We start from the raw sequence: 144,179 nt of genomic DNA on the forward strand, positions 1-144,179 counted from the left end.
CACCAATCGTACCAGGAGCACACCCATGTTCTCCATCAAGAGGAGTCAAGGTCTCAGATGAGATCCTTTGGCATCTGACTCACCTTTTGCAAGGTTTACATGATGAAATGAAAACAATATTCAAACAATGGAAAGCAGGCTTAAGAAATCATTCACTCATGCAACCACCATATGGTAAACAAAAAACTAATTATCGAGGCTCAATCGACGATCAACCTTGAATTCTCCTTGTCTAGTATTTGCAGCATCCAGCACTTTGTTTACGTCTACTCGTGGTTGGAGACTTTCTATTCAGCTCTCTATTTTGTTTCAAGAGTTGTTTTTGTGTTTTGGGAAAGAGTTATTTTTAGGGAATAGCTATTCTACTCTTACTCTAAAGGTCGTTGACTTGAATTTATTCAAAAAGGTGAATTTAATCCTATTCTCTCTCTAGAAAGACTATATTTTCTATTCTCTCTCTAGAAATTTCTAACTAATAATTATTTTCTAAGATTTGTGATAATTTTTCTTGACTAAAATAATTATATATAATCTACCTATAAGATTCATTTTGGAAGTTGTCTTTGTCAGCCAGTCTTATACTCTCTCTCTCTCTAGAAATATCCTACATACTTTTTCTGAAAATTGGGGGTCATTATTTTTGGGCTAAGGAACTCATGCTCAATTCATTCCCGAAGACAGAACTAAATTCAGATATAATCTTAGGTCATTTCTTCTATTACATCCTCTCTCTAGATTAATCCTAATATAATTTCTAAAAATTACTAAAATTCTACTATATGCTAGAAAAAATCTACAGTGATCCTAAGAGGGATGTATTGAATGGTGTCCACAATGCCTAGTTTGCTAGAAGATGAAAGCTGAAATAGTAAAAAAGCCAAGGAAGCCTCATCCCCGTTTTGGATATTCCAACCATGAAGTGGCAATGCATACGTATGGATTTCATCACGGTATTACCTTCCAATGGAAGTTATGACTCCATATTTTTTATAGTTGAAAGATTAACCAAAGTAGTGCAATTTCTTCCTGTGAAGAAGACCTTTACCCTTATAGATATCACAAGAATATTTTTGCGAGAAGTATTCCGACTACACAGATTACCTCATAGAATAGTCAATGATAGAGGTGGTGAGTTTAGTTATAGATTTTGCATAGCATTGTTTGAAGCAGTTGGTACTTCATTGAACCTCAGCACTACCTACTATATCCAAAAATTGATGGGGATAGACTCAGAGAGTGAATGAAGTAGTGCAAGACATGCTTAGAGCTTTCTGTGGGCGAAAACCAAGGAAATGGTTGAATTATCTTCATTTGGTAAAGTTTACCTATAATTCATCTTACCATAGAAGTATTGGTATGAGTCTATTCAAAGCCTTATACAGACATGAATGCCTTACACCTTTGCATTGGTCTGACCCTTTAATGAAGATAGAAGCTTCAAAGTAGATGCTTGATGAAATGGACAACCATTTCATCAAGGAAAGGGTCATGAGAGAACGATGGATATGGCATTGCGAGAGACGATTAATAAATTTTGCATCCTCAACTCATGCGCTATGGATAAATGGATGGAGAGGTACAACCTAGCAAACAAGGAAAGAGATCGACATCATTTGAATTTTAGAAAGAGTAAAAAAACTAGAGCATTGCCATGCCTAGATTCACTCGCTCAACTTCTAGAATTTCCTTCTAGCATACAACAAGCAAAGCATAGTGGCGAGGTTATAAGCGATGAGGAGGAGGAGCTTACATATGGTTTTGATTACCATGTAAGTGAGTTTTTATATGTACACAAGAAACCGTAAGACATAGTCTTGTATAAGTTTTTGTGCTTGATACAATTTCATGATCTTCTTTTACTTGCAGTATCGTGAATTTGGTGCACTTTGGTCATGCAGTTGTCACTTTCTTGTGGAGCAAATAGATGAGAAGAAAATAATATTTGATCGCTGTGTCAAGGCAAATTTCATGCAGAGAAAGTGGTTCAAGTGCAAGTGACCCTTAGTAGTGAAGTTGGCATGCTTGATTATTGTGGAACAATATAAGCCATTCTCAAGGTTGGGTTCTAAAAGTTTTCTATGTTAATTTTTTATGTGAATTCACTCAAGGTAGTGTCTCAAGCACCACAAGCAAACATGCGCAAAGATAATAGCAAATTTCTTTAAGGAGACTCCAGAAAGATATGGACAAACCAAAGGGACACATTTGTGCTACCAAAGCATTGTGTGAGCAGGTCATCTTTAAGATGGACCCAAGAGATCATAGGTGGTTGTTTGTAATCCAAATTGATCCACACAGTATATAAAAAGTTTAAGATATGGAAACATCAAATGAAGTAGAGGTTGAAGAACCCACTCAAGAAGCACAAGAAATAGATATTGATCCAGTTGAACAACTAGAAGAAGGATCAAATCAAGGTATAGTTATTCAACAATTGAAACTGGAACCAAAAGCAAACACAATAGCAAATCCAAAATTTGAAGAAGAAATAAAAGAATAACTTTCAACACAACTATCTCTAATGCCTAAAAGAAGAGGACACTACGGATGAACTACCTTCTACTCCAACAAAGGAGACTACACCCATTGATGAAAGATGTAGATGGAGAGGTATTTCTAGAAATAGATGTATTTGGAGCCATGGATCTACCTGAGTCGATGATGATCTATAACATCATATGTCATTTTGTTTTACCAATCAATAATTGGTTGCTGTCAGTGTTTTCCTTTTTGGGACTATTAATGGGGGCCTTAGAAGACTATTGTCATAGTGTTTAGTAAATATTGCTACATATATTCTTGTATTTGTGATCATTAGAACAAGATTTGGCAAAGAAATATTATCTTTTTAATTTTTATAAATATTGTTCTATATCTTTGTATTTATTGGAAAAGAACCTAAAAATTGGGTTGATAAAAGGATAATGAGAATAGGTCTTCCACCTTATCTATGAACCATTTGCATCATTCCCATAAGGGCAAAAGAAAGGTTTTGGACATTTATCACATTTGTGATGTAAGCACTCAAGCTTGTGCCATTCAGCATCCTCTTTCTCTAGACATATTACTAAATTCCACATTTCAGCCACATAAGAGTATTGCTACTATTGGCAACACACTTTCCTTCCCCTAGGGGCCCACAAACCTTGCATTATCGATCACACATATCCTCATGCAATGGTATTGTATCATGTCTCATGGAATTTACTGCTAGTCTGAACACACGTATTCTCATACAGTAAACACAACAACAAGCATTTCTTTCTTTCAATTTTGATGAGATAGGGCTTAAGTTTTTGAAATGCATGAAAGCCAATGTCTATTGAGGGGTGTTGCTCTATGAAATTCATGAAGAAGTTTGCCTATACAATCAATAATCTAAAGAGTTGGTACATGGAAGAGAACAACTATTTATGAAATTCATGAAGAAGTTTGCCTATACAATCAATAATCTAAAGAGTTGGTACATGGAAGAGAACAACTATTTATAAATATTAAACAATACTATTCGATACTAAGTCCTACTCAATAATATTACTAAATACTATTGTTTAATATTACTAAATAGAGTTTCAAGAAGTTTTGAATGTTATTACAACAAATATTATTAAACAATTATTAAAAATATTAAACAATACTATTTAGTATTACAGAGTACTGATAATAGTATTGTATAATATTATTATTTAAAAAGTACTATTAATAGCACTATTCAGTAATAACGAGTACATTTGATAGAACTAGATAATATTTTTAGTAGTACTAAATAGTGTCTCTAATAGTATCTCTAATATTACTACTACTTAATAGTACTTAGTGTACTAGTAATACTAGTACTCCTATATAACACTAATAGTACTACATAGTACTAATTACTAAGTACCAAATAGTACTACATACTTCTAAATAACACATAGTACTTGGTCAAATAGTGCAGAGTACTAAATGCATCAAGTTAATGTTAAGTGTTAAAGAGGACTTCAGTGAACTAAATAGTGAATATGAAGTTCTAAATAATACTAAACAATTCTAAATAGTATTATTTAGTTCTTTGGCTAGTAAACACTTGACTAAATAGTAGTAAATAATTGTAATAGTTTTAAATAATATTAATTAGTACTTTTTAATAGTACTAATTAACTACAAGATGATGTACCTACGTAAAAGAAGGAAGATGTACCTCTCTAAGCTCCAAGAAATGGGTGGGATGCTCTTTATACTTTTATGGGCTAGGACTTTACTTGGAAATATCCTTCTTATTTGGAGACACCCTAGTGTTGTCTTTCTAGAAGTTGACGACACATTGAATAACCTAACAACTTAGGAAATCTTTCCTGCACTTTCGATCTCCATTAGGCCATTTGAAATATTCTCCTTCTATGTCAACATGGTGCTTCGATTTTTTTGCACTCCTTTGACAACACCCAAAGATGTCTTTGAATTCTCCACAATTTCCATTGATATTTACTAGCTTGGAAAATCTGTCTTATCCACAACTTTTTTCATATCTAAATATCATATAATCCTAGCCAAGTATAAGAAACATTTAGAGGTAGCTAGAGCGTTCCTCGAAGGTTGGGGGCTTCTCATCTTGACAATAACGTCATGGGATGTTTGCATGCATACTTTGTAAGTGAATCCCTCATAGTTACTCCATGCATTTATGCATAGCCTTTTACCATATGTGTTTTCAAGTTCCTTTCTCACGAATGTGTGTAAAAGAAAGTATGAAGTGCCTAGACGTAAGATAAGTACGACTATACATGGAGGCACATAACATCTCCATTTCTCAAGAAGTTTGAGGAGCATGAAGGGCATTCAATTAATCGTGACCATGTTATTAACTACATACGTATAATGATTTGCTAGTTACATTTGCAAGCATATAACTTATGGTTGGTAGTATAAAGCTTATGGACTTCCTATAATTTTGTAGGGAATTACGAAAGAGGCTTGCAATGAAGACGAAGAGGAAGGAGGACATGATGATGATTAGAATATCAATATAATCAAATTTGTGTGTATAAGGATGTATTTCTTTTGAAAACCTTCCCTTCAATATGAATGTAAAAGGTATTACAAATGGAGATTCAAGTTGTCTAAATAAACTAAAAGAATAATCCAAAAATCAAGATAATAAACAAGAAATTTGTGTGTATAAGGATGTATTTCTTCTGAAAACCTTCCCTTCAATATGAATGTAAAAGGTATTACAAATGGAGATTCAAGTTGTCTAAATAAACTAAAAGAATAATCCAAAAATCAAGATAATAAACAGGAAACATAATATTCGGCGTAATATCCTCCCCGACATGTGTGGCTCCTCCACCCACACACATGATATTTAGATAATATTAACAAAAATAGCCCTTGGAGCTATTAAAATAATGTTTTTTCCAAGATTGGGCTTTTCTTTTTACAAGAGTGACTTTTTTCCAAAGTCCAAGTTATTAATAATAATAAATCATTTACTTAATAACTATGTACAATGATCCTAACTATATTTATTCCAAAATGGTGCACACATATGCACTAAGCTAAAAATAATATAATTCACTATTGATATATGGGCCATTCCCTTATAGTGAAATGGGAGAAAGCAAAGGATAAACTATAAACTTTTAGGCCTTTGTCTAAATCTGTAAAATGAGGTCGCTATCAAGGTTATCATGTATCAAGGACATGAATGCCGTTACACCTTTTAGCTGGTCATACCCTTTAATTAAGGTAGAAGATTTAAAGCATATGCTTGATGAAATGGAAAACCATTTCATCAAGTAAAAGGCCGTCAGCAAACTTAACGAACAATGGATATGGCGTTGCGAGAGAAGATTAATAAATTTTGCATGCTCAACTCATGTGCTATGGATAAATGGATCAAGAGGTATAAGCTAGCAAATAGGGAAAGAGACCAAGATTGTTTGAATTTTAGAAAGAGTCAAACGACTAGAGCATCGCATTAGCTAGATTCACTCACTCAGCTTCTAGACTTTCCTTCTAGTAGATGGCTTCAGCAAACCATACAACAAGCAAAGTATAGTGGCGAGGTTATAAGCAATGAGGAGGAGGATCTTGCATATGGTTGTTATTACCATGTAAGTGAGATTTTATATGTAAACAAGAAACTGTAAGACATAGTCTTGTAAAAGTTTTTGTTCTTGATGCAATTTTATGATCTTCTTTTTCTTACACTATCACAAATTTGTTACACTTTGGTCACGCAGTTGTCACTTTCAAGTGAAGTGAATAGATAAGAAGAGAACAATATTTGATTGCGGTGTCAAGGAAATTTTCATGCAAGAAAGTCGTTCAAGTGCAACTGACCTAAGTAGTGAAGTTAACATGCTTGATTACTATGGAACGATATAAGACATTCTCAAGGTTGGGTTCAGAAAGTTTTCGATATTCATTTTTGATGTGGAGTGGTTCAAGGTAGTGTCTCAAGGACCATAAGCAACCATACGCAGAGATAATAACAAATTTTTTCAAGTAGACTCCACAAAGATATGGACAAACCAAAGGGACACATTTGTGCTACCAGAGCATTGTGAGAGCAGGTCGTCTTTAAGGTGGACCCAAGAGATCCTAGGTGGTTGTTTGTAATCCAAACTGAGCAACACAATAAACAAATATTTTAAGATATGGAAACATCAGATGAAGTAGAGGTTGAGGAAGCACAGGAAACATATATTTATCCAGTTGAACAACTAGAAGAAGGATCAAATAAAGGTATAGTTATTCAATAACTAGAACTTGAACCAAATTCAAACACAATAGCTAATCTAGAATTCGAAGAAGAAATAAAAGATCAGATTTCAACACAACCACCTCTAATGCCTGAAATAGAAGAGGACGATATAGATGAACTACCTTCTACTCTAATAAAGGTGGCTGCACCCATAATTTGACGAAGATGTAGATGGAGAAATACTCATTTTTATTTACCAAGCAATACAACAACCAAGCAATACTTGGTTGTTGTCACTATTTTCTTGTTTGGGACTATTAATGGGGGCCTTAGGAGACAATTGTCATATTTTTTATAAATATTTCTACATATATCCTTGTATTTAGGATCATTAGTGCACGATTTGGCAAACAAATATTAGCTTTTTAATTTTTATAAATATTCTATTATTTGAAAAGTACCTAAAAGTTGGGTTGATAGGACTGTGAGAATAAGTGCACACTTGAAATTTGTTTAGAAGTCAAAAAACATTTTGACGTGCTTTTCTACGATTACTTCGACTGTTATTCCAACAGTTATTTCAACACCTATTTTTACATCAATTGGCGACATTTAAATCGATGCTCATTTTGAAGGCATAGCCAACATCTAAACTAGGCGTCCAAAATGGATCATCTTGTAGCAGTGCTAGTGTTGTCTTTCATCGACGACACATTGAACAACCTTGAAACTCACAAAATCTTTCCTATGCGTTCGACCTACATTAGCCCATTTGAAATCTACTCCTTCTATGCCGACATGATGCTTCTTCAAATGTTGTGGTTGAATACCAAGGGCTTTAGCGACTTTGCTACCACTATATTGTTTTACCATTGATTTGTTGGCAATCATGTGAAGTTCTACTCTCTTTGCAGTTAACTTATCACCACTTTGCACTCCTTTGACAACACCCAATGATGTCTTCGAATTCTCCACAATTTCCAAACCATTGATATTGACTGGCTTGGAAAATCTATGTTATCCACAACCTTTTTTATATCTGGATATTGTATAAGACTAGCCAGCAATATTTGGAGTTAGCTAGAGCATGACTCAAAGGTTTGGGGGCTTCTCACCTTGGCAACAAAAACATCGGATGCTTCCATGCATGCTTCATAAGTGAATCCCTCACAGTTACTCCATGTGTTTATGCATAGCCCTGTACCATATGTGTGCTCAATTGTCTTTCATGAATGTGTGTAAAAGAAAGCACCGGAAGGGGTTGACATAAGTATGACTATGCATGGAGGCACATAACATCTCCATTGCTCAAGAAGTTTGAGGAGCAAGAAGGACATTCAATTATTTGGGCCCATGTTATCAACTACATAAGAATAATGATTTTCTAATTACATTTGAAAGCATATAACTTATGGTTTGGCAGTATAGAGCTTATGGTCTCCCTATATTTTTGTAGGGAATTCTAAAAGAGGAAGGAGGAAATGATGACAGTCCACCTCCATTAGCCCATTTGAAATCTGCTCCTTCTATGTCGACATGATGCTTCTTCAAATGTCATGGTGGTTGAATACCAAGTGCTTTAGTGACTTTGCTACCACTATATTATTTTACCATTGATTTGATGGCAATCATGCAGTGTTCTACTCTCTTTGCATCTAACTTATCACCACTTTGCACTCGTTCGACAACACCTAATGATGTCTTCGAATTCTCCACAATTTCCATTGATATTGTTTGGATTGGAAAATCTGTGTTATCCACAACCTTTTTCATATCTAAATGTTGTATAAGCCTAGACAATTATAAGCAACATCTGGAGATAGCTAGAGCGTGACTCAAAGGTCTGGGGGCTTCTCACCTTGACAACAACAACATTGGATGCTTCTATGCATGCTTCGTGAGTGAATCCCTCATAGTTACTCCATGCATTTATGCATAGCCTTATACCATATGTGTGCTCAATTGTCTTTCATGAATGTGTATATAAGAAAGCACCGGTTGTGCCTAGATGTAAGTATGACTATACATGGAGGCACATAACATCTCCATTCCTCAAGAAGTTTGCGGAGCGAAAAGGGCATTCAATTAATTGGGCCCATAAGCATAATGATTTGCTAACTACATTTGAAAGCATATAACTTGGATGAGATAGAAAAAGATGTGATTAGATGAGAATGGGACCTGTGTTCGGACTAGCAGTAAATTCCATGAGACATGATACAATACCATTGCATGAGGATATGTGTGATCGATAATGCAAGGTTTGTGGGCCCCTAGGGGAAGGAAAGTGTGTTGCCAATAGTAGCAATACTCTTATGTGGCTGAAATGTGGAATTTAGTAATATGTCCAGAGAAAGAGGATGCTGAATGGCACAAGCTTGAGTGCTTACATCACAAATGTGATAAATGTCCAAAACCTTTCTTTTGCCCTTATGGGAATGATGCAAATGGTTCATAGATAAGGTGGAAGACCTATTCTCATTGTCCTTTTATCAACCCAGTTTTTAGGTACTTTTCCAATAAATACAAAGATATGGAACAATATTTATAAAAATTAAAAAGATAATATTTCTTTGCCAAATCTTGTACTAATGATCCCAAATACAAGAATATATGTAGCAATATTTACTAAACATTATGACAATAATTAGTCCCAAAAAGGAAAACACTGACAACAACCAAGTATTGATTGGTAAAAAAAAAAATGACATATGATGTTATAGATCATCATCGACTCAACTAGATCCATGGCTCCAAATACATCTATTTCTAGAAATACCTCTCCATCTACATCTTTCATCAATGGGTGTAGTCTCCTTTGTTGGAGTAGAAGGTAGTTCATCCGTAGTGTCCTCTTCTTTCAGGCATTAGAGATGGTTGTGTTCAAAGTTATTCTTTTATTTCTTCTTCAAATTTTGGATTTTGTATTGTGTTTGCTTCTGGTTCCATTTCAACTATTGAATAACTATACCTTAATTTGATCCTTCTTCTAGTTGTTCAATTGGATCAATATCTACTTCTTGTGCTTCTTGAGTGGGTTCCTCAACCTCTACTTCATCTGATGTTTCCATATCTTAAACTTTTTATATACTGTGTGGATCAATTTGGATTAAAAAAAACCACCTATGATCTCTTGGGTCCACCTTAAAGACGACCTGCTCACACAATGCTTTGGTAGCACAAATGTGTCCCTTTGGTTTGTCCATATCTTTCTGGAGTCTACTTAAAGAAATTTGCTATTATCTTTGCGCATGTTTGCTTGTGGTGCTTGAGACACTACCTTGAATGATTTCACATAAAATATGAACATAGAAAACTTTTAGAACCCAACCTTGAGAATGGTTTATATCGTTCCACAGTAATCAAGCATGCCAACTTCACTACTAAGGTCACTTGCACTTGAACCACTTTCTCTGCGTGAAATTTACCTTGACACCGCAATCAAATATTATTCTCTTCTCATCTATTTGCTCCACAAGAAAGTGACAACCACATGACCAAAGTGCACCAAATTTGCGATACTGCAAGTAAAAGAAGATCATGAAATTGTATCAAGTACAAAAACTTATACAAGACTATGTCTTACGATTTCTTGTGTACATATAAAAACTCACTTACATGGTAATCAAAACCATATGTAAGATCCTCCTCCTCATCGCTTATAACCTCGCCACTATGCTTTGCTTGTTGTATGGTTTGCTGAAGTCACCAACTAGAAGGAAATTCTAGAAGTTGAGCGAGTGAATCTAGGCATGGCAATGCTCTAGTTTTTTGACTCTTTCTAAAATTCAAATGATGTCGATCTCTTTCCCTATTTGCTAGGTTATACCTCTCCATCCATTTATCCATAGCACATGAGTTGAAGATTTAAAATTTTTTAATCTTCTCTCACAATGCCATATCCATTGTTCTCTCACGACCTTTTCCTTGATGAAATGGTTGTCCATTTCATCAAGCATCTGCTTTGAAGCTTCTATCTTCATTAAAGGGTTAGACCAGTGCAAAGGTATAAGGCATTCATGTCTGTATAAGGCTTTGAATGGACTCATACCAATACTTCTATGGTAAGATGAATTATAGGTAAACTTTACCAAATGAAGATAATTCAACCATTTCCTTGGTTTTCACCCACAGAAAGCTCTAAGCATGTCTTGCACTACTTGATTCACTCTCTCAATCTGTCCATCAGTTTTTGGATATAGTAGGCAGTGCTGAGGTTCAATGAAGTACCAACTGCTTCAAACAATGCTATGCAAAATCTATAACTAAACTCACCATCTCTATCATTGACTATTCTATGAGGTAATCTGTGTAGTCGGAATACTTCTCGCAAAAATATTCTTGTGATATCTATAGTAGTAAAGGTCTTCTTCACAGGAAGAAATTGCACTACTTTGGTCAATCTTTCAACTATAAAAAATATGGAGTCATAACTTGCATTGGAAGGTAATACCGTGATGAAATCCATACGTACGCATTCCCACTTCATGGTTGGAATATCCAACGAGGATGAGGCTTCCCTGGCTTTTTTACTCTTTCAGCTTTCACCTTCTAGCAAACTAGGCATTGTGGACACCATTCAATACATCCCTCTTAGGATCATTGTAGATTTTTTCTAGCATATAGTAGAATTTTAGTAATTTTTAGAAATTATATTAGGATTAATCTAGAGAGAGGATGTAATAGAATAAATGACCTAAGATTATATCTGAATTTAGTTCTATCTTCGCGAATGAATTGAGCATGATTTCCTTAGCCCAAAAATAAATAACCTCCAATTTTCAGAAGAAGTAGATGTAGGATATTTCTAGAGAGAGAGAGAGAGAGAGTATAAAACTGGCTAACAAAGACAAATTCCAAAATGAATCTTATAGGTAGATTATATATCATTATTTTAGTCTAGAAAAATTATCACAAATCTTAGAAAATAATTAGTAGTTAGAAATTTCTAGAGAGAGAATAGAAAATATAGTCTTTCTAGAGAGAAAATAGGATTAAATTCACCTTTTTGAATAAATTCAAGTCAAAGACCTTTAGAGTAAGAGTAGAATAGCTATTTCCTAAAAATAACTCTTTCCGAAAACACAAAAACAACTCTTGAAACAAAATAGAGAGCTGAATAGAAAGTCTCCAACCACGAGTAGACCTAAACAAAGTGTTGGATGCTGCAAATACTAGACAAGGAGAATTCAAGGTTGATCGTCGATTGAGCCTCGATAATTAGCTTTTTGTTTACCATATGCTAGTTGCATGAGTGAATGATTTCTTAACCATGCTTTCCATTGTTTGAATATTGTTTTCATTTCATCATGTAAACCTTGCAAAGGTGAGTCAGATGCCAAAGGATTTCATCTGAGACCTTGACCCCTCTCGACGGAGAACATGGGTGTGCTCCTGGTACGATTGGTGTGGTAGGACAAGAGGAGGCTCCGAAAAAGGCTAGGCAAGATCAGGGTGTCCAGTTTTATCCAGTTTATGGTTGTTGCAAGATCAGGGTGTCCAGTTTTATCCAGTTTATGCTAGACTGGGACAATGCTTGGAGAGCAAATTTAGGGAGGCAAGATACTTAAAATGAGATCAAGCAAATGATAGAAAATACACTTGCCCTTAAATTAACCCAATATAACTTAAATTAATATAAATTAGTCTAATTAATCAAAATTAATCAAAAAATTGATAAAATGATAAACAAATGATCTTTCCATACATAGAGTGATCCAATTTATTTTTCCATAGATGCACCATTACAAGTACACTAGTCCCTATAGGTTTTAGATGATTCACATCAAAAATGTAATTTTACTAATTAGATTATTAATATTTGCAAGCCTTCTGATAGTCTGGAAGAATTTTGAAAAAGAGATCATTAAAAATCCAACCATTGGATTTGCAATTTTTACTAACCACCACATTCTACTAATGTCTCAGTATCTACCCATTCTTTTTATCGACAAGATTGAGGATTTTAAGTGGTAGCTATTGTGGGTACAAAAAGTGGTGTATATTATAACACTTTAAAGACCTTGAAATATTTAAAGAAAATAGACAAATATCTTAAAATTTTCTCGAAAAATCAACCTAAGCTCCATATTATGTGAAGATCTAAGGTACAAAGTGGGAATCTCATATGAGTTTATATGTAAAAGATATTAGCATTTTATGGAATCAGTTCAAATTTGGGACAGGGTGTATACATTGAATTTGTACCTAAGAAAATGAGGACTTTTAACTATCTAATGCTTAATCAAATTATGCAACTATATTTCCAACTTTAAAAATGATGTTCCAACAAAAGAACTTGACACGAAATTCCTTCATTTACTAGGAGAGATTAGCCACTAAAGGTAAACAAATGCCTGTTTTTTTACTGTTTACAGGGTACCTGAGTGGACAAAACTGGGCACCCTGATCTTGCAACCACCCTAAAGTTTGCCTTCTCTTCGTGTTGAGGGTAGAAAGATTGCTCCATGATGACTGAGAGTGTTTTTGCCTTGGGATTTGTGTGCACATTATAAGTGACTCCAAGCGATATCTATGTGCACGAGATCATTTTTGGACATTGGGATATCTAAGGCCGCTCTTATTTGATTTAGTGGTCCAGGAGTGTTCGGGCTCAATGGTGCACATCGTCATGTCTCATGACTACAATCGTAGTGCGAGGAGATATTATGATGTATTATAAATATTCCATATTTTTGTGCAGTTATTATAATCAATAAAGGACAGTCAGGCATAGTGGGGTGCGTAGGTGAATATTGTCTATAATTGTTTGCTATTGTCGAGTGTGTGAGTGATGAATAAAGAATATTAATTATGGTATGTGAGTTCATAATGGCTCCGTATGCCCAGTGGTAGGATCGAACGTTAGACCCATTGGGATTGGTCGGGGCCTAGGTTGAGCTTACGGATCTCTCGAAGTAGAAAAATGGATACCCTACCAGAACGTGGGTGGCAGGGTGGACCTAAGAATTTACAAGTACTTTCCAAGTCAAAACCATTTTTTCAAAAATATTTATGAAGGAAAAATTGGAAATTTGGGAATTAGGATCATCAACGACTTAGGATTTACAAGTTGAGATGTCTAACCTTAAGATCAAGGAGTAAGACGTTGGTGTGTTCTGTACGAAACCACCAATATGTCTTTTACTGGTGAGAGAAAGATGAGTTAGATATTTGTCTAATACCCTATGGAGGAATCGAATGTATTCCCTTTGTAAGGATCTATTCTAGAATCGATGATTGATAGTCAACTAGAATAGCCAAACCTTAGGTAATTGCACTTTGAGGTCCTGGGTGAGATTCTCTACCTTATTATAGGATCTTCCACTACGTATTTATCAAAGGCTATAAGGGCACAGGTCTCATACTTCTTTTAGGTATGCATTATCATCTCTTGTGACTTCTCTTAGCTCTTTCTAGGAGTGTGTTTCTACTAAGTGGTCATGTTGAGCGATTATCAACGTTCTGTGCATCTTTAAACTATGTTTTTTAGGTATTACGAGAGGTTGTGGATGGCAGTGGGCTTGTGCATACATCAATTTCGTATCGTACTATATTGTGGGCTTATCATTGGCTTTTATTTTAGCCTTCATTAGGGCCAAAAATGCCTAAAAAAGGGCCCTTTACTAATCTCATAATTAAGAAAAGACCCAAAGAGAGTGTGCCACGTGCACAAGAATATGGTATTCTTGTCTCCTCTACTTTAGAGGTAGTAGAGTCCATTTCGAGCTTTTTTCCTCTAATTTAGCCAAAATCTCCAAATTCAGACGGATTGTGGTGGTCCCTAGCATCCGTTATACTAACAAAAGCTGTCAAAAGATTTGAAAAAAGATGGCATGTAGTTAATACCAAAATTTTTGAAGTTTGGGACAAACTACCTCTAATAATCCTTTTGGTTCCCATACCATTTCATTCTTCTTCTCAACGTCTAGAAGCTCTCATCTTCTAGCTCTCTGTCATCTCTTTTTTGACCTCACTAAGCTCCATTGTCTCATTCTCTTGCTTCTATTGTATATGGAATCCATAAGACATCCTTCTTGTTCAATAAACTCTTGTGTCGTACACAACAAAAGGGATGATGGAACTTGGGAACCCAAGAGTTTCACTATAAACGACTGGGCTACTATGTTGCCCTCATGCAAGGGATCTCACAAGGTGAAGAAAACAAAAAAGAGAGGATACAAAATACCATTGGAAGGGATGCATTGCTACTATCAAGGTTACATCTGAAGGCTGGTTTGCTCAGGTCTAACATGTTTACATGGCAAGGGATATGTACTTACCTCCAACTCAACATATTTCTATGCAAGCACATTGTAAGTTGTAGTTCAATTTTGCAAATATGTTTTTTCTTTTAATACAAGTTTTAACTTCAGATTTCTTCAAATATCTTTCCCTCAACAAGTTTTGAGTGACAGCTTGTGGAGAGCTTCAGTGGTACTTTCCAAGCCATTCACAAAGAATTTGCGGAGCTCATGTATGGTGACTAGAATGTGGCTTTTTTTAGTAAGGGTAATCTTTTTGTACACTACGCACAGTACGTGGTTCCCCCAAAAACAAGTGTGTATGGGCAATTGAGGATTTAGTAGTGCCAAGCCTTTCATCTCTTAATTGGGACATTCCAGATGAAGCGATGGTGCAGAGCTTCAAACATAAAATATCCTAGGATATTCAAAAGGCCATGACTCCAAGAAGGATCTCGAGGAGGATATGGTTATCATGGTTCGTGCCTCTACATGTCTTTGTAGCTTGCTTCAAAGACGCATAGTTACAGAGGACAAAGGCATCATGGCTAAGTAGAAACTTCCCAGCAAAGCATTTGGACAAAATTATAGGACTGTTTTGGAAATCTAGAGAGTATGACCATAAGGGTGACTACATAAGGTGCAATGCATGCCCTCAATCCTTGGCATTGTCTTATAATATCTCTCGACAATCTCTTACTATGGGTTATGATTATAGGAGATACAAACTTAAGTTGGGTATCTAGGAATCTTTAGATTTTGATATAGATTGCATGATGTCATTTAGGTTTGAGTTGCAGGTTATTCCACATGCTGAAAGAAAGGAGGTTAATGTTACCTCTTAGTGGATGTTAAAAGACATTAGGGAAATCTTGGAGTTTTTTTGACAACACCATCCCTAGTTATAAATTCAAGGTTAATGGCACTACAATTGGAAGAAGAGCTGAATGCTCTATATCTTGTATGAGTTGTTTACCTCCAAGTGTTTGTAATATTTGAACCATGAATGAATAGATAATTGACATTTTTCTTGACCATTGCCATTTGTGAACAAACATTTAGTAGATAACTACATCTTTCATAAAAGAATTGTTATTTATATACAATAAATGGTACAAATACATCTTGCGAGTTACAAATGTCAGTGCGTATGTGTGAAGTTACAAAATATTCTAATGCTCTTGATCTTCACTTTGTTTATTTGGGCTCCCAAACTTTGCGTGCTCTTGATCTTAACTTTGCTTATTTGGGCTCCCAGACTTTGCCTACTCTTAATCTTCACTTTGCTTATCTGGGCTTCCAGACTTTGCTTGCTCTTGGGCCTCACTTGGTTTTCTTGGACTCCCAAACTTTGTTTCCTCTTGTCCTTGAGCAGGAATAGCACCGAAATTGAGGGGCTTCTGAGCAGAGGGCTTCTTTGCATGAGATTTCTTTTGTGAGGTCCTCTTTTTGGCTGAGATGTCTTCTTTGCATAGAGGACTTCTTTGGAGTAGTCTCCTTTGAGACTTTTTTCATCTTCTCAAATTTTAAAGGAGAATACATTGGTAAACCCTTGCCTTTGCCTTTTAGTCTTTTCAGCTTCTTCTCCTTCACTTTTCTCTGGGCCTGATATCCCGGAGGAGGAGAGTCGGGATCTACGAGCGTAATTGCTTTGTCCAATATAATCTCAATACATCTCTCTCTTATCCACCAAATATAAGATTCAGGTTATTTGTTGCACTGCCAAAAAAAGGTGGAGTTCTAAGAAAAATAATGTACAAATACATTAAGAGCAATGCAAAGGATTCTTTGGGGTTCTTACATTGACTTGTTGTTTTAACAACTTAAAATCTATTGTCCTGCAAGCATTTGCAATCACCCTCCATCCACAACTAGTACTGTCAAAATGCATTGGAACCTGAAATAATAGTGTAATTAGAAGAAAGCCATCTTCAAACGAAGAAACATCCAAACTAAATTCTGAATACCTCTTGCTGCTGAGTGGCTTCTTTGGATCTGCAAGGTCTTCATAATTGTTCTTTAAATATGCTAATAAAATTTTGTAACCACTGCAATAAAGAGCATATCAAACAGGTGCACTGTTTGTAACAAAATTATGATAGTTGATGAAAAGAGATAGTTACAGTTTGCATTGACCATGGATACCAAATAAGGAGTTCATGAAAGTAACCTCTCTATCCAAAACATCAATGAGTATAAGACTCCAATAGTGACTGCAAATAAAACAATAGTAAGAAAATATCTACTCACATTAGTTATGAATTTAAAACTATTAAAAAATACTACCTTTCATTATATGGGATGAATATATAATAGTTTCTTAGGCTGTTATATGCACTAAAAAACACTTCAATATTTGATCATGTCTTTGAAAAGATATCAATTGATATTAGAGGATCAACAACAAATATGCTGCTTAAAACCTATGTGGGCATTGTAGAAATGTATGCCCTATAATCAAAGACAGTATTAAGTATGCAAAAAGGAGAGAAAAGGACAAAACTATGGCTAAAGAATGATGCTTACCTCATGCAACAAAATAATACAGAGTCAGATATTTCAGTCCTCAAGTGAAATGCTTAAGTAATAATCATTCTGAGGGTTGGAGGAGACATTGATAATCATTTGACCAAATACCTTGCCCATTCTATCATAATTCATAGCACCAAGTCTCTTAACTTCCTCTTTATAAAACTTATCCTCCCTCTCGAGAAGCATCTCTTTTTGGTCAAGTGCTTTTCTTGTTTCATATTCATGTGTAACATTTTCAATAATAGACCCCTTAGCTTTGCCAGACCTCTTGGGAGGAATTGTCAGGATATCAAAGGCCCTGGTATTTGTGGTGGGAAGTGGCTTGAGAACTTTATCAAATCTACACCTAAGCCTACTCCACCACAAAGAAATCCTTGTTCTTAAAGTGACCCTGTGTGCATGTGTAGCAGCAATATGGGCATCATTCATGAAATCTATAAGAAAGTCTTTAGCTGCTTCTTGCAAGCACCACAATACAGAACCTTGCCACTTTTTGTATGGGGTATTACTTTTTGTATGGGGTATTACTTTTGGTCAAGACACCAATCCTGTCACATATTTACTTTACTACACGAATGAAGGCAGCCCTTAGGATAAGATGATGAGTGTCATCTTAGGCCTTCCTGATCTCTGAGAAACACATCTTCATATAATACCATCTTGACCTTCTTTTCTTCTTGGGACTCGCTGCAATAGCAACTTGTGCTATCTTTGGATCTTTAGTATATACTTTCCTTGCAATTTTCTTTGTCCTTGCCATAGACTGCAAACTGAGAAATATTTGAGAAACCCTGCAACAACAATAGCCAAAATCCTTTCTAGATTAACAGAAGACCCTCAAACAAGAAGAAATAAAGAAAGGATGTACATGGCCAGTGGTTTCAAAAAGGCAAACAAAAGGATGTCCCAAACAAAAGCAAAAAAAAATTATCCATATACTTATATGCTAAGCACACAGAGCAGATGGAGGTCTCAAAAGTGGTTGCATAAGGTATGACTTAATAAAGGACTTGCCAAAGTGCTAAGCACACATCTATTGAAACCAAAAAGTGGTTGCATAAGGTATAACAATCAAGGATTGCTAAAATGCTAAGCAAACTCATGCTTTATCATTATGTATTAAGAAAGCACAGCAGTCACAACCATTGATCTCTGAAGATAAATTTAATCAGCTTCCAGCTTCACTTGGTATTGTTGATGTGTTGGTAGGGAGGAACAAAGTATTTATGTCCAACTTAAAGACGTCAAGGAAACCTCAATCTCACTCTAGACATCAGATATACTTGAACAAAATGAAAATCAAAAGGTAAAAGAATATGAATTTGAATCCATACATTATATTATTTTAACTTACAATAATTTCATAGTATTCCTCTTGTTTACACTTGGAGCTAGCAAATGAAGACAACTTCTTAGTGTATGCTCTAGCTGCAAATAAGACCGATGTAAACACACTAGGTGGCTACAATAGAAGAAAATTTGTATGCTCCAGGGGAGCACTAACAAAGGATGATGATGTGAAAACTTTGGAATAGACTTTTTGTACATACTCCGGATTACAATAGATAACTTTTTGTGCAAAGTTATGAATACGACAGTTCTCTTTTTTGATAGTGTTATGTGTCCGAAATGTCATTTTTCTGCATTCTTTGTAGTTGTCTTTTGAAAAACCAGTTGAATAACTCTTCAAGAGCATTGGTTCTTGTAGCCCCTCCACCATGTCCTGTGCTCTGAAAGAATGATGTGCATGACTGGTAATGTGACTTTTCCATCCCTTGGTTACTGTATGTTGCTAGGGGTCCATGCTCCTCGACAAAATATGGCCCATGTACATGGAGGATGTGCTACATAACAAAAAAATAAAATTAGCATATGTCAATTCCACTGAGTGTATCATGAATACAAAGGAGTCTTACCAAATAGTATGTGATATCTTTTTCTTCCCATGCTTCTTTGATTATTTGAATGAGATTTGTAATAGAACTTTTGTACTCTTGCACATATGTACTTGATGTCTTCTATTGTCTAAGAACATTTAAAAAGATGTCAAGATGCTTCCAAACCTCCATTCTAAGATTTGCTAGCCGTGGTGTACTGGCAACATTGTCGTGATCTCGCACAATTCTTTCCAACAATCCAACGTAGCATTCACTTGTTTTTTATTATGGTGGTAAATCAATAAGTGATGAGGAGAAGGAGCTTGCATATGGTTGTGATTTCCATGTATGTGAGTTAGAGATATCTACACATTGTCTTTTATGTTGTGCTTTTTGTGAATTTATACAATAAAAGTACATATTTATTGTGCTTACAGTATTGTAAGTTTGGGGCAATTTGGTCACAAGAACGCCACTTTCGAGTAGAAGGAATAGATAAAAAGAGAACAACATTTGATTGTGGTGTGAAGGCTAATTTCATGCAAGAAAGTCGTTCAAGTGTAAGTGATGGCAATACTGAAGTAGGCATGCTAGATTATTGTGGAACAATCCAAGATATTATCAAGGTTGGATTCAAAAAGTTTGATATGTTCATTTTTTATGTGAAATGGTTCAAGTTGGTAATTCAAGGGGCACAAGTAACTGTATGAAAAGACAAGTGTGGATTTCTTCAAGTAGACCGCACAAAGATATGGACTGACCAAAGGGACACATTTGTGCTACCAGAGCACTGTGAGCAAGTCATCTTTGTGGAAGACTCGACAGATCATAAATGGTTGTTTATGATGATCCAAATAAATCCACATGGAAAACAAATATTTGAAGAGGTGAAAATAACACTTGACTGTTTGCCAGATGCTGAGGAACTCCCCCCAAATCATGTGATGGTTAAGCATACACCACTAGCACCTATTGAACAACAAGAAGACATACTAGTTAAGGAAGTAGGTGAGGTTCACACGAGATCAGGATCAGATGAAGGTGTACTCATTGAGAAAATACATCTTGAACGAGAAACATACACTAGAGATAATTCAGAAGAAGAAGAGATTCAATCTGAGTATGATCATGATGCATCGACAGCTCTCATGCTAGAGCTAGAAGAGGATGACGACATGGATGAATTGCCTTCTACTACTACAAGACAACCGATTCCACCAATTGACAACAATTATGGAGTATTTCTAGAAATAGATTTATTTGGAGCCATGGATCTCACTGAGGATGAGCAAGATGATGAACTTTAATTTCATTAAAAAACAAAGCATTTTCTTAATTGCACCTTAGTGATAAGGAGGAGGAGCTAGCATTTTTTCTCCTTCAAAGAGTGTGATGGAAGTTATACCCTTCTCTCTCCCTCGCCCCCCCTCTCTCTCTCTCTCTCTCTCTGACTCCCTCTCTCTCTCTGTCTCTCGTTCTCTGATCTCTCTCTCTCTCTCTCTCTCTCTCTCTCTCTCTCTCTCATAGACACATATTCTTGCAAAGAGGTAGAAAGAGAAGGCTAAAACACACCCCAGGATGGGAACTAGCAAATATTATATATAAATTCAAAATTTATTTTAAAAAAAATCGACTGTTATTTTTACGTATATTTCCATGCCTTTTTCCATGCATATTTCGACGCATATTTCGACGCACATATCGACGATGCTACCAGGCATGGAAACTAAGCATTGAAAAATAATGATTCTCTTGTAGTGTGGCAAGGACAAAGAAAACTGTAAGATACTAAAGATCCAAAGATAGCACAGGTTACTACTGCACCTAGTCCTAAGAAGAAAAGAAGGTCAAGATGGTATTATATGAAGAGGTGTTTTTTCATAGATCAGAAAGGCCGAAGATGACACTTATCATCTTATCCCAAGGGTTGCCTTCATCCCTGTAGTAAAGCAAATATGTGACAGGATTGGTGTCTTGACCAAAAGTAATACCCCATACAAAAAGTGACAAGGTTCTGCATTGTGGTGCTTGCACGAAGCAGTTGAAGACTTTCTTATAGATTTCATGAATGATGCCTATATTGCTGCTGGTGAGCACAATTAGATATAGATTTGATAAAGTTCTCAAGCCACTTCCCACCACAAATACTAGGACCTTTGACATCCTAACAATTCCTCCCAAGAGGTCCTGCAAAGCTGAGGGACCTACTATTGAAGATGTTACACATGAGTATGAAATAAGAAAAGCACTTGACCAAAAAGAGATGCTTCTCGAGAGGGAGAATAATTTTTATAAAGAGGAAGTTATGAGACTTGGTGCTATGAATTATGATAGAATGGGCAAGGTATTTGGTCAAATGATTATCAATGTCTCCTCCAACACTCAGAATGATTATTACTTGAGCATTTCACCTGAGGATAAAGTGATGTTAGAGAAGATAGATATTGAAATATCTGACTCTGTATTATTCTTTTGCATGAGGTAAGCATCATTCTTTAGCCACAATTTTGTCCTTTTCTCTCCTTTTTTCATACTTAATAACATTTCTACAATGCCCACAGAGGTTTCAAGCAGCATATTTGTGGTTGATTCTCTAATATCAAGTGATATCTTTTCAAAGAGAGGATCGAATATTGAAGTGTTTTTTAGTGCATATGACAGCTTGAGAAACTATTATATATTCATCCCATATAATGAAAGGTAGTATTTTTTAATAGTTTTAAATTCATATCTCATGTGAGTAGATATTTTCTTACTATTGTTTTATTTGCAGTCACCATTGGAGTCTTATACTCATTGACATTTTGGATAGAGAGGTTACTTTCATGAACTCCTTAGCTAGTATCCATGGTCAATGCAAAATGTAAGTATCTCTTTTCATCAACTACCATAGTATCTCTTTTCGTCAACTATCACAATTTTGTTACAAACATTGCACCTATTTGATATGCTCTTTATTGCAGTGCTTGCAAAATTGTATTAGCATATTTAGAGAGAAGAACTATGAAGACCTTGTAGATCTAGAGAAGCCATTCAAGTATCTTCAGCAAGAGGTATTGAGAATTTAGTTTGGATGTTTCTTCGTTTGAAGATGGCTTTCTTCTAATTACACTATTATTTCAGGCTCCAAGTAAGTCTGACAGTACTAGTTGTGGATAAAGGGTGATTGCAAATGCTTACAGGACAGTAGATTTTAAGTTGTTTAAATAACAAGTCAATGCAAGAGTCCCAAAGAATCCTTTGCATTGCTCTTAATGTATTTGTACATTATTTTTCTTAGAACTCCACTTTTTTTGGCGCTGTAACAAATACCCTAAATCTTATATTTGGTGGATAAGAGAGAGATGTATTGAGATTATATTCGACAAAGCAATTATGCCTGTAGATCCCAACTCTCCTCCTCCAGGAGATCAAGCTCAGAGAAAAGGGAAGGAGAAGAAGCTGAAAAGATCGAAAGGCAAAGGCAAGGGTTTGCCAGTGTATTCTCCTTTAAAATTTGAGAAGATGAAAAAAGTCTCAAAGGAGACCACTGCAAAGACGTCCTCTGCAAAGAAGACATCTCAACCAAAGAGGACATCACAAAAAAAATCTTATGCAAAGAAGCCCTCTGCTCAGAAGCCCCTCAACTTCGATGCTATTCCTGCTCAAGGACAAGAGGAAGTAAAGTCTCGGAGTCCAAAAAAACCAAGTGAAGCCCAAGAGCAAGCAAAGTCTGGGAGCCCAAATAAGCAAAGTGAAGATCAAGAGCAGGCAAAGTCTGGGAGCCCAAATAAACAAAGTGAAGATCAAGAGCAAGCAAAGTCTGGGATCCCAAATAAACAAAGTGAAGATCAAGAGAATTAGAATATTTTGTAACTTCACACATATGCAGTGACATTTTGTAACTCACAAGATGTATTTGTACCATTTATTGTACATAAATCACAATTCGTTTATGAAAGATGTAGTTATCTACTAAATATTTGTTCACAAATGGCAATGGTCAAGAAAATGTCAATTGTCTATTCATTCATGGTTCAAAGATTACAACAGCTGGAGGTAAACAACTCATACAAGATATAGAGCATTTAGCTCTTCTTCCAATTGTAGTACCATTGACCTTGAATTTAAAACTAGGAGTGGTGTTGTCAAGAAACTCCAAGGTTTTCCTGACATCTTTTAACTTCCACTAAGAGGTAGCATTAACCTCCTTTCTTTTAGCATGTGGAATAACCTGCAACTCAAACCTAAAATACATGCAATCTATATCAGAATCCAAAGGTTCTCACATACCCAACTTAAGTTTGTATCTCCTATAATCATAACCCATAAGAGATTGTCGAGAGATATTGTAAGACAAAGCCAAGGATTGAGGATATGCATTGCACCTTATGTAGTCACCCTTATGGTCATACTCTCTAGATTTCCTAAACAGCTCTATAATGTTGTCCAAATGCTATGCAGGAAAGTTTCTACTTAGCCATGATGCCTTTATCCTCTATAACTCTGCATCTTTGAAGCAAGCTACAAAGACATGTAGAGGCACAAACCGTGATAACCGTATCCTCCTTGAGATCCTTCCCAGAGTCATGGCTTTTTGAATATACTGGGATATTTTATGTTTGAAGCTCTGCACCATCGCTTCATCTGGAATGTCCCAATCAAGAGAAGAAAGCCTTGGCATTGCTAAATCCTCAATTCGCCCATACACACCTGGTTTTGGGGGAGCAATGTACTATGAGTAGTATACAAAAAGATTACCTTTACTAAAAAAAGCCACATTCTGGTCACCATACATGAGCTCTACAAATTCTTTGTGAATGGCTTGGAAAGTGTTCCAGGGGAACACTCATGGGAACACGGATTATGGAAGGAGGCCGGAAGCAATTAATGTGAGAGAGGGGGATTGTAGCCATGGGAACATAAACGCACATAATTTTTTCATATTTTTGTGCCGAAGTGCAATGTAAATCGTTTTAGGCCAATGTGGGTTCTAAATGAGAGTTCTAAGTGTATTAAGCAAGGCTCACATATGGGGTTGTCCGCCCATGTGTGAAAGAGGCCTACGGTTAGGGTTAGTGACATCTCTATAAAAGAGATGTTAGCTAAAGAAAGAGTACATTTTTGGCCATTCTCATAAGCTATTAAGTGAAGCTCTTCAGCTCTCAAGCTATGGCAACTCTCTAACTCTCTCTCTATTGTACTCTAATGAGCATCAAGCTCCAATGAGTATATCTCCACTTCTTTCTCTTAATCTATTTTAGCATCATTGAAGTAGATTAATCTATGATTAGTTGAATGCTTCTTTCTTTCTCTCTGTGTATGCATGCTTGCAGTGTGTGTGTGTGTAGTCTCCATTGATGCAAGCTCTTGCCCACTTCATTGGCAATGAGTTATTCACGGATAGACTCTCTCTATGAGCTTGTGGGTTTGTGAATGTTACATTCTATGCTTGCTTAAGCTTGTGGGTTAGTAGATGCACGCTTATTATGGGTTTGCTGGCATTAGGGAAAGCTAAGATTTAATCAATGTTTAAATGGGATTAAGAGATTGCCATGCATTGCTTGTTCTCTTGATTAGTGTAGTGGGATTAAGGGATTGAGAGATTGATTGAGGAGTTGAATGGTTGAATCGTCAAGTGGTGGTTCATGTATGTGAGCTCTCCCGTAAGGGATAAGCCTTCATGCACTAATCGGGTCGAGTCCTCGGATTGACATTATGTTTCTTAGCACATTTGTTGATCGGTAGTACTCTATGAGCACTATATTGCACGATAGAGAGAACCCCTCTACAATGGCGCCGCTGTCGGGGAGCGAGTGCCTACATTAGTTGAGCACCATACACACACTACCACTCCTTGTTAAGCTCCAATCGGTTGCAAAACCGTTGGATAGGAGAGCAGGCTTTGGGACTAATTTTGGTACTTATTTAAGACTAATCTTTTGTTAAATTCTCTTTATTGTCTTGCAATTTGAGCGCGATTGGCTAGCTACGCCTCTCCCTTGAGGTGAGGACAAGGATTCAACACACGGGAAGGATTGGAGGTAGGCACTAAACCTGCCAATTTCAATTTGTGTGCGAAAGAGAGAGGCCTGATTTGCATTTTTGTCATTCTGTTTGAGGATAATTTTTGCTATCTGAGGTTAATTTTTACAGTTTCTGCATGTTCGTTTTATTTTCTGTTCTTAGCTTAGTTTAGTTTTCTGCATCTTTAATTTTGTGCATTTTAGTTCTCTATTAAACCTGCACCTGTAGAGAAACTGAAATCTGTACACGCATGAAGATTGAACATTTCGAATTTGCTGTAAATCTCACAGCTGCACACGCTGTCGTGCCATGGCACGTCTATGGTGTGAAACCATGCATATGAGGCCATTAAATGCAAATCCAGATGCATGGGATTAAGTGCCATGACTTGAGTCATTATATGATGCCTAAGTACATATGTTCATATTGTAAATGAGGTTTAATAAGACGAGCTGAGACTGAGTCAAGTCTCAAAGCCTGTGTACATAACGGGTGTAGTAGGTGTTTTTAACACTTGGATAGTGTGATGTTTTTAGTGGAGAAAAAGGGCAGTCTTTTGCTATGCAAATGCATGCTTGAAGGCCAGGCAAACAGTGGAGAAATGTGTGAGTTTTTGTGAAGTGCACAGGCTAATAAGGAACCATTTTGGAGGGCAGATAGCAGGAGCTGGGAGTGCCTGATGGGTATGTGATGAACTAAAGAGTTGTGGTCAGACATGCTACAAACAACTCCCTAGAAGGAAATTTTTGCAGAGGAGTTACAGTTTGAGATCTTTTTAGCACCCAAGGTGGGTACTTTTCATCTGGAATAGCTACGGATGATAGATGGCTAGTTTGAAGCGGCTTTTGTGTGCACATGATGAGCATGCTGTGGTGAGACCCAGGTGTCTGGACATAGGTGGTCATATGGAATTCAAGGTTATGAAGTTGGATTGGTGATCGGGTGCGTGAGCGGTGAGATATGGACACACCAACTGGGGCACCTTTCATGATGTGCAGGAAAGAACTAGATTTTTTTTGTAAGTGTTGAGTATGGGGATGACAACTAGAACTTTTGCACACCTTGGTCATTGCCATGGACTTCTCGCTTAGGAGTAGGTATGTTTTGGAGTGGGCTCTCAAGAACATAGTGAAGGAAGGGGATCACCTCATGTTTGTGGTTGTCAACAAGAAACTGAATGAGATGGGCGAGATGCATCTATGGGAAGACACCGGATCTCCTTTGATTCTGCTCGTGGACTTTGCATCACCTAGCATTGCAAGCAAGTATGGGGTTACGCAAGGTGGTGGCTTGCGTGGAAGAAAACACGATGGATTTTTTTTAAAAAGGGGAATATCCGAATAATAAGGAGGCGCAAGCGTATTTTTTTAAATTAAAAAAATGCAATTTTTGGGCTGCAAAAGCGAAGCAAGCCCGATTCTCTTGTGGGAAAGAATTGGGGGAAAAAACCAGAAACGCAGAGGAGAAAAATTATTATACAAAAACGGGAGAAAGTTAGAACCAGAGGGAAATCCGACCATAGGATCACAAATTGTGAGGGAGGTTACTGTATAGGGCATCCAGGGTTTAGATTTAAAGAGGAAATGAAGCGCTATCTACTGATATGATCTTCAAGAAATCTCACAATACATGACGAATTCAGAATCTGGCGCATATGGCAGCGAAGCAAAATATGAGAATAGCAAAATCCATAAATTCGCTTCTTTTTTTTCTGAGATAAGTAATTTTTTTTGTTTTGTTGCTTACAATTTTCAAAAAATCGTATAGCCCTTAGATAAATACACTACCCCTTTAAAGCTTTTGGGTAAGGCTTTGGGTAAGTTTTTTTTTTTTTGGAGAATCTTGGAGTAAGAAAGCATCAAAATACAAAAAAATTCCTGGTACTTGGATTTATTTTTCTACTCGGTTGGATTTTGGAATGCTAGACATGGAGTTTTCTAAAATCACATGAATATATTGTACATATGCCATATGTCATCTTTTGCTTTGTGAGTTGTTTTGGAATCTGAAAGCAGGTTTTCACGACATCAAGAGACACCTTGAAATGATGGAATTGGCATTATATGATATATGTGATGTGAATGGACACATGTATATGGAAATCTTTTGTAGATTGTATTATGCCTACATGTGATATGTTTGAAGCATTTGGAAAAAGAATCAGGAGATCTATGCTTGGAATAGGTCATGCTCTCGATACACAATTTATGTGCAATCATCAAGCAAAATTTGGGAAATGATTGAAGTGAATTGGCACATGTACATGTCAACAAAAATGGTGATGTTTTATGCTCCTTGAAGAGCTATCTGTTTTGTTTCCTTGCTGGAATTTTGAAGCTACTCTCACAGCCAGAAGTCTCGCACTTTCCCAGCGACACACCACGTCACAACAGGTTTTTGGTGAACCCGACGTGAAACTGCTGGGGTGAGAGTGTGGTGAAATACACAGGGAAGCTATGGCTGAGAATCCTGAGGGTCAGGGGGTTCATTTTGACCCCGGGGTTATGTAAATGTTTCAGATGTTTACTATGTATATGCAACAGCAGCAAGCTGCTGAGAGGGGACAAATTTCCACGACTAAAGCACTGCAGTCAATTGTGAAAAAGGTGGATCAATTTGATGGTAAGGACATCACAAAGTACCGGTGCAATTACACAAAGGAAATGGAGCTAAACAGGGTGACTGAGGAGGATATGGTTTGAAGCTTTGAGCTGGTATGTGTTCCTGAAATAAGAGAGCGCATAAGAGGATTACAGACAGCACATGGTGGGAGAAATTGGGAGGAGTTCAAGCTTGCTTTAAAGGATGAATATTTCATGGAGGATTCCGAGCGGGTGACCAAACGAACTTTCTTGGAATGGGTCACAAAACCCAAAATGGGAATTTTTGCCACAGAGTTGCTAAGAGAGTTTGAGAAGCGCTATGCCCAGCTGTCAAGGATAGAGCGAACAACCTTGAACAGGGAAAAAACAGAGCTTTTCTTACAAGCAGCTGGGAAAGCTCTCCAAGAAAAACTGAAAATTCTCCTTGAGGATAAGGATACAGAGCAGGGGCTAAAGAATGATTGGAATGATGTCGAGGATGCGGTCACCATGCTAGCAAAGCGGCAACAAAGGAGGGATAAAATGGTGATGAGCTCGACAACTCCTATAACTGCTGTTACCCCTGAGAATCTACCAAAACCAGCTGCTGCAACCCCAAAGGTAGAAGGGCCGATGGATGAGCTTATTAAGGGCATGCGAGACCTAAAACTGAAGATGTCCAGGATTGAGGAAAAAGGGCTACCATTAGGGCAGGCTTCTATGCAAAGGCCTCAAAGCAAAGAAGGGTTTACATTCATATGCATATGGTGTGATGACCCAGAACATGCAAAGAAAGACTGTGTTAGCTCTATAAAGAAGCCCTCAGAAATCAACTTGTGTTTTTCAAAGATGGGAAAATCCACCTTACAGAGACTGGTCTTCCATTAAGCACAAACTTTGGGAAAGGAGAGATGAAAAAGTTGGTTGAGGATATGGCTGCTAGCCATGCCATCTCTATGGTTGAGGCAGCAACCTATGGGTTAAAGGCTGGTCAATCAAAGCAAGAATCTGAGAATGATGAAGATTATAAGAATGAAGATTTTTGGCCATCAACAATGGAACTAATTGCATCAAAGAAGGTGTCTAAGCAGGCTTTGCATGAGGCAGGTGACTGTATACGTCTTGAGACTGGCTGGGAAGAGCCTGTGGATTCTTTATCTATTCATGCCTACATTGCAAAATGCCAGAATAATGAGGCACAGGTAGAGGAAAAGCGTAAGAGGGAAAATGAGAAAGGAGGGCCATCAAAAAGGGTCACCCGTGGTAGTGAAAACAAGGATCCTGGGCCGTTACATATGCCTCCACCGCATAGCAAACCTCCACAGGAAGTATCAATGGAAGAAGTGCCAGCAAAAATGAAGCATGAGAAGGAGAAGGGTAAGGGGAAAAGTCCACTCTACAAGCTTCAATCTGATATTGAAGCCGCAAACAGACCTCAAAAAGGTGCTTGAAGAGAGGATTCTAAACAGTAGGGTGGAATTTACACTAGGGGAAGTCTTGGGGATTGCAAAGAAAGAATTCCATGATGAGATAATTGATATTATACGAAGGAAAAGGTAGTCCATAATTGAATCTATTCCATCAGAAGGGGAGACAAGCACTTCCAAGACTCATGGAGTACAGGTACAGCAAAAGGAAGAGAAAGAGAATGTGGTGGAATGTAATCACTTTGCTGAAGGGGCACGACAAGTGCGCTTTGTGGATGAGGATGATGAAAAAGAAGTTCTTACAAAGAGTCATTACTCCAGGAGCCATTGGGCAAGGGCCACTACTGAAACCCTTGTCAAGATAGGTGACTTGGAAGAGCCGTATGTCGCTCTAATCGACCCATGGGTCTGAAATAAATCTTATGGCTAAAAATCTCTACAACAAATGTAAGTGGCCAATGGATGTAGATCATGGGTGGATGATTAAAGCAGCTAATAACTTATCTGGAGAGCTCTATGCAGCATGTCCAAATGTAAGGGTAACTATAGGGGATGTGAAAGATGATTAGAACTTCTTTGTTCAGGAAATGTCATCGTATCTCCTCATCCTTGGGCAACCCTACATTACAACTGTGAGGATGGAAACAAAAGTTTTAGATGATGGCTCGGCATATGCAAGAATAAGGAGTAAAGATGGTAAGAAAGCTGTTCAGTTCTTGATAGTTTGCATTAACCATGAAAGGAACCGTGAGTCTCTTCGAGCACAGTCACTCCCAAAGATAAACAGAGAGTTCATGCACTACAGGGAGATGAGGGATTTTGGCCAGGTGCCATTGTAAAGCGGGATTCCAATGGTACAAAGGAAAATGAGTTCTCGCAGGACTCAATCAATGTAAATAACTTTTCAGCAAATTTTCAGGAAATTTCTAGCTATGGGTCACTCGTCTTTGTAAAAAGCAAGGATTTGAAGCGTGGCATGCGTCGACATGTACAAAATGAACAAAAAAGTCTTGAGCAGTGTGGTCTTTTGGAGAAGAATGAGTTTATTTCAGGGGTGCTTGATGAGGTGTCATTTGTTGATATTATGGGTGTACTTTTTATTATGGAAAGAGCATGCTTACATGGTGGAAATGAGATGATAGAGGTGTCATCTGTGAGGATGTATGATATAATCCGGGAATTTGAGGGGATGGAATGTAAAAACATGAATTGTGAGATGGATGCTCATGTTGATACAAAGTATAAAACGGTTGCAAAGAAGTTGAAACCAGTTGCCTTGCCCTTGCCACCAGGAAGCAAGGAGAAAATAGATGAAGCCTCTATGCAACCGAATCTCAGAGATCCGAAGAAAATTGGGTATAAGTTTACACAGGAAACCCTAAAAGAACTGAAGATTGGTGAAAAGGATTTTCTGTTGCCAGTTGAAAAGAAATTCTTTGAGGAGATGCTTGTAAAAAATGGGAAGGTCAGCCGCATGAGATAGGCTATGTTGATCCAAGCATAATAGCACCAATGGTGATCTTCACTATTCCACATGTGCCCTGGAACCTGCGACCGATTCCAGTACCAAACGCTCTCTTGCCAAAGCTGATGGAATTACTAAAAGAAAAGATCAGGATGGGAATTTTGGAGCCATCATACGCTCCATACTCCAACAGATGGTTTACCGTGCCAAAGAAGAATGGAACATTGCGCTTCATTCAAGACATGCAACCTGTAAACAAGGTCACAATGAGGAATGTGGGAGCAGGTCCGATTGTGGACGAGTTTGCAGAAGCATTTGCAGGGAAAGCTATATACTCTATGGGTGATCTGTATTCGAGATATGATCAGTTCCAGCTGGATATACAAAGCAGGGACTTGACCACAATGAAAACTCCTTTGGGATTGGTAAGAATGTGTACCTTACCATAGGGAGCCACCAACTCAGTGGCGCATATGATGAATGGAATGAATAAAGTCTTGCGAGACTTCATACCACAAATAACTATGCCTTTTCTGGATGATGTGCCAATAAAAGGCTGTGATGAGAAAAATAAAGATGAGGATTTGGATTCGAGGGGGTGCCGCAAGTTTGTGGCAAATCATATAAAAGATTGTGATATGATTCTATCCAGGCTTGAAGAGGTGAATCTTACTTTGTCTGGATCGAAATCAATGTTTGGGGTTGGTGAAGTGCTAATCGTGGGGCATCTTTGTAGTACTAATGGACGCCGACCTTGCCCAGCCAAGATAGATGCAATACAAAGAATGAAAGAGATATGCATTAATGTTACAGAGCTGAGGAGATTTCTTGGTGCATGTGTCTTTTATGTTATATGGATCCCACATTATGCACATGTAGCAGATCTTCTTTATCAACTTTTGAGGAAAAATCAAAAATTTTTGTGGAGTGCAGCACATACTAAAGCTATGCGGAAGCTGAAATATCTGCTCCAATCATCACCTACTCTAAGGAAGGCAGATTATAAGTGTGGTAGGCCTGTGATTGTTACAGTTGATACTAGTCCTACTGGGATAGGATGGGCAGTAGGGCAAGATGATGAGGATGATCACAGGTATGTAATCACATTTGGAGCAAAGGTATTAAGCATTCGTCAGCAAAATTATCTACAGATCAAGAGGGAGTTATGGGGAATAGTCACTGCTCTAAAATGTGAAAAAGAATATCTTATTGGGGCATCTGTACTTGTGGAAACTGATTGCTTGCCACTCCTTGGGATGATTGCAAGCTGCACCACTCCAGATATCACTATGCGTAGGTGGATTGCCTATATCAAGTCACTAAATCCTGAGTTTGAGCATATTGCAGGAAAAGATAACCCAGTTGCAGATATGCTATCAAGAGCCAGGTATGAAGATGAAGAAGAGATGATTAGTGACATTGATGATGTAGGTACAAAGTTCTATACTACTGCATATGCAAAAGGGGACCATATTTGCTTATCAAATGCACTTGAGTCTTTTACTGAGGAAATATATGAAGGAGATTGGTTGCTTATTGGTCAATACTTGAGTACTTTGACAAGACAGGAAAATTGGTCTGACTCAGAATTTAAGAGGACCCGCAAAAAAGCATATGGGTATTTTCTAAAGGATGGATACCTGTGGAAGCATCCTAAGCAGAGGAATGCTATGCCACAGAGAGTCATATGTGATAAAGAGACTCAAGGGAAGCTCATGAAAGAATTCCATGAGAGTCTCTGGGCTGGACATCGAAGTGTGTGGGCCACCTTTACCAAAATAAAGGAAAGATATTGGTGGAAAGGAATGTACAAGGATATTTCCCAATATGTGGAAACATGCATGGTATGTCAAATGTACTCAAATGTGCGACTTCGTGATGGCTTGCAACCAACCTACCCACCTGCCATGCACTACAAATGGGTAGTGAATCTAGTTACAATGCCTTTGGGAATTTGGCAGATGCGGTACATAGCACTTGCAAGAGAAGATTTGACAAATCAAGTAGAAGGGCATGCTCTTTAAACAAAGAATATAGAAACAGTATGAAAATTTCTCTTGGAAGATGTGATTTGCCGGTATGGTTGTGTTGGGAAAATAACAGCTGATAGGGGTGAGCTAGATGTTGAAGAAGCAAGGGAATTCTTCTCTAGAATTGGCATCAAACTGGCCCTAACATGTGCTTACAACCCTGAGGGCAATGGTAAAAGTGAGTGAGGACATCCTCCAATCATTAAAGCTTTGGCTAAGGCATGCAGAGAAAGAATGTGAGAGTGGCCAAGGCTGCTACCATATGCTTTGTGGGCTGACCATACAACTCATAGCTCAGTGACAAGATACATGCCTGCAGAATTAATGTATGGTCAGAAGCCAATAATGCCAATTGAAGAAGTAGTTCCAACTTGGAATGTACTACCTTGGGTGGAAGGATTGAACAAGGAAGACCTCCTTGCATTGCGAATAAGGCAGCTGGAGAGGAGGCATGAAGATGTAGAGCTTGCTAAAGCTCGTTTGAAAGATGCAAGGTTGAAAAATAAAGAAAGATTTGATAGAAGACACAGACTTCGGCCAAAACCTATTGAAGAAGGTGATTGGGTCCTAATGTATGATAGTAGTCTTGACAACCAATTTACTGTGCAAAGGAAGTTTGCAAAAAGATGGTTTGGCCCATACATTGTCAAGCATGTGCATGGAAATGCCACGTATACCCTGTTTGAGCTTGATGGAACAGAGATAAAGAATCTTGTAGCAGGAAAAAGGATCAAGATGTTTAAAAGAAGGCATGATAGTGATCCTTTTGATTCACAGGAGACTCAGGATGAAAGGCTTGACAGTGATAGTATGGATATGGTTGAAGAGGAAGAGGATGATCTTCCTGGTAATGTAGAAAATGAAGACGACATCCAGATATATGTGGATCTTGATGATGATTTGGCACATACCAGAGGATGTGCAGGTTTAGAGGGGGTGGATGTCGTGCCATGGCACGTCTATGGTGTGAAACCATGCATATGAGGCCATTAAATGCAAATCCAGATGCATGGGATTAAGTGCCATGACTTGAGTCATTATATGATGCCTAAGTACATATGTTCATATTGTAAATGAGGTTCAATAAGACGAGCTGAGACTGAGTCAAGTCTCAAAGCCTATGTACATAACGGGTGTAGTAGGTGTTTTTAACACTTGGATAGTGTGATGTTTTTAGTGGAGGAAAAGGGCAGTCTTTTGCTGTGCAAATGCATGCTTGAAGGCCAGACAAACAGTGGAGAAATGTATGAGTTTTTGTGAAGTGCACAGGCTGATAAGGAACCATTTTGGAGGGCAGATAGCAGGAGCTGGGAGTGCCTGGGTATCTGATGAACTGAAGAGTTGTGGTCAGACATGCTATGGAACAACTCCCTAGAAGGAAATTTTTGCAGAGGAGTTACAGTTTGAGATCTTTTTAGCACCCAAGGTGGGTACTTTTCATCTGGAATAGCTACGGATGATAGATGGCTAGTTTGAAGCGGCTTTTGTGTGCACATGATGAGCATGCTGTGGTGAGACCCAGGTGTCTGGACATAGGTGGTCATATGGAATTCAAGGTTATGAAGTTGGATTGGTGATCGGGTGCGTAAGCGGTGAGATATGGACACACCAACTGGGGCACCTTTCATGATGTGCAGGAAAGAACTAGATTTTTTTTGTAAGTGTTGAGTACGGGGATGACAACTAGAACTTTTGCACGCCTTGGGCGTTCCATGGACTTCTCGCTTAGGAGTAGGTATGTTTTGGAGTGGGCTCTCAAGAACTCCTTGATTCACTTCACCTCTTTTGCTTGATTCTCTCCACCTCTCCCAGAATATCTCCACACCTCCTAAATCTTCTCATGCTACCCTTTATTCTCTCCCAGTAGATTCTTCTCACCTTTTCACAGGTTCTCTCACATTTATAGATTTTCTTTTACAGCCTCTAGCCAAGGGCTTGTTCCTGCACACACCCTATTCACTTGTATATTTCAACACCACGCACATCAGGTGGATAGTCCCTTGGACTAAAGATATTTGTAGCTTCAAAAAGCTTTAAATCATGAAAACGGCTATGCAAAGAAGATATAACTTTACCAACAAATTGTTTGTCAACATTAATACAATTGTCCCAAGTGGTTAAGTGTCGACAATCATCTTTCTCCCCTAGAGTTTCATTGTGAAGAGAATACTTCTCACATCCTTGAGTGTCACTTTCACAAGTCATGCATCCATCTTTAACTTGTTCGAAAAATGCATAAATATGCAGCATAGCTTTGTTGAGTGGGAACATTTGGCGTTTTAAAAAGTCCCAACTCCTCAACATTCTTTTGAAAGTCAAATAAAGGCTTGTCTCTAATAGCTATGAAGTACATGACTTGAAGAAGTACCTTTATCCTTGCAACCTTCTTATCTACCTCTACTTGATCCATATTCTGTAGATGAACGTTTACAGGCACGGTTGATCTTCTTTCCTTTTCATCCCACAAGAACTTTGCTTTTTCATGTTCCTTTGACTTCTCATGCCCATCTAATGAAGACCTTTGAAGCACTGTACTACCAACTGTAGCAAACACATTACTCATCTTAAAGAGAGTACACATACAATAATGTATTCTCTCTTTTCCATTTCCACATGCACTGCATAGCTCCATGGGAAGTATACTTTCCAATGCTCTTTATAAGATCCCTGGCCTTTAGTTGCCATAGCCTCTGAGAGTACTCCCTTTCTAAACCCTTCAAGCCTCCATAGCTTGCTTGTCAAAGTGTTGTAGCCTTTTGGTATGGAGGCAGCTTTGCAGCTATGGAGATCATCATCAAGGAGAGAGTACAACATCAAAGACAACAACAACACAGACCAAGATTCTAGCACTACTTCTACCCCTTTTGTAAGTGCACCTTCAAGCCCTAGAGGGAGTACTAGCTTGGGATATTACCTGTCTAGGGCACCCACAAGCCCTACTAGAGGTGGCTTTGACATGAGAAAATCTGAGAGAATAGTAATGGCCTCTGTAAATGTGCCCCCTAGTCTTTCTTGGGAAAAGAGAGGTGGGCTTTGCAGCAAGGATGAGTCATCCTCATTCAAATCAGCTTGATGACTATGAAGAGGAGAATCTCTCTTTCTTTTTGGTAGGCTCTGATTTTGATTTCAGTGCAAGGTTTTCTGAAGCTGATGGAGGGCCACCTACCCCTCCCATGTCCACTGTGCAGAGGAGCTTTTCCATAATGGCAAAATCAGGCCGTTGAATAGACTCTATTGTTCCTCTGAGGTAGATATTTCATGTTCACCTATTCATGTAGATTATGATGGCTATTATGATTCCTTAATCTCTGTAGATTATGCTAATGATTGTAGGGGATTGCAATCACGCGGGCTGTCTGCACAGATGCAGCAGAGCAGAGCAACCAATGAACCAGAGGTTGGGGCACACAAAGCCCACCACAAGTGCTTTGGAGTAATGGAAGAAAAGCATGGGTAGGAAGGATACAACAAATGCAAGTGCAAATGCACATTATGATGAGATGAGAACAATGCAACACTGTGGAGGTGGCCATAGGAGAGCAAGGTCCTTATCTTCTCTGAGAGTGTTTCATATGGATGATATGATACAACCCAGGCCATCTTTTGAAAGTGAGATTTACACCAATACTTCATCAGTTGATGATGTAGAGGGCGAGTGCAAGTGTGCATGTAGACATAGAAGGACGAGGATGAGCCAGAAGCTAAAAGAGCTGCTAAATATGGGGGATAGTAGGGTACACGAGTCATCTGGTAGGAGGGCCAAATGTGGAGACCATTTTGGGGGACCCCTAAATTGGGGTAAATTTGGAGGAAAGACCATGGACAAATGTGGGGATGAAGTGTACAGCAAGAGCACCTCTAATTTGGAGAATGGTGGGGGCAAGCTAGACAGGAAATTACACAGCAAGAGCACCTCAAATGTGGCAAGGTCTCCATTGAATCAACAGTATGCGTCTAAGAGGGCTCAAGCAGAGGTGATGAAAAAGAAGACCTCTTTACCCAGCTGCTTGGGCTTCACGTCCAAGAGTTACAGCTCCATGAAAGGCCTACATGCGCACACGTGTATGTGTGTGTGTGTGTGTGTGTTTTTCAATTCTCATTGTTAATCCATCAAAATCAAGAATAAAAAGTTGCCTTGCACTTTGTAACTGAGGATGTATTAATTATTGAATGAAATACTAGTAACTACTGTATATCTCTCCGACCACAGCCATAGAATGGTTACCTTTCGACGGACGCCCAGGCTTCACCACCGCCCCACCCTTCACCTTCAGCCACCACAAGCACAAGCCTCCTATTTCGCCCTCACCTACTGCTGCAGTGCTGCTGCTAGATTGTTGCCTGCTACCAGACCCTGGTTGCCACTGCACACCTACACGCTAAGGCCATCGAAACCATAGCTCTAAACACTTTCTTTTCCTCGTGGAAATAGAAAACCCCAAATGTGCTCATTCAGAACGAAAACCTGCAAAATCTCCCTAACCCTGTGCGCGATTCAGATTTACATAATCACCACCAATGATGAGAACTGCAAACAAAGCAAAAGAGGGAGGTAAACGCAAAATAACACACCGGAGACCATGGCGTTCTGGGCGTTTTCATCTTGAAGAGGTCTACTTGTGCGAAGCGCCATGGAAGCTAATGTCACGATGGAGATGATAACTCGAGAGAGCTCTAGGTATGACTTGCGAATGAAATTTCGGCTACTAAGGCAAGAGAGAAGACAGGGAGAATGGGAAGGTCACTCGGTACCATCAACAACGACAAAGAAGCTTTCAACAATGAGAAGTTGAGCCTTGGACGCTAACCACCAGTTGTTATTAATATTAAATAGATATGGTTTAAGTTTTAACGTTAATAGCTAGAGCCAGCTGGTATTTATTAATTTTGATTTAAAAAAACATATAATTTAACAAAATATATATTAATTTTTTTAAATAAAAGTAGCCCTTCATGTGCAAGGTTTAAAAGTTTCTACCCTTCATTGTGAAAGGCAAAATTTTTTGGAAGCACTTCTCCAGCAATATCTCAAAGATCCTTGTACTTCTATAGGAAGTCAAATTGTTCGTGGAAGGGCTCTGCAACCTTCAAAAATAAACACTAATGACAAGGCGATAAAGATGTTAAAATTGGGTGTAATTATGTGTAACCATTGTTAAAACCTTAGAAATAATTTTACTAAGGTAGGAGCAGTAAATTTAACCATAATTATTAGGGTCATATTCTTAGAAAACCAATTAGAGGCCTAGGAATGACTGAGTGCACATATGTACATGTACACACATGTGTGTGCACAACAGGCTTTGAAGAAATGTCTAGGGTAGTGTTGAAAGAATTAATTAATTAAAGGACAAAAATAATGAAATTAAGTACCTATTGTGCACACACATGTGTGTGCACAATAGGCTTTGAAAATGTGTAGGGTAGTGTTGAAAGAATTAATTATTTAAAGGATAAAAATAATGAAATTAAGTGCCATTTCCCTATTAAAATAGTTTGGGATAATTTCCCTAAGGTTCACATAGTAGACAAATTAAATAAGTCTATGTGTGTGTAAGAAGGGCACCTTAAATATTGAGCCTTCATGTGATGCACCCCCACTAATGATATCCACATGGAAATTCATGAACTTATGTGATACCTTCATAGGAATCCACAAAACAAACAACACATATACAAACTTCATGAATATAATATTTAAATAGTAAAACAAGATTTTACCGAAATATACACAATATTTATATCGAAAAGTGATGTACAACACAACAAGCTTTTGGAGACAACTCTCCAATTGATACTCCAAGTAAGTCAAACTCCTCTAGCTGCATGTATCTTCACAAGTTCTTCTTAAGACATTCCTTTCTAACTTATTGCAACTCCTTAGTCAGAAGGTCCTTCATCACAGTTTTAAGATGATTTTTTTTTAAGTACATTAGCGGACTTTCTAAGGTCTATGTTCTCTAAGAGTCTCCTTAAATCAACAATGCGCATTGATCTAAGAGACCTCCCTACCTAAAAATGAACGAATAGTATCTGTTATTTCAAATAGGTCACCCTTATTTTCCATTCAAGTTTTTCCTCTTTCAGGACTTATTCTTCATAATCCCTACAACTTGATAACCATAGTACATATTTATAAAGATTCACCATGGTCTTGCTAGGACTTAATCCTATTTCATTTTAAGGATTCTTTCTCTAATTTTTCTACTTATAAGATGATGTATCTCCGAACCCAATTTAGTTAAATCTAATCAATCGAATTCTATTTTCTTTCCTAGGGTTTGATCATTTTCTTCACTATTTTTGAAAGAGAGAAAATGTGAAGTCCAAAGGATTTTCTTGGGTTATAAAGTGTATTCTCATGGGTCAATGTAAAGTGTTATTTGTTTTTATTCAACTACGCTACTTTGCAAGGGTTAATATAGGTAGTTAACACTCACCATTCTCTTAGTCACGTAAGTCCACCATAGCCACAAGTCACCAATCTACCCATGATGAGGGTAGATCTTCTGTTTTAGAAGCTCCAATTTGTACAAAAATTTGATTTTAACTCAAAAGATAGAATCTGGTGGCTATTGGGTGGGTTTGGTATGCAACTTGCGTGTTCAAGAATGAAAATTGGGGAAAGAGGGAGAGGGTGTCATGCACTTGTTGATTGACCAATTTTTTGCTCTCTATAAATAAGTGGAGGTTTGATAAACGTGAGGTATAGGTAATCCAACATTTGTGTGATATTGCACGAGATTTTGACCCATTTAAGGCTATGGTTGAAATAGTCATGAAAATATATAAGCCATGCTAGCATAAATTTATCATTACAAAATTTGACTCCTATAAAAACTTCTTTGGTGGTCACCATAGCTTTTGGTGGATGAAAAATTTCAAGATTTAATATTAGGGTAGCATTTGATGCGTATTATAATTCTATACTCCTTGCTAGTAATTGGCCTTATTTGACTTCCCAAAATAGTATAAGTTATAAAAAGCTAATGCACTATTGTCTATCCTAAGCTAAACGGATACTTTGACAGGACGATTAGCCTGCATACACATGTTAGAATGTCATGAAACTTGATAAGCATGTAATAAATTGACACATGAAGGCCCTCATCTTACCAGGTTTAGAAATCTAGAAGTCCACGATCATTTTTGCCAGATTTTGAAAAGCAACTTTAAAATTTTCTTTGCAAGTCATTTGACATACCTAGAGTGTCCAAAATGTGATGACCCCTTTTTAACCCCAGAATAGTAGAAATAGAGAAGTTGCCTCATGCGGTGCCTATGTTTATTGACACAATTTGTCTTTTCATGCTACCAGTTCTTTTCATGCAAGCCATAAGAGAATACAAACCTACACCTTTCTTTCATGTAAGACAAAAGAGAAAACAATCATGCACCTTTCTTTCACTAGCACCCTAAATTTAAACCTAAGGAAAGAGACCATCTAGCTTAGAAATCTTGGACTACCTTGAGTACTACATGCTTCATTTCTTGGATGCAAGTAGAAGCTAACAAGTTCCCAAAAAAGGCTTTTTATTTTATCTCTTTACAGTCCCAAAATAGTAGGATTAATAGAGAAGTTACCTCACATGATATTTAAGTATTTTATGAACCTATTGTTCTTTAAATTGCCTCACATGATACAAATATTTTATAAACATACTCTTCTTTAAATTATTGTTTTTGAAAAATGAAAACTCTTCCACACTTGTCTGAATCACTCCATGAAGTTTATCTACACCAAAGCTAGTATCACAATATAGGGACATAACCTTATCTTCACTTGTCTATATCACTCCATGAAAACTCCTCCACACTTGTCTATATCACTCCATGGAGCTTATCTACACCAAACCTAGTAACACAATACATGGACATAACTTAATCTTCAATATCTATTCATTGTATGCCTTTCTATTATCCCTACTTTATAACTTAACACCAACACATGTTTTTTGCGATTCATCAATTACTCTGGGGCACAATTGCAAATCTAAGATGAATCTTCATGCAAAAGGAAAATACCAAAGCAGCATATCATCATTAGACACCTTGTAATAATTCATAATTAACTTTCCTTAAAAGCATCCCTTGCAACCCATACACACATATTTAGAGAACACGAGCAATAAACGATCTCACTAATACTCCTGAGGTAATGGAGACCTCATTGCTCTACTTAATTTTGTTTTTGGTCTTGGTTGTTAAAACTTTGTCTTTAACTAGGTTACCGAAATCTTGTAGTTATGTACCAAGGGTGTAACATATATACAATTATAAAATGTATGTCATTAAGCAATATGTAGAAAATTTGAAGAAAGCTGGTATGAGAATCTGAAATTACTAATTCGTTGTAGAAAATATTTTTAATATCCTACTTAGAAGGTGATTTCATATATAAAAGAACATTAATATATAGCCAAAATCAATACTTTTTTACTTATACATTTTATGTTACTACATATAAGTCAAAGGGTAAAACGTCTTTTACTACTTAGAATGCACATGTCTATATAGGAAAGGGTTTAGAGTTCTTTGTGAAGCTTGTTTACCCCCGGTAATCCTCCAAGCTTCATTTTCGATTTCCAAGTCTTGCAACTTGCATACCTCCTTCATGGTGGCTGTCTTCCCTGCCTTAACATGGGAATCCATGATCTTCTGTGTATTACTCCATGTTGAATTGTATTTCCTTTCTTTTTCACCTCTAGTAGTGTGTCTGGAGAGCACTCCATTCTTGGACTGAAGGGGTCCCCTCTGTCCCAGTTCCTAGTCGTGGAGTGCTAGCGGGTAGGGCCAATGAAGCGGAGTACGGCAGGTATGTAGGCAGGGCAGTGGCGTGCTGCAAAAAGAGGAGAGAATTATGTTTCTGGGCCTGAGCAAGGCTGGGTTGGAAAACGGAGGAGGCAGCGGGCCGTGCGCAGCATGGACTGAGCAGGGCCACCCGGAATAGATAGGAATGGCCGGGGCCAGGTGTGTGCAACCAGAATAGGGCGGCGTGGCACACAGAGAGAAGATGACGAAGAGAGAGAAGATGGCAAAGAGAAAGAGGTGCAAGATCAATGAAATGGAATCTTTAGCTCCAACCAATGGTATACACAGGTAGGCTCTATTCACAATTGAGGGGAATAATGTGAAACAAGTATGAGATGGAGAGAGAGAGCACAAGGGAGAGAGATTTACATGAATTTCATACAAAAGATCATATGGTTCTATGAGACCCACAATGGCCCACAATGGCACGAAAGATGAAAACTAATTAATTGATTAAAAAACCTAATTTACAAAGTGCTTAGTTCAGAAGGTGGCAAACTAAATGAAGCATATAAGCCAAGAATGTGGATTCAATGCATTGTCCGTAGCTCTAGTATCTTAGGAAAGGTACTAGAATCATCAATACAAATAGATAAGAATTTATACAAGGTGCATTCATCAGGAATCTTTGAAAGGTACCTGAAGCATTGCATAATCTAAATGGCTTTCCAAATGTCATTGCATAATCTAAATGGCCTGCATATTAAGGGGATTTTTGGCTTTCCAAATGTCCTCTCTCTCTCTCTCTCTCTCTCTCACACAAATGCACCGAAGGTCTTTACACGTCAGAGTATTCATGTCATTTTATGTAGGGTCAATATATTGTGGTCCTTATAGCCTATTTGTTGAATATTAAACCCGCCATAATCTTGAGCTTGGCACTTTCAAATGTTTCTTTTAAAAGGAGGTGTCTTTGCTTTGAATGACACATTAGGGTTTTCTTGGGTCCTCAAGTGTTTTCACATTTTTTAATCTTTGTGCCTAGAATTCTCTCAAAAATTTAAATATGGGTCTTCTTTCTCACTTCATAATGATACATTTCTTGATCCTACGTATTTATTAAAAAATAATTTGTATTTTATCTCACTTAGCTATGATTTTCCTATAAAGCCTTGCCACCTTTTGCAATCAGCCTAATGTCATTGAATGGTGTGGCATGTTGTGTAACACTCTCCATATATATGGACATGCTCAATTGTTATACGACATTGTCGTATATATTAGCCCTTGCATAGATCACACATACAACAAATGTTTTCTCTCAACCATGCTTCGGAACCAACATCTGGCCCTTGATCACTATCAGACATCTAAAACCAAGTCAAAACTAATTATGTATTAGTATAAAAATATATGAGCTATCCACGTGATTGGCAGTTAGAAAATTGCCGAGGATTTTGCTACTAGGTAGCATTTACAATAACGAATTTTTGTTGCTGCTCAACAATGAAATTTCACTACCCAGCAACGAAGTTAGCAGTGAAATTTCGTTGCTGGATAGTGACCTAGAAACTAAGACTCCCGCCTAAATCACCACCAAGGGATTCCGTTTTATATACCTCTCTTTGTTACACATGCTAGGAGGACGACAACTTCAGCAATACTTCCTCCCACCAAGTCCTTCCACCTCTTCCATCAAAGCTCTCTCTCTCTCTCTCTCCACCAAGGAAAGTGTCTCTCTCCTTTCTTTCTTTTTCTCAATATTTCATTAGAAAGCTTAAATGCTTTTCTTTTTTCTAAGCTTTCATGGAAAGCTTCAACATAGCTCTCTATGTGAGCTTTTCTTTCCCTTCCCTTCTCTTTCCGTTCTCTTACCCTAACCCTAACCCTAACCCTAACTCTATACATAGGAGTGCTAATAGAAAGCTTTGATAGAGAGATCTCCATCAAAGCTCTCTATTATGCTTTCTATATAAAAGCTCGGATTAGGGCAACATAAACTACTAGCTTTCAATCATTTATGGCTTAGGAATAGGTAAAAGAAACTAACCTTGTTTTCCTCTTCTTCTCCTTCTCCTCTTCACTTAGTCTCTTGCTTGCTAATATGTTAAAATTAAGTATACTTACTATCTTTTTGATTTATCTTGTTGCTATTTTGTAGGTTTATTCAAGTCAATAACTCTCAACTCTAACTTTTTGAGGTGAGAGCCCCCTTTTACTCTTATGTTTTTTTGGCTCTTTATGCATGTTGAGAGCTCTCTATGCATGCATAGATCTCCCAATGCATGCATAGAGCTTATAGGATTTTTTATTGTATGTGCATTAGTTCTTAATGTTACGCTAATTACTTTGTTTTTTATTTTGTTTTGTAGATCCCTAAACTAATCCTCTCCTTCGGCTTCTTTAAAAAGAGGTAAGCCCTCTTTTTGCATCCATAAATTTATGCTTTTTTCTTTGTATTATTGAACCCTTAGGTGCTAGGGTTAGGATATGTTTAGGCTTTGCATATAGAGATCTATGCATAGGCTTCTTGATAGATCTTATGCATGAGCTCTATGTATAGGCTTTTTGAATAGAGCTTATGCATAAGCTTTATGCAAGCTCTATGGATAAGATTCTTGTATAGAGCTTATGTATAAGATCTATGCATAGGCTTCTTGCATAGAGATTAGGCATAAGCTTTATGCAAGCTCTATGCATAGGATTCCTGCATAGAGCTCTATGCATAAGCTTCTTGCATAGAGCTCTATGCATAATCTCTATGTGTAGGCTTCTTGCATAGAGCTTATGCATAAGCTCTATGCAAGCTCTATATGAAGGCTTCTTACATATACCTTAGGCATAAGGTTTATGGATAGAGCCTTTATGCATAAATCTTGTATAGGCCTCTATGGATAAAGCTTTCATAGAGCTTATGTATAAGCTCTATGCATAAAGCCTTTATGCAAGCTTTATGCATAAGGCTTGCATAAGCCTTATGCAATAAGTTTGCATAAGGATTTATGCATGAGACTATATGCATATGGTTCTATGTGTAGGCTCTACGCATAAGGCTCTTTGGGTAACGGTTTATGCATAAGGCTCTATGCATAGATCTTTCTACATAAGACTCTAGGCGTAGGCTCTAAAGCATAAGGCTTTATGCATAAGGCTCTATGCATAGAGCTTTATACATAAGACTCTATGCATAGGCTCTATTCATAGAGCCTTATATACAAGGCTCTATGTGTAGGCTTTATGCATAAAGCTATATATATATGCATAGAGCTTTATGCATAAGGCTATATGCATAGAGCTTTATGCATAAGGCTCTATGCATATAGCTTTATGCATAAGGCCTTTATGAATAGTTATTTATGTATGTTTTATGCATCAAAAACTTAACTCTTATGTATGTATTTGGATTGGGTTATATGTATAGGCAATGTTGATTGACCCATCACTCAAGAAATTAACTCTTACGCATGTATTTGGGTTGGTTTGTATGTATAGGCAATGTGGATTGACTCATCATAGGACCGATAAGTCAAAAATCTAATCTCTATCACATCAACAAACGATATGGGTCATAGGCTTGGACATAGTTTACTCAAACACAAGTATGGTTTAACAAAACCTTCACATACAAAAAGTTTACCCTTTATGCATCTTGTAAGCATTATATGTTTAACCTTATATGCAAGCCGCCTTAATATCGGGCCAGCCGAAGCTATATGGGTAATCTACCCCATATGGCCAGTCCTCTCCATGGGGAAAGTCCACTCCTTTGATAGGCTTAGGTGTGAGTGGCATAGGTCCATTATGGTATGGCTATAATAAGCCTACACCACTTACGTTGACTAGACCCACCCTCAGCCCCTCACATCCATCTTCACCATGATGACGACATAGTAGGGAGTGTGGAGGAGATAGTAAACATGCTAGGAGGGGTATAACAGAAAGGGTATAACAGAAAAGAATAAAAGAGAAGAGAAGACAGAGAGAGAGAGAGAGAGAGAGAGAAAGAGAGAGAGAGAGTGGGAAAAAGAGAGCGCTCAAATGATGAGAGAAAAAACATACGTGTTTTGGTGGGAATATTTATACAATAGATGCTTCAAAAGTTCAAATAACACTCAAAATAACGATTTTGTTCTATTGCTCCCGCAACCTTTATTGCTCACTTAGTCTTCACTATCAATCTTGTTAGATATCCGTAACGCCGCCTACTATACGGGCGTTACCACAAGAGGGGACGGCCTCTGGCTCACCACCCAGCCATAGAGGAAGAATGAGGATTGCCCCTCATCCCCCAGGCTATATAGTGTGTGGCCTACCGTCCACACTAGCCTGACCGCCCATGACTCCGCATGGGCGTCCTCTCCCACTGAACCCCGGACATGGCCATCCGGTCTGCCATCGGTCACAGGCATTACAGCCTACGTGACATTACCCCCCCTTAAGAAGAGTTTTCGTCCTCGAAAACAAACTGGGGAAACCTTTTGGAAATTGCACTATGGCGTTCCCAGGTTGCCACCTCCTCATCCCTATCTGTATTTATCAAGTACCTCCTGGTACACTTTATGTCGGGTTTGTCTGTCACTCACGATACTCTAGAATCTTTTCAGGTTCGTGTGGTATCTTTGGTGGCTCTATCAAGTCCACCAAAATCTCTGGAGAAACTGCGTTCTCTAACTCGTGAACTGATTTCTTCAGTTTACTAACATGGAAGATAGGATGGACTTGAGAACTCTCCGGTAACTCAAGTTTATATACTACGTCCCCAATCTTCTTAAGGATTTTAAAAGGACCACAATATCTCAGAGAAAGTTTATTACACTTTCCCGTTTTCATGGTTTTTGACTGTGTAGGAAGCTTGAGGAATACAAAGTCACCTTCTGCAAAGGTCACCTTTCTACGTCCTTTATCCGCATAAGTTTTAGCGCAATCCTGAGCGCTACGAATGCTCTCACGTGTGGCTCTGAGCATATCATTCATATCTTCAAGGAAATCCTTGACAGATTGAATCTTCTCCTTTTCTAGGCCTATAGCCATCGGAGATCTCGGCTGGAATCCATACATTAACATGAATGGTGTAAATCCAGTCTCGCTGAATGCTTGGAGCTGTTATAAGCAAACTCCAATATGGGCAAATATTCTTCCCAATTTGATTGCTTCTTACTTACATAAGAACACAACATATCCTCAAGTATTTGGTTAACCCTTTCTGTTTGACCATCAGACTCCGGATGGTCCGCCGTACTCATACTCAGAGTAGTATCCAGCTTTTTGAAGACTTCCCTCCAAAAGTGGCTGTTGAACTTTCTATCTCTATCTGACACTATATCTGCGCAGGCCATATAGCTTGTAGAGATGTTCAATAAAGAGTTTTGCCAACTCTGGCGTTTTAACAATTTTCTTCGTGGCAATAAACTTTGCCATTTTAGTTAACCTGTCCACTACCACCCACACCGAGTCATTCCCTCGACTCGTCTTGGGTAAACCGGTAATGAAATCCATGGAAATGCTTTCCCATTTCCCTTGAGGAATCTCCAGCGGATGGAGTAGTCCTCCAACCTTAAGACGTTCATGTTTATTGACCTGGCACTTACTGCATTTCAGCACATAAGTCTGGACGTTCTTAAACAAACTAGGCCAATAAAACTGTCTTTTTACTAGTGCATAGGTCTTCTGAATCCCAGGATGACCCGCACTTGGACTATCATGACTTTCTTCGTCTAATTTGGGCCCGAAAGTCACCAATAGTTGGTACACATACTCTACCCTTGTAAAGTAAGTACCCGTCATCAATGGAGTAATTAGCATATTTCTCCCACGTGTCCGGTCGAGCTCGACCGCCGCTAACGGGCAATCCGACGTGCCATTAATTGGGGAAGTCATTGGTAAGCAAATGTCTAGTAGTACTCATGCAAGCCGTGATTTGGTATTTCAACCAAAATTTCAAGGTAAATTTCATGCCTTGATTTTGCATCATGTCATTAGCACAGAAGCTAATGTACTGGAGAGCACTCTAGTAGCGCAAGTTTTTAGACTATGCTACTAGGTATTTGTAGACTACGCTACCATGTTGCATCACCACCTTGTTAAAACTTCTCGTTGGAAAGCTCTACGGCCATAGGAGAAATAAACTAGAGCCATTCTAATTATGCATCACAAGGATTAGTTCCAAAGCTGAGAGATACTTTCTCTCTTAGAGTAACATCTTTGCACAAGCATATGCTCTAGAATCTTGTTGAGTTTCTAACTACCATCAATCTACGGATGGTTAAAATCCACTCTAACTCAGAGTAAATGTAAGTTTTGAAAATTTCCCTTCAAATATAACAATCAAACTTCCTATCTCTTATGCCATACTATATCTGCGGGAAGACCATATAGTATGTGGAGATGTTTGATAAAGATTCTTGCACCACTACAGGTGTCTGGAGTTACATCCAATCACTTACAACTCTTTGTTGCTATTACCAGACACATCTCTTCAAGTATTGTCTGGACTCACACAACTATTCGAGTTTATGTGATATTTGAGGATATCCCTCCTTTCCCTCAAGAAAGGTTTTTGTCCTCAAAAACTCTACTGTCAAGCGGACTACGCGCTAGTGTCATAGGTCCAAGAACAAATCTAGACCGTGTTTAATATCATATGTTATATTCTTGAGTCCTTCCAAGAAACTTCTAAACATCTTGCAACGAAGATGTGGTATAGTGTCTACGCACATATGGTGGTACTAGTGATAAACTGCTTTGCAGAGCAACAGATCAGTGGTTTCACACTTGTAACAAAGTCCTTCATTGTTGCATATTATTACCCTTCATAAGCGGTTACACACTTATGAATCATTTGGGTGGGTTATACCATCTATCAAGAAAAATTCCAAACTACTAATAACCACATTATCAATTCACAGATAATGACTGAGCTTGCTGCGAAGCCATAGGTTGCTAGATAATTGATGGTAATTACATAGGCCCAATGTCTCATTACATCATACATTCAATATAAATGCAAACATCACAGTACTTCGTGATGATGAACTTAGGAATTTCATCCTATCCCTGTTTGGTGTTGGTATGAAGTATAACTATGAGAACATTATTTGCTGCCTCCTCATTATAGCGGCAAAGCTACCTACCCATCACAGGTGGCAATCTCTCTCAAGCTATAACCAATGACAAGAAAATAAACGAGTACTCTTGTAAGAATTTCATAACCATATCTCACACCAAACTCATAATCACTACGGATTAAATGCCAGGGCTTGCAAAATTGAATGTTGGTAGAGGGGATCATCAAACTACGGATGACCTTGACAACTCACTAGGACTAGTGATGTGTAACTTTTTAAGTTACTCCACTCTCCTTGCTTATTCCATACCATCGAACAAATCGGTCCCTCGATTTGAGCAACGTCAACATATTTATGAGTACCTCGATACTCATGGATTGTTGTTCGGTAATTTAAAATGTTGATCTAGAGTATCTTTCACTCGAGGATCTTAATTTTATTAGCAGCTATGTATTAGTAGTGAGTAACTACGTACCCACTATCATCACACTAGTAGGTCGTGAGTAACTCCGTACCCAATGGCGTACCTCCCCCGAGTGGGAGTACCATATACAACCATCTATAACAAGATGCTTAAGTCACTTGCTGCTAAGAAGTGACTACACAGGGACCCCTCCATTGCACATTGTAGTACAATCTCTGGTATTACAACACAAATTTTTGGACGTCCTTATCATAGAGGTCAACTTAAAAACTAGTGCATAGGTCTTGTGGAGTCTCGGCTGACCTAACCACACCACTGGTGACTTCTTACAAAAAATGTGACGCCGAAGTCACCACCTATGTACTTTAACTCCGTAAAGTACATGGCCTTATCTATCATCTATGGAAAGTTGTAAAACATTCCTGCGATGGATGTTTATCACCCTAAAATTATTGTGCACTATTTTAGTGTGAAGAGCTTTTTTCCTGGGTACCATGGTTCACCCCAAGTTCATCTTTTGCTAAATTCTCCGATTTAACAAAAGATATGTCTGCCTCCGAACACTCCAGTTCAGCCCCAGACTTTGAGTTTACTTCTTAACACTCTGGTTAAGTCAAAACTCACCAGATAGAGTAGGATTTACCACTAAGCTCTCCGGCTTAGCCTTCTATCCTAACTCAGCCCGAGTTTATGTACACTTCATATGTCGGATCCGATACTAACAACAACCAGGCTCGTCTAGAGTGAGATACTACTCACTATTGCTATGTAAAACCTTATTAAATCCTAGAAATGCTTCACTCATTCCCCAGGGGTCATACGACTTATAGGGTTTACACGCACATGAACTTTGTAGGCATAATAGCCTATCATGCAATATTACAATTGCTTATGTAGGAAAGTAATATATTTCCCAAATTCATATGGTAGCAACTAAAATGTGCTCACAATCGCACACTTATACTGAACATAGGCAAGACTACGCTTGCAAAATGCTATAGGGCATCCCCCATGCATGAAACTGTCCAACCAAACTAGTCTTACTGCTAACCTCTAGATTTAGATCACTCCGAAACTGAATCACTCAGTTAGCACTAGTACACCATCATGGTCTTGCTACCTAGAGCTTCTCCAAACTCTGTAACTGGGTTTTATCCCAACTTATGGCTATATTTGTTAATTTTCAAAGTTTAAATTTTATCTTGCACACTTTATCACTACAGACAAGTGTACATACAGACCTGCCTTTAAACCTTAATAAATGCACGATCAGGAGTCCGATTGACGAACAGTCTGGACTCCAACAACCAGAGGAACATCTTGGACAAAAACAAATTTTGCCCCCCCTGGGCGGTCCGGCACGCAAATTGAGGCCAGCGTCCCAAATTTGGAGACCTCACCCCAAAAAAGGACTGTACACACTCATCAGGGTGCTCGTACAATGGCCGCACAAGAACCAAAGGTCGGCCACCCACTGTGTGGTCCACACGCACCGCTACATGTGAGGACTACTATTCCAAATTTATCACTCTTCAGAAGTATGCCCCAGCTATAACTACTTCCCAGCAAGTGGCTCATTTCTGCCAAGGGTTAAATGAACCCTTAGATTCCCGCCTTGAAGCAATGAGGCCAAGCACGTTACAGGATGCTATCATATGAGCAAAGCCCCTTGTGAAAGAAATGAGGGACTAACAAAGCTAAGCCTCAAAAGAGATCTTACCCTGAGGCAAATCCTAAAGATCAACCCTACAAGAAACCCCGACAGAATTTCCCCTACTACAACAAAGGGTGGCAAAGCAACTCTTTTGTCCCCCGCTCCTCGTCTGCTGCTTCTTCCAGAGAAGGCCCTTTGTGTTTTGAATGCAATGAGTTGGGACACTTTAGGGCCAACTGTCCCAAGCTGGCAACATCATTTCCCTAAGGTGGCAGAGGAAATCAAGGCCGTGGAGCCCCTATCCACCAAGGTGCAAGATAGGCGATGGACGTGGCAGAGGCCGCGGAGGAGCAGTTGCTAGGACCACATGTATTATAGGTGAAGAACCGACCTTGGAAATGGCTGAAGAAGAGCGTGCCATCGTCCATGTGGTGGTAGAACTCCAAGGTTTGAATAAACAATTTGGTGTAATCCAAACCCTAGCCACTCATCACGGTAAGCCATTCCAGCTTTTGACTGATTATGGCAGTACCCATTCATTTCTTTCTCCTAGGTGTTTGCAAAAATTTAACTTGGGTCAAAAAACAACTAGAAGAATGATTGTAGAGTTGGCCAGTGGGAAAGAAGTAGTATCTCGCCACTCTGTAGGAGACCTTGATTTTGAGCTGGGTAATGAGCAAACTCATGGCCACTTTAGAGTCTTGCCATCAGGAGTTTATGATGGAATCCTTGGGATGAACTGGTTAATTGCAAACAAAGCTAGCATTCTGTAACCAGGGGAGTATCACTTTTGAAAATGAGCATGGCCAAGTAATATCCGTTCAATGGAAAATAGGAAAACCTAAATTTAGCATAGTCAAGGCAAAACATCTTCTCAAGGGGGAGCACGTAAGGGTCAGCAAGTTTTCTTAGTCAAGCTCAACAAAGCCATTGAACCTAGTAAGGAGACATAACCCTCTTGGCTCCAAGAATTCTTTGACATCTTCCCTAACAAGCTTACAGGGCTACCGCCTCCTCGAGAAGTCGATCATGAAATCGAGGTGATCCCTGGAGCTCAACCCATCTCAAAAATGCCCTATAAAGTGTCCCTCCCTGAAGCCATTGAACTTAAAGAGCAACTTTCCCAACTCATTGAGCAAGGATTCATACAGCCCAGTAGCTCTCCTTGTTGGGGGGCACCTGTTCTTTTCCAAAAGAAGAAGGACGGAAATCTCCGCCTCTGCATAGATTATCGAGGGCTAAATCAAGTCACTATCAAGAATAAGTATCCTATCCCTCGCATCAACGAGCTTCTTGTTGACAAGCTTCATGGGGCCAAAGTTTTCTCAAAAATAGATTTGAGGTTTGGTTATTATGAGATCAGAGTCAAGGAAGCAGATATACCCAAGACATCCTTTAAAAAATAGATTTGAGGTCTGGTTATTATCAGATCAGAGTCAAGGAAGCAGATATACCCAAGACAGTCTTCAATACCCATTATGGCCACTATGAGTTTACTGTAATGTCATTCGGGTTAACCAATGCTCTTGAAACCTTCAATTGCCTAATGCAAGATATATTTCGTCCTAACTTGGATGAATTTGTGCTTGTTTTTTTTTATGACATCTTAATCTACTCCAAATCAATGGAAGAGCATGAGGAGCATGTGCGTAGAGTTCTGCAATTGCTGCGCAGACACAAACTCTATGCTGTGCAGAGGGGGGGGCGAAGACCAGCCCCAGGCCAGCCAGGCCTAGGCGGCCAGCCACCCATGGGCGGCCAGCCAGGGGCGGCAGCGGCCAAACCAGCCACAACGCCTGCCAGCCAAGGGCGGCGGCGGCCAGCCACCAGCACTACAGGCGGCCAGAAAAAGGAAAAAAAAAAGAAAAGGGTTAAAAAAACATTTATTTTTTTAATATATTTTCATTATTCATTTTTATAAAATTAAAAATGAGAAAATTTCAAACGAATCCTCTCTCGGAAGGGGAGGAAAGATAATCCCCGCAAGGGATAATCCTGGCAAGGCACAGCCTCTCGATCATTTTTATTTTTGTTATGAAGACTCTGGGAGCGTAGCCTCGCCAGATTTCAATTTACACTTTTGCGAACGTCGTCTTGCTAGAGTTAAAGTTTTTGTTCGAACAAATTTGTGTTTGTTTGGTAGTGACAAATAAATGTGTTCTTCTGTAGACACACCTTCTCTGCAATGTCACCACTCAAATCTAGTCCGGAGTGACTTGGTCCTAGTTCGAAGTGAATCGAGGGTAGCACATGTGGTGATCACACATTTGGTTCAGAGAAACTAAATTTATGCTGAGCATAGACTTAGTATTGACCATCAAAGTCACGTAGTTTGGCTATAGTGTAAATCTAAAACTGCGGTGTGTTTTACTTGGGCTAACAGGACCGGCAATGGCGTCAGTTGTGCCCAAATTAGACGAAGTGCTTATGACGAGAAATCAAGGTAAGCCTAATTGAGCCGTAGTGCTCATAACCCTTCACAATCTTTTAACAGTTGCTAGAAGATTGTGATAAACTTTGGCAAATGAGAACCATGTACAAGCGTCGTCTTGATGTGGTTATTCCTTATGTCCAAACAAGTTGCTTACTGTTTATAGCAACAAGTAAGCCTTGGCCCGTAGAGGCAAGCTGGCCCTTGTTGGTAGTAACAAAATAGTGTCACTACTTGGGCCTAGATAGTAGTGACTAGTTTGATTTAGTCACGTAGATTGCCTTGTAAAAGTAATCCCTAAGGTGTGTATTACTTGGGATAAAGGGGCTAGTAGTGCTGCTAGCAGTACTCAATTGAATGGTTTATCTAGGAGTACTAATCTGAGGGATTAGCATACGCCTAGATAATAATAGCAGATTTAGGATTGATTTGTAGAAATCAAAGGTAAATCTGAAGGGGTATAGTCTTGAGATGTAATGCTCAATGCCCTTATAAAAGTTGATCGACGAAGAGAACTGTTCTTAAACTTACTAGCATGGTTTTCTCTTCTTTTTATTGCCATGCGTCGACATCCCACTGCTCGAGAGTTTGTGGTGATCTTTCGAGGGGGGAAAGAGCCTTTTTATATGTCACATCAATTGGTTTGGTGGTAATTTGATGGTATGGGACATCAAATTCTCACGGAATCGATTGTAGTCTTGGTGGAATGGGACGCCAAGGCTTGTGCGAAGCCCCTCAGACGGCGCTTAGGGTGCTCTTGCCCCACCTCAAACAGCGTAATGCTTGTGCTGCTTATACAGGTTGTGGGGCTGGTGTCGCCCTGGGCTTGCTTTGCCCCCCACCCCCACACACGATAGTGTGTTTCCAAAGCTTTCGTGGGGCTGGTCTGCGCCCCCCCACCTCTACACATAGGGTTCAACGACTTTCGCAGCCATTCAAACGCAGAGAAAAACAACAAAACAAAACAAAAATTGCTTTGCTTACCTGCGTGGAGACTTGCTGTGTGTGACGGGGAGAGAGAGAGAGCGAGAGAGAAAGAGTTCTTCCCTTCAAAATCTTGGCCGCCTCCCTCCACACACTCCCTTGTGGCCGCCTCCCTCCACACACTCCCTTGTGGAGATAAGGGTGAGAAGATGAATGGTTGAAAACCATCGAGTGGGCTTCGGCCCCCCGTTCACGCGCGGACTCTAATGATCCCATCGAACCATGCTCTGATACTGATGTTAGATATCCGTAACGCCGCTACGGGCGTTACCACAAGAGGGGACGACCTCTGGCTCACCACCCAGCCATAGAGGAAGAATGAGGATTGCCCCTCATCCCCCAGGCTATATAGTGTGTGGCCTGCCGTCCACACTAGCCTGGCCGCCCATGACTCCGCATGGGCATCCTCTCCCACTGAACCCCGGACATGGCCATCCGGTCTGCCGCCGCCGTCGGTCACAGGCATTACAGCCTACGTGACAAATCTACTTCTCTATAGGAGGCCTTTTGCCATGCCCTGCCTCGATTTTCTGGTTTGTTTGAAAAAAGTCACTCGGAGTATGGTAGAACTCTTAGGAACTATTTAGTCCTACCTTTTGTGGAAAATAATATTGGTGTATTTAATATTTAGCGTGTATGAGTAACCCTATAGAGTGTCTTTGAAGAGCTGTTTTGAGTCCCTAGTTTAAATTCAAAGAAGATGCTAGGTTGTGAAAGAAGACCTTGCTTTATGAATTACGTTTCTAAATTGATGTCCCTGACCTGCAACCATCAACAAAATTTCTCTAAGTGTACCTTAGGATTCAAAATCACAGCCTCTCTCCTTGCCATTAAACCAAGATCGCTCAAGTTGAATTGATTGTCTCGCACACCAGGTCATGAAAGCAAACATAGCAATATTTGTAACTTCAAAAACATTGGATATTTAAACGTACATGTCACTTCTAATCTCAATGGTTTTCAACACATTTTATGATTATCTTACTACATCAAAAGTGCTGAGGTTTCCATCTTTGAGTCTAGGTAATAAACCTAAGACAATCACAAGGGCTTCATACGACCAAAACTATCAAGGGCAGAAGGTTAAGGAAGAGGGCGACACCAATCTTTCAGGCTCTAGGCTGAAATTATGAATCTGTCGGTGTAAAAAAGTGGATGTTCTAGGAACGTGGGTGGTAGGGTGGACTTGAGAATTTACGGGTACTTTCCAAATCAAAACCAATTTTTTTTGGGATAAATATGAAGGGATAATTGGAAAATGGGAAATTAGGATCATCAATGACCTAGGATTTACAAGTGGAGAGGACTGTCTAACCTTACAACAACGATCAAGGAGTAAGACATTTGTGTGTTATGTAAGAAGCGACCAGTATGGCTTTTACTCAAGAGAATCATGAGTTAGATATTTTTTGTTCAACACCCTCGTGGAGGAATCACGTGTATTCCTCCCTGGGTAAGGATCTATTCTAGAATCAACGATTGATAGTCAAGTGGAATAGCCAAACCTTAGGTCATTGCATTTCAAGGCCCCGGGTGAGATTCTCTACCTTATTATAAGCTCTTTCGCTTCATATTTATCAAAGGTTAGAAGGGTAGGGGTCTAACACTTCTTTTAGGTACGCATTGTAATCTCTTGTGGATTGTCTCAGCTCTTTCTAGGAGTGTGTTTCTGCTAGGTGGTCATATTGAGTGATTCTCAACATTTTGTGCATCTTTAAACTATGCTCTTTAGGTGTTACCACAGGCTGTGGATGGCAGTGGGCTTATGCATACATTAATTTAGTATCGTACTATGTTGTCGGCTTACCACCATTAGCTTTTGTTTTAGCCTTTGTCTTCCGCACAATGGCCCATGTGTTCATTTTTTACATATTCTATGGAATGTGAATTGCAAGTGGGCCACACAAACGTGTATGAGTAACCCCATAGGGTGTCTTGAAGAGGTGTTTTGAGTCCCTAGTTTAAATTCAAAGAAGATACTATGTTGTGAAAGAAGACCTTGCTTTATGAATTACATTTCTAAATTGATGTCCCTAACCTCCAACCATCAACAAAATTTCTCTAAGGGTACGTTAGGATTCAAAATCACAACCTCTCCCCTTGCCCTTAAACCAAGCTCGCATGCAAAATTGTTTCCCCCCTTTCTAGCTTAACAAATTGCAGACTTCATACATCTGTAGACTTTGGTTAAATTCCTATTGCAGAAGGACACTTCTAATCAACATGTATCAAATTTGAAGGCCATGTTGCATGGTTGCCCTGAATGAACTTTGATGATCTGCATAAGATTTATGCAAGAGTGTAGCTCCCTTTCTGGATATTGTCTTCCCTAGTTTTTGGCACCCAATTTTGAGTAGTGAATCCATTTTGAGTTCCCAATTTTGTGTTGTAAATGCCGCTTGATTGGCAAATATTTGCATTACCCATGACTCTCTCTTCTTCAAACTCACAAATGAATATTTGCGTGGTTTGGTGTCAATGTACTTATAAATGTACCAAAAGATGTGTTGAAGTACAACCACTATGCTCTCTTTTGTTCTATTGCTCCCTCAACCTTTATTGCTCACTTAGTCTTCACTTTCAATCTACTTCTCTATAGGAGGCATTTTGCCATGTCCCGCCTAGATTTTCTGGTTTGCTCGGAAAAAGTCACTTGGAGTATGGTAGAACTTTGAGAAACTATTTAGTCCTACCTTCTGTGGAAAATAATACTGGGGTATTTAATGATACCATAAAGAGACTTAATTCGTAGAATTCAATCTGTTTAAGCATTTAAACAAGTTATCTACCTTTTGTGAAAAATAATATTGGTGTATTTAATTATTACATAAATAGACTTGCGTTAGTAACATTTAATGGAGTGTTTTGGTAGGAATGTAAAATATGCTTCATTTATGTTAATAAGGGTCCGAAATGGTTTTTAACTAGCGTTGTGTGTGGGGAGATGGTTTTGAACCTTTGGAGAGTCGAGGTTCTATTTTTTAATAAGGTGCACGTCGAACAAGGTGGCAAAGTGGAGGCGTCTGGACATTTGCTTGGAGCACGCGAGCCTTCTAGTAGATAGTTCAAAATCTAACACGAGTTTTATGGTTACTCTCTCCCTCTCTTGTATGATGAGAGCTTGAACTCTAGGTGGAAGGTACAATTGTAATATTGATGGAGAAAGGTTAACTTTCAAGAGATGTACTAACAAATGGTGTATTTATTGATTGCATAACCAGAGACATATTGGGCCTTCCTGATCTCTGAAAAACACATCTTCATATAATACCATCTTGACCTTCTTTTCTTCTTAGGACTCGGTGCAGTAGCAACCTGTGCTATCTTTCGATCTTCAGTATATACTTTCCTTGTAGTTTTCTTTGTCCTTGTCATTGACTACAAACTGCGAAATATTTGAGAAACCCTACAACAACAGTAGCCAAAATCCTTTCTAGATTAACAGAAGACCCTCAAACAAGAAGAAATAAAGAAAGGATGTACATGGCCAGTGGTTTCAAAAAGGCACACAAAAGGATGTCCCAAACTAAAGCAAGAAAAAATTGTCCATATACTTATATGCTAAGCACACAGAGTAAATGGAGGTCTCAAAAGTGGTTGCATAAGGTATGACTTAATAAAGGACTTGCCAAAGTGCTAAGCACACATCTATTGAAACCAAAAAGTGGTTGCATAAGGTATAACAATCAAGGATTGCTAAAATGCTAAGCAAACTCATGCTTTATCATTGTGTATTAAGAAAGCATAGGAGTCAACCAAAAAGTGGTTGCATAAGGTATAACAATCAAGGATTGCTAAAATGCTAAGCAAACTCATGTTTTATCATTATGTATTAAGAAAGCATAGGAGTCACAGCCATTGATATGTGAAGATAAATTTAATCAGCTTCAAGCTTCACTTGGTATTGTTGATGTGTTGGTAGGGAGGAACAAAGTATTTATGTCCAACTTAAAGACATCAAAGAAACCTCAATCTCACTCTAGACATCAGATATACTTGAACAAAATAAAAATCAAAAGGTAAAAGAATATGAATTTGAGTCCATACATTATATTATTTTAACTTACAATAATTTCACAGTATTCCTCTTGTTTACACTTGGAGCTAGCAGATGAAGACAACTTCTTAGGGAGAGGTAAAGGCTCAAGGCAAGCAGGCTATAGCAGGCTCAAGGCAAGCAGGCTATAGCAAGAAAGATATTTCACTTGGACACTATTTGTCAATGATGCATGAGAATATCTTCCATGTGTTGCATAGCTAGTTCTCCGAGGATGCAGACTAGCTTATACTTTGTATTAAAGCTCTTTGCAGACTGTATGGCTTCTCAACTATACAAGCCAATGCTAACAAAATCATGTTTCTTGAGAAGATAGCCACTACTAGAATTTTTGGTTATGGCCCTAGGTTTTCCAAATGTAGAGCAGTATATTTTTTAACATACTTTGTGTATGCTCTAGCTTAAAATAAGACCGATGTAAACACACTAGGGGGCTACAATAGAAGGAAATTTCTATGCTCCAGGGGAGCACTAACAAAGGATGATGATGTGAAAACTTTGGAATAGACTTTTTGTACATACTCCGGATTATAATAGATAACTTTTTGTGCAAAGTTATGAATACAACAATTCTCTTTTTTTATAGTGTTATGTGTCCGAAATGTCATTTTTCTGCATTATTTGTAGTTGTCTTTTGAAAAACCAATTAAATTACTTTGCAAGAGCATTGGTTCTTGTAGCCCCTCCACCATGTCCTGTGCTCCGAAAGAATGATGTGCATGACTGGTAATGTGACTTTTCCATTACTGTATGTTGCTAGGGGTCCATGCTCCTCAACAAAATATGGCCCATGTACATGGAGGATGTGTTGCATAACAAAAAAATAAAATTAGCATATGTCAATTCCACTGAGTGTATCATGAATACAAAGGAGTCTTACCAAATAATATGTGATATCTTTTTCTCCACATGCTTCTTTGATTATTTGAATGAGATTTGTAATAGAACTTTTGTACTCTTGCACATATGTACTTGATGTCTTCTGTTGTCTCTGACTCTGAAGAGGAAACTTAGGGATAGATAGTTGATAGAGGAGGAGCAGAAAACCGTAGGGTGTCTCTTGGAGGCAGGTTATAGTTTGGAAGAGGCTACAACTTATGTGTTGTAGTCTGGGATAGATGAAGATGATGAACCATTTTTAGGTGCAAAAGTCTTTGGGATAGGGCAATCTCCGACTCATTCTCAAACCAAGTTAGGGAAGAAGATACAGTAGATTGAAAAGGAACATGTGGCAGGAGGCAGCAAAAGATATGACCTATTGAAGATGCAAGGGATGCCTTCGAAGTTGACTCCGTTGGGCAGCAAAATCCGGTTCAGAGCAGTCTTGGACTGTCACTACAGAAAATGTGGGAGATACTCTTGTATTTCTGAGGAAGTTTTGTCTGCAGCAAGTTCAAAAGATTAGGGAATATCAAAATAGAGCCTATGTGGAAGAGTAGTTTGCAAAAGGCTAATGATCAAGTTAGACTAATGCTTGCAGAAAAAGCTCAAGAAGTGAAAATGTTGCAGAACCAGATCAAAGCTCTGAAGGCTGACATGGCTGAGTTTAAAGTTTCTTCAGCTAAGGAGATCTCCGAATAGACTAGTCAGTTGGTTAAGAATAGATTGTCTCTGAAGTTGTTTGAAGAATGGACATCTTTGAAGGATAGTGTAGAGTCAGAGATGCAAAGATTTCTTGAAAGACAGGTGGAGATTGAAATAGAGAATAGGATGCTTTTAAATAGATTGGAACCCTTAGAACAGATGAAGGAGAAAATATTAAGTGAGCATGAAGAACTGTTTGTAGCAGATGTGGGGAGAATCAAATCAGAATTGATTCAGCAGGGATCAGTGATATGGAGAGATCAGAGAAAGAATTGGGCAGTTTGTTTTCAAGCCACATCAAAACCTCAAAGGAACTGTGAACACAATGGAGCAAGAGGTGAATTTGAAGCGCATTACTCAATTGGAAGCTGAGGTGGTACAGCTTGTAGCTGAAAAGTCCAAATTTTAGAGCAAGGTAGATGAAACAGAGGATATGCTGGAATATAAGACGCCGAGTGGTTTTGCTTTGAAAGGCACAATCAGGCTAGAGGAGCCCCATATGATGGGGATAGAAAGTCCTAGTTCTAATCCTTTTAAGCTTGTTAAGTTGAAATCGTCTGAAGGAAATCTGAAGAAGATTAGAGCCCTTTTTCAGACACAGGAAGGAGCAGGTGCTGCTGAAGGACAAACATCTGGAGCTGTCCAGAAATAGAGCTCTGATGAGCACGTGAGCTTGCTGATGGGTATGGATAAAGCTTTACCAGATGATGAGGACCCTGAGGCACTGATCAACATTGCAAAGGAGGTTCAAATGGACGTGGAAGCTCAGCAGGAGCAAGTCTTAGAGATTCAAACTAACCAATAGGGTCAGGCATAGTGATGCTCGGAATGTTTACCACAGTGTTTTTCAACACTAGTAAAAAAAAAACAGACAAACACTAGGCATTTTCTTTTTTAGGGAAATTTCATTTTGTTCTAGACACTCTTTTTATATGATCAGAGGTCTACTGCAGAAATCAGATTTTGCTGATCAGGGATTGATGGGTTCAGGTCAAATTTTTGGGAAAAATTTAGCCACCAGGCTGTGCCAAGTGTTAGGGCTTTCTTATGTAATTCTAGACCTTAGTCAAAGGGCTTGGGGGTTAGTTACGTGTGGATGTACCTTTTGGGATCTGAACCATTCCCTGACAGTTGCATCTAGGGAAGGAAAATGATTCTGATTGCTAATGAATGAAGGAGAAGTTCTACTATGTCTTTGCTCAGCGTTTATCATGTCTTTCTTGATGTTTGTGCAATCATTATGCTGTCGTGATAAATCAGAGTCTGTGCTCTAGATGGTGTTGAGTGAGTATTGTTTGTTAATGCCTTGTACATAACCTTTTAGAGGCCATGTACACATCCACTGAGAGGTAACATTAACCTCCTTTCTTTCAGCATGTGGAATAACCTACAACTCAAACCTAAATGACATGCAATCTATATCAGAATCCAAAGGTTCCCAAATACCCAACTTAAGTTTGTATCTCCTATAATCATAACCCATAAGATATTGTCGAGAGATATTGTAAGACGACAAAGCCAAGGATTGAGGGCATGCATTGCACCTTATGTAGTCACCCTTATGCTCATACTCTCTAGATTTCCAAAAAAGTCATATAATGTTGTCCAAATGCTATGTTGGGAAGTTTGTACTTAGCCATGATGCCTTTGTCTTCTCTAACTCTGCATCTTTGAAGCAAGCTACAAAGACATGTAGAGGCATGAACCATGATAACCGTATCCTCCTCGAGATCCTTCGCGGAGTCATGGCCTTTTGAATATCATGTGATATTTTAAGTTTGAAGCTCTGCATCCTCGCTTCATCTGGAATGTCCCAATTAAGAGAAGAAAGCCTTGGCATTGCTAAATCCTTAATTTTCCCATACACACCTAGTTTTGTGGGAACAACGTACTATGAGTAGTATGCAAAAAGGTTACCCTTACTAAAAAAAGTCACATTCTGGTCACCATACAAGAGCTCTGCAAACTCTTTGTGAATGGCTTGGAAAGTACCATTGCAGCTCTCCACAATCAAAACTTGTTGAGGGAAAGATATCTAAAGAAATCTAAAGTTAAAACTTGTATTAAAACAAAAAACATATTCGCAAAATTGAACTACAACAATTGAACTGCAACTTACAATGTGCTCGCATAGGAATATGTTGAGTTGGAGGTAAGTACATATCTCTTGCCATGTAAACATGTTGGACTTTAGCAAACCAACCTTCAGATGTAACCTTGAAAAGAGTAATGCGTCCCTTCCAAAGGTATTTTGTATCATCTTTTTTTGTTTTCTTCACCTTGTGAGATCCCTTGCATGAGGGAAACATAGTAACCCAATCATTTATAGTGAAACTCTTGGGTTCCCAAGTTCCATCATCCCTTTTGTTGTGTACGACACAAGAGTTTATTGAACGAGAAGGACATCTAGTGATTTCCGTATAGAATAGAAGCAAGAGAATGAGACAATGGAACTCAGTGAGGTTGAAAAAGAGATGCAAGAGAGCTAGAAGATGCAATGAAGCTAAGTGAGGTCGAAAAAGAGATGAGAGAGAGCTAGAAGATGAGAGCTTCTAGACGTTGAGAAGAAGAATGAAAATGGTATGGGCACCAAAAGGAATATTGGAGGTAGTTTGTCCAAACTTCAAAAATGGACTCTACTACCTCCAAAGTAGAGGAGACAAGAATACCATATTCTTGTGCACGTGGCACACTCTCTTTGGCTCTTTTCTGAATCACGAGATTAGTATGGATGGCGAAGGATTTCAGCACGGCCCTTGTTGTTAAGGTTCTACCGAAGCCAGCACCATCATCTTTCAAAAGATTTCTAGCTCTAGAAGGTGATTCCAACTTTCCACCACCTAAGAGGAGACAGCAAGGTCAAACTCAGGATATGGGAAGTTCCAGAATGGAAGAAAGGTCTTCCTCCCGGAACACAATCCCTTGGAATTCAACTTCAGAAGTTACACCCTTGAACAAAGAAGTTAAATACTATAACTGTCAAGAATACGAACATCGTAGTAGTATGGATTATCTAACTCCTTTTGGATCAAGGTTTTTGGGGCACGGAAGTGAGGGACCAAGGTTCCAGACTCCAGTTCCTTCCTTCCACAGTAATCAGGTTCCTTTCCATCAAAATCAGGGAAACCCTAGAGGTAGACCCTCTAACCAACCCTCAGTTGCAATCCAAAGTAATGCAAGACCTCAATCTAAGAATTGGAAAAATCAAAGAGAGAAGTTCCCAAACCAGCTGTCCACTTCCAAGACAGTAACGTTGGAAGTGATAGAAGAAGAAAGTAATGAAAGAGATTATTCTCCAGTTGCGAGATGAGGACATCTCGCGTTTTTTAAGTGGGGTAGGATGTAAGATTCCTCCCTTAAGCCTTTAAGATGTAAAGGTGTACGAACCTCCCTTTTTATCTCTTGTAATCATCGCCCCCCTCTCAGAAATGGAAAAAGGATCTTGTTTTACCTTATTTTGAACCTAGAGAGAGAAAATATCTAGAGAGAGATAATTCAAAATTGAGATATATTTGGATACAAAAATTCTCCTAATTTCTAAAATGGATTGCATTACAGGCTTTCTGTGCGGATAAAGATCTGACAGTGAACCTTGGGAAAACCAAGGTTATGGTGTTTAACACCACACAGGAATGGGTGACGAGATCAGAGCCTCAGTTCACTTTTCAAGGGGAGCCAGTAGAGTACGTCAGGTCATATGTCTACTTGGGAGTTACTTTCACAGGACCGCGTTTCTCCCTGAAGGAGGCAACAGCAGCTAGATTAGCTCGAGGGCATGTAGCCTTGGGGGCACTTGAGAGGCAGTGTGCACACATACAGTTTCAAGAGCCACACACCAAATTGTGGCTATTTGATACACTTGTCACACCGACCCTCCTGTACGGAGCTCCAATTTGGGGACCTAGTATACATCACAGATCTTAGAGAGGGATAGATGAGGGATGGAGGCAAATGGAGAGACCACTGATTATGATGATTGCCCGCATGATTCGGAGCAATCCTCAGTACCACATGAGATTGTTCGGGCTGAGCTGGTAACGAGGCCCTATTCCAGGCAGTTACCTTTTTACAGCAGCTATGGGAGCTCCCTCAGCACAGGTACTCTCGATTGGCATTGACCTCATCCATACAGTTGGCAGAGGATGGAGATACTCATTGTTGGTACGCTCAGATGAGATCATGGTTTGACCTACATGGTTTGCGGATAGAGGCACTACCACCCTTTCAGTATAGTCTGGATTGTCCATTTTAGGATCTCACCTGCTCAGAGGAAAACCGCGTGATCAGGATGGATATCATTAGAGTGGACACAGAGAGGACATGGAGTAGCCCCCTTGAGCCCTTGGTGGGAACGAAAATGGCTCATTACAAGAGCCATTTTCTACACCTCTCATCGGATAATTTTATCACCCGCCCGGTGTACATGGATGTACACCTATAACATGGGATACGTTGTGCCATTGGATAGATCCGGACCTCATCACACCAGTTGCGGATTGAGACAGGGCGATATGTGCATCAGATCATGGATGATTGCATTTGTCAGCTATGCTACCAGGAGGTAGAGATAGAGGAACACTACATTTGCCGATGTACAGTCTATTATGAGATCCGAGGGAGATATCACTACCTCTTCCGAGAGGGTTTTGGGCCATTACGGAGGGTCATGGAGTTTGAGGATCAGAGATGCCTGGGATTGTTTCTACTTGAGCTCAGGCTCGGGGGGTCCACCACTAAGAAATCATATGTATCACGTGCGTTCAAGGGATAATAAAAAACCCCCTCTACCTACATGCTATCAACTAATAAAATTACCCCTCTTTCTTAAGGAACCTACGGGTTTTTTTCAAAAGTGTAATAAAAAACCCCCTCTTGTAGATGTAATCCTTTAGGTTTTGTCAATTAAAAAAACCCTCCTGATGAACTCACGTGCTACACTTACATTTTTTTAGGTGCACCCCCCGGGAGCTCAGGAGACACAGACACAGAGAGACCCTCTTGGCAGATAGGAGGCCGAGCCATGATGTACCTAGACAAAGGACCCTGACAGATTTCTTTGGCACCAACACCAGCAACCCAGCCCACACACCTCCTGATACCTCCTCCATTGGGTCATCGGGGCACCGACTAGGTCACCACTGATAGAGCAGTTATCTTATGTTGTGCTCGTCGGCCATGCCCACCAGGATCCCGACCACAGCATCCTCACCATCGCCAGATCAGAGCCATTATTGCTCGGCATCGGAGGTGCCTACCTCACTTCTACGACCTCTCCATTCTAGACAGCCCCATGGCGGAGATACTTGATCTAAGGAGAGGGCAACACTTCAACTGATCAGCATACATGGATCTACCTAATATACATTTTTTAGTATTCTCTACTCAGTGTCATCTCAGAGTCTTACAGTTCTATTCTTATAACTATAGGACAATCAATTTATTGTACCTTTTAGTCTCATTTAGTTGTTCTCTTTGATGAGACACCAACTTCAGATGTACTCTTAGTTTTGGTCTCATAGGCCACTATGGCCTCTTAGAGATGTTAATATATCATTTCATCTATTTCATTTCATTTATGAGGGGAGGGCACCTCTGCAGTCAACAAAGATCGATAAAATTTTGAAGCAATACCCCTCACCTTATTAGGCTCAATCTGAACCTCACCCTGTGAATCTTGCAAGTGCCTCATAGAATCCCTGCTATGGGAAGGCCTGTGTGCTAGTTTACTATTCAATCTGTTGCAGCTCAAAACTATCATGCAAGTTTCCAACCTGAGACGAGCAGGCACCACGAGTTTCCTAGTAGTAGAGCTCCATCCCCTTCACCACCCATTGTACTTATTGCACACCCAGATTCAGCTTTTTAGTTCAGTACTTTTTCATTTTGTTTGGGATGACAGAGGATACCCCATACAGGTCCTCTGATTTGTCTCATAGGCCGAGTTCGGTCTTTTGGAAGACGTTAATAAAATCTTTCTTTCTTTCTTTCTTTCCCCTCCGCCTCTGGTCCTTCCCCCGCCTCTGTTCCTCTGCACTCGCTTCCTTCCTCCATCGCTGCGCCCCTCCTTCCTCCATCGTTTCCTTCCTCCTTCGCTGCCTGAATCGCTCCCCTCCGCCTCTGATCCTTCCTCTGCCTCTGTTCCTATGCTTTCGCTTCCTTCCTCCATCGCTGCGCCCCTCCTTCCTCCTTCATTTCCTTCCTCCTTCGCTGCGCCCATCCGCCTCTCTTCCTGCTTCGCCCCCCATCCTCCTCCGCCTCCCTTCCTTGCCTCTGCCCACCCTAATTTGCCTCTTCCTTCCCCTCTGTTCGCTCCTACCCCTGCCCGCCCTTCTTCGCCCTCCTGTTGATCGCTCCTCTAAATGCCTCCCCTCCTTCCTCCGCCTCTTCCCTTTGCATAGCCCTATTGTGAGGACCGGCAAGGTTTTGGCCTAGAAGATGGCATCTGGACAAAGGTGGCATGAAATTTTCATCATTTAAGTGATGAGTTAGTGTTTTCATACACTAATAGCAAAGGGGTGGACATATTAGTATTTGGGCATGGCTCAAAAAGTCAATAAAAGCCAAGCGCCTACCTTTAATGAGGTATTTTTATAATCTAGACTCTAAAGATGGCAAGTTTTGTCATTTATAGAGTGATTGGATATATAAAGCACAAATTTGGATATTTTTATGAGGGAAGGCCGCTTTTAGCTAAGGGAAAAGCAAGCACATGCTGAAAATAGAGGAGGTCGACTCTATGAAAAGGGGGAGAAGGGAGGCTCCTCTTGGATCAGCAGTATGTATATATATGTATATATATATATATATATATATATATATATATATACCTCTCTCTCTCTCTCTCTCTCTCTCTCTCTCTCTCTCTCTCTCTCTCTCTCTCTCTCTCTCTCAATCACAACAGCGATTCAGGGAGCACTCGGCAGTTTTCTCTCTTTCCCCTCTGTCGACCGTACTGATACAAGCAATTGGGCAACCTCTTCTTTCTTTTGTGCTGATCGTACAATGTATGACAACTGTATAGTTCTGCCCCCTCTCTTGTGTGCAGGCCGTAGAGGTGCTATGAAGCCTCTTCCCCTCTTTTCCTTCCGCAGGCTATGTAGTAGGTACATCAACCATGAAGCACTCCATCTCCTGCCTATGCTGGTTGTACAGGATATAGCAACAGTGCAGGTGTCAAAAGATCTCTTATCTCTCTTACATTTGGTCGATCTTGGAGCCGAGATTTGGGACTATTTTGGAGAAATTCGGGACAGTTTCGAGGCTCAGTTTTGGAACTGATTTGGCATGGGTTTCAGGGCAGCACATGGTTTCATACCGGGCTGATTTATGAGCTGATTTTTGGGACTGTTTTGTGAGAGTTTTGGACAGCTTTTAGAGGTGTTTGCTTTGTGGAAAGATCTAGTGTTGTTCACACTTGCACCTTGGTAACTTGTAAAAGCTTCTCTATCAATAAAGAAGTTCCTAGGGGGGGTTGGCCATTCCGGCTCAGTGTCGTGTTCCCTCTAGCCTTGTTTATAGTTATTTCCGCTATGTTTTCACATCTTTGTTTAACATTTGAAGTGTTTGTCCATTGATCTGGGTTCCTATCCGGTTTCATATATAGATGACATTGTGCTAATGTCTAGCTCCAAAGAGGGGCTATAGAAGCACCTGGAGGCATTGCAATATTTTTGTGAGCAGAGGGACCTCACCATTAACCTTGGAAAAGCCAAGGTCATAGTCTTCGGTGGGACATTGAGAGACACGAGATTCACATATGTAGGGGAGACAGTGGAGATTGTGCACTGTTATGTATATCTATCTGGGGGTCACTTTCATAGGGCCACGATACTGGATGAAACCAGCAGCACATGCCAGGATTGCTAGGGGATATGCAGCTCTTGTGAGACTTGAGCGACAGTGCTTTTAGGCCTACTTCTAGGAACTGTACGCCAAGAGATGGTGTTCCTTAGTGACACCTGCAGGCAGCGATGTTAGGGCACCTTTTTGGGGCCCCAATATTAGTGGAGAGGATTGGAGGAGGGTGGAGAGGCTACACATTATGATGTATTCACGTATGATCAGGAGTAAACCATCAGTGCCTCATGCCATTGTTCTAGCAGAGTTTGCAGCCTCCCTGCTAGTTGTGGATGCCCTGTTCCAGAGAGTCTATAGTTTTGAGCAGAGATAGGCTCCCCATGCTGGAACTCGAGTCATCCCGCCGCCTAGCAGCAGAGGTAGGATACGTGCAAAACTTGGTACGCCAGGGTCACAATGGTTTCAGGCACATGGGTTCCATATAGACTAGTTACCTCCTTTCCACTACAGCCTCGATGCTCTTCTCCTACAGCTCACCCACTAGGACATTAATCACCTCATCCATAGAGATCTATCTAGACTAGAGACACATCACATGGGTAGCACCACAATAGCTTGGCGCTAAGATGCAGTTCTATCATGACAGTTGCCAACAGTTCAGGCCAGGTGGTTTCTTTCGGGAGCCCCGTTACATGCTCAGGCGGCACATTTCACATGACATGAGGATTGCTATTGGCCAGATCAGAATTTCGTCTCACTAGCTTAGGGTGGAGACAGGGAGAGCAACAAATATCCCCAGAGAGGACAGGATCTGCTTTCTATGCACATTGAGGAGGTGGAGACGGGGGGGCACTACATATGCAGATACTCAGTGTATTGCGAGATCAGAGGGAAATTCCACTGTCTTTTCCTTGAGGGGTTTGGGCCACTTACAAGAGTTCCAGACTATCTAGATTAGAGATGCTTGTGGCTTTACCTACTAGAGATCAGGTGGCACAAAAACCATTTGCTTCACATGAGACAGGCAGCCCACATACACATCCCAGTTAACCCATCACGAGCTTCTTTGACCAACCGCTGAGATTAACCATGCAATGTATACAAGCCATGAGTGTTTCCGGAGAGAGCTACTCAGATCCAGAGATCCAAACAGCTGCGACCGAGAGGACCCGAGATGGCCTCTTTCAAAAGATTTCACGTGCTATCCTATGCGACATGGTGCCAGCACATAGAACACTATGTACTAGCTCCTCTATCTTTGATACCTCATGTACATCATCTTACAGTCTTAGCACGCCCTATTGGAGTAGTTGTAGATCATGCATACATCTCTTTCTCCCTGGAGTGTCACTACTCCTCCACACAGCCTATCAGACATCAGAGATCGATGCATCCTAGATACCACTTCACTAGGGAGACTGCCCATGTCTATACTATTTACATTCCACTCTACCCTCTATCTCTGATACCTCATGTACAGCATCTTACAGTCTTAGCATGCCCTATTGGAGTAACTGCAGATCATGCATACATCTCTTTCTCCTTGGACTTTCACTACTCCACACAGCCTATCAGACATCAGAGATCGAGGCATCCTAGATACCACTTCACTAGGGAGACTGACCATGTCTATACTATTTACATTCCACTCTGGGTATCGATGCCAAAGAGGCATAAAATTGAAAAAAAATAACTCAAAATGAACTCTTAAGACTCTTAAGAGTTTAAATTACAATGGGTTCTACTGCATCTAGTTCGAAATTGAGGTTCAAAATAAAAATAGCTATATTTCTTGTCCATATAGGAGACTTTTGCCTGTGTACCCTTTACAATAGCAGAGATAGGGTCTCCTAAGTCCCCACAAAGGGGACTACTTTGCTCAGTTGTGCTGTAAGTACATCTGTATCTAATATGTAGTCTTCTCGAAGCTCTTGAGAGCTATGTCTGCCCTATCCCAGCCTCTCTCTCTCTCTCTCTCTCTCTCTCTCTCTCTCTATATATATATATATATATATATATATATATACATACACGGTCCATTTGGCATGCTCCACAGCCTCCATGGCTAAGGGTCTTTTGCCCAAGGAGACACAAAACCAACATAGAAGCTTTCTTTATCCACATCCAAGGAAGATATTTAAATAGTGGATTTTTCTTTTGTCTTAGCTAGTAGCACAATTCTCTAAAAGAAAACACTATTGGCCATTGCTTAGTAAAGGTTTGGCTGTTGTGGGGTGAGTGAGAAAAGGGATTGCCTATTTAGTGCAGGTACAGTGGCACATGGGCTTGCTGAGGATGCACTTGACTATATATATATATATATATATATATATATAGAGAGAGAGAGAGAGAGAGAGAGAGACGTACTCTCTCTCTCTCAATATATATATAATATATATATATATATATATATTGAGAGAGAGAGAGTGCGTCTCTCTCTCTCTCTCTCTCTATATATATATATATATAGAGAGAGAGAGAGAGAGAGACGCACTCTCTCTCTCTTCTCTCTATATATATAGAGAGAGAGAGGGAGAGAGAAAGAAAGACACACACAGATAGACATACCTCTCCGTGCTTGCCCGTCGAAAAAGAAATGAGGTTCTCGGTGAGCATGGGAGTATAAAAATGCCTAGCGTCGCTTAAGAGATAGCAAAAAAACATCGCATAAGCGAGGGTTTTTTTATAAAAAATTTAACGTCGCTTATGCGAGGCTAGTCAGTCTGCAAGCGTCATAAAAAAACGTCATTCCACAGCATCGCATAAGCGATTTAAAAAAAACGCATCGCATAAGCGACATTTTTTTAAATAAATTTTTTACATCGCTTAAGCGACATAAAATCGGTTAAGCGACGCATTCATCCTCGTGTAAGCGACGGTGTATATTTTTAACACCCTCCCTACAGTCCCCAATGGCTAGTAGTGTGACGATTCTGATGACAGTTTTATGACATTGTAAATGACACTTTTTTGCACCCTTATACACTGGCACGCACGAGGGAACATTTGCGTAGCAATTGAGAACCCATAATTCCCTTGATTAGAAGTCAAATGCCTTATCCCAGGGTTTACATTAAATTTTGAGACAATAATTGAAAATCTCTCTTTGCATTGATTCAGCAAAAGACTCCTCCATCAGCTTTTCCAAGGTTCGTGCTTCTTGCCGGCTTCGCGTCGCCAGGTAGTACATTCGATCTTCTCTTTGTCAGTATGCCTCCTTTGGAACACTCCATCGTTGCAAGAAGTCATCTTCTTGAATCCGCTTCAAAAAGCTCCTCTTGATGTCGACACTTTGAAAAACTTTCGCTTCAGAAAATCCCCTCATGAAATGATTAAACATGACTCCGCTTGATAAACACCCTTTTGCATAGCATGAACGCCCTCTTACTTCACTGAAATAACAAGAACAAAAATAAATTATGTGAATAACCATATTTCCCTGCATTGATGTGTCTACAACATGGCACTAGGAAAAAACGACGACTTCTTCGCTCCCAATATTTTGCTGAAACTCCGCCATCATTGGTAGCCGCACTGTATTTCGCTCACAATAGCATCTTCCTCAGTGCTGGCTGTCAAACATGCTTTATCTTGGTAAATACCAATAGTGCTTGGAGCTTCTTGATAACTGTGCACTGAAATGAAAATGCGCATTCGAGAGAAAACGAGAGAAAGCTGTCGTACAGGGGAAACAATTTTCCTAAAAGCTATGAGTTCCTTCCCTAATCTACCCTCACAGTAGAAACCAACAGAGATCGCCAAGTATTGAAGGTCGTAGCCCTCAACAGGGTATACACACACACACACGACTCTCATGGAAGCATTACATAGAGATTGAGAGAGAGAGAGAGAGAGAGAGAAGAAAAAAGGAGAGAAACTGATTCTTGATTTTTCACTTTGATTGCACACACATACATATATCCACGAGATTACAACTGATTTCCCTTTTATAGTCTTTATGTAACCGTTCCTATGACCCTACGTAACCGTTCCTATGACACTTCTGTCTCGCGGACAACTAAAATGACATCATTGATGACACTTCTGATGACAACTTTGACGACACTTGTGATGACAACTCAGATGACAATTCTGATGACAGTTTTATGACACTGTAAATGACACTTTTCTGCACCCTTATACAATTTATAAAATAAATAAACACATATACACATATATTTTTAATTAATATTAAATTTTAATACGTGGGCATGCACGATAAGGTGTGTTCACTCTTAAATAATCGTATCTTATATACCATGTCTTTTGTCTTTTCTTTTGTATACATATGTGTGTGATTGTGTGTGCATATACACACGTATGTGCGATTGTGTACTGTCTTCACGTGTGCATGTGTCATGCAAGTGTCTTGATTGTGTGTATGTGTTAGTGTGTATTTGTTGTGGGTGTGTATGTTTTTATTTATGTGTATCCATAGTGAGTGTCTACATGTACGTGTGTGTGAGCATGGGAATATACTCGTGTGTACATCAATGTGTGTGCACGTGCAGGTGCATATGTGTGTGTGAGTGTGTGCACATGTACTTGTGTATGTGAGTGTATTTTTGTGCTTGTGTGCATGTATACACACATGTGTGTGTATATTCAAGCTTGAGTATGTGTGTAAGTGTGCATATCTCTATGTGTTGCACGTGTGTTCATGCATGCGAGTGTGTGTATGTGTGTTTGTATACGTGTGTGCACGTATCATGTGCTTGTGTTTGTGTGTGCATGAACATAAATGTGTGTGCATCGACATACATATAAATCTATTTATATATACATGCTTACATACCTATAGATACACATACATACATAATATATATATATGTGTGTGTGTATGTATATTCTCTCTCTTACACATGCACATAATATATGTGTGTGTGTGTGTATGTATATTCTCTCTCTTACACATGCACATAATATAATATTAGAAGGTGTCTGTGTGTGTGGGGGGGGGAGGGGTAGGCAATTTTCTTTCCAATGTATTATATATATATATATATAAGAAACTCAATGAGTAAATGGTTCGATGGTGACAACTAATTGTGAGCCCCAATGCATCTAGGCGTGTGGGAAAGAAACCCCCAAACATTAATTGTCTTCTCTTCTCCTTTCTCCTTTTCAAAAATTCTCCCTCTCCTTTCTCCACGTAAATTCTCCATGTAAAGGGGTGGGGACTCTTCCTTTATCTTGTCATAGATTATTCAGCTATACATAAAAAGACCAATAAGAATATCACGATTTATTAAATGGTGCTAACGCAATATTGATTTTTCTAGAAGTTGAGTCTATTTATGTAAACATTAAATACACCAATATTATTTTTTCACACAAGGTAAAGCTATGGAGAGGAAAACTTGTTTAAATGCTTAAACACACTTAATTCTTCAAATTAAGTCTTTGATTATGCAATCACTAAATACACCATTTCTTGGTACATCTCTTGAAGGTTAACCTTTCTCAATCAATACTACAAGTGTACCTTCCATGTAGAGTTCAAGTTGTCATCATACAAGAGAGGGAGACAGTAATCAATATAGCTGTCAAAAACTCATGAGATTTTGATACATGTCAATGATTAGAACTGTCCTTCTCCCATAGGAGCAAAGTCTATAGATGTATGAAATCTGCTAGAAAGGGGGAAACATGTGAGGGGTTAAAATGTGATGTGTGATGTCACACATAAAATTTTAATTGTCTAGAAAGGGGGAAACATGTGAGGGGTTAAAATGTGATGTGTGATGTCACACATCACATTTTAATTGTCTACATATTGACACCATTGGTCCCTTGGGGGGTTCACTATATGTAAACCCTCTGTATCACGTGCGTTCAAGGCCTAGTTTAAAAACTCCTTATCTGTGAATTTATCATGAATAAAACACACCCTTTTTCTATTCAACCTGTGAATACTCCCTTTAAGTAATACCCTTATGTATGTAAAAAATGTGTTAAGAAAGGATTTTAAAAATCTATTCTGTTGAATCCACGTGCTACGCTTACATATTTATGAGTGACTCCCTCGAGATTGGGCCTTACAATGAGGCTTATTTGCACCCTTATTTATGTCGTTGTCTTCCTTAACCTTCTGCCCTTGATAAATGTGGTCGTACGAAGCTCTAATTGTGATAATCTCAGGTTTGTTGCCTATACCCAGAGAAGGAAACCTCAGTACTTTAAATGCAGTAAGTTGATCATAAAATGTATTGAAAACTATTAAATTTAGAAGTGAAATATACATTTAAAGATCGAATGTTTTTGTAGTTACAAATAGTGCTACATTTTCTTTCAAGACTTAGCATGCGAGATAGTCAATTCAACTTGTGCAAGCTTGGTTTAATGACCAGGAGAGAGGCTGTGATTTTGAATCCTAAGGTACCCTTAGAGAGTTTCTGTTGATAGTTGGAGGTGAGGGACAACAATTTACACTACAAGACAATGCTGCCATACACGCGTTTCATACACGTGATAAATTACGAGCGCGTGTATAGTCGCGCCTGTATTTGAATAGAATCAGGCACGTGTATTTTATCATTTGAGTTTGCGTGTATATTTGCATTTATCAACGCGTGTATAAACGCGTTTATATACACGCAGTAATACACGCATCTATACACGCTACCATACACGGATTAATACACGCTACCATACACGGATCAATACACGCCACTATACACGGATTAATACACGCATGGTAAAGAAAAACTGAAAAAAACTGAAGAAAAACTGAATTCCTTTACAAAATTAAGAACTATTTTCTTTAAACCATCTCATAGTACATTACAGTATACATCATTACACAATCCCACTACATGCATTTACAACAATGAAATATATTCAAAAATAAATCATGCATATGAGATGATAGAAATGTCATCAATTTAGAACGTACAGTGACGGATTGGTTAGGGTTCGATCTCATCTTCAATAAGATCCATCCTTGCCAAACAATCAACATCAATATCCATTTGATCAATTTGTAAGGCTACGATTAAATTTATTCCACTATCGATATTCTGTACTCCATTGATAATGGTATCGATGTCCTGATCATCCTCATCAACATCACCATCATCCTCAATGGTAGGGTCATTCTCATGATCATGAGAAATGGCACGCTCATCCTCATTATCATGATCATCTCTTATTTCTTGATCATCGATCACAACATCTTCATTGGCATGTTCGACATCATCTTCATTGCGGCTTGTTACATCCTCCATATGCTCCATATCAGTGAATGTATTATACATCACTTTGGAACGTGGTGCAATAGGGATGACGTACCACCATTTAATGTCATGCACCATTGGTAGATAGATAACCTACTCAAATACACATAGTACAGTAATTAATTAGCATATCAAAAGTCAAGGGGTACGCGAGCTTAGATATATATGTACATGAAACACATTAGTAAAAAAATGCATATCTGCTCACATTGTTGTGGCAATACGAGCCTATCTTTCTTTGTTTGCCAAAACTTTGTAGAGTCAATAGTTACATAGCTACTTGCATGGCGTTTTATCGTTGCATCAGGCCCTTTTTCCACCACGTTCATTTGCCATTTGACATCCAAAACATACACAAAGAAGCGACGAAAGTCAAGCCTAAATATGTCTTGGATTATGCCACAATAATCATCCATTTTTCCATTAGCTCCCTCAAAGGTACTAATGACACCGCAATCTTGTGTATTTCTCTTTTCATCAATTCTTTGTGTTCGAAAATGCTTGCCTTCACACCATATAGCATTGAACATAGTGCACTGGACCAAAATAGAAGCAATATTTGTGTAAGCAATGTGAATAAATATTAAAAGCAAATCACTTACAACTAATGCAAAACATTAGTTCTATGTACCTTTAACATGCATCCTCGTGCATACTCCCATTCCGCCGTGATATGCAGCCCCTCATCACTCTCTGCTCTCTCCATTTCCTCATGCAACCAATCAACATGGATATCATTCGGAAGTGTTGCTAGATGCTTAGGGTACGCCTTCCGAGAGCCATGTTGCCTCCGAAAGAGAGCTCTTTCTGCTTGCCTTTTTGTCTTTGCATCCTCATATCTTGTAACCCATCTGCTCATCACATCACTATTAAGGATACAAGTGAAATTGAGATCATCAATCAATGTTCTGTTAATTACTTTACTCTGTCCTTTTCCTTAAGGCGCAATAGAGGTCATCCTCAAGTCCTCTTCATTGCTCCATAGTCGTGGCAAAGAGCTGTCCACCTGACCAAGAAATTCTGAAATATATACAAGAGACTCTTGTATCAACCAACCCTCGGCCATGCTTCCTTCAGGCCTTGCACTTTGCCTCACAAAGTCTTTTAAGGTCTTCATGAAGCGCTCTAGGAAGAACATCCAACGTGCATGCACAGTACCACATAAAGCGATTTCATCTACTAAATGCACAATGAGATGTAGTTGACTTGTGAGAATGGTTCGCGAAAAAGTCTCCTCTACCAAACAAACCACCTCCACTGCCATAACACGCGCATCATCCAACGTGGCTGGATCAATTGCTTTGGAACTAACATATCTGAAAAATAAATAAATAGTACGTTATACCTCATGCACGTTCATTTTGCAAGGTATAATGAAGGGTGATTTGACATGGGTTTCACATACCTCACAAGCTCGCCCATCTTATAAATACATTTTTTCAAACTCTTATTTGCACAAATGGTCGATGCTAGTAGGTAGTATGAACTGCGCACATAAGAGCACATGTATGTATGGTTTATGGCATTACAAAATTTAATTTCAACGTACAAGACTTGGAAAACACTTACTTGAAGCATCTTGTGCCAATCGTGGGACTTCAACCCATATAGTTGCTCAACGCCTCTTTTCTTAGTGGTTGTAAAGGCTCCCTTCAATGATCTCATGCATCCAGTGGGAGTACGCAAAGTGGTGATGGCCTACTTTACCTGCTTCTCCTCTTTCTTTGATATAATCCATGGTGCAGGCGGAAGACGAACGTGCCCACCCACCTCTCGTGGCCAAGCTTGATGCATACGTCCTGCGACCCGCAAGTCCTCACGTACGCTAACATTGTCTCGTTTACCGATAATATGTTCCCAAATACCAGATCCCACATTCTTGAAGATGTGCATGGGATCAAGAAGATGGTTGATCTTAAGATGGGTCCAATATGGCAGCCGAAAAAAAATGGAGTACCTACACAAGGGATTGCTCTATGTGACCTTTAATCCAATTAGAGACTACACAAAACAAGATTGAAAAAACATTACTATACCTGTTCATGCCATTTGAAGGAAGAATAGTTGTAGACTCCCAAATATGCTTCCAATCTTTTGCACGAAGTGTTTGTGGAGAAATGTTACTCTTACTAGCAACATATTTAGGATGATCTGAGGGGAGAAATCGATGATGATTATCGAATATGGTCTTACACAAACCGTCAGCATACTCATGTACTAACGAAGGGCCACAAACAGGACAGGCATGTTTACCCGATGTTTTCAAACCTATTAAAATATAAATAAAAGTTAGAATAATAAAGTCAATATGTATAATTAATATATATAGCCAATAGTATTAGAGTAGGGAGGTAATTAGAATTCTTACCAGAACAATCGCTGTATCCTGGAAAGTCATGCATTGTCCACATCAACACTACTTTTAAGTCGAAGTGTCAAGAGGAGGGAGGCCTACTAATGTCCACCATCGCAACACCTCTCCATAGTTCCTCCAACTCATCAATCAATGGTTCAAGATAAACATCCATATGCTTGACTTTATGTTTCCCTGGAATTAGAAGGGATAACATAAGATGTCCCTTCTTGATCGCCATTGATGGTGGAAGGTTGTAATTCACCAACACAACTGGCCACACGCTGTATGCGGTGCTTTTGAAACCAAATGGATTCACTCCATCCATACCTAGGCCAAGTCTCAAGTTTCTGGGCTCTGTTTTAAAGCTGGGCCACTCATCTTCAATATGCTTCCAAGCAAGAGTGTCTGCGGGAATTCTCCACATGCCATCATGTGAGGAATGCCATGACATGAGCTCTGCTATGGATTTGCAGTTGAACATGTGTTTGATGCGAGGAATTATAGGAAAGTGTCGCAAGACTTTACGAGGTACATCAGAACTCTTTATATCTGTTCTATACCTTGCTTCACCACAAGTGGGACAATGTCGAGCCTCCTTATGCATCCCACGAAAGAGAATGCAATCATTGACGCATGCATGTATACGATCATAATCCAATCCTCCAAGAGATGTCACATAGCGCCTCGCTATGTCTCTTGAGGTGGGTAGTCTATTTTCCTTTGGAAGCATGTTTGATAATAGCCTGCATCCAATATCATCAATTATAATTAGTCTTAAATCCTAAACCTTAAACCACTAATTCAAATTTGTAAGTTAGAATGCTTACTTCAATAATGCGTCAAGACTTGCATTGCTCCATCCATAAACTGTTTGTATATTGAGTAGTTCAAGTGAAGCACGTAAAACAGAGAATGTGCACCCTTCAAACACCGGTGTCGATGAAGCCTTGTAAAGATGCTCTTGTTCCATATCATCGTCGTCCATACCTTTGGGATCATCCTTAAAAAGATTCCGCACCATATCATCAAGCACCTCCTCTTCCACAACTTCGTGGGGTGCAGGGCTATTGTCATCCCTTTCCCACTCATCTCTGACAATAGATCCCGAAGCTCCAGCATCATCTCGTCGACGCTTTGCGTGCTCTCGTCGCGCGTAGGGTACCATGTTAGGGTGTGGTACTACATCCTGCTTCAATTAGAGTTTATATATTACAACTCTATTAATTTAATTTGGATACCATGAGTCATTTGAATACCATCAATTTACATCTACTCACCTCTAAACCTGTTTGATTCCATTCTCCATATATGGAGTTGTGATTCAAGGTAATTCGACGTGCTCGTACAATGCATCCTTGACATCGATTACACATACATTTGATCCGTTGTCCCAACCACACATCGCGCTTACGATGACGCATTGTCTCATCTTCCCTAGAACTGCTTGAAGAGGTTGATGACATCCTATGTACAAACCAGAAAACACAAAATCATAATATATTTTTAATGAAAGTATAAAAATCGTGTGTATTGACGCGGCTATTTCCTAAAAATTGCGTGTATTAACACAGTTATTTCCTAAAAATCGCGTGTATTAACGCGAGTAATTCCTGCAAAACACGTGTATAAACGCAGCTAAATTATCATACACGCGAACATACACGCGTTTATAAACGCGACGGTCTGTTTAAACTAAAAATAGCCCGCCTTTCCCAAATATAGATTTTGAACTAACATATCAACACTGCTTTCGTTTTTGCCTCTTGCAACAGAAACGAAACCTAAGTGCAAGGAGGGAGCAGAGAAGGAGCACACACGGGAGGAAACCGAGCAAGAAAGAAGACTCACTTTTTCAGAGGTGAGTCAGTTTGTTCTTTGCCTTGTCTCCTTCCTCCGATTTGTTTATGCTATTTTCTCTTTGCTTTTTGGGTTTGTCTCCGTCCTTTTGCTTCTGTGCACATGATTGGGTGAATATTTTGACAGGGGCGACAGTGGACCTTTTATAAGGACACTTTGTCAGAGGTCGATCCCTTTGAAAAAAATTTTTACGCAGGTCGCGTGTAGAAACGCATGTAAAAGCGCATGTATCCTGTCTGTAGAGTCTGTTCACACGGATATACATGCGTTTCTGGACGGGTATATACACGCGTTTTTTGACGGGTGTATACACGAGACTGCGTTTCCTGTTTCTATGGTTTGCAGGCAACACAACTAACTTGAATGATGATATTTGTGTGAGTCAAGAGACAGCCCATGATGTACATGAGGATTATTTTTGCAGGTTCTTTATGGATATTCCAGGTTCTTCATCCGATCCATTTGCGTACAGCAATTAGCTGATGGAGATGCTGAATCATTTTGGGCGCCATCCTGGTCCAGTTGAGCTTACAGAGTATATGTATGCCCATCCCCCTCCTTCCCTGCCTGGTGTCTATACCCCTACCGCGAGTATCCAGGGCACTCTAGTGCCATCTATTCCTACGAGTTCGACGAGACGGCATGCAGCTTCTCCTCTTCCACATCCACCGAGGAGACATACCTCGTCCCAAACACACTCACGCACACCCTCACAGCCACCATCACGTGCTCCCTCAGAGCCACCGTCATGTCAGGGCTCACAGCCACCGTCACGTAGACAATCCCCCAGTCGTGACTCCACCCGCAGCAGTAGGAAGAGTGGGAGTGGAGGATGCGGCGGGTGCTTTGGTGGGGGAGGTGGGGGAGGTGGGGGAGGTAGTAGGGCACGTGGTGAGAGTGGAGATAGAGGGAGAAGAGTTAGAGGAGACAGTTCGGAAGAGGAGGAGATGAGAGAGGTGGAGAGAGTGATCTGCTATGATGTGACGGATAGGGGCGGGATAGTGATGGATGCGAGGGGGAGGGAGGTAATGGAGAACATGCATGGGGTAGTATCAAACTCATATAGAAATTATTTTATTAAATTTAAAGATCAAAATAGCCGATTAGTTGGGGAGGTGATAGAGGTTGTACATAGTCGGTACCCCAATCCCCCACATGCTACATTCTCGGATGTATGGGGAAGGATGCGAATAAGGGAGATCTTAAGTAATAAAAGATCTCACCTTAAAAAACTCGCGTACGATGACCGGCTAAATGTAGCTGTGGGTGGCTATCCTGCCGAGAAACCTGCCCCACTGCGCACAAACGCGAGTGGAAGGAGGCAAAGAAACGAGCAGAGGGTGGCGTGAAGAGCAGGCAGCATGTGGAGGCACGACGGATCCAGATGGAGACCATTGGATCTTCGCATTTCGGATCTGGCCACTTTATTTGATTGTTTACTTAATTCATTGATTCTATGATTGTTTTAATCTTACAAATTGTGTTGATTATGATACAGCGACGACGGGTTACGGGGAGGAAGCCCACAACCCACGATACTGCGTATGCTCGCCGGCATAGCAGACGTGACACGTGGGCCATCTTCAGAGCCGAGGGACGTATTACGGACGCGCAGTTTGAGATGGCCATGAGACCATACGGTCGACAGGTACTTGAAAATTCTAAACGAATGATTTTGGTTTATTGAATTACATATATATATACTTATATACTATATATTACTTGAACAGGCACAAGCTGCTGATGATCCACCCGCCGCCACTGTGCAGAGGGTGGACGTGAGCACTACTCATCGGACATTCCGATCGATGTGAGCTCATCTGGGCATGGAGGGAGCACCGAGTCATCATCTGGGTCTGAGTAGTACTCAGACTTATAGTATCACATTCCATATTGAGGATGTGGTTGTATATATTTTTTTGTAAACTGAAGCCATGGGCTACTTCGAGATATGGACTCCCTTGTATATATGTGTGAAATTTTGATAGTAATATTGAATCGTGAATCGATAGTATTACATTCATGTCTGTCTTGAATCGTGTATTGACAATGTATGCATTCATGTCGTTCTTGTCTTAATCTCCCTCGTGCATATGTTCTTCGTGGATGGTCTAATGCACAAAAAAAAAATCCAGAGAGTGTTATTGGGTGCTGGAATGCTGGAACAGTATTCAGGTTCCAAATAGCACTCTCTGGATTTTTTTTGGCTCTCTGTTCGCGTGTATAAACGCGTCAGAACTGCTAAAAATTGCGTGTATCTATGCGGATAATTTGTAAAATACGTGTGTATAAACGCGTCAAAACTGACAATTACACGTGTATAAGCGCATCTAAATTAAAGAAACGCGTGTATAGACGCATGTATCAACACGTCTGAGTACATCTGAACTGAACAGAATGTGTGTATACACCCGTGTATAAGCACGTTTGGGAGGTCCTATACACGCGCTTTTACACGCATGTGTGTGGCCACGATGATACACGCGCTGATACACGAGCCCACTGTCAGGCGTTTTTCTGAGACGTCTTTTTGGTCAGTGTACATATGGGTGCATGGCAGTTGTGCAGAGTTTTGCTCAGGAGAGCGTTGCCAGGTGTTCAGTGTGGATGGATTTGGTTTTGGGCTGGTTGTTGCAGGCTTGTCCGGTGAACGGTTTGCTGGGTTGATTTAAGCTACTCGGTCGTCTTGAAGTGTGTGGGCGTCCCAAAGGAAAAAGGTGGGCACTAGAAGCTGCATTTGGAATGAGTACAAAGGCATGGGCAAACAATTGATGATGGGGCCAAGGTATTGGGCATTTGGTGTGAAAGATGGGGGAGTGGCCATCTTAGGCAAGATAAAATAAATATTTAATATAAAATGGCCAAAAAGGCAACATGGGCGTGGAACGTTGAAGGGCTGCCAACGCGACGTTCCAGAAGCATGGGGAAAGCTGGCGAGTCGGCAGCCTGCAGATGAAGAAGGATCGACCGCCTTGTTTTAGTGGGAGGCTCTGTGGGCGCAGCTGCAAGGAGTGGAGAAGGCCAGGAACGTGTGTCAGATGGGAGGTCTCGGGCGCAGCAGTGAAAAGGCGTAGCTGTATGGGAGCCGCCTAGGAGTTGTTGGCGAGGACTGAGACGCTGCCCAGGTGACAGAAGGTACACACGGGGAGCCTCCCTGGTGAAGAGCAGCCGTGGAGAGAGAACAAGGTAGTGTTGACAGGGGGCTCTCTAGTGCAACTGAGGAGCGCAGTGCGCAGCTGCAGTTTCAAGCCAGAGGAGGCGCAGCTGTGGTGGCCGTCGTGTAGCAGCTGGAGACGCTGTTGTGGAGAGGCTGACGGGCTAGAGAAGCCAGTGGGCTATGGAGCGCAGCTGGTCAGCGCAGAAGTGTGGGAGCCTCCCAGGTGAAATGACAGATGGTGTAAGGCCATCGTGTACAGGAAGCTGAAGTGAAACGCAGCTGGTCAAGGAAACTGGCGGCTTGCAGAGAGCAAGAGGGCGCAGCCAGGTGAGCGCTGTGGCGTGGCTGAAGCACCGGCGGGTGTGGGACAGATTTACTAAGAGTGTAAAAGTGTGGGCTTGTGAAGTGAGGGCTGCAGCAAGTGGGTGGAGCGACGCCTGTGGAAAGAGACAGAGGTGGTCGTGTGACTGCAGCTGGAACGGGGCAGAAGCGTAAGGTGTGTTTGGGCTGCTGGTGTGACGATTGTGGGAGCCAGTGGAGGCCGCCTTTGAGGTGTGGACAAGAAAGGGATGCAGATAAGCTGCAAGTGACAGGCTGGCTGGTGTGGGCCGCCTAGGAGACAGGGCTGTGAAGCAGGGTGCCGAGTGAAGCACAGAGAGAGGTTGGTGTTGCTGCTTGGTGGTGGGCCGGTAGCAAGGCAGATAAGCTGCCTGGGTTTGTTGCGAGCTGGCAGAGGATCAGCAGAGAGAGAGAGAGAGAGATGATGGTCGAGCTGCTGCTGACGACACATGCAGAAGTGATGGGTCGCAGAGGACTCGAGGGTTAGCTGGTGTGGGCGCCTTCTGGAGCGAGAGTGGCCGGGTTCATTCTGGTGTGTATTGGTACAGCGGGCAGGCGAGTGTTGTGGTGATCAGGGATGTGGTGTATCCTCGGCTGACAGGCCTGAGTGTTTTGTTTGTGAGTTGTGTGAGTAAGGCTTCTGTGTCGGGAGAAGCTTGTATCATGTTTTGATCTGGGAATATAAAGCTGGGTGTTTGTCTTGGTTTATGGTGCCCTTGTTTTTGGCTGTCTGTCTGGGTGGTGAAGTGCGAGAAGAGTTCCAGCCGGTGGCCCCGTTCGTGTGTGTTATTCCAAGTTTGCGAGGTGGAAGGGCTATAGAGGCAGGTCTTTCTTTCTTTTTTTCACCTCACATCCTTCTGGTGCCCCCACTGAGGATTGCTCAAGTGTCTCTTATGAGGGTGTATGCCCCAGAGTAGGAGATTGAAGGAAGGTGTTTTCTGCTTTTTAACCCACTGAGGAGTTGCTCTCTCGGGGGGTTCACCTTTAAAAAATGTTGCATATCACGTGCGTTCAAGAGGTAATAAAAAACCCCCTCTACTTACATGTCACACGCTAATAAAATGACCCCTCTTTCTTAAGAAACTTACAACTTTTTTTCAAAATTGGATAAAAAAGCCCCTCCTGTATATGTAAACCTGTAACTTTTTGGAATTTAAATACCCCTCTTAGATGAACTGACGTGCTACACTTACATACTTTTAGGTGAACCCCCCGGGGTTGCTCTGGCATTGTTCGTTGTGCTTTGGCGTGTGTTCCACTGAGGAGAGCTCAGGGACTGGTACAGGTTGTCATGATGTGGTCCTATCCAGAGTTTCATGGCAGGAAGGGTGAAGATGTGTGTGACTTTTTGGAGCAGATGGAACTGGCATGCATTAGCAATCATGTCACGGATGAAGAGCAGGTTCTGAAGCTGATAAGGATTTTCTTGAAGGGAGATGCCCGAAGCTGGCTGAAGGGTTTTGAAGCTCAGGATGCTGGTGTCTTGACCTTGGACAGGTTAAAGGAAGGCCTTTTGGAGCATTTTCAGCAAGTGGAGGATTCTGGTGTGCTTTGGCAGGAGTTGAGCATCTTGAAGCAGGTACATGGACAATCACTGGATGATTTTGTGAAGGTATTTACATGTTTGTGGAGTAAGTGGTGTATGACATTGAAGCAGGGAGTTCCTCCAATGTTCTTGAAGAAAAGCTTGTTTATTGATGGTTTGTTACCCCATTTGAGAGTCAGGGTTGAGTTGAAGAATCCCAGGTCATTTGATGATGCTGTTAGGGTTGCTAGGGAATATGTTACCTGCGATGGATGAAGTGGATGTTGTTCCATCTAATGGATTAGGTGCTGAGGAGTCTGTGGACGATGATACCAGGGGGGTTGGCAGCACTCAAGAAGGTATGCATGTTGATTTGGCTGATGAAAAGCGTTGTGTGGTGAGTATTGTGCCTGAGGATGATATTTGGGAAATTGCTAGCCTGGATGAGCAGGAACCAGAGGTGGAGATGGATGCAGATATGGTTGAGAGTGTAGCAAAGGCTTCTTTGCGGATTGCTGAAATGCTGAAAGCAAAGTGCATGGATGACAAGGGTTCTGAGCCAGTTGAGCTCGATGGTTGTGAAGAGATGCCTGAATTGCAGGAGCTGGAAGTGCTGGTGGACACTCCCATTGGAGAGGATCTCGATTTTGGTGTGCAGAAAAGTCGAGATGCTGGAACCTGGCTTTCAGAGGTGTTGATGGATTGGATGCTAGATGCTGCAATGCTACAGATTTTGAAGACGGGGAGGTTTGCGGTGGGTGAAGAGCAACGGCTTGAAGATGATGCTGTATGGTCAGAGTTTGTGAATGCTGATCAGATGATGGACGTGGATGATTTTGTGATGCACGTGGTTGATGTTTGGTATGCAGTGATGCAGCCATGGTGTTTTATGGATGCTGGGGAATGGGATGGTGAGTTGCTGTTTCCTTTTGATCGTGGTGGATAGCTATCGGACTATGCTGAATGCTGCTGAGCATGAATGCTCTAGCAGATGGGGGGCTCTTGGGCGCAAACATTGCAGGTACTGGAGTAGCGGCCGTGAAGAGGTGTGGAAGAAGTGTCGGGCTGCAGGCGTGAGAGCAAGTCGGCGCAGTGGTGGGGCCCTCCCGTGCGCAGAGATGAAAGGAAACTGGTGAGGTTGGCGGTGGTGACTGGAGTGGGTTGACAAGCTGCCAGCGTAAGAGGACGGGCTGGTGAGCCTTGGTGAGGGCACAGCTGTGTTGGCGTAAGGTAGCTGGTCGACAGTGGTGAAGAGTGCGTGGAGTGCAGCTGGTGAGACACTGACGTGTGTGCGTGTGGAAGCCGTCGAAGAGCTGCAAGGTAGCTGGTCAAGCACAGACAGAGTGTGGTCGAGCAGACAGATGTGGCTGCAGCGTGGGTGACACACAGAGAGTAGCCGCCTTGAGGGAGAGGACTGTGTGCAGCCACAGGCGCAGAGCGAAGGACAGAGGTAGCTGGTACGAGAGCTGCTGGGGGCTTTTGCTGAGGGTGTAGCTGACAGAGGGAGAGAGAGAGAAGAGAACCTAGTGGGCGTGTGCGTGTGGAGCCGCCTTTGACTGAGGTTTTTGTGGCCGAAGGAAACAGTGAGCTAGACGTGGAGCGCAGCTCTACTGGTATGGGACAGGTTTACTAAGAAGCGGTTAGTGTTGAAGCCGTTTTGGCTGCAAGCATGGAAGACATGCATGTTGGAGAAGGCAGAGGCTGGTGGGGAGCTGCCTGTAGATAAGAGAGCGGGTGCTGGCATCAAAGGGAGCTGCTAGCGAGGACAAAAGGGGAGCAGATAAGCTGCAGGTGACAGGCAAGCTGGTGTGGGCCGCCTAGGAGACAGGGTTATGGACAGAGCGGGTACCGAGTGAGACAGAGACAGGTGTTGCTGCTTGGTGGTGGGCCGGTAGCAAGGCAGATAAGCTGCCTGGGTTTGTGCGAAGCTGACAGAGGATCAGCACACAGAGTGTGAGAGAAAGATGATGGTGTAGCTGCTGACGACACATGCAAAAGTGATGGGTCGCAGAGGACTTGAGGGTTAGCTGGTGTGGGCGCCTTCTGGAGTGAGAATGGCCGGGTTCATTCTGATGTGACTGGTACAGCAGGCAGGCGAGTGGATCTCGTGGTGATTGGGGATGTGGTGTATCCTCGGCTGACAGGCCTGAGTGTTTTGTTTAGGGTTGTGTGAGTAAGGCTTCTGTGTCGAGAGAAGCTTGTATGAAGTGTTGATTTGGAAATATATTGCTGGGTGTTTCTTTGGTCTATGGTGCCCCTGTTTTTGCTGTCTGTCTGGCGTGGGTTGGGTGGTGAAGTGCGAGAATTGTTCCAGCCGGTGGCTGGTGGTGCCCCCGTTCGTGTGTGTTTTTCCAAGTTTGGGAGGTGGAAGAGCTGTAGAGGCAGGCTTTTCTTTCTTTTTTTCACCTCACACCCACTACTTTTTTTCACAAGTCATTTTTAGCGGCTAGGAGCGCGGGTATGAGCCCAATCCCTTGTAGTGTTAGGAACATAATTCATATAGCAAGGTCTTCTTTCACAACATAGCATCTTCTTTAAATTCAAACTAGGGACTCAAAACACCTCTTCAAAGACACCCTATAGGGTTACTAATACAAATTTATGTGGCCTACTTGCACTTCACATTCCGTGGAAAGTGTTAAAAACTGAATACATGAGCCTTTATGTGGAAGACAAAGGTTAAAACAAAATCCAATGGTAAACCGATAAAAATATAGTACGATACTAAATTGATGTATGCACAAGCCCGCTGCCATCCATAGCCTCCGGTAATACCTAAGAAGCATAGTTTAAAGGTGCACAAAATGTTGAGAATCGCTCACACGACCACCTAGCAAAAACACACTCCTAGAAAGAGTTGAGAGAAGTCACAAGACATGACAATGCGTACCTAAAAGAATTGTAAGACCCCTACCCTTCTAATCTTTAATAAATACGCAACAGAAGAACCTATAATAAGATAGAGAATCTCACCCGAGGCCTCGAACTGCAATGACTTAAGGTTGGGCTATTCCACTTCACTCTCAATCGTTGATTCTAGAATAGATCGTTACCCAAGGAATACATTCGATTCCTCTAACAGGATGTTGAACAAAAAATATCCAACTCATGATTCTCACATGAGTAAAAGGCATATTGGTGGCTTTGTACAGAACACACTAATGTCGTACTCCTTGATCGTAACGTTAGAACTCTCCACTTGTAAATCCTAGGTCATTGATGATCCTAGGTAATTCAAAACTTTCCAATTTTCCCTTCTCACCCGAGGCCTCGAACTGGAATGACTTAAGGTTGGGCTATTCCACTTCACTCTCAATCGTTGATTCTAGAATAGATCGTTACCCAAGGAATACATTCGATTCCTCTAACAGGATGTTGAACAAAAAATATCCAACTCATGATTCTCACACAAGTAAAAGGCATATTGGTGGCTTTGTATAGAACACACTAACGTCATACTCCTTGATTGTAACATTAGAACTCTCCCCTTGTAAATCCTAGGTCGTTGTTGATCCTAGGTAATTCAAAATTTTCTAATTTTCCCTTCATAATTATCAAAAAAATAATTTTTGGTTTTGATTTGGAAAGTACCCGTAAATTCTCGAGCCCACCGTGCCACACACATTCTAGTAGGGTATCCATTTTTCTACTCCGACAGATTCGTAAGCTCAGCCAAGAACCCCGACCAATACCAATGGGTCTAGCCTTCCACCCTGCTATTGGGCATATGGAGCCAGTATAAACTCACACATAGCTAGTGAATTGAAGAGAAGATTGATACCTCACCAAGCTTCCCATTTTGTAAATAGCCTCCCTCACCTCTTGTCTACACAACCAACCATAGCAATTGGAAGTGTAAACTATGCATAGAAAAAAATGGAAGTTAGTATATGAGCCTACAAATTATGTACCATAAAGAGAAAATGAATAAGCAAATATTTATATTCCTATAATATCATGTGCCAATCATGTGTCTTGAGGGAGGCCATATAATTATACGTCTCCTTTCTTTTTGGTGTTTGTGAAGGTACCCTTGAATGAATGCATTACTCCCAATTGTGTATGAAAAGAGACAATCACACTTTTCACCTTATTGTGCTTACCTTTGGTAGGACCATGTTACCACTCTCACTTATAATCGGCCATGTTGTTTTGTAAGTCATCCCTTGCACCCTTTGTATCTCTTTTACCAATTAAATGGTCCCAAATATTTATTGCCACATTCTTGAAGATATGCATGGGATCTAAGAGATGATTGATCTTCAAATCACACCAATATGGAAGTTGAAAGAAGATTGAGTGTCTAGACATCCCATCGGATTGGGGGTGCTTTATATAACTTAAACCAATTTGTACCTCTCATCACAACTGGTGAGACATCATGTGGCACATACTTGGGATGTGAAGGAGGGAGAAATCGATGATGTTTCTCATACACCACCTTCTTTAGGATAGAGGGTCTTTCCTAAACAAGTGATGGTCCACAAATGAGACATGCATGATGTACAGAGGGTGCCAAACCTATTTCAAAATTGAGATGATTGAGAGGTAGAGATATAAACATAAAGTTTAAAGTTATCTAGTTTAAGTATGTGCCTGAGCACTCCAATAGTCATGCATCATCTAAAGCAAAACTCCTTTCACCTTCACCTCACGCCTATTTATTGGCCTTGAGACATCATGCACTTTGATACCTTCTCCTCAATCAAAGGCTCGAGGTGTACACATCCATGTTTTCCACCTTATACTTGCTTGGTACCAAGAGAGAAAGCATAATATGAAATTTTTTGATTACCACCCATGGAGGGAGGTTGCAATTCACCAATATAATAGGCTAAGTAAAGCATTATGTTATTGAAGCCAAATGGGTTAACACCATCCATGCCAAAGCCGAGACGTAAGTGAGGGGGGCTCATCTTTAAATGCTAGCCATTGATGCTCCACATGTTGCCATGCCAGTGAATCATCTTTGATCCTCACGATGCCATCGATTGAGCAATGAGTAGTATGCCATGACATGAGTTCTGCAATCCCCTTACATTTAGATATGTGTTGGATGCGAGGAATGATAGGGAAGTGTCTCAACACCTTTTCGAGGAATTTTGTTTCCTTCCAAATCATCCATATAGCGGCTCTCTCCACATTGTAGACATTGTGTTGCATCTTTATTAACTTCTCTAAATGGCATGCAATCATTGGGACATGTGTGTATTTTTGTATAATGCATACCTAGAATAGAGAGCATTTTAGAAACCCATCTCATGACTCGGGTAATAGATTTTGAGAGGAAAGAATCTTCTTGAGAAGTCTACAACTAACATAAGAAATCATATGTCAAAATATATACAAGGAGAGTAAATAAAATATGAGACATTTTCTATTTACGAGAATATAATGAGGAGATTTTACCTAAAAAAACTTGTGACACTTGCATCACTCCATCCATAAGTTATTTGCAAGTTTAATAGCTCCAAGTTTGCTCGTACTGTAGAGTACGATTATTTCTCATACAAAGGGGCGCTTGCCTCTCTATGCAGGCTTTCATCCTCTTCTCGCATTGGATCTTGCTCTCTATCATCTACGACCTCGCATTCGAAGTAGTCATTCACCATGTATTCCATGATGAGATCCTCTTCCTCTTCATGTGGCAATGGTGGAGGCACCTCCTTCATTGGTTGGCGAAGATAATTTTTAGCCATGATTTTCCTATAAAGCCTTGCCACCTTTTGCAATCAGCCTTATGTCATTGAATGGTGTGGCATGTTGTGTAACACTCTCCATATGTATGGACATGCTCAATTGTTATACGACATTGTCGTATATATTGGCCCTTGCATAGATCACACATACAACAAATGTTTTCTCTCAACCATGCTTCGGAACCAACTTCCGGCCCTTGATCACTATCAAACATCTAAAACCAAGTCAAAACTAATTATGTATTAGTATAAAAATATATGAGCTATCCATTTTATTGGCAGTTAGAAAATTGCCAAGGATTTTGCTACTAGGCAGCATTTACAATAACAAATTTTCGCTGCTCAACAATGAAATTTCACTACCCAGCAACGAAGTTAGCAGTGAAATTTCACTACCCAGCAACGAAGTTAGCAGTGAAATTCATTGGCTGGATAGTGACCTAGAAACTAAGACACCCGCCTAAATCACCACTAAGGGATTCCGTTTTATATACCTCTCTTTGTTACACATGCTAGGAGCACGACAACTTTAGCAATACTTCCTCCCACCGAGTCCTTCCACCTCTTCCATCAAAGCTCTCTCTCTCTCCAAGGAAAGTGTCTCTCTCCTTTCTTTCTTTTTCTCAATATTTCATTAGAAAGCTTAAATTCTTTCTTTTTTTCTAAGCTTTCATGGAAAGCTTCAACATAGCTCTCTATGTGAGCTTTTCTTTCCCTTCCCTTCTCTTTCCTTTCCCTTGCCCTAACCCTAACTGTATGCATAGGAGTGCTAATAGAAAGCTTTGAGAGAGAGATCTCCATCAAAGCTCTCTATTATGCTTTCTATATAAAAGCTCGAATTAGGGAAACATAAACCACTAGCTTTCAATCATTTATGCCTTAGAAATAGGTTAAAGAAACTAACCTTGTTTTCCTCTTCTTCTCCTTCTCCTCTTCACTTAGTCTCTTGCTTGCCAATATGTTAAAATTAAGTATACTTACTATCTTTTTGATTTATCTTGTTGCTAATTTGTAGGTTTATTCAAGTCAATAACTCTCAACTCTAACTTTTTGAGGTGAGAGCCCCCTTTTACTCTTATGTTTTGGCTCTTTATGCATGTTGAGAGCTCTCTATGCATGCATAGATCTCCCAATGCACGCATAGAGCTTCTAGGATTTTTTATTGTATGTGCATTAGTTCTTAATGTTACGCTAATTACTTTCTTTTTTATTTTGTTTTGTAGATCCCTAAACCAATCCTCTCCTTCCGCTTCTTAAAAAAGAGGTAAGCCCTCTTTTTGCATCCATAAATTTATGCTTTTTTCTTTGTATTATTGAACCCTTAGGTGCCAGGGTTAGGATATGTTTAGGCTTTGCATATAGAGATCTATGCATAGGCTTCTTTTGATAGATCTTATGCATGAGCTCTATGTATAGGCTTTTTGAATAGAGCTTATGCATAAGCTTTATGCAAGCTCTATGGATAAGCTTCTTGCATAGAGCTTATGCATAAGGTCTATGCATAGGCTTCTTGCATAGAGATTAGACATAAGCTTTATGCAAGCTCTATGCATAGGATTCCTGCATAGAGCTCTATGCATAAGCTTCTTGCATAGAGCTCTATGTGTAGGCTTCTTGCATAGAGCTTATGCATAAGCTTTATGCAAGCTCTATACATAGAGCTCTATTTGAAGGCTTCTGACATATACCTTAGGCATAAGGTTTATGGATAGAGCCTTTATGCATAAATCTTGTATAGGCCTCTATGGATAAAGCTTTCATAGAGCTTATGTATAAGCTCTATGCATAAAGCCTTTATGCAAGCTTTATGCATAAGGCTTGCATAAGGCTTATGCAATAACTTTGCATAAGGATTTATGCATGAGACTATATGCATATGGTTCTATGTGTAGGCTCTACGCATAAGGCTCTTTGGGTAAGGGTTTATGCGTAAGGCTCTATGCATAGATCTTTCTACATAAGACTCTAGGCGTAGGCTCTATGCATAAGGCTCTATGCATAGAGCTTTATACATAAGACTCTATGCATAGGCTCTATTCATAGAGCCTTATATACAAGGCTCTATGTGTAGGCTTTATGCATAAAGCTATATATGCATAGAGCTTTATGCATATAGCTTTATGCATAAGGCCTTTATGAATAGTTATTTATGTATGTTTTATGCATTAAAAACTTAACTCTTATGTATGTATTTGGATTGGGTTATATGTATAGGCAATGTTGATTGACCCATCACTCAAGAAATTAACTCTTACGCATGTATTTGGGTTGGTTTGTATGTATAGGCAATGTGGATTGACCCATCGTAGGACCAATAAGTCAAAAATCTAATCTCTATCATCAACAAAGGATATGGGTCGTAGGCTTGGACACAGTTTACTCAAACACAAGTATGGTTTAACAAAACCTTCACATACAAAAAGTTTACCCTTTATGCATCTTGTAAGCATTATATGTTTAACCTTATATGCAAGCCACCTTAATATCGGGCCAGCCAAAGCTATATGGGCAATCAACCCCATATGGCCAGTCCTCTCCATGGGAAAAGTCCACTCCTTTGATAGGCATAGGTGTGAGTGGCATAGGCCCATCATGGTATGGCTATAATAAGCCTACACCACTTACGTTGACTAGACCCACCCTCAGTCCCTCACATCCGTCTTCACCATGATGACGACATAGTAGGGAGTCTGGAGGAGATAGTAAACATGCTAGGAGGGGTATAACAGAAAGGGTATAACAAAAAAGAATAGGAGAGAAGAGAAGACAGAGAGAGAGAGAGAGAGAGAGAGAGAGAGAGAGAGAGAGAGCACTCAAATGATGACAAGAGGAAAAACAAACGTGTTTTGGTGGGAATATTTATACAATAGATGCTTCAAAAGTTCAAATAACATTGAGAATAACGATTGAAAAGTACCTCTGACACATGATTTAAGGAATGTTAGCAGTGCCAACAATCAAGGACGACAATATCTAGAAGGGGGAACGGCGGAAACCTCAGCACTTTTTAATCTAGTAAGATGATCATGAAATGTGTTGGAAACCATTGAATTCAGAAGTGAAATGTAGTCTCAAAGATTGAATGCTTTCGCAGTTACAAATAGTGCTACGTTTGCTTTTAGGACTTGGCATGTGATACAGTCAATTCAAGGAGTGGGCAAACTTAGGCCATCTTGGTTTAATGACCAAGAGATAGGTTGTCGTTTGAATCCTAAGGTACCCTTAGAGAAATTTTGTTGATGGTTGGAGGCCAGGGATATCAATTTAGAAACGTAATTCATAAAGCAAGGTCTTCTGGTCACAACATAGCATCTTCTTTGAATTTAAAGAAGGGACTCAAAACACCTCTTCAAAGATAGCCTATAGGGTTACTTATACACATTTGTGTGGCCCACTTGCAATTCACATTCCATAGAGAGTGTTAAAAATGAATACATGGGCCTTTATGTGAAAGACACATTAGGGCCAAAAATAGAAAAAAAAGGGCCATTTACGGTTTTGATTAAAGCACTAATTAGCTGAGGTTTTAGTAGAATGAGACCTCCAAATTTGGCGTTCTTCAGAGGCACGGATAGAGAGTCTACCTCTGGGATTTCCCTGATTTTGGCAGATAGAACCCTGATTACTCTGGACGGAAGGGGCGAGAGTCGGGAATCTTGATCCCTGATTTTCTTGCCCTGAAAACCTAAAGGAGTTGGGCATTCCATCCTCCGATGTCCAATTCCTTGACAGTTATAGCATTTCACTCTCTTGTTCAAGGGTGGAACTTCTGAAGTTGAAATCGAGGGGATTGAGTTTCGGAAAAAGGACATTTCTTCCATCTGGAACTTCCCATATCCTGGGTTTGACCCTGATATCTCTTAGGCGGAGGAAGGTTGGAATTATCTTCTAGGGATAAAAACCTTTTGAAAGGTGATGGTGTTGGCTTGGTGGGACTTTGAGATCAAAGGCTTTGGTGAAATCCTTCGCCATCTGAACTGCTTCGGCCATGGAAATAGGTTTGGCATTCTTGACTAAAGTATCCAATGGCTCGTTCATTCCCCAAATGAACCTGGCCATCAGCTGCTCTTCATCCAATTGAGGGGAATATTTAAGGAGAAGGGAAAAAGCTTGATGGTACTCTTCAATTGTCCGACTTTCCTGCTTTAGTTCCAAGAACTCATTCATCTTAGTTTCAAGAAAGCCTGGGGGACAAAACCTCTTTCTGAGGTAAGCCTTGAGATCGGTCTAGGTTTGGGTATTTCGGTTGAGACGGTTTGTCTCGCAGTGGTTTCTCCATGCCACTCTAGCTGTCTCCACTAACTTTAGCCTTGCAAGAGCCATTTTGCTCTTCTCATTGTACTCGGTGACATCGAAGTATTCTTCCATTGATTCGATCCACTTCTCCACAGCCTCGCCCAAGTTTTCCCCTTCACCCTTGCAAGGTCCAGGCTACGAACTATGAAGAGTTTTACGAACATCCAGGTCGAGTTCTTCTTCACCGAGTTGGGGGTTAACATTTCTACCACGACGACCTCAGTCCATGTTCCTATCAATACGAAAATTCTTGTTAAGTCTCTTTATTTATGATTTAATCCGAATTTTGATTCAACTGATTCCGCGGTTCTCTAAATAGGTGACAATTCATTCACAATATCTCATTCATATCTTTAACACAATAATGGTCCATCAGACTGAATTTTTCTATCTGAACAATCCTCCATGGGGATTTCAATTTTTCAGAAATCTTTAATTTATCAACCCTTAACTTGATCCATTGATCAAAAGTTAACAGTAGTAATCTACCAGCACAATCCACTAATCTCATAGTGATTTGCTAAAGTTCTTAAACGTCATTCCAGTTATGAACATCATCATAGGGACTCGTCCCATTCATCCTCATTGCAGTTTCACTCAGCTTATTACATTTCAACCAAATTTCAGGGATCATCATTTTTCAATCAGAATCCAAATCAACTCATCAGTTCTCAACCAGAATTTAAAAATCATATCATTTGAATTCATCAACTGGATAGCATTAATGCTTATAACTTCAAGTCTTAGATTTACTCGTATATACTGCCAGTAAAGAGCTGTAGTTATACCCTCGGTATATACGGGTAGTCATGATTCTTGGAACTATAAGGTAAATACCATCATGTCTAGGCCTCAAGCAAGTCAAGGATTCCATACAATTGCGGTACTTCCATCTGAAGACCCAATTACCAATTTATGAATTTCAGTTTGAATATCAAATTGTATGAATTTTATCACACAATTACAACCTTTTAGTGCTTCTTCATAATTTTTGACATATTTGGTTTCTCGGTTGATCCTCATTAACCAAATAGCTCTGATACCAATTGTAAGATCCCTGTTCCCACACCACGCAACAAATTCAGGGATGCTAGCAGTGGAAGTAGCACTTCTTGTGCAAGGCAGGGTCCCACACTCGGGGCCTCGCCCACGAATATCCAGACAAGAGACTAATCCATTGGTTTTTCTAAACCGAACCCGGAAAAACTTCCTTTGCCCGGAAACCACGGGCGATTCCACCAGGATAACTTTTACCTAACGTAGTCAAAATCCTTAACTAACTGAGCTCATCTGACCGAACCCGTAAGTCCCATAGTTAGTTCAGGGAAAAAGACTATACTTGGATCATAGAGACCAACGCTTTTTTCCTCATTGAGAGACACAGCCGTTGATTCTTTTCCATAGAAAAATTTTTATCCGGAATTTACTTCATCTATCGAACTAAACAAAAATTGAGTCTCGATTTACGGATCCATCAGTCCAGCCTACCATGGGTTAGTCCAACCACTATAGTGATGGGATCCAATTAGGACTTTTGTTAGGTTTTATCCCAGGTACCAGGGAAAAGAGTTCCCAAGCCCCCTAGCCGGATATTCATGCAAACATAAAACTAGTCACACCACTTACACACCCAATATGAAATTGCCTTTTTCTCAGCATCAGCTATCTTTAAAATAATCCTTATTAACGAAACCATTGTGTCACTGATCACAATCCTCAAAATCTGTGGTTGAATCCTTGTTTCCAATCATTTCTTCATCGGTATACTTATGGCATCATTGGCAACCAGAACGCTCACCACCTGTTCACACAGGGGTCTTTTTGATATTTCCTAGCTCATAGTAACCGACAATATATTCACATAACAAAATGGAATCTCCATGGAAGATCAGCAAGATCAACCAACAGATCCATATAAAAGTCATGGACTCATTCGTTGAGGACCAGCAAGGTCAATCAACCAGATCCATGCCCGGTTTCAGAAAACAACTCTTACTCCTTGATTCAATATCTTCCACGATGCACGTGTGGGTGTCTTCGGCGACCCAGAGCCCGTCAGCACCCTGTAGGATCCTTCTAGTGCTTCACTCATAGGCCGCTTCCTTGGTCCCTCATCCACCGTACCGGAAGCTCACCATTTAAATCGAACCGAGGTTGACTATGAGGTCCCGCTGCCCCCTCTGCGCAACGGCGGATTCCCGGATGGTAGCAGCGGAAGTAAATCTCTCTTGCACGGGCAAGGTTTCTCACTTGGTGTCTCGCCCTCGAATGTCCTGGCACGAGACTAAGCTAGTGGTCCTTCCAAAAACCGAAACCGGGAAAATATTTCCCATGCCCGAAAAGCACAGACGATTCTACCATTTTTTTATTTTATTTAATGAATTTTTTCTAACAAAGTCAAGGTACTAAACTAACCTTCATCTGATAAAACCAGATAGAAGGGAAACTATTACATACTTAACTTGAAGGAATCAACGCTTTTTTCTTGATTGAATCAGGCACAACCATTGATTTATTCTTTAGAGAAGTCTTCAGGATTCTAATTAACTACTCAATTTCTAAGCGTATACCTATTAATCAATTTTATTATTAAAACTCTACTGATTCCAGCCTAACCCCATCCGGCCCATGGATTAGCCACCACCCAACCACTAGAATAGCGGAACCGATCAAATACTCACCCACCCATAATTGAATGCCTTTCTTAACTTTTGCTTTAGAAAACAGATACGCACACACTCCTCTTTAAACTTTAACTTATAAAATAATCCATTGACAACAATTACAGATTACACATGTCATAACTCAAAATTTCCATTGAGTCTTTGTTTCTCACAAAACATTATCACTCTGGACTCTCCCGTTGAGACCTGCAGGTCAACAACAAGATCCAGTAACAGATTACAATAAACATTGGTCCATCATATAATATATCTTCCTCGACATACGCATGGATGTCCTCGGCACTGCGAGCCTGTGCATCTCCTGGTAAGAACCCTCAAGGATCCTCCTTAGGTGTCCTGGCACTTCACTTAGGGACCGCTTCGTTGGCCCTCGTCCATCGTATCGGAAGCTCACCATTTTAACCATACCGAGGCTTGAGCTGCCCCTCGAACACTCCCCGCTAGCTATTGCAACCGAACTTCCCTTAGAAAAACACATATACCAAATGCTCTCTCCAGCATTCTGGCGTAAGACAGTCTTTTAAGAAAACACGGTTTCTATGCAAGTTTTTAGTTTTGATTTTGTTTTTGAATACAATGAGTATATCTTAATTCCGTATCCAAGATTTCTAGATCACAGGACTAGATTCTCAAGCAGAATTCCTCGAATTCTGAATTCTTAACCTTAGATCAAAATCATAGGTCTCAACTTAGTTTCAGATTCGGTGGGTGATTTGAGTATAGATTCAGGAACTAGTCGCATCATCATTTCTTGAAACTCACGAAGGAATTACGTCTTGGTCAAAGTGTGATTCATGTTTTTGAGTCTGGAACGATTCTTCTTGAACTATCTTTATCAAATGGTAATATTTCAATTACTACTTTACTAAATTTAAAACTAATCATTTACCAATATTCATGAGAATTAGTCATAGGATTAAGAGAATTCTTATCTTGATATAAAAATTCTTTTATGCATCATTTTTTTTTTGCATAAAAACTGATATTAGTGAAAGTAACACTTTCACAATAAAAACATTTCTTCTATGCATCCTTTTATGCATAAAATCAATAATGATGAAAGTAACTCTTTTATAATAAATAAAAATTTCTTTTTTGCATCCTTTTATGCATAAAAATCAATAATGATAAAAGTAACACTTTCATTTAAAAAACATTATTTTATGCATACTTTTATGCATACAAATCAATAATGATAAAAGTAACACTTTTATAATAAAAAAATATTCTTTTATGCACAAAAATCTATTTTGATGAAAGTGACACTTTCATAATAAAAAAATATTCTTTCATGCATACTTTTATGCATAAAATCAATAATGATAAAAGTAACACTTTTATAATAATAAAAATAATCTTTTATGCATAAAAATCCATTTTGATGAAAGTAACACTTTCATTAAAAAAAATATTATTTTATGTATAAAAATCTATTTTGATGAAAATAACACTTTCATAATAATAAAATTTTATTCTTTTATGCGTAAAAATCTATTTTGATGAAAGTAACACTTTCATAATAAAAAAGATTATTCTTTTATGCATAAAAATCTATTTTGATGAAAGTAACACTTTCATAATAAAAAAGATTATTCTTTTATGCATAAAAATCTATTTTGATAAAAAGAATACTTTCATAATTAAAAAAAATTATTCTTTTATGCATAAAAATCTAATTTGATGAAAGTAACACTTTCATAATAAAAAAAATTTATTCTTTTATGCATAAAAATCTATTTTGATGAAAGTAACACTTTCATAATAAAAAAATTTATTCTTTTATGCATGAAAATCTATTTTGATGAAAGTAACACTTTCATAATAAAAATAATAATCAATATGCATCTTCTATGCATGAAAATGACACTTTTAGAGTATAGAAATGATAGGGATTACTCTTTTAGCATAATACAAGATAATACTTATTTCCAAAAATTTTGCCATAGCCTCCTTTGTATGGCTGACCATTTTTCAAGTTTCTCTACTTAATTTGTCTTAAAATTAACTGTAATTGATAATAATCAATATGCATCTTCTATACATGAAAATGACACTTTTAGAGTATAGAAATGCTAGGGATTACTCTTTTAGCATAATAAAACATAATACTTAATTTCAAAAATTTTACCATAACCTCCTTTGTATGGCTGACCATTTTTCAAATTTTTCTTCTTAATTTGTCTTAAAAATTAACTCTAATTGATTTAAAGTAATCTAGACTAATCAAAATTCACTTATAAAAGAGGCAACATTATAAAAAGTTTAATTCTAATAATTATCACTTAACTAGAATAAAGAAGGGTTGATTCTAAGAAGAGAGAGGAGAAAATCCTTTCCATCAAGGCATAGCGTCCATTTATCACTTCAAACTATCATAAAAATTAGGAAAACATAAAAATCACTAAAGAAAATTACAAGATCTCTACTTACATAATTTCTTGGAGCTTTCCTTTGGCTTGATGGTTTGAGGGTTCTACTCTTGTTTGTAACAAGAGTGGCCACCAATCTTTGGAAGAGGGAAATGTCAAAAACTAGTGAATTATTAATAAATTCACAGTTCTTGGCTTGGGAGGAGTAGAGTAATAGTACATAAACACTATTATTTTTCAACAAAGGGGGAGGCTTCTATTTATGGGAAAAATTGAGCTCCTAACCAAACAAATTGATTCTAGAATTTTCTAAATCAATTTGGTCAATTTTTGACCATTTTTAAGTTAGTTGAGATAACTTTTTGGAAATAGACTTGAATTAGGAGAGAGGAGAGATGAAATATCTCAATTTTTGAAGATTTAAAACTCAATTGCACATGTGAAGTACGCGCCTCATTCATGAGGGGGGAATCCCCATTCTGAGGTGTCAAAAATCCATTTTTAAAGCTTTTCCTTTGGTCTTTAGTCCACTCTTCGTCTTATGTGAGTATTTACTCATTTTTGGGGGTGATTTTCTTTATTTCTTCTTTTTATCTTCCTCATACATTGGGAGGAATTTGATTGGCCCTTGAAAACCTTAATTTGAAATTTTTTGAAAATCTGGACCCCTAGGATAAGGTCTCTTAAATAAATTATACTTAATTTCTAATGCACCTTCTGAAAATCTTTTTGAACTTCTGTTCCGACGGAACTTATTTTAATAAGAAGAGGTATTTTTCTATCCAAAAATATTCAAAATCTGAATATTCTCTCTCTAGAATATTTTCTCTCTCTAGCCAAAATAGATAGAAACAAGATCTTTTATATTTCTGAAGAGGGAATTGATTACAGGGGAAGAGGCTGGACATCTTGAGAGGCTGGGGAGGAATCTTACATTCTCTCCCACTTAAAAAACGCGAGATGTCCTCATCTCGCAAACTGGGGGTAATCTCGCAACAGATCGGCTTCTTTCTCCCAGGTGGCATCTTCAAAAGGATAGAACTTCCATTTGACCAATAATTCTCTCAGAATTCTGTTCCTGAGAATCTTTTCTCGAACATCAAGGATTTCTTCAGGTTGAAGTTCCATCTGCCCTTGGGTTGAAGAAGTTAAGATTTCATCATCAAGCACATGATTCGGGCTTGGTATATACTTTTTAAGAATGCTGACATGAAATACATTATGTACTTTGAGATGAGGAGGCAGAAGAAGCTCGTAGGCTAAGTCACCTACTTTCTTTGTAATCAGATATGGCCCACAATATTTGGAGGATAACTTCTTGTACTTCCCAAGAGATAGAGAACTTCTTTTGGGGCGTACTCGAATGAAGACCATATCTGCTTCTTCGAATTCTCTGTCTATCCTCTTCTTATCTGCATACTACTTTTGTCTATCCTAGGCAGCTTTTATATCTTTACGAATTGCGTGCATCTGCTGCTCCATGTCATCAAGCATCTGTCTCGACATCTCGACCCTAATCAATGGGTCGAACCAGGTTAATGGAGTTAAGCAATCTTATCCATACAAAGCTTTGAAAGGGCTCATCCCAATACTTCTGTGATAAGAAGCATTGTAAGCGAACTTGACTAGGTGCAGATAGCTTAGCCACTTCTTGGGTTCCTTGCCACAGCATGACTGAAGTATATCTTCGATTACTTGGTTTACCCTTTCTGTTTGACCATCGATCTCAGGGTGGTAAGCTGTGCTGAGATCTAAGAAAGTTCCTACACTGTTTCAAAAAATGCAGTCCAGAATCTTGATGTGAATTTGGGGTCTCGATCACTTACTATTCTTCTGGGTAGGCCATGCAATCTGAAGATTTCCTTGAGAAACACTCTGGCCACATCCACTGCAGTGTAGGTTTCTTTTACTGGAATCAGATGGGCAACTTTGGTTAATCTATCAACAACCACGAAGATGGAGTTGTAACTTGATTGCACTCAAGGTAATCTAGTAATAAAATCCATACTGATACATTCCCACTTCATCTACGGGATGTCTAAAGGATGTAACTTCCCAGGCATTTTTACTCTCTCAGCCTTGACTTTCTAATGTGACAGGTCAGACATTGACGTACATGATTAACTCGGGGGGGTCACTATATGTAAATCCTCTATATCACGTGCGTTCAAGGCCTATTTAAAAAGTCCCTTATCTGTGAATTTTTTAGTGAATAGAATGTATCCTTTCCTATTCAAATCTGTAATTTTTTTTTAAAATACAATAAATAAATCCCCTCTGTAAATATATTTCTGTAAGTTTTAAATATTTAAAATGTCCTTCTGTTGAACCCACGTGATACTTACATATTTATACGAGTGACCCCCCCGAGATGATTAAGCACATCACTTTTTAGACCCAGCCAAAAGAAGCTTTTCTTCACAGACATGTAGGTTTTGATGAAACCTGGATGTCCTGCAATAAAACTATCATGGGATTCATTCAGAATTTGACTCTTAGTTCCCTCATCATTGGGAATGCATAGTCTGCGATTATAATACATAATTCCATCATCTAGGCTATACCCTTGAACTCGGTTCAACTCCTGTAGAGTTTTGCTTTCCTACATAAGTAGGGTAGCAATAGGGCCAAAGAATCTGTCCTGTATGATCTTCTCTCTTGCTTCAATAATCAAGGGATTTGACACTACAGTAATTGCAAGCAAGGAGGCTTTCCCGCTGAGGGCATCTGCTACCACATTTTCTTGGTACTTGATTTCAAAATCAAATTCGTGCAGGGTCTGCATCCACCTTATTTGGCGCATGTTGACATCCTTCTGAGTGAAGATCCACTTTAAGCTGCTCTGATGATCAGTCACCAAAGTGAATCTTTGACCCAGTAGGTAATGTCTCCACAATTTCAGAGCATATACTAGTGAAAGTAGTTTCAAGTCATGGATAGCATAATTCCTCTCATGCGTTCTGAGTTTTCAGGATTCATAGACCACTGCATGACCTTCCTGCATGAGTGCACCTCCCAGGGCAAAACCACTGGCATCAGTTACTACTTCAAAGAGTAGAGAGAAATCTAGCAGCTTCAGAACGAGATTGGTTACCAAGACGGTCTTTAAATTATCAAAAGCACTCTGGCACCTGGTAGACCATTAAAACGGGATATTCTTCTTGAGAAGATTAGTCAGGGGGGAAGCTATGAGAGCATACTTTGGTATAAAAATTCTATACCAACCACTCAATCCCAAGAATCCTCTGACTTCTTTCACTGTCTTTGGTTCACGCCAATCTATGACTGCTTGGACTTTTGCAAAATCTGGAGAAATTCCATCTTTTGATACCAGAAAGCCCAAGTATTCAACATGGTCGGCGAAGAAAGTGCATTTGCTCTTTTTGGCAAAGAGTTGATGCTTCCTTAGAATCTCGAGAACTTTTCTAACATTAGCTTCATGGTCAGCTGCATTCTTTGAGTAAATCAGAATATCATCAAAGAAAACAAGAACAAAATCATCCAAGTATTCTCTGAGAATGTCCTGCATTAAGTGATTGAATGTAGCTGGGGCATTTGTCAATCCAAACGGCATGACAGTGAATTCATAATGCCCATACCGAGTATTGATGGCTGTCTTCGGGATATCTTGCTCATTGATCCTGATCTGATAATACCCTAATTTGAGATCTATCTTTGTGAAGATCTGGGCTCCACTTAGCCTATCCAGCAGCTCATCAATTCTGGGGATAGGATACTTATTCTTAACTATCAGTTGATTTAGACCTCTATAGTCCACACAGAGTCTTAGCGTTTCATCTTTCTTTTTCTGAAAGAGAACTGGCGCACCCCAAGGTGAAACACTAGGTCTTACAAACCCTTGTTCCAATAGCTGTGTAAGTTGTTCCTTGAGTTCGATGGCTTCAAGAACTGGCATTTTGTACGTGCGCACGGCTACTGGCTGAGCTCCAAGGGTCAATTCTATCACATGATCTACTTCCCAAATTTGAGGCATCTCTATTAATTCTGTTGGGAATAAATCATCATATTCACTTAACCATTCAGGCTCTTTAGCTTTTAACTTTGAGTCTAGCTGTAAGATTCCTCCCCAGCCTTTCAAAATGTCCAGCATCTTCCCCTGTAATCAATCCCTCTTCAGAAATATAAAAGACTTGTTTCTAACTGTTTTAACCTAGAGAGAGAAAATATTCTAGAGAGAGAATATTTAAATTTTTAATATTTTTGGATAGAAAATTATCTCATCTTATTAAAATAAGTTCCCCTGAAACAGAAATTCAAAAAGAACTTTCCAATGTGCAATTGGAACTAATTGGAAATGGGTATAAAGGACCTTAGCCTAAGGGTCTAGATTTTCAGAAATTTTTGGATTATGGTCCAATTAAGGTTCCTATGGGCCAATAGCATCAATCCATGTGTAGGGAAGAGATAAATCCAATTTGTAAAAGAAGATATCCAAAAATGAGTAAATGCTCACATAACATGAAGAGTTAAAAATGTACAAGGTTTATTAGTAAAAAACTATGAGCAATATTAAAATGATTCCATTATGACACATATGTAAGGAAGGGGAGTTCTTTAAAGGAGGTGCATATTTCACATAAGATGAAGAGTTGAAAATGTACAAGGTTTATTAGTAAAAAACTATGAGCAATATTAAAATGATTCCATTATGACACATATGTAAGGAAGGGGAGTTCTTTAAAGGAGGTGCATATTTCACATAAGATGAAGAGTTGAAAATGTACAAGGTTTATTAGTAAAAAACTATGAGCAATATTAAAATGATTCCATTATGACACATATGTAAGGAAGGGGAGTTCTTTAAAGGAGGTGAATATTTCACATAAGATGAAGAGTTGAAAATGTACAAGGTTTATTAGTAAAAAACTATGAGCAATATTAAAATGATTCCATTATGACACATATGTAAGGAAGGGGAGTTCTTTAAAGGAGGTACATATTTCACATAAGATGAAGAGTTGAAAATGTACAAGGTTTATTAGTAAAAAACTATGAGCAATATTAAAATGATTCCATTATGACACATATGTAAGGAAGGGGAGTTATTTAAAGGAGGTGCATATTTCACATAAGATGAAGAGTTGAAAATGTACAAGGTTTATTAGTAAAAAACTATGAGCAATATTAAAATGATTCCATTATGACACATATGTAAGGAAGGGGAGTTCTTTAAAGGAGGTGCATATTTCACATAAGATGAAGAGTTGAAAATGTACAAGGTTTATTAGTAAAAAACTATAAGCAATATTAAAATGATTCCATTATGACACATATGTAAGGAAGGGGAGTTCTTTAAAGGAGGTGCATATTTCACATGCTTGAATGAGTTTTAAACTCATAAAAATTGAGATATTTCATCTCTCCTCTCTCCTCATTCAAGTCTAGTTCCAAAAAGTTAGCTTAGCTGACCTAAAAATGGTCAAATATTGACGAAACTGATTCAGAAAATTCTAGAATCAGTTTGTTTGGTTAGGAGCTCAAATTTTCCTATAAATAGAAGCCTCCCCCTTGTTGAAAAAGATATAGTGTTTATGCATCGTTACTCTACTCCACCTAAGCCAAGAACTATGAATTCATTAATAATTCACTACTTTTTGGAGCTTCCCTCTTTCTTCAATCCCCATTGGTGGCTCCATCAACATACTTAACCAATTGATTGGTTGGGGGCCTCTACCGTGAACAAAGAATCAAGCAACTTGTAAGGTAATTAGTGAATATTGATCTTTTCTATAATTTCTCAATGTTTCTCTCTTCTCAACCCCTCTCAAGCTTGAGAAGCTTAATTGGTATGGTTTTTTAAATGCTATTGAAGTTAATTGGTGAATAGTAGTGAAGAGTTACATAATTTAATAAATGCTATTGAAGTTAATTTCCATTTATGTTTAAATTCTAATGGTTTTTATGTAATTTCTCTCTCTCACTCAAGAAATGGTCATACTCATGACCCATTCTCAATCCAAATCAAGCTTTTCATAAAGATTTTTCTTAACCCAAGATTAAGCTATGCTTGAGGCCAAATTAATGGCTTTTTTCTATGCTTTTAGTTTATGTATATTGATGATTCAATCCATTATGGATTAATAATCCAATTAGAGATCATTTTAATTATTTCCTTAATGATAAGCTTTATCCCTTAGAAAAATTGAGATTTATCAGTCATAGCAGCGGAGCTATGGCAAAATTTTTATAAAAATTATGCATAAAATAATTTCATTCAAAGCATAAAAAGAGAACTTCCTACCATATTCTAGGAATTATCATCCTAGATTAATTGAAAGAATTTCATTATAATCATGGAGAAATTGAGTTTTAATATCATGCATAAAGGATAAGTTTTTATATCAAAAGTGTTATTTTTACCATTTTTATTTCATGCATAGAAGTATGCATAATGGATAAATTTTTATATCAAAAGTGTTATTTTTACCATTTTTATTTTCATGCATAGAAGTATGCATAATGGATAAATTTTTATATCAAAAGTGTTATTTTTATCATTTTTATTTTCATGCATAGAAGTATGCATAAAGGATAAATTTTTATATCAAAAGTTTTATTTTTATCATTTTTATTTTCATGCATAGAAGTATGCATAATGGATAAATTTTTATATCAAAAGTGTTATTTTAACCATTTTTTATTTCATGCATAGAAGTATGCATAATGGATAAATTTTTATATCAAAAGTGTTATTTTTACCATTTTTATTTTCATGCATAGAAGTATGCATAATGGATAAATTTTTATATCAAAAGTGTTATTTTTATCATTTTTATTTTCATGCATAGAAGTATGCATAAAGGATAAATTTTTATATCAAAAGTGTTATTTTTATCATTTTTATTTTCATGCATAGAAGTATGCATAATGGATAAATTTTTATATCAAAAGTGTTATTTTTATCATTTTTATTTTCATGCATAGAAGTATGCATAAAGAATAAATTTTTATATCAAAAGTGTTATTTTTATCATTTTTATTTTCATGCATAGAAGTATGCATAAAGGATAAATTTTTATATCAAAAGTGTTACTTTTATCATTTTTATTTTCATGCATAGAAGTATGCATAAAGGATAAATTTTTATATCAAAAGTGTAACTTTTATCATTTTTATTTCATGCATAGAAGTATGCATAATGGATAAATTTTTATATCAAAAGTGTTACTTTTATCATATTTGAATTTCATGCATAAAGGTATGCATATAAGTTGATTATTTTATTATAAAAGTGTGACTTTTATCATAATTGAATTTCATGCATAAAGGTATGCATAAAAGTTGATTATTTTATTATAAAAGTGTGACTTTATCATAATGGAATTTCATGCATAGAGGTATGCATAAAAGTTGATTATTTTATTGTAAGAGTGTTACTTTTATCATATTGGATTTCATGCATAGAGGTATGCATAAAAGATATTCTTTTTATACTAAAAGTGTGATTTTCATCATAAATGGATTTTATGCATAACCTTAGATGCATAAGAGAAATTCTTTTATTCTAAATGTGTAATTCCTACCAAATTGAATTTATGCATAAGAAGATGCATAAAAGATTGATTTTAATCTCGAAAGTGTTAGTCTCCTTAAATGGAATTTATGCATAAATAAATGTATAGAATATCAAATATAAGAACTCTCTTAAAAAAGATATGAAATGTGATAAGATGTGATAAGAGGTGTATGAGATGTGATAAGATTTGATAAGATGCATATGGAAAGTGATAGGATGTGATAAGAGGTGTATGAGATGTAAAAAGATGTGATAAGATGTGTATGAGATGTGAAAGAATGTGTTAAGATGAGTTAGGATGTGTTAAGATGTATAAGGAAGGTGGAATGGATGTAATATGGTTGTATGAATGTGATGTGGATGTATACATGTAGATATATATGTATGAATGTGAATGTGGATGTGGATGTGGATGTATGGATGTAGATACGGATGTGTATGTATGTATGTGGATGTGTATGTATGAATGAGGATGTGAAAATGGATGTATACATGTAGATGTATATGTATGAATGTGAATGTTGATGTGGATGTAGATGTATGGATGTAGATACGGATGTGTATGTATGTATGTGGATGTGTATGTATGAATGAGGATGTGAAAATGGATGTATGTATGTAGATGTGGATGTATGGATGTATGTATGTAGATGTGGATGTATGGATGTATGTATGTAGATGTGGATGTATGTATATAGATGTGGATGTATGGATGTGAATGTGAATGAAGAGGTGGATGTGGATGTACGGATGTAGATACAGATGTGGATGTATGTATGTGAATGTGGATGTATGAATGAGGATGTGAAAATGGATGTATGCATGTGAATGTGGATGTATGAATATGAATGTGGATGTGTGGATGTGGAAATGGAGGTATGGATGTATGAATGTGGATGTAGATGTATGCATGTAGATGCGTATGTATGAATGTGAAATTGGATGTATGATGTGGACGTACGAACATGGATATGTATGTAGAATAATGAATATGAAGGTGTATGTGAGATAATGTGTAGTCTATATGAGTGAATGGATGAGAACGAGTACACATTGAATGGAATGTGGAATAAGTAATGTGGTCCGAGAATGGATAATATGGAAAGACAAGAGTTCATTATAGAAACTGTATTTTGTGACTGTTTGTAAATGACTGTTTTATGTCAAGAATGCTGGAGAAGCATTTTGACCGTCTTGAGGATTAAGGTCATGAAGACCGAACTGATAAAGTTGCAACTGCTGACGGAGAGTCAATGGAGGACGTCTCGCGTAGCAAGGTCGATCGAGGTCTTGACCAGCCTCGGTTTGATTTAAATGGTGAGCTTCTGGTACGGTGGATGAGGGACCAAGGAAGCGGCCTATGAGTGAAGCGCTAGGTCACCTGCGAAGGATCCTAGAGGGTGCTGACCATACGGTGCTCGGGCTCTGGGTCGCCGAAGATACCCACACGTGCGTCATAGAAGATATTGGAACTGTAAGATTCCTCCCCCAAACCCCTTTTTGATGTCTAGTATCTTCTTCTATAATCAATCCCTCTTCAGAAATATAAAAGACTTGTTTCTAACTGTTTTAACCTAGAGAGAGAAAATATTCTAAAGAGAGAATATTCAGATTTTTAATATTTTTGGATAGAAAATTATCTCATCTTATTAAAATAAGTTTCCCTGAAACAGAAATTCAAAAAGAACTTTCCAATGTGCAATTGGAATTAATTGGAAATGTGTATAAAGGACCTTAGTCTAAGGGTCTAGATTTTCAGAAATTTTTGGATTATGGTCCAATTAAGGTTCCTATGGACCAATAGCATCAATCCATGTGTAGGGAGGAGATAAATCCAATTTGAAAAAGAAGATACCCAAAAATGAGTAAATACTCACATAAGATGAAGAGTTGAAAATGTACAAGGTTTATTAGTAAAAAATTATGAGCAATATTAAAAGTATGACATATGTAAGGAAGAGGAGTTCTTTAAAGGAGGTGCATATTTCACATAAGATGAAGAGTTGAAAATGTACAAGGTTTATTAGTAAAAAATTATGAGCAATATTAAAAGTATGACATATGTAAGGAAGAGGAGTTCTTTAAAGGAGGTGCATGTTTCACATAAGATGAAGAGTTGAAAATGGACAAGGTTTATTAGTAAAAAATTATGAGCAATATTAAAAGTATGACATATGTAAGGAAGAGGAGTTCTTTAAAGGAGGTGCATATTTCACATAAGATGAAGAGTTGAAAATGTACAAGGTTTATTAGTAAAAAACTATGAGCAATATTAAAAATATGACATATGTAAGAAGGGGAGTTCTTTAAAGGAGGTGCATATTTCACATGCTTGAATGAGTTTTAAACTCATAAAAATTGAGATATTTCATCTCTCCTCTCTCCTCATTCAAGTCTAGTTCCAAAAAGTTAGCTTAACTGACCTAAAAATGGTCAAATATTGACCAAACTGATTTAGAAAATTCTAGAATCAGTTTGTTTGGTTAGGAGCTCAATTTTTCCTATAAATAGAAGCCTCACCCTTGTTGAAAAATATATAGTGTTTATGCATCGTTACTCTACTCCACCTAAGCCAAGAACTGTGAATTCATTTAATAATTCACTAGTTTTTGGAGCTTCCCTCTTTCTTCAATCCCCATTAGTGGCTCCATCAACATACTTAACCAATTGATTGGTTGGGGGCCTCTACCGTGAACAAAGAATCAAGCAAGTTGTAAGGTAATTAGTGAATATTCATCTTTCTATAATTTCTCAATGTTTCTCTCTTCTCAACCCCTCTCAAGCTTGAGAAGTTTAATTGGTATGGTTTTTTTTTAAATGCTATTGAAGTTTGAATAGTAGTGAAGAGTTACATAATTTAATAAATGCTATTGAAGTTAATTTTCATTTATGTTTGAATTCTAATGATTCTTATGTAAATTCTCTCTCTCACTCAAGAAATGGTCATACTCATGACCCATTCTCAATCCAAATCAAGCTTTTCATAAAGCTTTTCCTTAACCCAAGATTAAGCTATGCTTGAGGCCAAATTAATGGCTTTTTCTTATGCTTTTAGTTTATGTATATTGATGATTCAATCCATTATGGATTAAGGATCTAATTAGAGAATCATTTTAATTATTTCCTTAATGATAAGCTTTATCCCTTAGAAAAATTGAGATTTATCAGTCATAGCAGCGGAGCTATGGCAAAATTTTTATAAAAATTATGCATAAAAAATTTTCATTCAAAGCATAAAAAGAGTACTTCCTACCATATTCTAGGAATCATCATCCTAGATTAATTGAAAGAATTTCATTATAATCATGGAGAAATTAAATTTTAATATTATGCATAAAGGATAAATTTTTATATCAAAAGTGTTATTTTTACCATTTTTATTTTCATGCATAGAAGTATGCATAATGGATAAATTTTTATATCAAAAGTGTTACTTTTATCATTTTTATTTCATACATAAAAGTATGCATAAAAGAAAATTTTTATATCAAAAGTGTTACTTTTATCATTTTTAATTTTCATGCATAGAAGTATGCATAAAGGAAAATTTTTATATCAAAAGTGTTACTTTTATCATTTTTAATTTTCATGCATAGAAGTATGCATAAAGGAAAAATTTTTATATCAAAAGTGTTACTTTTATCATATTGGATTTCATGCATATAGGTATGCATAAAAGATATTCTTTTTATACTAAAAGTATGATTTTCCTCATAAATGGATTTTATGCTTAACTTAGATGCATAAGAGAAATTCTTTTATTCTAAAAGTATAATTCCCTACCAAATTGAAATCATGCATAAGAAGATGCATAAAAGATTGATTTTAATTTCGAAAGTGTTAGTCTCCTTAAATGGAATTTATGTATAAATAAATGTGTAGAGAAATCTTATATCAAATAAAAGAATTCTCTTTAAAAAAAAAAAAAAGATATGAAATGTGATAAGATGTGATAAGAGGTGTATGAGATGTGATAAGAATTGATAAGATGCGTATGGAAAGTGATAGGATGTGATAAGAGGTGATAAGATGCTTATGAAATAAGTTAGGATGTGATAAGATGAATTAAGATGTGTATGGGGGGATGAGGTAAGAAGTGTATGTGATAGGATAAGATGTATATGGGTTGTGATAGGGCGAGAATGGATGTGATGTAAAAGATTAGATGTGAAGGTATATGGGGTTATATAAATGGGAATGTGAAAATGGATGTATGTATGTGGATGTGTGGATATGGAGATGGGAGTGTGGATGTATGAACATGAAAATGGATATATGCATGAAGATGTATATGCATAGATGTAAATGTGGATGTAGATGTGGATGTATAGATGTGAATGGATGTGGATGTATAGATGTGAATGGAAATGTGGATGTGGATGTATGTGAATGTGGATGTAGATGTGGATGTATAGATGTGAATGTGGAATGTGGATGTGGATGTATGTATGTATGTGGATGTAGATGTGGATGTATGGGAATGTGGATGTGGATGTATGTGAATGTGAATGTAGATGTGGATGTATAGATGTGAATGTGGAATGTGGATGTGGATGTATGTATGTATGTGGATGTAGATGTGGATGTATGGATGTGTATGTATGAATGTGGATATGGGATGTGGATGTATAAATGAGGATGTGAAAATGGAGGTAAGCATGTAGATGTGGATGTATGTATATGAATGTGAATGTAGATGTGAATGTGGAATGTGGATGTATATATGTGGATGTATAGGAATGTGGATGTGGATGTATGTGAATGTGAATGTAGATGTGGATGTATAGATGTGAATGTGGAATGTGGATGTGGATGTATGTATGTATGTGGATGTAGATGTGGATGTATGGATGTGTATATATGAATGTGGATATGGGATGTGGATGTATAAATGAGGATGTGAAAATGGAGGTAAGTATGTAGATGTGGATGCATGGATGTGAATGTGGATGTGGATGTGGATGTGGATATGGATGTGTATGTATGAATGTGGATATGGGATGTGGATGTATAAATGAGGATGTAAAAATGGAGATAAGCATGTAGATGTGGATGTATGGATGTGAATGTGGATGTGGGTGTAGATATGGATGTGAATATATGATATGTGATGTGAAGGAATCTGAAGTGAAGAGATGGAAAAGGAGGTGATTGGATGAGTACACATATACATGGAATGTGGAATAAGTAATGTGGATTAATGAGGGATAATGTGGAAAAATGAGAGTTAATATAGAAACTGTATTTGTAAACTGTTTGTAAATGCTGTTTGTAAATGGCTGTTTTATGTCAAGAATGCTGGGGAAGCATTTTGACCGTCTTGTGATTAAGGTCGTGGAGACCTAACTGATAAAGTTGCAACTGCTGACGGAGAGTCAATGGAGGACGTCTCGCGTAGCAAGGTCGACCAAGGTCTTGACCAGCCTCGGTTCGATTAAAATGGTGAGCTTCCGGTACGGTGGATGAGGGACCAAGGAAGCGGCCTATGAGTGAAGCGCTAGGTCACCTGCGAAGGATCCTAGAGGGTGCTGACCATACGGTGCTCGGGCTCTGGGTCGCCTAGGATACCCACGCGTGCGTCGAGGAAGATATTGGAACAAGGAGTAAGAGTTGTTTTGTGAAACCGGGCATGGATCTGGTTGACTGACCTTGCTGGTCCTCAACGGATGAGTCCATGGCTCTTTTATATGGATCTGTTGGTTGATCTTGCTGATCTTCAACGAGAGTCCATCTTGATAAGTGATTATATTGCCGAGTATTATGGGCTAGGAACTATGGAAACGGCCTCTGTGTGGACAGGTGGTGAGCGTTCTAGTTGCCAATGATGCCATAGATACTCTGATGAAGGAATGATGGGAAATTATGAATCAACTGGATAAATTGGGAGATTGTGATCAGTGGTACTATGGTTTCATTAAAGGATTGTTTTAAAGTTAGCTGATGCTAAGAAAAAGACAATTTTCATATTGGGTGTGTAAGTGGTGTGGCTAGTTTTATGTTTGCATGAAATTCCGGCTAGGGGGCCTTGGAACTCTTTTCCTTGGTACCCGGGACAAAACCTAACCAAATTCCAAATTGGATCTCATCACTACAGTGGTTGGGCGGTTGGCTAACCCATGGGATCGGATGGGGTTAGGCTGGACTGATGGATCCATAAATCGAGACTCAACTTTGTTTTTACGATAGATAAAGTAAATCCCGGATAGAAATTGTTCTATGGATAGGAATCAACGGCTGTGCCTCTTGATGGGGAAAAAAGCGTTGATCCCAATGATCCAAGTGCAAGTTTCTACCTTGATTTGACCAAGTACCGTTAAAGGTGCAGTCAGATCAGTTGATCCGTAATGATCTTCACTACGTTAGAGTAAAGAGTTATCCTGGTGGAATCGCCCATGCTTTCCGAGTAAAGGAAGTTTTTCCAGTTTCGGTTTTGGACAAACCGACGGACTAGTCTCTTGTCCGGATATCCGTGGGCGAGGCCCCGAGTGTGAGACCCATACCCACGCATGATGTGCTACTTCCGCTGCTAGTACCCGAATCCGTTGATCGGTGGGGAACAGGGATCTCACAGTTGGTATCAGAGCATTTGGTTAATAAAGATCAATTGAGAAGACAAATAGGTCAGAAATTTATCAAGAAACACAAAAAGGTTGTAATTGTGTGATATAATTCATACAATTTGATATTTAAATTGAAATTCGTAATTTGGTAATTGGGTCTTCAGATGGAAGTACCGCAATTATATAGAATCCTTGACTTGCTTGAGGCCTAGACATGATGGTATTTACCTTATAATTCCAAGGGCCGTGACTATCCGTATATACCGAGAGTATAACTGCAGCTCTTTACTGACAGTATATACGAGTAAATCTAAGACTTGAAATTATAAGCGTTAATGCTATCCAGATGATGAATTTGAATGTGGTTGATATGATTTTTAATTCTGTTTGAGAATTGATGAATTGAATTGGATTCTGATTGAAAATTCTGATTGAAAAATGATGATTTCTGAAATTAGTTGAAATATAAAAATCTGAACAAAACCACAATGAGGATGAATGGGACGAGTCCCAGTGATGATATTCATAACTGGAATGATGATAATGAATTCAGCAAATCACTATGAGATTAGTGGATTGTGCTGTCAAATTGTTACTATTAATACTTGATCAGTAGATCAAGTTAAGGGATGACAAATTGAGAACTTGCTTGACTGAAATTCCCGTGGAGGAATGTTGAGAAGGAAATTTTTCGGTCTAATGGACCATTATCATGTTAAAGATATGAATGATATGAGCTGAATATTAATGATGAGTTCTATATAAGGGATATTTATCCCAGTGTTCTGTTGGGTTGACCAGAATATAAGGAACCCCAAAATAAAATTGGATGTTAAGAAAAAGAGTTGTCCTCTACCTTGCGAGATGAGGACATCTCGCACTTTTTAAGTGGGGTAGAATGTAAGATTCCTCCCCCAGCCTTAGAGGTATACAGGAGTAAGAATCTCCCTTTTTGATCTTATAATTATTCCCTCTCTAAAATAAAAGAAAGATTCTGTTTAAAAAAGGAAGACCCTTTCCCTAGAATACTTCTCAGGAGTTCCACCTGTTTTAAGGATTCAGAACAATGAGTTCAGAAGTAAAAATCGGTGTTTTGGATACCAAGGTTTTGGTCTTCATTCGAGTATGGCCCAAAAGAAGTTCTTTATCTCTTGGGGAGTATATGAAGTTATCCCCCAGATATTGTGAGCCTTATATCTGAATTCAATGAAAGTAGGTGACTTAGCCTACAAGCTTCTTTTATCTCTTCATCTCAAAATTCTTAATGCCTTCTATAGAAAAATGTGTCAAACCCAAATCATGGAAAGACAGTAAAACTTCAGTGGCAAGTTATCGTTGGCTTCTAAGTTACGCTAGCTCCTTCCTTTATATAAGTCGTAACTTTTACTTGTCGCTCACAGTAATCTTACTTCCATTGATCTCCTTTCTTTCTTAATCTCCTTCATGGCTTGGCAACAAGAACTAGTTTTATCCATAATGATTCCTCACCTTCAAGACGCAAGTGAATCTGTGAAGAAGGATTTTATAGAGCAGTATGAGCGCTCACTTTTCCCTCACTTGGGAACTTCTGTAGCGCAAACCAAATGGCGGACCTATCAAAACATAACTAGGGTAACACCCTGGGGTCAGCAGCACTTCCGTAACAATGTCCGCTTGGCCATGGTTATTGAAGCTTTGGGTTTGGGTCCCCGATACTACTGCGTCATGAGATCAAGACATCCTGGGTTTTCTAAGCGGGTCTTCTTACTGGCGTGTTTTCTTCCTCATGAGAAGATATGCCTTTACCCCGTTTTTGGCTTGCCTCTCAGAGGTCCTTTTGTTAGAACACCTCATACCACTGAGATAGGCGCAGCAATAACCCACAGAATCATTCCCATAGATGAGTTACCTTATACTTGTGCAGCTTGTGAAGACTGCTTTTGTGACCATATGATGGACGGGCTTATGGAAGTGTAAAGAGTTCCTCTATCTTTACTGTATAAGTTCCGAGAATGAATAAAGTTTAAATCTTGTTCGTATTTTGAATCTTGCTCTCTTTAAGACTTATCTTGGTGGTTAGTCTTGATTAAAATTTTTCTCTAAGTCTCATATTCGTGAATCTTGCGAAATTATCACAAGTTGCGAGATGAGGACATCTCGCGTTTTTTAAGTGGGGTAGAATGTAAGATTCCTCCCCCAAACCCCTTTTTGATGTCTAGTATCTTCTTCTATAATCAATCCCTCTTCAGAAATATAAAAGACTTGTTTCTAACTGTTTTAACCTAGAGAGAGAAAATATTCTAAAGAGAGAATATTCAGATTTTTAATATTTTTGGATAGAAAATTATCTCATCTTATTAAAATAAGTTTCCCTGAAACAGAAATTCAAAAAGAACTTTCCAATGTGCAATTGGAATTAATTGGAAATGTGTATAAAGGACCTTAGTCTAAGGGTCTAGATTTTCAGAAATTTTTGGATTATGGTCCAATTAAGGTTCCTATGGACCAATAGCATCAATCCATGTGTAGGGAGGAGATAAATCCAATTTGAAAAAGAAGATACCCAAAAATGAGTAAATACTCACATAAGATGAAGAGTTGAAAATGTACAAGGTTTATTAGTAAAAAATTATGAGCAATATTAAAAGTATGACATATGTAAGGAAGAGGAGTTCTTTAAAGGAGGTGCATATTTCACATAAGATGAAGAGTTGAAAATGTACAAGGTTTATTAGTAAAAAATTATGAGCAATATTAAAAGTATGACATATGTAAGGAAGAGGAGTTCTTTAAAGGAGGTGCATATTTCACATAAGATGAAGAGTTGAAAATGTACAAGGTTTATTAGTAAAAAATTATGAGCAATATTAAAAGTATGACATATGTAAGGAAGAGGAGTTCTTTAAAGGAGGTGCATATTTCACATAAGATGAAGAGTTGAAAATGTACAAGGTTTATTAGTAAAAAACTATGAGCAATATTAAAAATATGACATATGTAAGAAGGGGAGTTCTTTAAAGGAGGTGCATATTTCACATGCTTGAATGAGTTTTAAACTCATAAAAATTGAGATATTTCATCTCTCCTCTCTCCTCATTCAAGTCTAGTTCCAAAAAGTTAGCTTAACTGACCTAAAAATGGTCAAATATTGACCAAACTGATTTAGAAAATTCTAGAATCAGTTTGTTTGGTTAGGAGCTCAATTTTTCCTATAAATAGAAGCCTCACCCTTGTTGAAAAATATATAGTGTTTATGCATCGTTACTCTACTCCACCTAAGCCAAGAACTGTGAATTCATTTAATAATTCACTAGTTTTTGGAGCTTCCCTCTTTCTTCAATCCCCATTAGTGGCTCCATCAACATACTTAACCAATTGATTGGTTGGGGGCCTCTACCGTGAACAAAGAATCAAGCAAGTTGTAAGGTAATTAGTGAATATTCATCTTTCTATAATTTCTCAATGTTTCTCTCTTCTCAACCCCTCTCAAGCTTGAGAAGTTTAATTGGTATGGTTTTTTTTTAAATGCTATTGAAGTTTGAATAGTAGTGAAGAGTTACATAATTTAATAAATGCTATTGAAGTTAATTTTCATTTATGTTTGAATTCTAATGATTCTTATGTAAATTCTCTCTCTCACTCAAGAAATGGTCATACTCATGACCCATTCTCAATCCAAATCAAGCTTTTCATAAAGCTTTTCCTTAACCCAAGATTAAGCTATGCTTGAGGCCAAATTAATGGCTTTTTCTTATGCTTTTAGTTTATGTATATTGATGATTCAATCCATTATGGATTAAGGATCTAATTAGAGAATCATTTTAATTATTTCCTTAATGATAAGCTTTATCCCTTAGAAAAATTGAGATTTATCAGTCATAGCAGCGGAGCTATGGCAAAATTTTTATAAAAATTATGCATAAAAAATTTTCATTCAAAGCATAAAAAGAGTACTTCCTACCATATTCTAGGAATCATCATCCTAGATTAATTGAAAGAATTTCATTATAATCATGGAGAAATTAAATTTTAATATTATGCATAAAGGATAAATTTTTATATCAAAAGTGTTATTTTTACCATTTTTATTTTCATGCATAGAAGTATGCATAATGGATAAATTTTTATATCAAAAGTGTTACTTTTATCATTTTTATTTCATACATAAAAGTATGCATAAAAGAAAATTTTTATATCAAAAGTGTTACTTTTATCATTTTTAATTTTCATGCATAGAAGTATGCATAAAGGAAAATTTTTATATCAAAAGTGTTACTTTTATCATTTTTAATTTTCATGCATAGAAGTATGCATAAAGGAAAAATTTTTATATCAAAAGTGTTACTTTTATCATATTGGATTTCATGCATATAGGTATGCATAAAAGATATTCTTTTTATACTAAAAGTATGATTTTCCTCATAAATGGATTTTATGCTTAACTTAGATGCATAAGAGAAATTCTTTTATTCTAAAAGTATAATTCCCTACCAAATTGAAATCATGCATAAGAAGATGCATAAAAGATTGATTTTAATTTCGAAAGTGTTAGTCTCCTTAAATGGAATTTATGTATAAATAAATGTGTAGAGAAATCTTATATCAAATAAAAGAATTCTCTTTAAAAAAAAAAAAAGATATGAAATGTGATAAGATGTGATAAGAGGTGTATGAGATGTGATAAGAATTGATAAGATGCGTATGGAAAGTGATAGGATGTGATAAGAGGTGATAAGATGCTTATGAAATAAGTTAGGATGTGATAAGATGAATTAAGATGTGTATGGGGGGATGAGGTAAGAAGTGTATGTGATAGGATAAGATGTATATGGGTTGTGATAGGGCGAGAATGGATGTGATGTAAAAGATTAGATGTGAAGGTATATGGGGTTATATAAATGGGAATGTGAAAATGGATGTATGTATGTGGATGTGTGGATATGGAGATGGGAGTGTGGATGTATGAACATGAAAATGGATATATGCATGAAGATGTATATGCATAGATGTAAATGTGGATGTAGATGTGGATGTATAGATGTGAATGGATGTGGATGTATAGATGTGAATGGAAATGTGGATGTGGATGTATGTGAATGTGGATGTAGATGTGGATGTATAGATGTGAATGTGGAATGTGGATGTGGATGTATGTATGTATGTGGATGTAGATGTGGATGTATGGGAATGTGGATGTGGATGTATGTGAATGTGAATGTAGATGTGGATGTATAGATGTGAATGTGGAATGTGGATGTGGATGTATGTATGTATGTGGATGTAGATGTGGATGTATGGATGTGTATGTATGAATGTGGATATGGGATGTGGATGTATAAATGAGGATGTGAAAATGGAGGTAAGCATGTAGATGTGGATGTATGTATATGAATGTGAATGTAGATGTGAATGTGGAATGTGGATGTATATATGTGGATGTATAGGAATGTGGATGTGGATGTATGTGAATGTGAATGTAGATGTGGATGTATAGATGTGAATGTGGAATGTGGATGTGGATGTATGTATGTATGTGGATGTAGATGTGGATGTATGGATGTGTATATATGAATGTGGATATGGGATGTGGATGTATAAATGAGGATGTGAAAATGGAGGTAAGTATGTAGATGTGGATGCATGGATGTGAATGTGGATGTGGATGTGGATGTGGATATGGATGTGTATGTATGAATGTGGATATGGGATGTGGATGTATAAATGAGGATGTAAAAATGGAGATAAGCATGTAGATGTGGATGTATGGATGTGAATGTGGATGTGGGTGTAGATATGGATGTGAATATATGATATGTGATGTGAAGGAATCTGAAGTGAAGAGATGGAAAAGGAGGTGATTGGATGAGTACACATATACATGGAATGTGGAATAAGTAATGTGGATTAATGAGGGATAATGTGGAAAAATGAGAGTTAATATAGAAACTGTATTTGTAAACTGTTTGTAAATGCTGTTTGTAAATGGCTGTTTTATGTCAAGAATGCTGGGGAAGCATTTTGACCGTCTTGTGATTAAGGTCGTGGAGACCTAACTGATAAAGTTGCAACTGCTGACGGAGAGTCAATGGAGGACGTCTCGCGTAGCAAGGTCGACCAAGGTCTTGACCAGCCTCGGTTCGATTAAAATGGTGAGCTTCCGGTACGGTGGATGAGGGACCAAGGAAGCGGCCTATGAGTGAAGCGCTAGGTCACCTGCGAAGGATCCTAGAGGGTGCTGACCATACGGTGCTCGGGCTCTGGGTCGCCTAGGATACCCACGCGTGCGTCGAGGAAGATATTGGAACAAGGAGTAAGAGTTGTTTTGTGAAACCGGGCATGGATCTGGTTGACTGACCTTGCTGGTCCTCAACGGATGAGTCCATGGCTCTTTTATATGGATCTGTTGGTTGATCTTGCTGATCTTCAACGAGAGTCCATCTTGATAAGTGATTATATTGCCGAGTATTATGGGCTAGGAACTATGGAAACGGCCTCTGTGTGGACAGGTGGTGAGCGTTCTAGTTGCCAATGATGCCATAGATACTCTGATGAAGGAATGATGGGAAATTATGAATCAACTGGATAAATTGGGAGATTGTGATCAGTGGTACTATGGTTTCATTAAAGGATTGTTTTAAAGTTAGCTGATGCTAAGAAAAAGACAATTTTCATATTGGGTGTGTAAGTGGTGTGGCTAGTTTTATGTTTGCATGAAATTCCGGCTAGGGGGCCTTGGAACTCTTTTCCTTGGTACCCGGGACAAAACCTAACCAAATTCCAAATTGGATCTCATCACTACAGTGGTTGGGCGGTTGGCTAACCCATGGGATCGGATGGGGTTAGGCTGGACTGATGGATCCATAAATCGAGACTCAACTTTGTTTTTACGATAGATAAAGTAAATCCCGGATAGAAATTGTTCTATGGATAGGAATCAACGGCTGTGCCTCTTGATGGGGAAAAAAGCGTTGATCCCAATGATCCAAGTGCAAGTTTCTACCTTGATTTGACCAAGTACCGTTAAAGGTGCAGTCAGATCAGTTGATCCGTAATGATCTTCACTACGTTAGAGTAAAGAGTTATCCTGGTGGAATCGCCCATGCTTTCCGAGTAAAGGAAGTTTTTCCAGTTTCGGTTTTGGACAAACCGACGGACTAGTCTCTTGTCCGGATATCCGTGGGCGAGGCCCCGAGTGTGAGACCCATACCCACGCATGATGTGCTACTTCCGCTGCTAGTACCCGAATCCGTTGATCGGTGGGGAACAGGGATCTCACAGTTGGTATCAGAGCATTTGGTTAATAAAGATCAATTGAGAAGACAAATAGGTCAGAAATTTATCAAGAAACACAAAAAGGTTGTAATTGTGTGATATAATTCATACAATTTGATATTTAAATTGAAATTCGTAATTTGGTAATTGGGTCTTCAGATGGAAGTACCGCAATTATATAGAATCCTTGACTTGCTTGAGGCCTAGACATGATGGTATTTACCTTATAATTCCAAGGGCCGTGACTATCCGTATATACCGAGAGTATAACTGCAGCTCTTTACTGACAGTATATACGAGTAAATCTAAGACTTGAAATTATAAGCGTTAATGCTATCCAGATGATGAATTTGAATGTGGTTGATATGATTTTTAATTCTGTTTGAGAATTGATGAATTGAATTGGATTCTGATTGAAAATTCTGATTGAAAAATGATGATTTCTGAAATTAGTTGAAATATAAAAATCTGAACAAAACCACAATGAGGATGAATGGGACGAGTCCCAGTGATGATATTCATAACTGGAATGATGATAATGAATTCAGCAAATCACTATGAGATTAGTGGATTGTGCTGTCAAATTGTTACTATTAATACTTGATCAGTAGATCAAGTTAAGGGATGACAAATTGAGAACTTGCTTGACTGAAATTCCCGTGGAGGAATGTTGAGAAGGAAATTTTTCGGTCTAATGGACCATTATCATGTTAAAGATATGAATGATATGAGCTGAATATTAATGATGAGTTCTATATAAGGGATATTTATCCCAGTGTTCTGTTGGGTTGACCAGAATATAAGGAACCCCAAAATAAAATTGGATGTTAAGAAAAAGAGTTGTCCTCTACCTTGCGAGATGAGGACATCTCGCACTTTTTAAGTGGGGTAGAATGTAAGATTCCTCCCCCAGCCTTAGAGGTATACAGGAGTAAGAATCTCCCTTTTTGATCTTATAATTATTCCCTCTCTAAAATAAAAGAAAGATTCTGTTTAAAAAAGGAAGACCCTTTCCCTAGAATACTTCTCAGGAGTTCCACCTGTTTTAAGGATTCAGAACAATGAGTTCAGAAGTAAAAATCGGTGTTTTGGATACCAAGGTTTTGGTCTTCATTCGAGTATGGCCCAAAAGAAGTTCTTTATCTCTTGGGGAGTATATGAAGTTATCCCCCAGATATTGTGAGCCTTATATCTGAATTCAATGAAAGTAGGTGACTTAGCCTACAAGCTTCTTTTATCTCTTCATCTCAAAATTCTTAATGCCTTCTATAGAAAAATGTGTCAAACCCAAATCATGGAAAGACAGTAAAACTTCAGTGGCAAGTTATCGTTGGCTTCTAAGTTACGCTAGCTCCTTCCTTTATATAAGTCGTAACTTTTACTTGTCGCTCACAGTAATCTTACTTCCATTGATCTCCTTTCTTTCTTAATCTCCTTCATGGCTTGGCAACAAGAACTAGTTTTATCCATAATGATTCCTCACCTTCAAGACGCAAGTGAATCTATGAAGAAGGATTTTATAGAGCAGTATGAGCGCTCACTTTTCCCTCACTTGGGAACTTCTGTAGCGCAAACCAAATGGCGGACCTATCAAAACATAACTAGGGTAACACCCTGGGGTCAGCAGCACTTCCGTAACAATGTCCGCTTGGCCATGGTTATTGAAGCTTTGGGTTTGGGTCCCCGATACTACTGCGTCATGAGATCAAGACATCCTGGGTTTTCTAAGCGGGTCTTCTTACTGGCGTGTTTTCTTCCTCATGAGAAGATATGCCTTTACCCCGTTTTTGGCTTGCCTCTCAGAGGTCCTTTTGTTAGAACACCTCATACCACTGAGATAGGCGCAGCAATAACCCACAGAATCATTCCCATAGATGAGTTACCTTATACTTGTGCAGCTTGTGAAGACTGCTTTTGTGACCATATGATGGACGGGCTTATGGAAGTGTAAAGAGTTCCTCTATCTTTACTGTATAAGTTCCGAGAATGAATAAAGTTTAAATCTTGTTCGTATTTTGAATCTTGCTCTCTTTAAGACTTATCTTGGTGGTTAGTCTTGATTAAAATTTTTCTCTAAGTCTCATATTCGTGAATCTTGCGAAATTATCACAAGTTGCGAGATGAGGACATCTCGCGTTTTTTAAGTGGGGTAGAATGTAAGATTCCTCCCCCAAACCCCTTTTTGATGTCTAGTATCTTCTTCTATAATCAATCCCTCTTCAGAAATATAAAAGACTTGTTTCTAACTGTTTTAACCTAGAGAGAGAAAATATTCTAAAGAGAGAATATTCAGATTTTTAATATTTTTGGATAGAAAATTATCTCATCTTATTAAAATAAGTTTCCCTGAAACAGAAATTCAAAAAGAACTTTCCAATGTGCAATTGGAATTAATTGGAAATGTGTATAAAGGACCTTAGTCTAAGGGTCTAGATTTTCAGAAATTTTTGGATTATGGTCCAATTAAGGTTCCTATGGACCAATAGCATCAATCCATGTGTAGGGAGGAGATAAATCCAATTTGAAAAAGAAGATACCCAAAAATGAGTAAATACTCACATAAGATGAAGAGTTGAAAATGTACAAGGTTTATTAGTAAAAAATTATGAGCAATATTAAAAGTATGACATATGTAAGGAAGAGGAGTTCTTTAAAGGAGGTGCATATTTCACATAAGATGAAGAGTTGAAAATGTACAAGGTTTATTAGTAAAAAATTATGAGCAATATTAAAAGTATGACATATGTAAGGAAGAGGAGTTCTTTAAAGGAGGTGCATATTTCACATAAGATGAAGAGTTGAAAATGTACAAGGTTTATTAGTAAAAAATTATGAGCAATATTAAAAGTATGACATATGTAAGGAAGAGGAGTTCTTTAAAGGAGGTGCATATTTCACATAAGATGAAGAGTTGAAAATGTACAAGGTTTATTAGTAAAAAACTATGAGCAATATTAAAAATATGACATATGTAAGAAGGGGAGTTCTTTAAAGGAGGTGCATATTTCACATGCTTGAATGAGTTTTAAACTCATAAAAATTGAGATATTTCATCTCTCCTCTCTCCTCATTCAAGTCTAGTTCCAAAAAGTTAGCTTAACTGACCTAAAAATGGTCAAATATTGACCAAACTGATTTAGAAAATTCTAGAATCAGTTTGTTTAGTTAGGAGCTCAATTTTTCCTATAAATAGAAGCCTCACCCTTGTTGAAAAATATATAGTGTTTATGCATCGTTACTCTACTCCACCTAAGCCAAGAACTGTGAATTCATTTAATAATTCACTAGTTTTTGGAGCTTCCCTCTTTCTTCAATCCCCATTAGTGGCTCCATCAACATACTTAACCAATTGATTGGTTGGGGGCCTCTACCGTGAACAAAGAATCAAGCAAGTTGTAAGGTAATTAGTGAATATTCATCTTTCTATAATTTCTCAATGTTTCTCTCTTCTCAACCCCTCTCAAGCTTGAGAAGTTTAATTGGTATGGTTTTTTTTTAAATGCTATTGAAGTTTGAATAGTAGTGAAGAGTTACATAATTTAATAAATGCTATTGAAGTTAATTTTCATTTATGTTTGAATTCTAATGATTCTTATGTAAATTCTCTCTCTCACTCAAGAAATGGTCATACTCATGACCCATTCTCAATCCAAATCAAGCTTTTCATAAAGCTTTTCCTTAACCCAAGATTAAGCTATGCTTGAGGCCAAATTAATGGCTTTTTCTTATGCTTTTAGTTTATGTATATTGATGATTCAATCCATTATGGATTAAGGATCTAATTAGAGAATCATTTTAATTATTTCCTTAATGATAAGCTTTATCCCTTAGAAAAATTGAGATTTATCAGTCATAGCAGCGGAGCTATGGCAAAATTTTTATAAAAATTATGCATAAAAAATTTTCATTCAAAGCATAAAAAGAGTACTTCCTACCATATTCTAGGAATCATCATCCTAGATTAATTGAAAGAATTTCATTATAATCATGGAGAAATTAAATTTTAATATTATGCATAAAGGATAAATTTTTATATCAAAAGTGTTATTTTTACCATTTTTATTTTCATGCATAGAAGTATGCATAATGGATAAATTTTTATATCAAAAGTGTTACTTTTATCATTTTTATTTCATACATAAAAGTATGCATAAAAGAAAATTTTTATATCAAAAGTGTTACTTTTATCATTTTTAATTTTCATGCATAGAAGTATGCATAAAGGAAAATTTTTATATCAAAAGTGTTACTTTTATCATTTTTAATTTTCATGCATAGAAGTATGCATAAAGGAAAAATTTTTATATCAAAAGTGTTACTTTTATCATATTGGATTTCATGCATATAGGTATGCATAAAAGATATTCTTTTTATACTAAAAGTATGATTTTCCTCATAAATGGATTTTATGCTTAACTTAGATGCATAAGAGAAATTCTTTTATTCTAAAAGTATAATTCCCTACCAAATTGAAATCATGCATAAGAAGATGCATAAAAGATTGATTTTAATTTCGAAAGTGTTAGTCTCCTTAAATGGAATTTATGTATAAATAAATGTGTAGAGAAATCTTATATCAAATAAAAGAATTCTCTTTAAAAAAAAAAAAAGATATGAAATGTGATAAGATGTGATAAGAGGTGTATGAGATGTGATAAGAATTGATAAGATGCGTATGGAAAGTGATAGGATGTGATAAGAGGTGATAAGATGCTTATGAAATAAGTTAGGATGTGATAAGATGAATTAAGATGTGTATGGGGGGATGAGGTAAGAAGTGTATGTGATAGGATAAGATGTATATGGGTTGTGATAGGGCGAGAATGGATGTGATGTAAAAGATTAGATGTGAAGGTATATGGGGTTATATAAATGGGAATGTGAAAATGGATGTATGTATGTGGATGTGTGGATATGGAGATGGGAGTGTGGATGTATGAACATGAAAATGGATATATGCATGAAGATGTATATGCATAGATGTAAATGTGGATGTAGATGTGGATGTATAGATGTGAATGGATGTGGATGTATAGATGTGAATGGAAATGTGGATGTGGATGTATGTGAATGTGGATGTAGATGTGGATGTATAGATGTGAATGTGGAATGTGGATGTGGATGTATGTATGTATGTGGATGTAGATGTGGATGTATGGGAATGTGGATGTGGATGTATGTGAATGTGAATGTAGATGTGGATGTATAGATGTGAATGTGGAATGTGGATGTGGATGTATGTATGTATGTGGATGTAGATGTGGATGTATGGATGTGTATGTATGAATGTGGATATGGGATGTGGATGTATAAATGAGGATGTGAAAATGGAGGTAAGCATGTAGATGTGGATGTATGTATATGAATGTGAATGTAGATGTGAATGTGGAATGTGGATGTATATATGTGGATGTATAGGAATGTGGATGTGGATGTATGTGAATGTGAATGTAGATGTGGATGTATAGATGTGAATGTGGAATGTGGATGTGGATGTATGTATGTATGTGGATGTAGATGTGGATGTATGGATGTGTATATATGAATGTGGATATGGGATGTGGATGTATAAATGAGGATGTGAAAATGGAGGTAAGTATGTAGATGTGGATGCATGGATGTGAATGTGGATGTGGATGTGGATGTGGATATGGATGTGTATGTATGAATGTGGATATGGGATGTGGATGTATAAATGAGGATGTAAAAATGGAGATAAGCATGTAGATGTGGATGTATGGATGTGAATGTGGATGTGGATGTAGATATGGATGTGAATATATGATATGTGATGTGAAGGAATCTGAAGTGAAGAGATGGAAAAGGAGGTGATTGGATGAGTACACATATACATGGAATGTGGAATAAGTAATGTGGATTAATGAGGGATAATGTGGAAAAATGAGAGTTAATATAGAAACTGTATTTGTAAACTGTTTGTAAATGCTGTTTGTAAATGGCTGTTTTATGTCAAGAATGCTGGGGAAGCATTTTGACCGTCTTGTGATTAAGGTCGTGGAGACCTAACTGATAAAGTTGCAACTGCTGACGGAGAGTCAATGGAGGACGTCTCGCGTAGCAAGGTCGACCGAGGTCTTGACCAGCCTCGGTTCGATTAAAATGGTGAGCTTCCGGTACGGTGGATGAGGGACCAAGGAAGCGGCCTATGAGTGAAGCGCTAGGTCACCTGCGAAGGATCCTAGAGGGTGCTGACCATACGGTGCTCGGGCTCTGGGTCGCCTAGGATACCCACGCGTGCGTCGAGGAAGATATTGAAACAAGGAGTAAGAGTTGTTTTGTGAAACCGGGCATGGATCTGGTTGACTGACCTTGCTGGTCCTCAACGGATGAGTCCATGGCTCTTTTATATGGATCTGTTGGTTGATCTTGCTGATCTTCAACGAGAGTCCATCTTGATAAGTGATTATATTGCCGAGTATTATGGGCTAGGAACTATGGAAACGGCCTCTGTGTGGACAGGTGGTGAGCGTTCTAGTTGCCAATGATGCCATAGATACTCTGATGAAGGAATGATGGGAAATTATGAATCAACTGGATAAATTGGGAGATTGTGATCAGTGGTACTATGGTTTCATTAAAGGATTGTTTTAAAGTTAGCTGATGCTAAGAAAAAGACAATTTTCATATTGGGTGTGTAAGTGGTGTGGCTAGTTTTATGTTTGCATGAAATTCCGGCTAGGGGGCCTTGGAACTCTTTTCCTTGGTACCCGGGACAAAACCTAACCAAATTCCAAATTGGATCTCATCACTACAGTGGTTGGGCGGTTGGCTAACCCATGGGATCGGATGGGGTTAGGCTGGACTGATGGATCCATAAATCGAGACTCAACTTTGTTTTTACGATAGATAAAGTAAATCCCGGATAGAAATTGTTCTATGGATAGGAATCAACGGCTGTGCCTCTTGATGGGGAAAAAAGCGTTGATCCCAATGATCCAAGTGCAAGTTTCTACCTTGATTTGACCAAGTACCGTTAAAGGTGCAGTCAGATCAGTTGATCCGTAATGATCTTGACTACGTTAGAGTAAAGAGTTATCCTGGTGGAATCGCCCATGCTTTCCGAGTAAAGGAAGTTTTTCCAGTTTCGGTTTTGGACAAACCGACGGACTAGTCTCTTGTCCGGATATCCGTGGGCGAGGCCCCGAGTGTGAGACCCATACCCACGCATGATGTGCTACTTCCGCTGCTAGTACCCGAATCCGTTGATCGGTGGGGAACAGGGATCTCACAGGAACAAGGAGTAAGAGTTGTTTTCTGAAACCGGGCATGGATCTGGTTGATTGACCTTGCTGGTCCTCAACGGATGAGTCCATGGCTCTTTTATATGGATCTGTGGGTTGATCTAGCTGATCTTCCACGGAGATTCCAATATATTATATGAATATATTGCCGGTTACTATGAGCTAGGAACTATGGAAAAGGCCCCTGAGCGAACAGGTGGTGAGCGTTCTGGTTGCCAATGATGCCATAAGTATACCAATGAATGAATGACTGGAAATAAGGATTCAACCAGAGACTTTGAGGATTGTCATCAGTGACATAATGGTTTTATTAAAGGATTGTTTTAAAGCTAGTTGATGCTAAGAAAAAGGCAATTTCATATTGGGTGTGTAAGTGGTGTGACTAGTTTTATGTTTGCATGAACTTCCAGCTAGGGGGCCTTAGAACTCTTTTCTCTCGTACCCGGGACAAAACCTAACCAAATTCTTAATTGGATCCCATCACTACAGTGGTTGGGCGGTTGGCTAACCCATGGGACTGGATGGGGTTAGGCTGGAAGTTGATGAATCCGTAAATCGAGATTTAATTTCTATTATTACGATAGATGAAGTAAATCCCGGATAGAAATTGTTCTATGGATAGGAATCAACGGCTGTGCCTCTTGATGGGGAAAAAAGCGTTGATCCCAATGATCCAAGTGCAAGTTTCTTCCTTGATTTGACCAAGTACCGTTAAAGGTGCAGTCAGATCAGTTGATTCGTAATGATCTTGACTACGTTAGAGTAAAGAGTTATCCTGGTGGAATCGCCCATGCTTTCCGGGTAAAGGAAGTTTTTTCGGTTTCGGTTTTGGACAAACCGACGGATTAGTCTCTTGTCCGGATATCTGTGGGCGAGGCCCCGAGTGTGAGACCCACCCGCGCACGATGTGCTACTTCCGCTGTTAGTACCCCGAATCCGTTGGCGCGGTGGGGACAGGGATCTCACACTAGCGGATTCATTTTGACAAGATAAATGCGCTGCTTCTTTCTAAGTCCTTTTAGTAACTTAGAAGCCTTTACTAACTGCAGACTTGGGGATCCTCAACTTTCAGTTCCTTGAACTTTGTTTCCGTGAAGGTCACGGAAGGAAATGGTTCCAGTATGACAGTGAATGTCAGCTTGATTTTTGTGGAGCCAATCCATTCCAAGGATCCCGTCAAAAACTCCCAAAGGTATAACTCTGAACTGACAATCAGTTAAATTTCCATCTAGATTGAACTGAATACAATCTGTCTCAAGGTGAGTGAAAAGAATCTTCCCACTTGCCAATTCAACTTGCATAGGTTTCCCTGATTTTTGATCTAAGACTAGCTTACGCAAGCATCAAGGGGAAATGAAAGAATGAGTACTATGCATGAATCAATCAAAAACTTAAAAGGCTTACCCTGATACTCAGCTGGAGTATTGATGACTGACGATTTGGCCCTTGATTTTCAATTGCTGCATAAATCTGGCCTCTTTCTTCTTCCACTACTTCTGCTATTGTGACTGCTCTGGCTGCTGCGATTTGAGGCGGAACTCTTTCTCGTTGGTTGCCCCAGTTCTGGGAAGGCGTTCTGAGGCTACTCTCTAGACAGAGGCAGACGGCTGAGCTGGAGTTCTCCTGGGATTTCTCTGATTCTGGTGCGGGGGACCCTGATTGGACTGATAAGAAGGAGTTTGTCTTGGAACTCTGGGACCGTGGCTTCCTTGGCCCACAGAAGGAGACGGGCAGTCCTTGACCTGGTGCCCTAGACCATGACATCCGAAGCATCTGTTCTCGCTTCGAAGGTTAGTTTCAATCCAAAGTAATGCAAGACCTCCACCTCAGAATAGGGGAAGTCAAAGAGAGTTGTTCCCAAATCGGTCGTCCACTTCCAAGGTAGTAACGCTGGAAGTGATTGAAGAAGAAGAAGATGATGAAAGAGATCATGCTCCGCCTGCGAGATGAGGACATCTTGTGTTTTTTAAGTGGGGTAGAATGTAAGATTCCTCCCCAGCCTCTCAAGATGTCCAGTATCTTCCCCTGTAGTCAAATCCCTCCTCAAAAATATAAAAGATCTTGTTTCTACCAGTTTTGGCCTAGAGAGAGAAAATCTTCTAGAGAGTGGTAATTCAGTTTCTAAATATTTTTGGATGGAAAACGTCCACTTCCAAGGTAGTAACGCTGGAAGTGATTGAAGAAGAAGAAGATGATGAAAGAGATCATGCTCCGCCTGCGAGATGAGGACATCTTGTGTTTTTTAAGTGGGGTAGAATGTAAGATTCCTCCCCAGCCTCTCAAGATGTCCAGTATCTTCCCCTGTAGTCAAATCCCTCCTCAAAAATATAAAAGATCTTGTTTCTACCAGTTTTGGCCTAGAGAGAGAAAATCTTCTAGAGAGTGGTAATTCAGTTTCTAAATATTTTTGGATGGAAAAATATATCTTTTTATTAAAATAAGTTCCCCTGAAACACAAGTTCAAAAAGATTTTCAGAAGGTGCATTAGAAATCAAGTATAATCTGTTCAAGAGGTCTTATCCTTGAGGGTCAAGATTTTTTTGAAATTTTAAATTAAGGTTCATATGGGCCAATAAGATCAATCCATGTGTGGGGAGGAGATTTTGACACATGTGTAAGGAAGGGGAGTCCCTTCAAGGAGGCGCCTACTTCACATGCTTCAATGAGTTTTAAACTAAAAAATAATGTGATATTTTTATCTCTCCTCTCTCTTGGATCAAACCGAATCAAAAAGGAACCAAACTAGGTCCAAATCTAGTCCAAATTCAACCAAACTGAATCTGGAAAATTCTAGAAATCAGTTGGTCTTGGTTAGAGCCTCCCTCTCCTATAAATAGAACTTGAGTCCTTTGTAAAAAAATAGGAGAATTATGCTATGCCAGAATTATGCTGAAATAATGATAATTTTTACTATTCTCTAAAATTCTCTCCAAATTGAAGAAATTGGAGCTTCCCTCCTTCTTCAATATCCATTGGTGGCTCCATCAACATACCAAACCAATTGATTGGTTGGGGGCCTCTACCGTGATCAAAGAATCAAGCAATTTGTAAGGTAAAGTGTGAATTTTGATCTTTTTCCATAATTTCTCAATGTTTCTCTCTTCTCAACCCCTCTCAAGCTTGAGAAGCTTAATTGGAATGGCTTTTTAATGCTATTGAAGTTAATTGATGAATGGTAGTAAGGAAATACATAAATTTCTAATTATGCTTAATTTTAATGGCTTTTATGATTTTTGTCTTCTCTAAAATGATTATGATGTTATGCCTCATTGAAAAAAGGCATTCCCCTCTCTTCTTTAGTAAATCCAACCATTCTTTATCCTAGATGAATGATTAATGGATAGAATCAAGTTTTTCATAATGTTTTTCTTAAATAAGTAGAAATTGTTAACATTAGAATGATTTAAATACTCTTGGTGAAATTCTAGTTGATTTTAGAGAGTTAAAAATTGAAAAAAGGAGGCTATGGCAAAATTTTCTAAAATTGTGTAAAATAAGTTTTATTTATTTTTATCAAAAAGAGTAATTCCCATCGTATATATATTCTTAAAGTGTTAATTTTTATCCTAGGTATAGGAAAATACATACTAAAAATATTTTATTAAAAAAGTGTTACTTTCTTTAGAATTAAGTTCTATACATAGAAGGAAGTATATTGAAATTGTTATTCTGATTATAAAAGTGTGATTTTAATCATAAATGGATTTTATGATAAATTAGATACATAAAAGAAAATCTTTTATATTCAAAGAGTGATTTTCATCATAAATGATTTGTATGCATAAACATATGCATAAAAGATAATTTTTTTATATTAAAAGTGTGATTTTCATCATAAATGATTTTATGCATAAACTAGATGCATAAAAGAAATTCTTTTATATTAAAAGAGTGATTTTCATCATAAATTATTTGTATGCATAAACATATGCATAAAAGATAATTTTGATTTATATTAAAAGTGTGATTTTCATCATAAATGATTTTATGCATAAATTAGATGCATAAAAGAAATTCTTTTATATTAAAAGAGTGATTTTCATCATAAATGATTTGTATGCATAAACATATACATAAAAGATATTTTTTTATATATTAAAAGTGTGATTTTCATCATTAATGATTTTATGCATAAATTAGATGCATAAAATAAATTCTTCTATATTAAAAGAGTGATTTTCATCATAAATGATTTGTATGCATAAACATATGCATAAAAGATAATTTTTTTAAATATTAAAAGTGTGATGAGGGCTTCATTCGTGTTGGTAATCCTCTATTAAAGCCCAAGTTGATGTTCAAGGTTCTCATGCAAGTAACACCCTTTGAGCCAACTCGACGGATTATGTCAAAAGCCTACTCCGAGGTCACACCAACAAAGCAGCATTATGTGCCATACCCTCTACGAGCACCTTGCCCGAATTTAGAAGAATTACTTCCCTTGGCTGGAGAAGGCACATTATGGGCTAATGTGGTGCAGCACACAAAATTGGCCAATCCCCAATTGGCTGACTTGCAGGATTGTCACCTTCATAATCAGCTATTACTTTCGCAGGTGGAGAAAGGCTCACCCTATACACACAAGGGGTAGCTATGCCACAATTGTCACAGATGAGGCAGAGCCCAAACTAGAAGATTTTGGAATACAAAAAGACTGGCGGCGGAAAGAGTACTTAACAATTCTAGAGTATAGTCAAGTCTATATGTGTGCGCCACCAACACAGCGGGTTGATCCATTGTACATGCCCCTTAAAGAGAAGATGGACTCCACTGGAGTTTCAGGAGGCCAAGCATTGGTTATGCTATGGAGCAAAAAGGTTATAGATGCTATAACCCTACCACTCTCATGAGATGTGAGTAAGCAAATATGTTGTCTTCGATGAGATGAGTAGCTAGTATACACCAGTAGTGAAGGCAACATAAGATGCATATGTAAGAAGTGCTGATGTTGCGCCACATGCAGAGAAGCATTTCACATGTGCTAAGTGGACCTGTGGAGTCCTCGAGCAGTGGATCCAATATTAGTCCATGGTCAGGTAGGTTGAGGAATGATGCAGGTACACATGTATCATGAAAAGGGAAGGAAAAGGTAGATAAACCTTTTCTGCAGCAGATCACTCATATGTTGATGGTGAATCTAGTGTCTCTGAGCAGAGCCTTAATGAGGAGCTTGGCATTCCGTCTATGGTTACTCCTGGTGTAAGGAGAACCAGGGCTATTTTGAGGACACCTAGCAGTGATCCAGGTGTATGCATGTCTATGAGGGTTAGATACCTTGTTGACAGGTTGAGATATGATGGATATACAACCCATCATTATTCTTACATGGTAAAAGCAATACAAGAGGTTGTGCCGGGGGGTTCACCTCAAAAAAATTTAGTGTACCAGTTGCGATCAAAAGGAGGGGTATTTTAATTCAAATTTTGGAAAAATTTTAATAGGATTACAATAACAGGATTACAATAACAGGAGAGGTATTTTAATTCAATTTCAAAAAAAAATCCGTTAGTTCATAAGTAGAGAGGGGTGGTTTTATTGGGGGGGAAATTCTAGTTAAGGGGTTTTTTAAATGCCCCTTGAATGCACGTGATACATATGATTTTTTAGAAGTGCACCCCCCGAGGGTTGAGCCCACTTGCTTTGAGCAGGCAATTGGAAATAAGAAATGGGAAGATGCCATGGATGAGGAGATGGCAGCATTGGATGCAACATGGGAGTTAGTGCCTTTGCCTAAGGAAAAGAAGGCAATTGGATGTAAGTCGGTGTATAAAGTCAAGCACAATGCTGATGGTTTAGTGAGCAGGTATAAGGCAAGATTGGTTGCCAAGGGCTATGCACAGACTTATGGCATAGACTATGAGGAGACATTCAGCCCAGTTTGCAAGCATGGCAATCATGAGAGCTGTCATTGCTATGGTTGTAGTGAAGGGTTGTTCTTTACATCAAATGGATGTAAAGAATGCTTTCTTGCATGGTGATTTGCAAGATGAAGTATACATGATGCAGCCACCAGGTTATGAGAGTGATGCACATCCAAATTTTGTGTGCAGGTTATGCAAAGCCTTGTATGGCTTGAGGCAAGCAAGGAGAGCATGGTAAAACAAGATGGGGGAGTATCTTGTTACCATTGGATTTCAGATATCCAATTCAGAGTTTTCACTATATGTGAAAAAGGCAGATAGAGGGATCATGTTATTAGTCATCTATGTGGATGACTTGATTATCTCTGGTGATAGTGATGCAGACATACATGATGTCAGGATGCTTTTGAAGTAGAAGTTTGAGATGAAGGATTTGGGTGAGTTGCGGTATTTCTTGGGCATAGAGGTGGTGAGATCACCTCATGGCATTTTGCTATTGTTGTTGCAAAGGCAGTATAGCTTGGAAATGTTGTCCAAGTATGGTATGCAAGGCTGTAAGCCTATTTCAATGCCATTGGAACAAAACACAAAGCTTTTCATAGATATAGGTGAGCTTTTGGAGGACCCCACTACATACAGGCGCATAGTGGGTAGTTTGATCTACATGACCATTACAAGGCCAGACTTGAGCTATGATGTTGGACTTGTAAGCCCCCTAGGAAGCCACACCTGGATGCGGCTAGATGGATCCTCAGGTACATAAAGTCCACAGCTGATTATAGACTTTTCTATGAGGCTGGTATAGAGATACAATTGCATGGGTACACATATGTTGATTGGGCTAGTAGTATTGCAGATAGGAGATCTACTAGTGGTTTTATGTTCTCATTTGGGAGTGTTGCTATGAGTTGGAGCAATAAAAAGAAATCAATAGTTGCCTTGTCAATTACAGAGGCAGAGTACAGGGGTGATGCTATGGCAGCTTGTGAGGTATCTTGGTTTCGGAAGCTACTTGGTGACACGGGAGAGGCCGTGGATAGGGCAGTTGTCATATATTGTGACAACATGATCATCATACAGTTTGCCAGTAACTTAATATATCATGCTAAAATGAAGCACATTGAGGTGCATTATCACTTTGTGAGAGGGAGAAGGTTCTAGCAGGAGATGTAGATCTGGTATATGTCAGCACAAAGGATCAGGTGGCTGACATTTTCACTAAGGCATTGGGCACAGAGAAGCTCCACACATTTAGGAGCTTACTTAGAGTAAAGTGTGTGGAGTAGAGCTCGAGGGGGTGTAGAGACATCGAGCTCAACTAGTGCTACGGTGGCAGACATTGATGACCGGCCTGGGTGATAGCTTCCGCATCTACACCACTGGCATGGTTGGTGAGATTATGGGTGATATGCAGCCAGTGGGATGACGGCTATGTGACAGCCATTTTGGATTACTAGAGACTGGCACAGTTTTAGCGCCAGCTCATTTAGTCAGGTTCACATTATGGACCGACCCTTGTATGTTGTAGTAGTTGAGTACTAACCCATATAGTGTTACTCTTATCTTTACGTTATGTTGGTTGAGTAGAGAAGAAGAAGATAGAAGAAAATTCAGCTTTCCATATCTCTCTTGTGTCTTGTTCTCTCTTGTGTGTGTGTGTTTGCTTGCTAGGGTTTGAAGCTCTTCCTCTCCCCCACATTCACTTTAGAGCTCACACTGTCGATGCCACTTGCAACCGCCTGTGCCTCCAATTGTACAATTACAAATAGGTGGTGGAGTAGGCACTATTTCAGAAGGACACCCAAGCACGCAGCCAAAGAAAGAGCTATCCAACCCCCACCTGCACCCTCAAAACCAGTACCAAGCAGTAATAGAGTTCTTGGCCCTCTCCACACCACCGTAAAACCCCCCACAAATCCTTGACCTCCAATACCTATCAATATTCCTCAACCTTCTCTAGTATAATATCTTCCTCGACAAACCCATATCCCCTTCCATGCTTCCTTACATCCTCAACATGCACCCCCACCTCTCCACATCAGCCTCCTTGTCACCCTTTTCTTCAACAACCAGATATCCTTTCTCAACCCCATGCTTCTCTTCACATTCCCCATCCACCACCTTTGCAGCCAACCTCATTAATTGGGAAACACTTCTGGAGTATGGGCACGCGAGCACTTGGATGCCATGATCGATCTTTTTGTTCCACATGGCCTCTACATACTTGTTTGACTCCACCAAATCTGTCGTGGCACTTGGACTCCTCAAGAATCTCTATTGGTCAATGATATACTATGCATACAGATACCTTTTCCACCATGACCTCCCCCCTATACCCTTGATGGTCTTTTGGTCCTATATCATCACTCCTACCTTCAATTGTAAGTCATAGCTACCACATACATCATGGAGTTTGATGATTCACATATTTCCTTCCCATACAACCTCACCACATCCAGGAGGCATGGGAGGCGCGACACTTCTTCTTCTCCAAATGGCCAGCCCGACCCTCTTGACATGACAACAATGATAATGCGGGGGACCATAGTGCACCCTATCCCAAGAGCACTTGATCCTCTACCTCCCACTCACATCCTCCTCTACCTCCAACCCCACCACATTCCCCTTTTCAACTTTTTCCCTTGTCTGGACCCCCACCCACCACCACTAGTTCCCACCACCACACCTTGGAACCTCATCCCTTGTTTGCACCCCCACCCGTCACCACTGGTTTCCACCACCACGCCTTGGAACCTTCCACCCTCCACACCAAAATTCTCTACCAGTTTTCCTTCTTCCTCCCATCCAACCACCACCTTACCCCTTTTTCCCTTGCCTTTTACAACACCACCTCACCCACTCCCCCTCAGCACCTTCATCCCTCCATTTGGGATTGGGACTTCCTCTACCTCCCAAGGATGTACCCTTGTTCATCAACACGCCCCCCTCCTTCCTTCACTGCTGCCTCTCTCGGTGTGAGATCCCTGTTCCCACCGCGCAACAAATTCACGGGTGCTAGTAGCGGAAGTAGCACTTCTTGCATACGGCAGGGTCCCACACTCGGGGCCTTGTCCACCACGGATATGATGGCATGAACCATTTTGAACCAGTTCACGGTGTGAACATTTTTGGATCAGTTCATGGTGTGAGCTTTTTTAGACTATGAATGTGCAAGATTGATACCTTCTATTTTTCTCTTCATGTTGAGTCATTCATACATGCATTAAATGAGTGAATGATACCCAATTTACCTTTATAACCATTGTGCAACAAATGGATATCTTCATCTTTTATTGCCATGAAAACTAAGGTGACACCTTGGCACTTTTGGGTAAGTGTTGCTCATGCATTTTAGCTCCATGTGGGAGTTTTTGATTCATCCTTCCACCCAACTGAACAATGTTATTCTAGGTCATGTGGCTGGGGTCTTTTATCCGTGTCCCTTTATTGAACTTCTTTGTTTCTACCTTTAGGATCCTTGTTCAGTTCTGTGATTGAAGTGGTTACTTAAATTGCTTTGGAAATTCCCAACCCATCTTGTTGAGTTGTCTTTTTCCTCCACACCAATGTTGGTGCAATTTCAGCATTAGTTGGGAGTTGATGCTGTATGATTTTACTGCTCTTTCCTTTGTTACCAGAACTGCTTATGATGGTGGCCATTAAGCGGGGATTAGGTACCTACACTGTCGTATGGCCTTGGTAGTATCCTTATGCTCATAGTAAATCTTTTTGGACCCATTGCTTATAAAATCCTTGTGGGATATTGGTATGTATGGAGTCTTGCTAATTTGTTTGTGTAGGCCAAGTCTGACTTTTGATTCCTTTGTGAATCTTTCTTACAATCTCCCTATTATTCTTCTTCTCCTTCTTGTGAGGTTGGTTTCTGAGTTGTGAACCTTGGGCACCCACTTCTGTGTACCGTATGACTTTGGGTATTATTTGTGTAGGCTTTATGGGACTGATGCTTGTTTTGTTTTATGAGTTGATGTTACTGTATTCAGAGTCATTTTTTCATCAATCATGATCTATTTCCCTCTATTTGTCAGGCTCCATAAGGGTATGGACATGACCTTGTCGACCTCGTTCAATAGCGTTGTCCCCTTTTCCCATCATTGGATATTACATTTGTTGGCGTAGATCTAGGATTGTCCTCCCACGTGCTTGCAAAGTTTGGTTCCCATCGGAGCATGTTTGGGTACGATGGTATGGGGAAGGCCCGGATTTTCCATGGCCTCTTTAGCACCAAGAGACTTGAAAAATCCACACTGGGTGCTAATTACCAATCCAAACATGCTCCGATTGTGACCAAACTTTGTAAGCATGTGGGAGTGGGAACCTCCCACATGCTTGCAAAGTTGGGTCCCCATCGAAGCATGTTTGGGTATGATGGTATGGGGAAGGCCCGGATTTTCCATGGCCTCTTAAGCACTAAGAGACTTGAAAAATCCACACTGGGCGCTAATTACCAATCCAAACATGCTCCGATCATGACCAAACTTTGCAAACATGTGGAGGTGGGCCCCTCCCATATGCTTGCAAAGTTTGGTTCCCATCGGAGCATGTTTGGGTATGATGGTATGGGGAAGGCCCGGATTTTCCATGGCCTCTTAAAGCACCAAGAGACTTGAAAAATCCACAACACTGGGCGCTAATTACCAATCCAAACATGCTCCTATTGTGACCAAACTCTGTAAACATGTGCAGGTGGGCCCCTCCCACATGCTTGCAAAGTTTGGTTCCCATCGGAGCATGTTTGGGTACGATGGTATGGGGAAGGCCCAGATTTTTCATGGCCTCTCAAGCACCAAGAGACTTGAAAAATCCACACTGGCCGCTAATTACCAATCCAAACATGGTACGATAGTGATCAAACTCTGTAAACATGTGGGGGTGGGCCCCTCCCACATGCTTGCAAAGTTTGGTTCCCATCGGAGCATCTTTGGAGATGATGGTATGGGGAAGGCCCGGATTTTCCATGGCCTCTTTAGCACCAACAAACTTGAAAAATCCACACTGGGCCCTAATTACCAATCCAAACATTCTCCGATTGTGACCAAACTTTGCAAGCATGTGGGGGTGGGGCCCTCCCACATGCTTGCAAAGTTGGGTCCCTATCGGAGCATGTTTGTGTACGATGGTATGGGGAAGGCCCGGATTTTCCATGGCCTCTTAAGCACCAAGAGACTTGAAAAATCCTCACTGGCTGGGCGCTAAGTATCAATCCAAACATACTCCCATCATGACCAAACTTTGCAAACATGTGGGGGTGGGCCCCTCCCACATGCTTGCAAAGTTTGGTTCCCATCGGAGCATGTTTGGGTATGATGGTATGGGGAAGGCTCAGATTTTCCATGGCCTCTTAAGCACCAAGAGACTTGAAAAATCCACACTAGGCACTAATTACCAATCTAAACATGCTGTGATTGTGACTAAACTCTGCAAACATGTGGGGGTGGGCCCCTCCCACATGCTTGCAAAGTTTGGTTCCCATCGGAGCATGTGTGGGTACGATGGTATGGTGAAGGCCCGGATTTTCCATGGCCTCTCAAGCACCAAGAGAGTTGAAAAATCTACACTGGCCGCATACATATATACCATTCCAAACATGCTCCGATTGTGACCAAACTTTGCAAGCATGGGGGGGTGGGTCCCCCCCACGTGCTTGCAAAGTTTGGTCCCCATCGGAGCATGTTTGGGTACGATAGTATGGGGAAGGCCCGGATTTTCCATGGCCTCTTAAGCACCAAGAGACTTGAAAAATTCGCACTGGGCACTAATTACCAATCCAAACATGCTTCGATTATTTATGACCAAACTTTGCATGCATGTGGGGGTGGACTTCCCCCACATGCTTGCAAAGTTTGGTCCCCATCGGGGGTACGATGGTATGGGGAAGGCCCGGATTTTCCATGGCCTCTTAAGCACCAAGAGACTGGGAATGCAAGTATGAAGCCAACTTTATGTACCTTGTCACACAATTCTTATGCGGGATGCAAGGGTGCAAGCACTTTGAGGTTTTAGGCCAAAGTGAATGGAAGAGTGTCTCATGTTTTGGTGGATAGTGGAAGTACACATAGCTTTGTGAACTAGAAGTCATTGTGTGGTCTCAAATTACGGCCCATACCTTTGGAAACTTTCCATGAAGTTCAAGTGGAAAATGGGGCTAAAATGAATTGCACAATTATGTGTCAAGATGTAAGCTTGGAGCTCTCAAAGGAGTGTACATGCAAAGCTGATCTGCTTGTTCTTGACCCATCGAGATGGTTCTTGGGTGTGATTGGCTCTCAAGTCTCGGTTATTTCACTATGAATTTGAAACAAGGTTATAGAATCATTTCCTCTTCCATGAAACCTGCAAGCATGACAAACACTTTTCCAACCAAGGAATTATTTCTGATGGAAATGTTAACACTTAAAAACCCCTCAGCTTTCATAGTTATCAAGTGTATAGTGCGTACTTGTGCATCTATGGGTTCAAGGTGTGGTCTATCTAAAGCTTCCAATGTCTCATATGAGATCAAATTATGAATCAATCCCGTATCTATTAGTGCAATGCTTGTTGCATGGCCTTTAGCTATAGAGAGTTCCACCCTGAGTTGTGCTGGCTCAATCTTCAGTTTCTCTTCGCCGGAGAGAGTCAAGGAAGCCATGTTGACATGTAACATCCACTTCTGGAGTAATTTTTTAGCTTTGGCCCCCCTTGCCTTAGCCTCTTCTTGAGCTTGCTGGATATTTTCCTTTGCGAGTTGTTTTTGTTATTTTAAAAGAGATGTTCTTACAAGAGCATCTCTTGGGTCAGTGGTCAATTTTTTTTTGAGTTTGTTTCCATTAACATAACCCTCCATCTATATGTCTTCAATTGTCTCAATTCTAATTGATCCCTAAGGTGTGATGATCTCTCAGACACCCAAAAAGTTCCTAGGCCTCTGTATTTGAGTTTCTTTTTCTTGGTGCCTCCTACACAATACATGAGGACAAGGTCCCCTGTTTCTAATTCTTTTTATTTCAAATTTTTGTCTAACCAAGGCTTCCTACGTAGTTTCTCAACCATGAGTCCATGTGATGCTAAATATTAGCCTGGTCTCATGAAGCTTCTCTAAGTCAATTAGACTTTCAGCTAATCCATTCTCCATCACACATTCTTGCACTACAATCCTTAAGCTCAGAACTAGGTATTCCATAGGCATTATTGCCTCAACACCTTAAGCTAGACGGAAGGGAGTATATCCCGTCACTACCTTATAAGATATTCGATATGCCCATAGGGCTGTGTCAGCTTATGTTCCCAATCCATTTGACTTGCTTCCAAGGTTTTTGTCAGCTTATGTTCCCAGTCCGTTCATTCCAAGTTTTTGTCAAGATAGTACACAAAATTTTGTTTGTACTCTTTGCTTGACCATTAGCCTATGGATAATAAGGCGATGATTTTTGATTAAGAATCCCACAAGTAAATGATCGATCACCTCATTAATAAAATGTGAGCTGCAATCACTAACTAATTCTAATGGGTAGCTGAACCTCGAGATAATTTTCTTATGTAAGAATTTTGTTGTTGTTTGGGCATCAGCTCGCTTCGAGGCTTTGGATTCTACCCATTTGGTGAAATAGTCTGTTGGCCACGATCACATATCGGGGCTTGTGATGAGTGCTAATAGGTCCAAAAAAATCTACTTCCCATTTTTCGAAAGGTTGTCTTACAATAGTAAGGGTGAGCGGCATCTTGTACCTTTGTTGTGGGATAGCAAAACACTGACATTCTTTGCACCTCTTGAAAAATTCTATAGCATCAACGAATGACATAGGCCACCATAATCCTACTTCTTGAAGTACCTTGCGAGCCGTGATCCCTCCAGCAAAATGCCTGCCTGCTATCCCTAAATAAGCTTCATCCAATATCGTGACAAACTCATCTTCTCTCACACATCTTCTTAGCACATTATCTTTACCTAGCTTATATAGTTCTTCGGCAATCAATTGATAAGGTGAATCAGGCTTGATAAGCCGCTACATTTTATCTTTGTGCAAGGGTATTTCCTGCTCTGCGAAAAACCATGAGCTAGATAATTAGATATCTCCTGTAAGATTCCTCCCTCTAGATTTTGAGATGTAAAGGTGTAAGAACCTCTCCCATCAATCTCTGTAGTAATCATCCTCCCCTAATTCAGAATACAAGAAAACATTGTTTTCCCTTGTTTTTGGCCTAGAGAGAGAAAATGTTTTAGAGAGAGATTTTCCAATGTGCATTAGAAATTAATTAAATGTGTGTATTAGAGACCTTTTAGCCTAAGGGTCCACATTTTCAAAAAAAAAATATTAAGGTTCAAATAAGGTTCAAAAGGGCCAATAAGATTAATCTAAGTGTTGGGATGGGAAAATACAAGAATAAAAGAAAATCCTCCAGAAATGAGTAAATGTTCACATAAGATGACGAGTTGACCAAGTACTGGGTTTATTAGTTAAAAAATGAGATATTTTAGTAAAATAATGAATTTTTGACACCTCAGTAGGAGGGAGAGGGCTCATGAAGTAGGAACCTTTTTCTCATCACCTTGCATTTTTAATTCAAAAAAATGAGATATTTTTATCTCTCCTTCTGCAAACTGGATCAAAAAGTGAGCCAAATTGGTCCAAAAATTATCCAAAATGGATCAAACTGAAGCTGGAAGCCTCTAGATCCTAGTTGGACTTGGTTAGTGGCCTCATATTATGATTAAGAAAAATCATATTAAGTCATTTTAAAGTTGAAAAAGAGTTATGCTAACATTTTTGTAAGTATTCTCATATAGGAATGATAAATGGATTCTTTTAAAGAATAATCAAGAGGTTTAATTGTTATTATGCTTAAATTATGCTATGTATGCATAATAAATTTTTTGTTTAAAAGAGGAATTCCTACCACATTTCATACTTATGAGTATTTATTTAAAAGAAGAATCTTTGAGAATTCGCAGAAATAGTAGCGAAGCTATGGCAAAATGTTTCCATTAAAAAAATAAATTTAATTTTTAAGCTCAATTTTGTTAATACACGAAATTGGAATTCCCATCGGCATAAACATTTTTATGCTAAAAGAATGATTTTTGTTACATTTATGAAAAATACTTTTATAGTATTTATGCATAATTATTTAAATAAGAATTTTTGTTATATTTGCCTTTATATATGTACATGCATAAATAAATTTTATGCTAAAAGTGGAGTTTTGAGCATTATTCATTTGCTTGAAAAATAAATAAGGGTATGCACAAAATTCTAGGAAAATGATTCATTTAGTTAGAAATTATGTGAATGGATGTGAGTGGATGAAGGAATGATGTGAATGTATGTGAATGGATGTAGGAATGATGTGAATGGATGTAGGAATGGTGTGAATGGATGTAGGAATAGATGTGAACGGATGTAAGAATGATGTGAATGCATGTAGGAATGGTGTGAATGGATGTGAATGGATGTAGGAATGGTGTGAATGGATGTGAATGAATGTAGGAATGATGTGAATGGATGTAAGAATGGTGTGAATGGATGTAGGAATGGTGTGACTAGATGTGATGTGAATGGATGTAGGAATGGTGTGAATGGATGTAGGAATGATGTGAATGGATGTAGGAATGATGTGAGTGGATGTAGGAATGGTGTGAATGGATGTAGGAATGGTTTGAATAGATGTGAATGGATGTAGGAATGATGTGAATGGATGTAAAATGATGTGATTGGATGTGAGTTGATGTGAAAATGATGTGATTAGATATGAGTTGATGTGCAAATGATATGATTGGATGTGAGTTGATGTGGCAATGATGTGATTGGATATAAGTTGATGTGGGAATGATGTGATGTGATATGTATTGATGTAGAAAAATGTGGGAAGGTGAGAAATGATGAGGAATAATGTGAAAGGATGTGTAATGACGAGAACGATGATGAATAATGTGAAAGGATGTGGAATGATGAGGAAAGATGGGAATTTTGTTTGGAACTGTATTTGTATGTGAAACCTATTTTTTAAAGATTATTTTATGTCAAGAATGTTGGGGAAGCATTTTGACCATCTTTTGAATGAGGTCGTGGGGACCTAAGTGGAAACGTTGCAATAGCTGATGGAGAGTCAATGAAGGACGTGTCGTGTGGCAAGGTATCGGCCGAGGTCTCGACCAGCCTCGGTTCAATTAAAATGGTGAGCTTTCGGTACGGTAGATGAGGGACAAAGGAAGTGGCCTATGAGTGAAGCGCTAGGTCACCTGCGAGAAGGAACCTAAAGGGTGCTGACCATATGGTGCTCGGGCTCTGGGTTTCCTAGGATACCCACGCGTGCGTCTAGGAAGAAAATGAGTTAGAGTTTATTTTTTGAACACAGGCATGGATCTAGTTGATTGGCCTTGCTAGTCTTCAATGGATAAGTTCATGGCTCTTTTATGTGGATGTTGTTGTTGATCTTGCTAATCTCCAACTGAGAGTCCATATGGATTTGGTGTGATTATATTCCTAGGTACTATGGTTAGGAACTATGAAAAGGCCCCTGAGTCAGCAGGTGGTGAGCGTTCTAGTTGTTGCCAATGATGCCATGGGTACGGCGAGGGATAACACCAAGGACCGTGA

General features: G+C 38.9%; 1 pseudogene; it reads left to right on the forward strand.

The window, feature by feature from the left end:
• LOC147633105 (uncharacterized) overlaps positions 1-1,998 on the forward strand; it is a 9,513-nt pseudogene extending 7,515 nt beyond the window's left edge.
• The last annotated feature ends 142,181 nt before the right edge of the window (positions 1,999-144,179 follow it).

The sequence above is a fragment of the Cibotium barometz genome, chromosome 12 (genome assembly GCF_041138505.1).
Source record: "Cibotium barometz isolate CiBa-2024 chromosome 12, ASM4113850v1, whole genome shotgun sequence".
Classification (NCBI taxonomy): domain Eukaryota; kingdom Viridiplantae; phylum Streptophyta; class Polypodiopsida; order Cyatheales; family Cibotiaceae; genus Cibotium; species Cibotium barometz.